Raw genomic sequence first — 144,179 nt, 5'->3', positions numbered from 1 at the left:
TATTTTGTTACATGCATAGAATATCTAGTGATCAAGTCAGAGTGTTTAGGATATCTTTCACCTCGACCATTTATCATTTCTATGTGCTGGGAGCATTTTAAACCTCTCTTCTAGCTATTGTGAAATATACAACACATTGTTGTTAACTACAGTAACCCAAATCTTCTATTGAACACTGTAACTTATTTATTTCTTCTATCTAACTGTATTTTTTGCACCCATTAACCAACCTCTCCTCATACCCCTGCACCTGCCAGCGCATATCCATTCATCCCAGTCTGTGGTAACTATCATTCTGTTCTCTACCTCCATGAGTTCAACTTTTTTTAGCCCCAACTATGAGTGAGAATATGCCACATTTGTCTTCCTGTGCCTGGCTTATTTCACTTAACTTAATGACCTCTAGTTCTATCCATGTTTCTGCAAATGACAAGATTTCATTTTTTTTTTTTTTTTATGGCCAAATAGTACTCCATCATGTGTATATATACCACATTTTCTTTATCCATATGCCAGTTGATGAATACTTCGGTTGATTCCATATCTTGGCTATTGTGAACAGTGCTGCAATAGACATGTGAGTACAAGTATCCCTTTAATATACTGATTTCTTTTCTTTTGGATAAATACTCAGTAGTGAGATTGTAGGATTGTATGGTAGTTCTAAAAAAAGTTTTTGAGAAATCCTCATACTGTTTTGCTTAGTGGCTGTACTGATTTACATTCCCACCAACAGTATATAAGAGGTTATTTTCTCTGCATCTTTGTCAGCATCTGCTTTTTTCTTTTTGTCTTTTTAATAATAGCCATTCCAACTGGGGTAAGATGATCTCGTGGTTTTCATTGCATTTCTCTGATGATTAGTGATGTTGAGCATTTTTTTCATATGCTGATTGGTCATTTGTGTGTCTTCTTTTGAGAAATGTCTATGCATGTCCTTTGCCCACTTTTCACTGGGATTATTTGTTTTTATACCATTGAGTTGCTTGAGTTCCTTGTATATTCTGGATATTACTGCTTTGTTGGATGAATAGTTGGCAAATATTTTATCTCACTCAACAGGTTATCTCTTCACTCTGTTAATTGTTTGCTGTGCAGAGCTTTTTAGTTTAATAGTTTAGAGTTAATAGTTTATAATCCCATTTGTCTATTTTTTGTTGTTGTTGCCTATGCTTTTGAGGTGTTAGTTATAAAATCTTTGCCTAGACGAATGCCCTGAAGTGTTTCCCCTGTTTTCTTCTAGTAGTTTTTTTTTTTGGGGGGTGGGGGCGGACAGAGTCTCGCTCTGTCATCCAGGCTAGAGGGCAGTGGTGCAATCTCGGCTCACTGCAACCTCCGCCTCCCGGATTCAAGCAATTCTCCTGCCTCAGCCTCCCAGAGTAGCTGGGATTACAGGCATGTGCCACCACACCCGGATAATTTTTTTGTATTTTTTTTTTAGGAGAGACGGAGTTTCACCATGTTGGCCAGGCTGGTCTCAAACTCCTGATCTTGTGATCTGTCCACCTCAACCTCCCAAAGTGCTGTGATTACAGGCATGAGTCACCACGCCCGGCCTTCTTCCAGTAGTTTTATAGTTTGGGGTATTCCATGTAAATATTTTATCCATCTTGAGTTTATTTTTGTATATGGCAAGAGACAGGGGTCCAGTTACATTCTTTTGCTTATGGATATCCAGTTTTCCCAGCTCCATTTATTGAAAAGCGTGTCCTTTCCTCAATAGATGTGCTTGACACCTTTGTTAAAAATCAGTTCACTGTTATTGTTTAGATTTATTTCTGTGTTCTCTATTTTGTTCCATATGTCTGTGTGGAGACATAGACATTTGTTTTTAGATCAATACCATGCTGTTTTGATTAATACATCTTCGTAATACATTTTGAAGTCAGATAGGGTGATGCCTTCAGCTTTATTATTTTTGTTCAGAATTGCTTTGGCTACTTAGGCTCTTTTTCAGTGCCATATGAATTTTAGGATTATTTTTTCTATTTCTGTGAAAAATGACATTAGTATTTTGATAAGAATTGTCTTGAGTTTGTAGATTGCTTTGGATAATATGATCATTTTAAAAATATAAATTCTTCCAGTCCATGAGCACGGGATGTGTTTCCTTTTGTTTGTGTCCTCTTCAATTTATTTCTTCAGTGGTTTGTAATTTCCTTTCTAGAGGTTTTTCATCTCCTGTTTTTCCTGAAGATGTTGGTTGGGTAGGACACTTTGACTTTGATTCTGGTCACATGCAGTAGTATAGTTTCCATATAGTTTCTTTGGCTACAAACAGCTTAGTTTCTATAGTTAACTCAGTGATTTAGGGTGCAGTTGCTAGTAGTGGTTCTGGTGACATTTTGCTGTGGATGGGTACAACAGGTGGGCCAGTAATCTGGCCCAGTGTTAGCAGTGGTGGGCACAGCATACCTATCTTTGGACCCCAGGGTGGCATATGCTAGCACCAGTGTTACATGGTCCAGGCAGGCCAATTTCTTGAGCTCCAGAAAGCTTGTTTGAGTGCTGGTAACAGTAGTGGCAGGCCATGTGGGTGGGTAGGTCCTCAGACCTGGGCAGCAGGCGTAGCATGAGAGATGACGGCAGCAGTGGTGGAACAACCCTCTGGCTTCCTAGTGGTTTGTATTGGTGTTGGCAGTGGCTGTGACAGGCTAGGCAGGCCAGTTCCTAGACCCACAGGTAGCGCATGTGGGTAAGTGCCAGCTGAGAGTGGTAGTGGCAAGTTGGTGGACCACTCCTCAGGCCCCTGGGAGGGGTGCTTAGGTGCTTAAGTGTCAACAGTGATGGATTATACATAGTGATCCCCAGGCCCCTTGGACGGCATGCTTGGACACTGGGAGAGGTAGAGCTGGGTCCCATGGGCCTGTACTCAGGCCCTTTGGTGGTGCATGTGGGCATAAAGGTGGGGGGAAGGGGCAAGGTTATTCCCAAGGGGCAAAGTTATCCCTGGCCCCCACCCTGTCCTTCACACCACCCTCCTCCACAAAGAAGAACCAAAATAACAAGTAGATAATCACACCTCAAATAGATCCTCTAAGAGAGAACACTGAAATTCAACAGGAAAGTGATAGAAAACCCCTAAACAAAGAAGGAGAAGTAAGTGAGGCAGCCTCTCCTTGTTCCATATGAATTAAACGGAGTGGTAGGATGGGGTGAAAAGAAAAGCCATTTTTCACGCACCATAATGACCTTTTTAATTATGTATTCATTTGTCTGTTTTATATCACCTGACTAGAAAGTAATCTCCATGAGAAAAGATCATGAGAAAGATGACCATGTGTTGGTCATCTCATGGGATACCCCTCTCTCAGGCTCTTTTCTAATCTGTAAAAATAGGAAGAATAATGCTTACATTTCAGGGTTGGTAAGAGTTTGAGCTGACATTAATCACTAAATAAGTAAGAAAATGTCCATTATGGTAGTGATGCATGTTGAAGTATGCAGGGGTATCATGCTATAACACTAGAATACACTTTAAAATACTTCAGCAAAAAAAAAAAAAAGAAGAAGAAGAAGAAGAAGAAGGCTAGAGGCAAATGTGTGCAAAATCTTGATAACTGTGAAACTAGGGTCAGGGTCAGGGATGTATGGCTATACGTTGTAGTTTTCTCTTTACTTTTGTATATGTTTTTTGGTGTTTGTTTGTTTGTTTGTTTTTTCAGACAGAGTCTTACTGTATTGTCCAGGCTGGAGTGCAGGGGAGCAATGTTGGCTCACTGCAACCTCCACCTCCCAGGGTGAAGCAAATCTCCAGCCTCACCCTCCTGAGTAGCTGAGATTACAGGTGGTGCCACCATGCCTGGCTAATTTTTATATTTTTAGTAGAGATGGGGTTTCATCATGTTGGCCATGCTGGTCTTGAATTCCTGGGCTCAAGTGATCTGCCCGCCTCAGCCTCCCAAAGTGCTGGGATTATAGGCATGAGACACCACGCCCAGCCTGTATATGTTTTTAAGTATCTTTAAAACAGTTTTAAACAGCATTAGAAAAGTTTTTCAGGCCACAGTCATTCTGTCTCTTTGCAATTGCTTTTGTCAACCTACGTGTCAAACAGAGTTCTCTTTTTCAAAAAAAGATATTTATTTAGGAATAAGGCATTGCGATAGTAATACATGTGCCACAGTAAACCATGATAAACTATGTGCGTATTGCCACTGCAATGCCCTATTCAAGAATAAATAGTTTTTTTTTTTTTTTTTCTGAGATGGAGTTTCGCTCTTGTTGCCCAGGCTGGAGTTCAATGGTGTGATTTTGGCTCACCGCAACCTCTGCCTCCCAGGTTCAAGAGATTCTCCTGACTCAGCCTCCTGAGTAGCTGAGATTACAGGCATGCACCACCATGCCCAGCTAATTTTGTATTTTTAGTAGAGACAGGATTTCTCCATGTTGGTCAGGCTGGTCTCGATCTCCTGACCTCAGATGATCAGCCCCGCCTTGGCCTCCCAAAGTGCTGGGATTACAGGCATGAGCTATTGTGCCCAGGCAATAGTATTTCTTTTAGAGATCCTTCTCTGTTTATTTAGGTGGTCCTAAATGGTGTCCAGAAGCAGACCTGGGACAAGATCACTTTTGGAAGGAATCAACAACTCTTAGAACCAGTGTGCAGTACTCACTTGAGCCATTTGAGCTCTCTGCTTCCACAGCTTACTTTTTCTGCTCTGGCAAGTCTTCTGTCAGGCAAATTTTCCCCCTTTGTGAGTTTTTTTTTTTTACTTTATTTGGGATTTATTTTGGTTATAAGGCCATCTTCAATAAAGGACCTTACACCCCTTCTGGTATAATAAAATACCTTTTGCCTATTCTGCCAAGTCTTTTTTGGTATGAAGACAAGTGTCCGGGTTTGAGTACTCTGGTTTCTACAAAATTTATGTTCTGTCACTGAGGCATATCTTTTCTGGTGAATTTGCTTTCGAGTGATTTGTTTGTTTTACTTTTTATTATTTCTGCATGACTCATTTAATATTTCATTTGATCTGCACAAACTGGGTTAAAATTTTTGTGAGCACTTTGATTTTGGTTTGGTTGTATGTGTCTATAAGTAATTTGGCTCTTCTCCCTTGTTTGTATCCGAAAATATTCCAAGAGCAAAAGTAAACATAAATAGTGTGAGCAGGGTGGCTAAACTACCACTAGGGTGGTTGCCACTGTCTAAAACACTGAATCAAGCTCCCTGCATTCTCTGACAGAATTTATAGGATTGCCTTAGCTCTTGAGAGATTAATAAGAAATAGAATGGGATTCTCAAACATTAAAGCATGCCAAATTTTCTGGACTCCAGCTGGTTACATATTATGGCCCATTCTTGTGCTCTTGTGCACATTTTAAAATCAATGGGCAAATTACATCAAGAAAAATTCAGAGATTCAATGGTCCTGATTGGAACTCTAAAAAACCTGCGATGATAGAGTTACCATATAGCGCTAAGTTCTCTATCACTCTTTTTTTCTCTGTCTACTTTGAATCTGCTGATTTTTTCTGCTGATGTTGAGATAAAACTCATTATTTATGGCATTCCATCAAAGATTTAATTTTTCTAAAAAGGCTGTAAAAATTGTTAATACTTCGCTGCCTGCATTGACTAGTCAATGAAACCAGCAAACAAAAGATAGATTTGTTACTAAAAGTTCAAGGCTATTGGAGATTTTGTTTTTCTTATACAATTAAGCCAGTCCTAGCAAAACTTATTTGATACTAAAAAACTAAAAAGGGGGTGGTGCTGAAGGAAATGTTTGTTTTACTTTATTTTATGTATTTTATTTTATTTTTGTTTTTGTTTTTGAGATGGAGTCTCCCTGTTGCCCAGGCTGGAGTGCAATGGCATGATCTCCACTCACCACAGCCTTCGTCTCCAGAGTTCAGGGGACTTTCCTGCCTCAACTTCCTGAGTAGCTGGGATTACAGGCCCCTGCCACCACGCCCGGCTAATTGTTGTATTTTTAGTAGAGATGGGGTTTCACCATGCTAGCCAGACTGCTCTCGAACTCCCGCCTTGGCCTCCCAAAGTGCTGGGATTACAGGTGTAAGCCACTGTGCCCAGCTATTTTATATATTTTAGCAACAAGGTCCCACTCTGTCACCCTGGCTACCGTGCAGGGGCACCTTCTTAGCTCACTGCACCGTTGAACTCCTGAGCTCAAGGGATCCTTCTGCCTCAGCTGGGACTATAGGCATGTTGCATCATGCCCAGTTAATTTAAAAAAAAAAATTGTAGAGATGGGAGTCTCACTATGTTGCCTAGACTGGTCTTGAATTGCTGGCCTCAAGCAATCCTCCTGTCTTGGCCTCCCAAAGTGCTGGGATTATAGGGATTACCACACCACACCTGACCAAAATGTTTTTAAAACCAAACTTCTTTACCAGAAATTTTGGTTCACAGCCTTCATTAGATTACCTATTGAGGCAAATAAAGTTTTAGCTATGTGAACATGTCCTATTTTGTCAGAAATATAATTTGGATACAACAGTCTTTTGTAAACCAGTGAGTTCATATGTTTTACTGTCTCAAAATTCTAAAATGAAACCTAAAAAAATCTTTGTTTGTATGTTATACCTGTCTAGGTTTATTTATGCATATGTACATGTCTTATGTTGTAAGTTGTGTTTACATGGTAAAATCTGGCAAAGTCAGACTGAAATCCCTTAAGAATTTGGGTTAAATACTATATTTTTTATTACTAAATACTATATTTCATTATTTACTATGTATTTTATTACACTTGTCTAGGCCAATGGCTTAGATAGGTGAGTGCCCATATAAAATATATAGTGATTAATCCAAATGGCTTTTAGTTCATGTGACTTAAGTACATCTTTGATTAAAAAAAAAAAAAAACTTTTAAAATAGTAAAATAAAAATAGAAATGTCCTTAAAATTCTCAGCATAAATTTTTGCCTTAGTTTATCGGTCAGAGAGTTTTATATTTTGTCTGCTGATGTTTTAAGGTGTCAGGGTTTGACATAAAGGTTATAAAACTATAAATCCAGCCTAAATTATATTCTGGAATTACTAAAAATGGGAACTGCTCTGTTCCTAAAGCCCTATAAGCTGATAATAGATTAATTTTAAGGACCAAGTCTCATACCTGATGTATGGATCACACAAAAAGTTCACCAGCTACCCAATGCCATAACCAGAGCCATTCAAACTGCAAACCAGGAGGAGAAGTTGAGGTTTTCATGCTGTAGACAACTTCTCCCGACATAGGAATAACATTCTGTATCATAATGAGACTCACATCCCTTCCTTTTTCACTCAAATGCCTACCTTTTTCACTTGAGAGGATAATGGTCATTTGATTTATTCAATTGATTGCTTTTAAGCCTAGGTTCATGGCTTAAAACCATTATGAAAACTTGGATTGTCATATTACTATTAGTTTTGTTTTTTATTTTCCCCTTTTAAGCTTTGTATCTGTAACTTGTTAAGTTTTTACAGCAATACAACTCCTATCAGAATAATGCTGGCCCATAAGTTTTGAGGTGATAGCTAAGGATTATAGAACAAACAAAATTGAACTTAATAATGGACTCTAGGTAGACTTGGTCCAAGAGCAACTCCCTTCAAACCTCCCTTGTTGCTCAAATGTGGCTGAAGTATTTTGACGCTGACTCCTGGCCACCAATCATTTCCTCCCATGTGGGATGAGACCAGAAACTCAGAACAGATTAATCCCAGGTATCAAGGGACAATCAGAACCTAATTACAGGATGATTGATCAGTGATGCTTTTAAAGAAAGTTCTTAATCAAAAGGGGGAAACATTAAAGTTGTCAGTATCAAAATGAAGCCACTTATGTTTAAAATATATATATATATATATAAACAAATTGATCCAGGAATGCCATTAAAAAAGGGTTCTCCTGCACAAATTACTGTTAACAAAAACTATCACAAAGGACTCTGCGAAGCCACAACCTTGCACAAAGGCCATCACAACCTTACACAAGAAACACTTGCTATGAGGACATCTGCCCAGTTTCTGCTTATCCAGCCTCAGATTGGTGTCATGTTCGTTATTGACCCTTGAAGCCAAGGATAATTATCTCAAAACAATTACATAGTCTTCCTCATTTTTCCTTTAAAAACCTTTTTTTTTTTTTTTTTTTTCTCTGAGACGGGGTCTCTCTGTCACCCAGGTTGGAGTGGAGCGGCACGATCTTGGCTCACTGCAACCTCTACCTCCTAGGCTCAACTGATCCTCCCACCTCAGCCTCCCAAGTAGCTGAGACTATAGGCACATGCCACCATGCCCAGCTAATGTTTTTTGTATTTTTGGTAGAGACAGGGTTTTACCATGTTGCTCATCCTGGTCTCAAACTCCTGAGCTTAAGCAATCCACCTGCCTCAGCCTCCCAAAGTGCTGAGATTACAGACATGAGCCACCATGCTCTGCCCTTAAAATCCCTCTTTACTCCTGGAATATGTACATAGTTTATATTGCAATGCTCTATTTCTGAATAAATATCATTTCCTTTTAGAGAGCCTCTCTCTGTCGTTTAAGTTGACACTTTCAGTGGTTCTGTTATGATTCCTATTATGTGAATGTTATAGCTTAACTCTTACGGGATAATTTTGGGAAGGAATTCATCATTTGCTTTTTTGTGCCATCTCTATCATTATAAACATGTTCCTATTTCTATGTTTTGATTGTGGATATATATTTCCAGCAGGACAATAAGGAAATAAAAAATAGGAAAAATTTTATTCTGCCAAGCTTCCTTTTTACCCTGTTCCTAGCAGAGCCGACACAGAGCAGAGGTTCTTGATGGATGATTTTCACCTACTTAGAATTACAATATACTATATTTTGTAAAACCTGAAGTTTAAAAAAAAATACAAATTGACTTCCCAATCATATTAGTTAGATTTTTTGCTTATAAGTGAGAGAAATACAACTCAAAGTAGGAAATTTACAGGTTTGCATAATCAGAACCTGAGAAGGGCAGAGGAGATGTGGCCATGGGGCTGAGGAGGATGTGGAGACTTGTGGGGGTGAGAATTTGTTTGCCCCTCATCTCACATCTGCTGCCAAGTCAGTTCTCTTGAAACTTCTCCCTCAAGGCAGTGAGTTGCCCCGTGCATAGCTCTGACCTCACCTCCTCATGGGCTCAGTATCAGTGAAGAAAAAGACCCTATCATCTGACATCCAGTTAAAAAGACCCCAGGGAAGGACTTTGATAGGCCTGGTTGAGGACATCTTGCCCTTGTGGCCAGAAAGTGAGGAAGCGAAAAGGACTCAGGTTCAGGTAAGAGGTCTACCCAATCATAAATGGTAATGTGTAGTAGAGGGCACTCCCATTGTGACTACATGGCTTAAGTTTGGAGTGGAATTTTAATTTATCCAAAGAAGAAGCTGACTATTCTAAGAGACAGGAGACATTCTGGGTAGACAACCAAATAAATGTCCTTCATGACTGACAAATTCGATTGATGGTATTAACTTTATAGACTCATTCTTTATTTTACAGAGGAAAAATGTACTACTTAAGAATAACTGAGTCACTCAATGACCTGTTTCAACCATGGTCCATCATCACTTATAATCTCACCTTTGCAAGCAATTTTAACATCCGTGTCCACTCACCCTTCATCATAATTGCATAGTAAAACTTTCACATACCTGCCTACTCAGAATCTTTACTTGAGCAGCTAAAGATCAAAGTCAATCAACCCATAGTTGTACTGATGGATGTCATACTACATGTATGGCTATAAATCACAAATGGGCATTCAACAATTACTTTTCTCTGGTAATATTCACTTAAACACTTAGAAAAAGAATGAACAATATCTTCCTCTTCAGCCTCCTCTACCTCCTCCATTACTCTCAGCAAATGACCTTGCCTGTCTTCAATGGAAAGAAAGGAAATGATAAATGGGCATCATTTATAAAACCCTTTATGATCGTCAAACACATGTTTGCCAGATATTTCCAGGTCTTTCCACCCTCTGTGTATATGGAGGTCCGTGCTTTCTGGCTTCTTCAAGTAATTTGCTCTGGCCAATGAGTTAAGAGCTAAATGATGTGTGTCACTCCAGAACTCTATTTTGCCCTGGTACGATAACCAGCAGTGTTGAAGACGGTAGCTGTTCAGTCAGGCTGGATCCCTGATGAACTACAATGCACAGAGCCTGACGTCTTGCCAAATAGGCAATACATGTACAGCATGAGTGAGAAATCAATTTCTATTGTTTTAAGTCTCTGAGATTTGGGGTTGTGAAAGTGTGATATAATATGAAATATATTATTGGTCTCTGACCTCTGATTCCTGGCACAGAACCTCTATTTATTTTTATTTTTGGAGAGATGGGGTCTTGCATGTTGCCCAGGCTGGTGTCAAACTGCTGGCCTTGAAAGTGATCCTCCAGCCTCTGCTTCCCAAAGTGCTGGGATTACAGGCATGAACCACTTGCACCTGACCTATCCTGGCACAGAGCTGCTAAAACTCTTGCAATTAGGGGCACTAGGATAACCTTTTGTTCTAATATTTGGTCTTTGACCCCAGTTCCTTACACAGAACTTCTAAGACTTTGTAATTTCCTGAGTGATATGAGCATCTGACACAGAGCTCCTAAATCTTTTGGTATTTCCTGGATGACAAGAGCATCTATTGCTTTAATGAAGTGATTTTTGGTGGGCTCCTGAATGGCCTCAGGATAGGGGAAACCAACCATGTGATTAGAGAGTTGCAACTTCAGCCCCACCTCACCTCCAACCTCCAGCAAGGGGAGAGAGCTGAAGATTGAGTTCATCACCAGTAGCCAGTGATGCAGTCAGTCATGTCTCCATGAAAACCCAAAAGGACAGGATCGGATGAGCTTCCAGATAGCTAAACACGTGGAGTTTCCTGGAGGGCAGCACACCTGGAGAGGACATGGAAGCTCCACGCGTCTTCTCCCATACCTTGCCCTGTGCATCGCTTCCATCAGGCTATTCATCTGTATTCTGTGTAATATCCTTTATAAGAAATGGGTAGGCCGGGCGCGGTGGCTCAAGCCTGTAATCCCAGCACTTTGGGAGGCCGAGACGGGTGGATCACGAGGTCAGGAGATCAAGACCATCCTGGCTAACACAGTGAAACCCCGTCTCTACTAAAAAATACAAAAAACTAGCCGGGCGAGGTAGCGGGCGCCTGTAGTCCCAGCTACACGGGAGGCTGAGGCAGGAGAATGGCGTAAACCCGGGAGGCGGAGCTTGCAGTGAGCCAAGATCCAGCCACTACACTCCAGCCTGGGTGACAGAGCGAGACTCCGTCTCAAAAAAAAAAAAAAAAAAAAAAAAAAAAAAAAAAAGAAATGGGTAAATATTCCCACTCTAGCCACTGCAGCAAATTAATCAAACCTGAAGAGTGGGTCATGGGAACCCCAATTTATAGCTGGTCTGTCAGAAGTACAGGTTACAATCTGGAACTTGGAATTGCCATCTAAAGTAGGGGTCAGTATTACGGAACTGAGCTCTCAATTTGTGTGATCTGACACTATCTCTAGGTAGATCATGTCCGAATTGAACTGGATAAATTCAATTAATTAATTGGTGCCTGCTGAGGACTGTTTGGTGTGGGGGGGATCCCCCACATACCTGGTATCAGAAGTGAAAGGTCAGCTGGCTGCAGGGGCTCATGTCTGTAATCTCAGCACTTTGGGAGGCTGAGGTGGGCGGATCACTCGAGGTGAGGAGTTTAAGACCAGACTGGCCAACATGGCAAAACCCTGTCTCTACTAAAAATACAAACATTAGCCAGGCGTGGTAGTGCATACCCGTAATCCCAGCTACTAGGGAGGCTGAGGCAGGTGAATTGCTTGAATCTGTGGGGGCGGATGTTGCAGGGAGTGAAGATCACACCACTGCACTCCAGCCTGGGCGACAGAGTGAGACTCCATCTCAAAAAAAAAAAAAAGAAAAAAAAAGGAAGTGAAGGGTTAAGTGGGTCAAGTGACTTGTATCTGAGAACAGGAAAAGCATCGTGGTTTTTTTCCTGTCACTCAGGGGTTCAGATCTTGTACTGCTTCTCTTCACTATCTATAATTTCTCTTATTGTTTTTTTCATCTGGTCATATGGTTGTAATTATTATCTATACAGTAATCAGTGTCCTAACATCTGCCCAAATCTAAGCTCTGAATATGAGCAGGGTGGGGGTGGGGTGTAAAATTCCTAGAGTGCTAACCTGGTTATGTTATCAGTCAGTTTAAAAACCTTTAGACATGGGCGGGGAGGCTCTGATTAAAAAAACAAAACAAAACCTTAAATGGCTCCCCAGCCATTTGGCTTGTCATAAGTAACTTCACAATCTTGCCTCAATGTACTTCTCCCTTATGTCAGACCTACAACCCTCTAGGGTGAAAACTTAACTCTTAGTGATGCCTGGTTCTCTTTTCCTTTACAGCTTTTAATTTTTACAAACACTGGCACTTGGGGGAGGGGGCAAGGCAGAGGGAAAAAGGCTTTTCTTCTTTTTTTTTTTTTTGAGATGGAGTTTCACTCTTGTCAGCCAGGCGCTAGTCGTCTCACTGCAACCTCTGCCTCCTGCGTTCAAGAGATTCTCCTGCCTCAGCCACTGCAACCTCTGCCTCCCCCATTCAAGTGATTCTCCTGCTTCAGCCTCCCAAGTAGCTGGGATTACAGGTGGCTGCTGCCATGCCTGGATTTTCTCTTCTTTTTTGTATTGTTAGCAGAGATGGGGTTTCACCATGTTGGTGAGGCTGGTCTCGAACTCCTGATCTCAGTGATCTGCCCACCTCAGTGATTTGCTGACCTCAGCCTCCCAAAGTGCTAAGATTACAGGCATGAGCCACTGTGCCTGCCTGCTTTTCTTCTACTTATATATATATACACACACACATATATATACACATATATATTTATATATATATATATTTTGTATATATATGTGTGTGTGTGTATATATATTTTTTAAGAGAGTTTTGCTCTGTCACCCAGGCTGGAGTACAGTGGCGTGATCTTGGCTCAGTGCAGCCTCTGCCTCCTGGGTTCAAGCAATTCTCCTGCCTTAGCGTCCTGAGTAGATGGGATTACAGGCGTGTGCCACCACGCCCAGCTAATTCTTGTATTTTTAGTGGAGACAGGATTTCACCATGTTGGCCAGGCTGGCCTCAAACTCCTGACATCAGGTGATCCACCCGCCTCAGCCTCCTAAAGTACTGGGATTATAGGTGTGAGCCACCTCACCTGGCCTGAAAAAGGCTTTTCTTCTATCTAGGCCAGTTTCTCTGGCTTTTCAGTTTGCTTAGAGGAAGACTCCTGCCAACCCCTCCCTTTCCAAACCCCTTCCCACCACCCCCCACCCCCCCCCCGCCCCCGCCACCTCTTTACCCTTTGTTTTGCCTCAAAGAGTAGGTGGCTGTCCCTCCTGAGACTGCACCGTTCCCAATGCTGCTGAGCGTCACAGCACTCACAATGAATTGTACTGACTGTTTCCTGTCACTTCTCTCTGCACAACTGTAAATTCTTTTGAGGATAAGACTTGGTCGAATTTATTGATTTATTTTTCATATTTCTAGTGTTCAGTACTGCCTGGAACCCGGGAGGGCCCCAATAACTATTTGCTGAGTCAGTGAATCAATTTTGATCTATAATTTGATGAAACTCTTTCGGTTTCTCCTGCGAAAATAAATCTATATCCTATCTCCTGCGAAACGGAGTTAACTCCTACCTGAAGACCAAAAAGCTCTTTTGTCTTCTTTTACATTTCTTTCTTTCTTTCTTTGAGACTGGGTCTTGCTCTGTCGTCCAGGCTGGCTCAAAGCAGCCTCGACCTCGTGGGCATAAGCGATTGTCCCATCTCCGCCTCCTGTGTAGCTGGGACCACAGGTGCGCGTCACCACGCTTGGCTATTTTCTGTTTTTGGTAGAGAGGGAGCTTTGCTATGCTTCTCAGGCTGATCTCGAATTTCTGACCTCAAGTAATCCGCCCGCCTCTGCCTCAGAAGTGCTGAGATTAGGGGCTTGAGCCACCTCACCAGACCTTCTTTTAAATTTAAATTAGATGGCCAGAGGTGGGGCAAATGCATAAATATCCTAAAAAGGATTTAAGGAAGAGAGTTCTGAGGTGTTTTTCTGAATTTAGAACTAACATTTCTACAGCATTTGCTTTCGTCTGCCTCAATCTCCACCAAGAAAGGATAAGAACTAGACTTTTACAAGGTAATTGTGATATTCTGAGCAGTCCTTGTGTATTTTAAACACTAAACAAAAAGTACTGAATTGATTTTTTGATAGCATAGAAAAGTGAAAATGGTTTGGTCATTTTATTTTGTTTTGTTTGTATGACACAATATCATCAAGCAATTGTTTGGTCATTTTTTGAGCATTAGTTTGCTTTGATATTCAATGATTTTTTAAAAACAGAAATGTTTGAGAAACATGTTTTCTTGTAGATTGTTTTATTTAATTGTGAATTCGATAATTCTCAATACTAGAGAGGCAAAGTCACACACAAAAAGATTTCATATAAAACAATTCTTTAAAGTGAAAGCTCATTGACTAAGCCTTCGATTAAAGCATACTCAAACTAAAAACGTTTTCAAAATAGAATTAACTGTGAATGGTCTTTTTACAAACCTGGGAGTAGAGCCAAGTTAAATTCTCCTTCTAGCCAGGAGCCGTGGAAATGTGCCAAGGCATTTTTGAACTTGAGAAATCAAGAATTTTGACAAATGAAATACATTTTCTGTGATTGTAATTCATACTTTCAAGAATATCTGAAATTTCTTCAAGTTGGCTTCCGTTGTCCTGTGCTGTGTGATTTCTTAGTCTTTCAGTATGTCTGCATGGGTAGACATAAACATAATTAGGCAAATCTGATTTGGAAACATCTTTGCAAAATCAACACTTAGAAGAGTTCTATAGAAGGGAGTTATTCCAGAAAAACAAGCCGCTGTGAGTTAGATTTCCAATTTGTCAAAAGCAGTTACCTTTAGAATTGTTCTTAGTGGGCCCGGCGCGGTGCTCCCGCCTGTAATCCCAGCACTTTGGGAGGCTGAGGTGCGCGGATCACGTGAAGTCAGGAGTTGACCAGCCTGGCCAACATGGCAAAACTCCGTCTCTACTAAAAATACAAAAACTAGCTGGGCGTGATGGTGGGCGTCTGTAATCCCAGTTATTCGGGAGGCTGAGGTAGGAGAATCGCTGGAATCCAGGAGCCGGATGTTGCAGTGATCCGAGATCGCGCCATTGCACTCCACCCTGGGCCACAGAGCGAGACTGTCTCAAAAAAAAAAAAAAACAAAAAAACAGAATTGTTCTTTTTTCCTTTTTAAGATGGAGTTTCACTCTTGTCATCCAGGCAGGAGTGCAATGGCATGATCTCGGCTCACCACAACCTTTGCCTCCCGGGTTCAAGCAATTCTCCTGCCTCAGCCTCCCGAGTAGCTGGGACTACAGGCGTGTGCCACCACGCCCGGCTAATTTTTCTATTTTTTTTAGTAGAGACGGGGTTTCACCATCTTGGCCAGGCTGGTCTTGAACTCCTGACCTCATGAGCCACCGGCCTCAGCCTCCCAAAGTGCTGGGATTACAGGCATGAGCCACCGTGCCTGACCAGAATTGTTCTTAGCAATTATTTACACACTTGATCTTAGACAAAAGGCCGAGAAGCAATAGCAATTATTTACTGGTCCCAAAAGAAATCCTGTCTGGTTTTATCTAAGAAATGAGATGCTAAATTAATCCTTATATCATTGATTCACTAGTGTCTTAAGAGAGGCGATATATTTACTTGAACACTATTAATATTTTTGAAGTTAATCCAAATGTTTTAGTTCAAATGGTTGTGAATACTTCTAGAAAAGCACATTTGAAAGAAATGTGCCATGAGCCAGCGGTCCAAGTATTTACTGCTGTCATGGCACTTCAACTTTCTGTATTTGCATTTTCTTCTTTCTAAACATTTGTTTAATTGTCGTGATCTACTTGCAGTTCTCTTAACAACTCTTGTCCCACGCTTACAGAATCACCTGAGGAGGTTAACAAACCCTGCTCCACCCTTGCAAACGTTCCAATTGTTTTCACAGTTTCAGCTTAAACATCTCACTAGTGCCCCTTGCCACTGGCAGTCTTTATCATAGATCTCAGCTTCCTACCTTGGCTTTCTCTATTTTGGCCTTGAACTTCTGGGCTCAAGTAATCCTTGTGCCTCAGCCTCCTGAGTAGCTGGGATTAAAAGCCACCATTCCTGGCTCTTTCTTCAAATTTCATATAAGTGGAATCATGTAAGTATGTAACCTTGAGTAGGGTAAGGGAAGTGCTTTTATCTTTCACTTAGCATAATGCTTTTGTGATTCTTCTGCCCTGTTGCTGGGAGTCTGTAGTCTGGTCTTTGATAAAACCAAATCCTTTGAATGGCTACACTGCTATGTATTTATTCACCCATCCGCTGAGAGACATTGGATTGTTTCCAGTTGTTGGTTATTGTGAGCAAAGCTGCTTTGAAGATCTGTCCGTACTAGTCTTTGTGTGAACATAGGAATTTATTTTTCTTGACGAAATACAGGAGTGGGACAGCTGAGTCATATGGTCAGTATTTAACTTTATACAAGACTGTCAGACTGTTTTTCCAAAGTAGATGTATCATTTTTCGTTCCCACCAGGAATATGAGAGTTGCTTTGTATCTTTGCCAGCATTTGGTGTTGGAAGTCTTTTTAATTTTAGCATTTAGTAGGTAGGGAATGGTTTCTCTATGATTTTAATTTGCATTTCTCTGTTAGTTAATAATCATGAACATCTTTATATATATGGTAATTTTCCATCTACTTCTTGTTGGTTTGTTTCTTTGAGACAGGGTCTCCCTCTGTCTCCCATGCTAGAGTGCAGTGGCACCATCCATGCTCACTGCAGCCTCAAACTCCCAGACTCAAGAGATCCTCCCACCTCAGCATCCCAAGTAATAGGGATCATGGGTGCGCACCACCACTCCTAGCTAAATTTTTGTTTTTTGTAGAGATGAGATCTCCTTGTGTTGCCCAGGCTGGTCTCAAACTCCCGGGCTCAAGCAGTCCTCTCACTTCCACCTGCCAAAGTGCTGGGATTACAGGTGTGAGCCACCGTGCCTGACCACCATTTGCTTCTTAGTGAGATATGCTTGGTTGTGATTTTCCATGTTTCTTTGATGTTGGGTTTCTTGAGTTTTTGTTTGTTTGTTTGTTTTTGATCTATTTGGTTTATAGTTTTCCTCATACTTGATAAACATTCAGCCATTATTTTTTCAAAAAATTTTTTGTCTGAACTCCCATCCCCTCCTTCCTGAGACTGTATGTGTGATGCATTTTAGGCCACATTATGTTGCTCTTTTCATTTTTCAGATATTTTTCTTCTGTTCATGTTAGTTAGTTTCAGTTGCTTTGTCTTCAGTTTTACAAGTCTTTTTTTTCTGCAGTGTCTTATTTGCTGTTTATCCCATCTGGTGTATTTTTCATCTCAGATTTTTCATCTCTTTTTTTCTTTTTTTTTTTGAGACAGTCTCACTCTATTGCCCAGGCTGGAGTGCAGTGGTGCCATCTTGGCTCACTGCAACCCCCGCCTCCTGGGTTCAAGTGATTCTCCTGCCTCAGCCTCACGAGTAGCTGGGATTATAGGTGTCCACCACCATGCCCAGCTAATTTTTTTGTATTTTTAGTAGAGACGGGGTTTCACCATATTGGCCAGGCTGGTCTCAAACTCCTGACCTCAGGTGATTCGCCCGCTTCAGTCTCCCAAAGTACTGGTATTACAAGCTTGAGTCACCGTGCCCGGTCTCTATATTTTTAATCTCCAGAAGTTTAATTTGGATCTTTTTACATACCCCCTTTCTCATCACACTCATGCTTTTCTCCAACCTTCTTGAGCATAGGAAGTATATTTTTAATAACTGCTTTACTGTCTTTGCTGATTCTATTAGCTGTGTCATTTCTAGATCTGTGTCTGGTTTTTTGTTTTTGTTTTTTCCTGCTTGGCATTGGGACAGGTTTTATTGCTTTCTGTGCCTGTTAACTTATGAATAGATGCCACTGTTGTCAATTTTATGTAATTAGGTGTTGGACTTTTTGGTATTCTAATAAATATTTCATTAAATTACTTGAATTCTGTTTGATCCTTTTTAGGCTTACTTTTGAGCTTCTTTGTTAAAATAGACCTGAGGGCAAATTCAATCCCTCTTATTCCATCAATGGCTGGAATTGGAAGTACATCCAGAGTGGGGTTTCTGGTTGTTTATTTGTTTTAGAGACAGGGTCTTGCTCTGTTTCCCAGGCTGGAGTGCAGTGGCGTGATCATAGCCTGCTGCAGCCCTGACCTCCTGGGCTCAAAGTGATCCTCCCATCTCAGCCTCTCAAGTAGCTGGGACTATGGGAGTGCACCACCATGCCTGACTAATTTAGTTTTCTATAGAGTGGAGTCTGTCTATTTTGTGCTGGCTGATCTCAAACTCCTGGACTCTAGCAATCCTGTCTTGGCTTCCCAGAGTGCTGGGATGACAGGTGTGAGTTGCTGTGCCCGGCCCCATCCACAGTGTTTTTAACAGTAGTTCTCTCAGGCCTTCTCCTGGTAAATGAAACATAGCAACTTCATGATTTCTTAAAAAGCCAAATAATTTTGCAACAATATAAAAATATAAAATATAAAAATATAAAAAATATAAAAATATAAAAGAGACAATATTGAGTAGCAGCTAAGCATCTCTCGAATGATACCTGATATAAATCTTATTTTTGTTGCCATGCAACCTGGGCTAGTTACTTAACATTTTCAGGCCCAGGTTTCTTCATCTGTGAAATACAGATAATGGTAATACCTTCCATTGGTTGGATAAGTTAAAGGAAATAATGAATACAACACCTTAATTGGCATTTATTATATACATTAAAACACCAGATTTCTTAAATATGTCTGGTGTTATGTTTTATTGTAGGAAAACTTAAAAACAAACTTGTAACCATTACCAAGAATGATAACTAAATATTGGGTACACAAAAGATGAAATCAAGTTTACAGTTAGATGGTTAAGTGATGACTGTGAGGTGGAGTCTGCACTGCAAACCTGCTCACAAATAATGAGATGCAATCTGGGCTTTTTGCTTCCCCTAATCTATCTCCAGGCTGGTGGATTAGAAACACGAATGACAAGATATTGTGACAAGAAAGAATCCTAGAAAGTATTTGTGAACCACATACGCAACAAAGGACTCCTATCTAGAATATATAAAGGACTCTCAAAACAATAGTAAATTTAAAAATCCAATTAGAAAACGAGCAAAGGACATGAGAGCAGATACAGATGACAAACAAGCACCTGAAGAGATGTTCAACTTCATTAGCCGTTAGGAAAATGCTAAATAAACTAAAATAGAATATCAGTGCACACCTATCAGAATGGTTAAAATCTTAAGTGCAGACAAGAATGGAGAACTGAGGTGGACTGACATCCCACCTTTGTCACTGTCACTTTCTTTTTGTTTGCTTGAGACAGAGTTTTGCTCTTATTGCCCGGGCTGGAGTGCAATGGCGCCATCTCGGCTCACTGCAGCCTCTGCCTCCTGGGTTCAAGCGATTCTCCTGCCTCATCCTCCTGAGTAGCTGGGATTACAGGCATGCGCTACCATGCCCAGCTAATTTTGAATTTTTAGTAGAGACGGGGTTTCTCCATGTTGGTCAGGCTGGTCGCAAACTCCCGACCTCAGGTGATCCACTCGATTCAGCCTCCCAAAGTGCTGGGATTACAGGCGTAAACCACCGTGACTGGCCCCACCTTTGTCACTTCCTAACTGGGTAATTAATCTCTGGCCAATGACCCCCCAACCCTCTTCCTGTTTTCTTTGGAAAATGAGGGTTCTCATAGTGTTATGATTAGGAATTTTGATAAGTTATTGTAGAGACTAGCCCATAATAAGTCTTGTATCAGTGTTTGTTTTCATTTTTCTTTGCATAGTATCCCAATTATTTAGCTAAGATTTAACAAATGTTTAAATTCAATTGTAAGAAATCCTTTAGTGTGCTCAGAACTCTACTAATTATCTTTAATTGTGTATCAATCTAGATTCGCATTGAATTTTTTGATACTCTTTACTATTACTCTTCATAAATTGAAAAGTAAGTACAAGGTACAAACAGTATTCTTCCCATCAAAGCCACAATATAAGACTTTGAAGGCATGAAGACTAAAATAGATTCAGAAAGAGATGCTTGACCATTTTTCAACCCTTGCTTTATTTGTGAGCACAGCTATTAAACTTTCTATATTGACTTGAATATAAATGTGGTTCCCAAACTAATTTGCCTAGAGGCTACATCAGGAAAGTGTCCGCCGTCCAAAAGCAATTAATTTTATTTCAGCATAACTATATATTTAACACTAAAAATATAGTGTGTGTTTGTGCTTGCATTCATAAATATCACAGAGGGCAAATATATCATAAAATGAAAGTTTTAAATAACTTTTATTTTTTAGAGACAGCATCTCACTACATTGTCTAAGCTGGACTTGAACTCCTGTGCTCAATAGATCTTCCTGCCTCACCCTCCCAAGTGGCTGGGATTACAGGCATGTGCCACCACACCTGGCTTTAAATATCTTTTCTTTTTGAGATGGAGTCTCGCTCTGTCCCTCAGGCCGGATTTCAGTGGCATGATCTCGGCTCACTGAAACCTCTGCCTCACAGATTCAAGCGATTCTCATGACTCAGCCTCCCAAGTAACTGGGATTAGACATGCGCAACCAGGCCTGGCTAATTTTTGTATTTCAGTAGAGATGAGGTTTCACCATGTTGGCCAGGCTGGTCTCAAACTCCTGACCTCAGGTGATCTGCCCGCCTCGGCCTCCCAAAGTGCTGGGATTACAGGCATGAACCACCGAGCCCAGCTATCTTTTCTATTTAAATAGTTTGTCTTTCTTTAATTAATACTATTGTCATCTCTAATACATTCTACATTTTAATTCTTATGAGTAGACCTCTTTGGTTCCCCAGTGGCCCCAAACCAATGGAAATCGTAACAAGTCCGTTTCATATTCTGATGAGCTCTCACCTGAAAGAAGGGTGGAATATGCAAAGGCAGTAACAAACATATGGCTTAGCAACTCAGACTGAGTTATTGATCCATTGCAAGTTGAGTTGTGGTGGTTCACGCCTGTAATCCCAGAGCTTTGGGAGGCTGCCCTGACCAACATGGAGAAACCCCACCTCTACTAAAAAATACAAAATTAGCTGGGCGTGGTGGCGCATGCCTGTAATCCCAGCTACTCGGGAGACTGAGGCAGGAGAATTGCTTGAACTGGGGAGGCAGAGGTTGCAGCTACTCCAGCCTGGGCAACAAGAGCGAAACTCAGTCTAAAAAAAAAAAAAAAAAAAAGGAAGAAGGAAAGAAAGTTGTTCTCTGCTAGGCTCTGAGGGTCTGGATGGGGTATGTGATTTGGTTGCTTTTCATGAGAGTTTGAAAATTTACTGGTGATGCAGATATACTTGCATATAATAGCTCGATTATGGTTACGTTCAAGAAAATGAATGTGACAGAGGGAAGGTGAGTGCCACAGATAACAGGTTAGTGATGAAGAAAGTTCTGTGAGTTTTCGCAGAACACAGGAATGCTTTGGGAATCGGGTGCTGAGGGAGAAGCAAAGGCTGGAGTGAGCGGTGTCACTTCAGCAATAAAGTGGAATGAAAATGATTTGATTTATGGAAGGTGAGGGCCCTGGGATGTGGGACTGGCTTAAGCAAATATTTCAGGTTGGAGGAGTTTGAGGAGAAAGCCGAAAGAAACCTAAGTCCTTGAAAGCCCCTGATAGAAATGTTTCATTGGTTTCAGTTGATTGGCTTGGGTGTATCTGAGGGCGTGTTGGAGACTGGAGGGTAACCTCCTCTTGGGAAAGCACTAGGCCAGGCTGCTGGATATTTAGCTTCTTTCAAGATAAGAACTAGGTTCATCCCCTGGGGTCATGAAGCCCAGGTCTGTCTCTTTAGTGGATTTAAATCTCTAATAGCCCTCGATCTGGTTCAGCCTTCCCCCTAAGGCCCATCCCTAAAACAAAGTGACCCTTGAGGAACTTAAGGAAAAGGCTCCTTGGCCTTCTGTATAATATTAGAATACTTAAAAGCAGTAGATGATTCAAGTTTGTTTAATTGAATGATTAAACTAAGAGCTGAGTAGGATCAAAACAAAATGAAGAGTTGAATAGGATCTTAGAAATAATCTAGTCTCATCCTAACCTGAAAATTTAGGCAGAAAGATTACACTACATGCAGCATATCTAAGAATTCATCTTTCCTGATTTCAAGTGTGGCTTTATCTATTGAACTCTCATGTCGTATCTAATTTCAGCTGGAAACAGGAATTCTCAGCATTCCTGAAAGTATTATACTTTGTCATTGTTTATCTGATTGTGGCAGTGCTGCTTCTAAAAATCGTAAATGAGGAATTTTTACATTTTAGTTGAATTAAAATGGGACAGTTTGAAGATGATTAAATACGATATAGGTTATTATAAAACCAGAGGTTTTAAAAAATAATCTCACTAATAAGCCAGTATTCAAAAATTTTGTGACTAACATTAATTCAACATTTCTAAACATGGTTGAAGGTTTCTAGCTTACAGTGACCCCTGGTGTTACATTGAAACACATGCAGTCTGTTATTCCTATCTGTTGAAATAGCTCCTGACAGGAGCTGGCCAAGTCTATGTAAAGCAGCCCATTCCCAGTGGCTGTGGGGTAAAGCAAATTTCTGTAAAGGAAATTAGAATCTGTGCATTCAACATACAAAAGACCAACATTTTATTAGGTAATACCTGTACATGTCATTAAAATATGTACTAAAGAAACAGTGAACGAATGAAATTCATTTTTCTCAAATCTCAATTATTAAAGTGACTTATTTTAAAAATAAAAGCAACAATAGGAATTTAAACTTATTTGTTGCCTAATGTAGTAGATGGCAATATCCAAAAGAGATATATAAATTTTTTTTTTTTTTTTTTGAGATGGAGTCTTGTTCTGTTGCTCAGACTGGAGTGCAATGGGACGATGTCAGCTCACTGTAACCTCTGCCTCCTGGGTTCAAGCGATTCTCCTGTCTCAGCTTCCCAAGTAGCTGGGATTACAGGTGTCCACTACCCCACCACCACGCCGGGCTAATTTTTTTGTATTTTTAGTAGAGATGAGGTTTCACCATGTTGGCCAGGCTGGTTTTCAACTCCTGACCTCAAGTGATCCACCCGCCTCAGCCTCCCAAAGTACTAGGATTACAGGCGTGAGCCACTGCGCCTGACCATAAAATCTAGTTTTTAAGTGTCTTGAAATCCATAGTTACGCAGAATTATGTGCTCCCTCACGAATGGCAAATTTAAGAAATCTGTATAGTCTGTGTGAATATGTGAGACAAATCTAAATAATTCAAACTGCACACCAGAACATTTAACTCTGGATATGCTGTCGTAATGAGAGCACAGTTTTCACCTCAAATCCTTCATGCAGTGTGGAGGGATGAAAAGGAACAAGAGGAAAGAGAAAGAAAAAATAGGAAGAAAGGAAGGAGGGGGGAAGAAAGGAGATGGAAAAGAAGAGATTTGTTCTGGTTCATGTCCATAAGATGAAAAAAGGAAGGAAGGAAGAGGAGAGAAAACATAGATGTTGGATGGATGTTTGCAGTTCGAGAGTTGATCACCGCCAAATCTGCTGGGCCTGGTAGAATGCCTGACATGTAGTAGGTTCACAGGTGAACTGCCCTTCAGACAACAGCAGTTTCATAAGGTTAAACTATGTAAAGCTGACCAATTAAAACTATGCCGAATGTATGATTTAACATTTGTATTTCCTGCCTAGTGTGTTCAGAATTAGGTGGATGTGGGTAGCACTCCCAGCTGGAATTTCTTTTTTTTTCTTTTTTTTGAGATGGAGTCTCACTCTGTCGGAGTGCAGTGGTGAGAGCTTGGCTTACTGCAACCCCCGCCTCCCGGGTTCAAGCGATTCTCCTGTCTCAGTCTCCCAAGTAGCTGGGATTTCAGGCGCATGTCACTGTGCCTGGCTAATTTCTTATATTTTTAGTGGAGACAGAGTTTCACCATGTTGGCCAGGCTGGTCTCAAACTCCTGACCTTCGGTGATCCACCCCCCTCTGCCTCCCAAAAGTGCTGGGATTATAGGTGTGAGCCACTGCACCCGGCTGAATTTCTTCTTTCTGTTCAGGCTTCACACCACTGACTAGGCCTATATAAGACCATGCTTGCAGAAACTGTAAAACTGTGTAACTGCAAAGTATTGCCATCATGAAAGTGGCATGGGGCCCTCGAACAAACCCAGCAGCAGTCATGGGTAAAGCCTGTGGCCCAGCAATAATGGAAAACATAAAAGGAACTCCATGGCTGTTAAATTACGATTACAAAAATGCTTCCCAGCCCAAAATAGTTCTCAGTAGAAAGAAACTGGAAAGCATCCGTGGGCTCTAGATTGTGTTCCAAGACATCGGTATCTCAGAGGTAGGAATCACAGGAATGATCTTCACTGCCTAAAACCTTTGACTATACGGAATAACCGTATGATTGTGCAAGAGAGTTTACTCATGACTTAATGTGTAGTGATAAAAAGGAAAGAAAAAGCAGATTTTATCATGACAGTTGTAAAACTGAAAACTGTAGAAGCAGACCTGAAAAATTCCCACATATCAAAAATGGGCCAGTTAAATAAATTGTGTTATATCCATCTGGATAGACTCATATTTCATATGATAGAAAGCTACAGAAGCATTAAAAGAAATATAATAAGGCCAGGCACAGTGGCTCATGCCTATAATCCCAGCACTTTGGGAGGCTGAGGTAGGTGGATCACCTGAGGTCAGGAGTTTGAGACCAGCCTGGCCAACATGGCGAAGCCCCATCTCTACTAAAAATACAAAAAAATATTAACTGGGCATGGTGGGAGGCACCTGTAATCCCAGCTACTTGGGAGGCCGCAGCAGAATTGCGTGAACCCAGGAGGCAGAAGTTGCAGTGAACTGAGATCACGTCACTGTGCTCCAGCCTAGGCGAAAGAGGGAAACTCCGTCTCAAAAAAAAAGAAAGAAATATGATAAAATCTAAGTCTACTGACATCACACATACACATTTATGTACTTGTAAAAACACCTGGAAGAATACATACATATATATGTATTCTATATATATATATGTATACTAAGACTTAGTCTTAGTCATATATATATATATATACACACACACACACACAGAGACACACACAAATTGTGTATGTGAGTGTATTAGTGACTACCTTTTAGGAATAATTTGGGACAGGTAAGAAAATAATTGAATTCTTTTAAATACTTTTTATTTTTTAACGAGATCATTTATTGTCTCATAATAATTTTAAGGATATTAAGTTTGTCATCTAGTAAAGATGATTGTTTTTAGAAACTGTTTCCTTACTACTATGGATAATTAGCTGTGAAAGACATCTCCAAGAATAAAGATTCCTCAGGCACTGATAGTCTAAAACTGGGAAACAAGACAGGTACCCAGATAACTTCAGAAAGGCAGCTTAGAAGGACCATAGGAAAGGTTCATAGCTCTGTGATGGTTCAGAGGACAAATAAACAACGTCCAGTTGAGTGGACCAGGAAAAAAGGTTAAAAATCGGTAGTCTTTTGACAGGAAGATGAGAGGAGAAGTTTTCAGAAGTGCCAGCCTGAGTAAAGGCATACAGTGGGAAAGGAGGAGCACTTCTAGAACTAACAACAGACAGTAGTAATTGAGCACTTACTATATGCCAGGTGTTGTTTCTGGCTCTTTACAAGTATTACTTCACAATACTCTTACAAAGTAGGCATTATGATTTTCATGTTAGAGATGAAGAAACTGAGGCAATGAGAGGGTAAGGCACTCGCTCGAGATCACCTTGCTGGCGAGAGGCACTGGCAGGAGGCACAGCTGGCTGGAGCTCTTTTGTCTCCTCACAGTCCAGCCTTGTGGAGGCTGGGGTCTTAGTCTGCAGGGCCTGAGTGGCCACCTAGAGCAGGCAGTGCGACACTGTGTGGTCCAGGTGGGAGGTCACAAGAAGAAGCAGGGATTCCTCACTCACTGTCTAGCTCCACCTCCAACTCTGTAATCTTATTCCTCTTTCCCTCCATGTGGAAGGGAAGCTGCCTCTCAGAGGAGGCAAGGTGCTCTGCCTTCCCATCAGCTGGATCTTTTTAAAAAACTCCCAACATCTTTTATTCTTCAGAACCTGGACCGGGGTAGGGAGGGTGTCTCACCATGTTGCACAGGCTGGTCTTGAATTCCAGGCCTCAGCCAGTCTCCCACCTTAAGCTCCCAAAGCACCGGGATTATGGGTCCAAACCACCATGCCGGCTTTCAAATTGCCTTTTCTTTTTGTGAAGAGATAATTCATATGGTTCAAAACTCAAATTATTTGAGGGTAAGCAGTGAAAAGTTTATTTTCTATGCATGTGCCCAAGACAGCCAGTGTCACTTCCTGAAAGCAACCAATGCTTCCCATCTCATGTGTATTCTTCTAGAAGTATTTAGAGATAATTACATAGAGTGTATAAAGATATTCCTTGTTGTTTTGTCGCAAATGCATTGGATATGCAGAACATAATTTATCTGACCTGGCCTGTTAATAGACATCTTTTACTACTGTAAACAATATTGCAATAACTATTCTTGTTCATTATTTTTCATACATATAGACATAGCTGGAGAATAAATTGGAATGGACACTTTACTCATTGTAGTATTAATTGTAATCACTTGCCAAATTGCCCTCCCTTGAGGTTATAGTAAATTTATAGTCTGAGATATAAATAAGTGTCCATTTTCTCACCCCTTTGTAATATTCCATATTATCAAATGTTTCAATTTTTCACTTAAATTCTGTTTTTGAGATATCCATATTGATACATGTGGTTCTATTTTATGCATTTTAAATTACTGGGTACATTTTTATTTTTAAATTCTAGATTCAGGGGTTACATGTGCAGGTTTGTTGCATGGATATATTGCGTGATGCCAAGATTTGTGGTTCTATTGATCCCATCACCCAATAATGAACATAGTACCCAATAGATAGTTTTCTAACTCTTGACCCTCTTCCTCCATCCTTACTTTTGGAGTCTCCAGTGTCTATTTCCATTTTTATGTCCGTGTGTACTCATTGTTTAGCTCCCACTTATAAGTGAGAACATGCAGTTTTTGGTTTTCTATGTTAATTTGCTTAGGATAATGGCCTCCAGCCCCATCCATGTGGCTGCAAAGGACGTAATTTTTTTTTATGGCTGTGTAGTATTCCATGGAGTATATGTACCACATTTTCTTTATCAAATCAATTGTTTTTGGCCCCTTAGGTTGATTCCATGTCTTTTTTTTTCCTTTGAGACAGAGTCTAACTATGTTGCCCAGGCTGGAGTGCACTGGCATGATCTCGGCTCACTGCAACCTCTGCCTCCCAGGTTCAAGCGATTTTTGTGTCTCAGCCTCCTGAGTAGCTGGAAATACAGGTGAGCACCACCACACCCGGCTAATTTTTGTATTTTTTAGTAGAGATGGGGTTTCACCATGTTGGCCAGGCTGGTCTTGAACTCCTGTGTTTTTATTTCTCTAGAAGTGGAATTACTAGGCCATGTAGTTACTCTTTAACCTTTTAAGGAACTGCCAAACTGTTTTCTGAAGTGGCTACAGCATTTTGTAATACCACTAACAAGGGTTCCAATTTCTCCATATCCTTATCATCACTTGCTATTGTCTTTTTAATTTTAACTACTCTAGTGGATATGAAGTGGTATCTTGTTGTGATCTGATTGCATTTCCCTCGCGAGTAATGAGGTTGAATATCTTTTCATGTGCTTATTGGCTATTTGCATATCTTTGTAGAAATGTCTACTCAAATCTTTAGCCCATTTTTAAAGCTGGGTTGTATTTTTATCGTTCAGTTGGAAGAATTGTTTATGTATCGTTCCTTGTTATGTGATTAGCAAATATTTTCTCACATTCTATGTTTTGTCTTTTCACTTTTTTTTTTTTTTTTGAGACAGGGTCTTATTCTGTCGCCCAGGCTGGAGTTCACTGGCTTGATGTTGGCTAACTGCAGCCGCCGCCTCCTGGCTTCAAGTGATTCTCCAGCCTCACCCTTCTGAGTAGCTGGGACTACAGGCGTGAGTCACCATGCAGGCTAATTTTTGTAGAGATGGGGTTTCACCATGATGCTCAGGCTGGTCTCAAAATCCTGAGCTCAAAGTGATCCACCTGCCTTGGCCTCCTCAAATGCTGGGATTACAGGCGTGAGCTACCGTGCCTGGCCACTTTTCACTTTCTTGATGAAGCACAGAAATTTTCCATTTTGATAAGGTCCAATTTATCTAATTGTGTGTGTTTGTTACCTGTGCTTTTAGCTTAATATCTAAGACACCATTGCCTAATCCAAAGCCAAAAAGGTGTACTCCTGTTTTCTTCTAAGAGTTTTATCGTTTGAGCTATTAAAGTCTTTGATCCAGTTTGAGATCATTTTGTCTATGGTATGAGTGCCACTTTATTCTTTTGCATGTGGATATTCAGTTTTCCCAACACTATTTATTGAGAAGGCTATTCTTTCTCCTTTGAAATATCTTTTATTTTTGTTTTTTGAGTGTCTTGCTCTGTCGACCAGGCTGGTGTGCAGTGGCATGATCATGGCTCACTGTAGTCTCCACCTCCTGAGCTCAAGCAATCCTCCCACCACAGACTCCCAAGTGGCTGGGCTGCAGGCTCACACTACTATGTCTGGCTAATTTTTAATTTTATTTTTTATTTTAATTTTTATTTTTTTAGTAGAGACAGTATCACTATGTAGCCCAGGCTGGTCTTGAACCCTTGGCCTCAAGCGATCCTCCTGCCTTAGCCTCCCAGAGTGCTAGGATTACAGGCCTGTGCTACAGAGCCTGGTGTATTTTATTATTATTATTTTTTGCTAGTCCTTGATTCAGGAGAAAAATCAATTGACTTTAAACTTAGTTCATTTCTGGACTTTAATTCTATTCCATCTGTAATCTTATGCCAGTACTATACTATCTTCATTACTGTGAGTTTGTAGCAAGTTTTGAAATTGGGAAGAGAATGTTTCACAGATTTTTTTTTGAGAGGAAGTCCCGCTCTGTTGCCCAGGCTGGAGTGCAGTGGCACAATCTTGACTCACTGCAAGCTCTGCCTCCTGGGTTCATGCTATTCTCCTGCCTCAGCCTCCCGAGTAGCTGGGACTATGGGCGCCTGCCACCACACCTGGCTGATTTTTTGTATTTCTTTTAGTAGAGACAGGGTTTCAACGTGTTCGCCAGGACGGTCTTGATCTCCTGACCTCAACTGATTTGCTTGCCTTGGCCTCCCAAAGTGCTGGGATTATAGGCATGAACCACTGTGCCTGGCCTCTCAATTGCATTTTAATCGTTTATTGCTATTGCATAGAAATACAACAAAATATTTTCAAGTAAAAATAATACTTCTGAAGCAGTTATATGAAATAGGAAAAAGATAATTTTTTGAAGTCACTTAATATGGACTTTAACATTTTTACTTATTTTAAATCTGTAGTACCCACTGTGTTTAGGACATACCATAACTTTTTTTTTTTTTTTTTTTTTTGAGACGGAGTCTTGCTCTGTCGCCCAGGCTGGGGTGCAGTGGCCAGATCTCAGCTCACTGCAAGCTCCGCCTCCCGGGTTTACGCCATTCTCCTGCCTCAGCCTCCTTAGTAGCTGGGACTACAGGCGCCCGCCACCTCGCCCGGCTAGTTTTTTGTATTTTTTAGTAGAGACGGGGTTTCACCGTGTTAGCCAGGATGGTCTCGGCCTCCCAAAGTGCTAGGATTACAGGCTTGAGCCACCGCGCCCGGCTTTTTTTTTTTTTTTTTTTTTTTGAGACGGAGTCTTGCTCTGTCACCCACGCTGGAGCACAGTGGTGTGATCACGGCTCACTACAACCTCCAACTCCCTGGTTCAAACAATTCTTCTGCCTTGAGTCTCCCAAGTAGCTTAGATTACAGGCATGTACCACCATGCCCAACTAATTTTTGTATTTTTAGTAGAGACAGAGTTTCACCATGTTGGCCAGGATGGTCTTGATCTCCTGACTTCATGATCTACCTGTCTTGGCCTCCCAAAGTGCCAGGATTACAGGCGTGAGCCACTGCACCTGGCCTCATAACTTCTTAATAAAGTCTAGCTGAACCTCCTTCCAGAAAACCTGTCATTTTCAGTTCATTTCTTGGAGATACTGAATTTTTTTAAAAAAAAAAACTTCTTAAAACAGGAGTATAAAATTGCTCTTGAGAGCCTTAAATATGGTAGGGAAAATACAAGCATTTCACACAAGTATTTCTTTGGTCAGCTTCCAGAACTCTGGGAGTAGAAAAAAATGAAAGGAAAGGAGAGAAAAAGCCTATAACACGAATGTAAATGGTAAGAAAGATGTAAACTTTAAAGATATTTTATGGCAATTCTTTTTACAAAATGTTTTAAACGTAACTAGATGTTTGTACTAAAATACATACAAGCACTTTATACATTTCAAAAACTACTGGAGTTAGATTTTTCAAAAAGTATTGATGGCTATTGTATAATTTCTGTAGGGACCATACAAATGTCAGAGCTACAGTATATTTTACATGCAATTTTTCATTCTAACCTATAGAGCAATGTGAGGTAGCTAAAGTAGATACTGCCAACACAACTTCAAAATGAGGACCTTGAATTTATAGACGTTAATTGATTTTCCAAATCCAAATGAGGTCCCAGATTTTCCAACTTCTAAATGCAGCCAACTTACGATGTATGTCTATAAACTATATACACATATTTTAAAAATTAAGGCACATGTGAGAATGATATGAGTTCAAATTAATCTATAATAATCATACAAACACATGGAAAGCTTTGCGTGTAGATTAGGATTTTTCTGAAGAGCTTATTTCAAGGGAGGGGTGACATCTATTGACAGAAAAAGATTGAGCAGGATTGTGAGGATTTTTAGAAATTTAGTCTTGTTTCTCAAAGCCATTCCTTGTATTAGAATTCCCCCTAGAACTTATGAAAAAATGAAGAGCCCTGAGCCCTGCCAGTGGTGAAGTGTATTTGACACTCAGAGTAGATAATTTTTTAACACCCCATTGCTCTGTAAGTTTCAGTAACAATGGAATAACAATAATAATAATACCTAGAAAAGAAATTGACAGCAAAATTTTTTTAATGGAAACTTTAATCAAGGCAGTCAAAAATTTAAAAGTTAAAAAAAAAAAAAGCCACACCAGTATTTCAAAACCGAAAAGAAAAAATCTATACTACTTGATAGTTTTGAGATCTGCCTAGGAGTTTTAACTTTGATGCCTTGTTAATAAGTCATTTTATGCAAACAATTGTCCAGCAACTAATAAGCGAATTTCAATAAGATAAACATCTACAAGATATAATGTTTCTACTAAATCATACTGATGATAGTGTTTTACTTCTTGATTTTTAATTTTAAATGAATAAACAGTGAAACTGGATAAATTTGAATTTTAAAGATATTTAAGTTTTGTAAAGTATTTCACATATGAACTAAATTTTGTACTTAGTAAGTGGTTCCACAGAATGACAGAATGAGATGTTAAAATGGGATGGAGTCAAAAACCCATGACTACCTTAAATAGAAGGGACAGAATAGTGACTGTTGGAGAGAATTTGTGGATGCAAATAGGTTTGCAGATTTCAGGGCAGAAGAGGAAGTTTTTTCCTCATGGCTTCTATTTCCTCAATGTTGTAGGAGGTGAGATTATTTACCAAGGAGAGAACTGGGAAGCGGTGGGAATTAGGGATTTAAGAATAGTGCAGACGATCTGATGGAGAGTAGGAAGAGTGAACTACTAGGGAAACAACACAGAAAGCTTAGGCAGAATTGGAACCCACATTTCCAGACATTCAGTTCAGTGGTCCTTTTAATAAATCATACTGAAAAGGAATGACTATTGGGAAAAGTATATTGCATGAATGGATAGCAGGTAGGGTTGATTAAAACAAAGGGATCATTTGAGGAAGAAGGCAAAAAACCAAATGGTGTTATTAAAATAAATAGACTTCAGAGAATCGGAAAAAAAACATTCATTTTATATGATAAACAGAGAACTCATTTTAAGTTACAAAAGACTAATGGTACGTTTTTCAAAAATATGTAGTCTGGAAAGTGTAGAAAAATGTACGTATAGACAGGAAAAATCACTTAGAATTTGATTTTGTACTTACTTAAAAAGCTTTATTAGACTTCGTTAGACACATTTTTATCATATTGCTCATATATAAAAATGAAAATACAAGCAAATTACATTGGTAAAGGTATTTCTAAAATTTCATCACTTTTGAAATATTACTTCCAACTCAGAGGTTGTCTGGGTTTTTCCACAGAATTTATCCTTTGCAGCACTGAAATCACTGGCAACAAGCATTTCCTTACAGAATCCACAAAAGAACTAAAGCTGTGGTGCTAGGTGCCTAAGCTGTCTTTGGGAATGTTGTACAACACATCTTATTCATCACTTCTCTCACCATTATAGTTAGGATTTTTTTCCAATCTGGTGTTTTTGATGTCTTACAGTAAGCACAGGAAATGGATGGCATTGGTTGACAAGCCTGGAGGACCACTATCTATCCACTGTTAAATGGACCCAGATTTCACAGATGTTAAAATATGAAAAATAGTAAAATATAGTAGCTTGCTAATTTGTTTTCCTTTATCTTTAAATATTTTTTGGTTGGGCAGAGTGGCTCATGCCTGTAATCCCAACACTTTGGGAGGCTGAGGTGAAAGGACAGCCTGAACCCAGGAGTTTGAGACCAGCCTGGGCAACATGGTGAAACTCTGTCTCTACAAAAATCACAAAAATTAGCCAGGTGTGGGGGTGGGCATCTGTAGTTACAGCTATTAGGGACAGTGAGGTGGAAGGATTGCTTGAGCCTGGTAGGTTGAGCCATGGGTGTGCCACTGCATTACAGCCTGGGTGAGATAGTGAGACCCTATCTCAAAACAGATAAATAAATAAATACATATTTTTACAAATTTTTAAGACTAGGGTCTCACTTTGTTGCCTAGGATGGAGTGCAGTGGTGTGGTCATGGCTCACTGTAGCCTCAAACTTCTTGGCTCAAGCAATCCTCCCACCTTAACCTCTCAAGTAGCTCGGACTAGAGGAGTGCGCCACCACACCTAGCTATATTTTTACTTTTTTTTTTTTTTGGAAACAGAGTGTCACTCTGTCACTCAGGCTGGAGTGCAGTGGTGCAATCTCGGCTTACTGCAAGCTCTGCCTCCTGGGTTTACGCCATTCTCCTGCCTCAGCCTCCCAAGTAGCGGGGACTACAGGCACCTGCCACCACGCCTGGCTAATTTATTTTTTGTACTTTTAGTAGAGACAGGGTTTCACTGTGTTAGCCAGGATGGTCTCGATCTCCTAACCTCGGGATTCGCCCGCCTCGGCCTCCAAAAGTGCTGGGATTATAGGCGCGAGTCACCAAGCCCGGCCTATATTTTTACTTTTATTTTATATTTATAAAGACAGGGTTTCACTGTGTTGTCCAGGCTGGTCTCAAACTCCTGGCCTCAAGTGATTCTCATACCTCAGCCTACCAAAGTGCTGAGATTACAGGTGTGAGCCACCATGCCAGGCCTGTCTTTAAATATTCTTCTAAAATAAAATATTAATGGCTGCATAGTATTTCATTAAAAAATGTACCACACTTTAGCCCTGAATTCTGAGAAGGGGTTGATTTTGTCCCTCTGGGAACATCACAAAATGTCCAGAGGCATTTTTGATTGTCATAACTGGGGTGTTACTGGCATCTAGTGGGCAGAAGCCGAGGAGGTTCAACATCCTAAAATGTACAGGACAGCCCCTTATAACAAAGAATTAACTGGGAGATATGAGACTGAGGAACTCTGTAGCCTATTGCTAGACATTTTTTCTTGTTTTTGAGGCAGGGTCTCACCCTGTTGCCCAGGCTGGAATGCAGTAGTGCAATCTCAGCTCACTGCAACCTTGCCTCCCAGGCTCAAGCAATCTTCCCACCTCAGCTGGAACTACAGGCATATGCCACCACACACCTGGCAATTTTTTTTTTTTTTTTTGTATTCTCGATAGAGATGGGGTTTTGCCACATTGTCCAGGCAGGTTTAGAACTCCTGAACTCAGGGCTATCCACCTGCTTTGGCCTCTCCAAGTGCTGGGATTACAGGTGCAAACTGGGAGCCACCTCGCCCAGCCAACTTTTTTTTTTTTTTTACAACCCCTGCAGCACCAGCACCAAATTAAGGGGTAGCATAGGCTATGCATAGGATATAGGATTACCCTGTGCAATTGGATTACCTGGGTTCAAATCCTGGCCCTGACATTTACTAATTTAAGAACACGAACTAGAAGAAAGTACTTTGAATTAGTAACTTCACTGCTCCATGCCTTATTTCCCCATCTGTAAAATCAGAGAAAATTTACAGAAACTGCACAGGGCTGTTAAGACAACTAAACAGGTTGATAAATGTAAAACCCATGTCTGGCATCTAAAGATAAGTGTTTCATGAACTTCAGTTAGGTCATGCTTTTTAAAAACTACATTTATTGGCCAGGCACGGTGGCTTACGCCTGTAATCCCAGCACTTTGGGAGGCCAAGGCGGGCAGATCACCTGAGATCGGGAGTTCGAGACCAGCCTAACCAACATGGAGAAACGCCATCTCTACTAAAAATACAAAATTAGCTGGGCATGGTGGCGTATGCCTGTAATCCCAGCTACAGGATGGTGCAGGAAAATCACTTGGACCCGGGAGGCGGAGGTTGCAGTGAGCTGAGATCGCACCATTGCACCCCAGCCTGGGCAACAAGACTGAAACTCCATCTCAAAAAAACAAAAACAAACAAACAAAACATTTATTTTTATAAACACTGTTGAGGCACTGGCAGAAATAGGAAGGCATACAGAAAAGTCAGGAACAAAGAATCTCAAGGTTTGGGGCCTAAATCATTGAATCTAATGTCTCTGAAACCATTAGATGGTAGTAAAATCAATTTAGTGTATAAGACTAGCAAGAGGAATAAAAAAGAGTAGAAGGTATCAGAGTATATCACAAGCAGCAAGTACTTTTTCCTTTATGTGTATACCAGGTCACAATGTGAACCTGTATTTCTTAATGTGGATCACAGTAAAAGTTAGAAAGTCACCACCTGAAGTCTAACCACTACTTGACATTTGAATCAGTTCTGTATCTGTGTCTACATGACTGATTAATTTCTGACTTAAGGCATTTTATAAACAGTGCCAGCTCTATTTTTGGACATTGTGCTAGGCAGCTCTTCAAAATAATGAAAGACAAGAACCTAATAAAATATGACACAAAACGGTATCATCTCTTTCAATCTGAAAAATGACTACAAATGTTTTGTCTTAATCTATTGGTTTAAATCTTTCAGGAAATTCAGCATTCTAGAAGTGTTTTCTTGACTATGTTGCTGCAGCACTGGAAACAGTGTTGCTTATGAGCTCATCAAGTCATCACTAGTTTTGAAGATGTTCATTCCTAAGTTAGCCATCACCATTATTACCAGTAATATGTGTGAGTACCCACAGACCAGCTGAGGAGGGCAGCTTTCAGGTCTGTAAACGGTACTGAAAACATGAACTTAATTATCATAGTGCCAGCAGCCTCTAAATAGTACAAAATCATATACACCAAATTAGTTATGGTTTTAAAAACAAAGTCCAAAATAGTACATCTTTTTAACCTTTTTAAAAATGAACAATAATTGTGACTCATACTTTGAATAAAGCCAAATTATCTGAATTGTGGTTGCTGGTTATTTGAATATCACCTAAAAGAAAATTAGGGTAATGACAATAAATTGTTTGAGAAATATTTAATACATGTGCTGAATGCCTCCGGCAGAGTTGACAAAATTAAGATGTGTACAATGATCTTCCCAATAAACTGAATGTACTTTGGTAAATAATTAATATCATATAAATTTGTTACTGCAATTATATTTATTTATTTATTTATTTGAGATGGAGTTTCACTCTTGTTGCCCAGGCTGGAATGCAATGGTGCGATCTCGGCTCACTGCAGCCTCTGCCTCCTGGGTTCAAGTGATTCTCCTGTCTCAGCCTACCGAGTAGCTGGAATTACAGGCATGTGCCACTAGCTAATTTTGTATTTTTAGTAGAGATGGGGTTTCTCCATGTTGTTCAGGCTGGTCTCGAACTCCTGACCTCAGGTGATCTACCCGCCTCAGCCTCCCAAAGTGTTGGGATTACAGGCGTGAGGCGTGAGCCACGCACTGAGCCTGCAATTATTATTATTATTATTATTTTATTTTTTGGAGATAGAGTCTCATTCTGTCTACCAGGTTGGAGTGCAGTGGCATGATCATGGCTCACGGCAACCTCTGTATCCAGGTTCAATCGATCCTCCCATCTCAGCCTCCTGAGTAGCTGGGACTACCGGTGGGTGCCACCATGCCTGCCTAAGTTTTGTATTTTTAGTAGAGACAGGGTTCCATCATGTTGTCCAGGTTGTTCTCAAACTCCTGAGCTCAAGCAATCCGCCCACCTCAGCTGGGATTACAGGCGTGAGCCACTGCACCCTTCCTTTGCTACTGCAATTGCTTTGAATGGTCCCCTTTACAAGCCTATGAGATATCTGACGGCAGGAATTTTCTGCAGTAACTTTCTAGTCAACCATCAATATAAATAATTCCTGACTGCCAAGCTCTCCATAAAGTTCCAGCAATTTAAAAATTAATAATGCATAGTTCTTAATCTTAAGAGTTTCACAGACTAAGAGGGGAGAAAAAAATTTACGGTTGTAAGATACAGAGCAAAGCTAATAGAAGGGTAGAGACTCTAGAAGTTAGAAACTGCTAACATCCAAGCTGTATTTTTTTTTTTTTGAGACGGAGTTTCGCTCTTTTTGCCCAGGCTGGAGTGCAATGGCGCGATCTCAGTTCACCGCAACCTCCGCCTCCTGGGTTCAAGCGATTCTCCTGCCTCAGCCTCCCAAGTAGCTGGGATTACAGGCATGCACCACCATGCCTGGCTAATTTTGTACTTTCAGTAGAGACAGGGTTTCTCCATGTTGGTCAGGCTGCTCTCGAACTCCCGACCTCAGGTGATCTGCCCACCTTGGCCTCCCAAAGTGCTGGGATTACAGGCGTGAGCCACTGCGCCCAGTCCCAAACTGTATTTCAAGGGATGACTTTGAAAGGTGAACAAGTGGGGAAGAACATTCCTGGATGAGGAAACTCATATAGAGCACGTATACAGGGGAGAAAAGTGCTGGCAGATAAGCTGGAGAGATGGGTTGGTACCTCATCATGGAGAGACTTTCATGCTAGGTTAAGTTGTTTACCCATGCCCAGGGTCGGGCATGGTGGCTCACACCTGTAATCCCAGCACTTTGGCAGGCCGAGACGGGTGTATCACAAGGTCAGGAGATTGAGACACGGTGAAACCCCATCTCTCCTAAAAATACAAAAAATTAGCCAGGTGTGGTGGCAGGTGCCTGTAGTCCCAGCTACTTGGGAGGCTGAGGCAGGAGAGTGGCGTCAACCTGGGAGATGGAGCTTGCAGCGAGCCGAGATCGCACCACTGTACTCCAGCCTCCGTGACAGAGCCAGACTCCGTCAGAGAAAAAAAAAAAAAAAGTTTAAATTGTATCTAGTATATAAAACAAGACCAATGAAAGTTGTTAGGCAGGGAAGAGAAGTGATTAGACTGGTCCTGGATGGAGTAAATAATGGACACTGATAGGAGGTCAATTAAGGTATAAATTGAGGGCCTGAACAAGTTGTGGGTTACTGTCAAATGTTTGTTCAGTGCATACCATTGTATACCAGGTATAGTACATCTTTTAAAAAGGACCTTATAGTCAGCAGGTTAGATGATACTGAAAGATACAATGTGAGAATCTAAAGAAATTACAAGCATGTGGCCAGGTGCTGTGGCTCACTCCTGTAATCCCAGCACTTTGGGGAAGGCTGAGGCAGATGGATCCCTTGAGATCAGGAGTTTGAGACCAGCCTGGTCAACATGGTGAAACCCCATCTACTAAAAGTACAAAAAGTAGCCAGGAGTGGTGGCGAATGCCTGTAATCCCAGCTACTAGGGAGGCTGAGACAAGAGAATAGTTTGAACCTGGGAGGTGGAGGGTGCAGTGAGTAGAAATCGTGTCACTGCACTCCAGCTTGGACAACAGAGTGAGACTCTGTCTCAAAATAAACAAACAAACAGACAAGCATGGTGGGGAATGACTCCCAGAGTAGGTGATATTGAAGTTGAGAACTGAAGGAAAAATAAGATTTTAAAGATCTGAACTAATTTGAAGTACTTAGGGTATTTATTGTACATCCTGTATAATCCCTCCATACTCCTAAAGAAAACCATTTTCTTTTGCCCTCACTGTAAATCTACTGAAGCATCTAAAATAGTTATTAAATTTAAAAAAAAATAATGTGATGAAGCCAGAATTAGGTTTCTCTCTTCTGTTCTCCCACAGCACATTATCTTTGCATCATTCGCACACCATTATAATTACTTGAAAATTTGGAAGAGATCCAAAGAATGGACAGATATTTAGGGGCGCCAGGAAGGAGACAGCACAAAAGGGAAGGAGTATAAAGTTCAATAATTTAAAATGGCAAATGCTTTAGAAAGTTCAAATAAAATCTCAGTACTGTAATTTACTGTAATTTGGAGGTCCTTGTTAATGATATGTTTGCAAGTTAAAGTAAGAAATGCACAGTAGGCCAAAAATGAGATTGGACTTCCTATCAGAAAGCTTGGTTGAGAAGTGATGCTACAGAATTTTGTTTGTTCTTTTTTTTTCTCTTTAAATTAAGGAAGGGAGAATAGAGAGTGTCTAATAGGCAAGGAAAGTAACTTGTCACGACTTATTACCATGGATACATGTATTAGTAACTTATAAACAGTATTTCCTCTAGATATTTGCACATATATAATAGAATTAATGTTAGTACATTTTCACTTATCCCTAGGAAAGAATTACTGATGCATACAAACTCTTAACATTTACACTGGAGGTGTATAAGGTATGAACCAGTCATTTCTGGTAATTTATTGGGATTAAGAGGGAAGGTTAGGACTGAATTAATTCATTTTCCAAAGAAAAAAGTCAGACAACATTTATTATTTACCAGATTATCACTGGCATATTTCAGCAATTTTTTTTATTTTTATTTTTTTTGAGACAGGGCAACACTCTGTTGCCCAGGCTAAGAGTGCGGTGGTGCCATGATGGTTCACTGCAGCCTCGACCTCCTGGGCTCAACTGATCCTCCCACCTCAGCTTTCTGAGTAACTAGGACTACAGGTGCGCACCACCACGCCCAGCTAATTTTTGTATTTTTTTAATACAGAAGGGGGTTTCACAATGTTTCCCAGGCTGGTCTCGAACTCCTGGGCTCAAGCAATCCTCCTGCCTCGGCCTCCCAAAGTTCTAGGATTACAGGTGTGAGCCACTGCACCAAGCTCCAGCAAGATTTTTACATTCTAAATTGGGTTATATTTGTAATAATGAATGTCACTAATAAGAGGAAGTGCAAGTACCAATATGTTCTTTACAGGCCTCATACTGTTGTTTTTCTTTTCTTTTTGTTTTCATTCTTGGTCATACTGCTGTTTTTCTTAGCCAATTTCTGGCCAAACTCCTCCTCACCACTTATTTTATGTATGCTGATTACTATGCTGTACTACTAAATTCGGCTCTTGTCTTGCCAGTTCACACCTTCCCCTAAGGCATAATAACCATTATACTGCTTAATTTTCGCTTTTCTGCTCTATCTTGCTGGGGTGGTGTAATAAAATTCCAGCTTAACCGAGTAAGTAAAATGGCTTGCCAATGATGATAAGGACCAGATTTGTTTGGATATGTAGCAGCACAAATTTAAAAGTAAATAAATAAAACAAGCCCATCTCAATCCTAACTTCCAGACACTGGTCAGGGTGATTGAAAACTGAAATTGTTCATGCTAACCAACGTTTTACAGTTTCCACCTAACATTTTGTTCAGTTTGGTGCCTTCTTGTGCCTCTTATTTTTACAAACACAACTCAGAAGCCCTGATAACTTTAGAGAAGGCACATCCAAGTTTTTACTCATTCCAGATATTCCTGGATATAGCAGGAATTTGAAAACTATTATGTAATTATTCTACCTGTAACATCTGCTCATCAGATTTTAATATTCAAGCCTTGTGGCTTCAAGTCATTGCCTGTGACTGATCATCTTCACAAATGCAAGAGTCCCCTGAAACTGTCTCCCACCCATTAGGGTGCTCATACTAACAGCTAACCCACTAGACCCACTACAAGATTCAGTATTTGTAAAGCTGAAAACGTGGTTGTGGCGTTTACATTTTCATTCCGATCGGCCTAGCCTTCGCTCTCTTCTCTCTTGGATGTTTTCTTGCCTTACCTGGTCTGAGAAAAAAATGTGCCGCCTAACCCTTGCAGAGTTAACACGGGGACGCTTGCCAGATGCGTGCAGTCCCGGCGGTCCGGATACGCGGGGAGGTGGCGGCAGGAACGCCTGGGCCAGGCGCTGGTACGTTATCCCGTTACAGATGTTGGCCTAGTCCGCAGGTTGCCCCTGGAGAGGCGACGGCGACACCAGGCCCTCGACTGGCTCCGCTCCTCCGCGACAGGCTGAGGGAGACAAGCTCTCTTTCGCCTGGGGACGATCCAAAGTTTGGTGGGTCGGCCTTAGTCAGGGCCTACTCGCTGTCGCAAAGAAGGTCAAACTCACCTTGGGAAAGTACACGCCGGGACGGCAACTAGCACCATAACAGGCAGCACCAGCGGCATCTCCCAGGGTCAGCCCAGGACAGCCAACAAGCCCCGCCGCCCGAGAGCCGGAGGCGGGGCCGCCCCCTTCCCGGCAGGCTGCCGACTTCCGGACCTGCGTAGACGCCTATCTGCGCCTCCAGGCGCGCCCCTCCCCCGGCAGGCCGTTTCCCGGCGTGCTCCGCGGAGGAAGAGACGGAGTCGACAATAACAAACCAAGCCGCGGCGGTGTCCGCGGCCCTGCCGAGCCCTCGGCGTTGCCTCAGGGTCCCCCAGTCGCCTGGGCCCCTCGGCTCTGACAGGCCGTGGCCCTCTGTCCCCCGGCCCCAGACCCAGAGCCGAGGGGCCTGCCCGCGTCCTTCTCCGCCCGGACCCCTCCCTCCTGCCTAGAGTTCGGGGCCGCGGCGGGCGGGCGCCCGGGACGCCGGCGGTTGTGTCGGCTTAGCGGTGCCGAATGGGCGGTTGGTAGCCGCCGCCGAGGACTAGGCGGCGGCGGAAGATGGTGCCGGGGGTCGCTGGCTCTGCTGCTGCCGCCGGCGAAGGAGGAGGCGCTGCCGGGTAAGTGTCGCCGCCGCCCGCGTCCCCTTCCCCCATCTGGCACAGCGGTCGCGCGGCGGGCCCTGGCACGGTGGGCCGGGGTCGCGGGGTCCAGGGTTCCGGCCGGCCCGAGCCCGGCCCACGCGCAGGTGTGTGCACCCGAGGGCCCCGGCGCCTCCAGCCCCGGCAGGTGTTGCCCACTGGCCGCCTTCCCGGCGCAAGAGCCCCTTTGGAGACAAAAGCGGTTCGAATCGATGCTCCACCAGGCTGCGGGGGGTGTGGGTCGGGCTCTCTCGTTGCGGGGCTGCCAGCGGCTTTCTCGGACGGAGCCTTGGGATCCCTCTCTCTGCGCTGCCGGTCAGCACCCGGCCTAGTTGCCGGAGTGGCCAAGGGCGAGGGACGTCCGAACCTCCCGAGACACATCCTGACTTGTGCTCATCGCTGCCAGGGATCAGCCCTTAATTCTGTGTTGGACTCGAGAAACGGGAGAGTGGAGTTTGGCCGAGGCCGAACGAAGCTCACCGAGTGGGAGGAACGGAGAGATGATGTCTTTGTCCCGACCCCAGAGTGCGAGGATCGGTATAAAGTTACTCCTAGGAATGACTCAGCCTGCGCCCGCCCCACGGATAGATTTGAGATGGGCGTGCACGCGGATTTTACAGCTTCCTTGGTAGAAACAAAAATACAGTAACCAACAGTAGAAATGGCAGCTTCTGAATGGAATATCTCTATAGTTTCTTCCACCGCCTGGTGGATGTGCTGTGTTTACTGTTTATGGTTTCGTAATCTAGTCTTTTCCATCATGACTCTTTGAAGTGTGGTCATACCTTGAAGTAGTGTAGACCTGGGTGCCAAAGAAGACTCATGTGCTCACTGTTGATAAAGAGTCACGTTACTACGAGACATTCAGCCAGATGGGAATGTTCTCAAGTCTGCTGCAAACATTTAAAGTGTACCTATTTGCTAACCATTTTACTGTGTAGTTTCTTAGATTTTTATGTTTTGATGAAGCTTTTATGATTTAAACGTAGGTTTGGACAGTTAGCAATTTAGGAAGACATTTAAATAGATTTAATTGTGTGTTTAATCAAGAATGTTATTACATTTTGGTAGACGATAAAAAAGAGGGTCCTTCCACTTCTGATCAGATAAAACTCTGAGAAGCCAAAGGACTACTGAGGGAGGTGGCTGATTTTATTTTTTGGATTATTGGATCTATAAGCAGACCATTGCTAGGAATGTGAAAATATGTTCGCTTTTTATATTTGTTGTAACAGAATATAGCCCTAATGAAGATATTTTGTCAATAACATTCCTGTCATGTCTTTTAATGTTTGTGATTGTGTTCAAAACAACCTGGATAAAGTTTTATGCCAGGGATGCTTTAGGCACATAATGCTTATGTGTAGAAACCTCTGTTGATGGAAAGTGGATATTGATGGAGTTCATGTTTTTAAAGTAATGTTATTTGGTCTATTTTGAACTTTTTATGGTAATCAAGATATGATTATTTATGTACCTAATCCTTTATATGTTTGTTATTGGACGACAGGGAAGACAATGAAGCGGTACTTTTGTCCCTGAGTTTTCTTTTAGCTCTTGCTGCCAAACACAAGATCAGGATGCATGGCAGATTTACTCTTAGCAAATCAAGTTCATAAAGGCAGAGGACACAAGACTTTTGTTTTCGAAATTTTGAACCTAAATTTTGATTGTTAGCCTGAGAAAAGTTTTTAGACTCTATTTAAGATTAACTTAAAAATTTTAATCATGCATTCAGCAAATATTTGAGTACCTACATGCTTTACTTTGCAGATGTGTATGTCTTATGAATATCTTTTTAAAAGAATGGCTGATAAAATGTTCTCATTCAGGTAATGATATTTTCTAACTCCGGTTACACTTTTCTTTTGTAGTAATACTGGCCTAAGTCACTTAGGTGAAAATCTAGCAATCCCTTTCAGCACACTTTCACGATTCTTTTATTATCTTTTTACCACTGTGGGGTTTTTGAACTAGTTGCATGAGGAACATAAAAATGTTTAAGTAATTATTCTTGAGTAGAGACGGGGTTTTACCATGTTGGCCAGGCTGGTCTTGAACTCCTGACCTCAGGTTATCTGCCTGCCTTGGACTCCCAAAGCCCGGCCACTGATTGACTTTTGAATAAAGGCCCAAGAGAAGTAAGGGGTGTAAGTGTGTGACTCTCTTGAAAGGAATTTTGGTGGAAGAAACAGTAAGTGGAACGGCTCTGATATACATGGCATATACAAAGAAAAATGAAGTTACTGAGGCTGGGCTAGTATGAGAGAGGGGATAGAATTGGAAGACTGGGGGACTCTGCATATCCAGGTTTGGAAGTCATGGTAAGGAAACTAATGTACTGTAATTCAGCATGTGCAAAGGCCTACAGGTGAATTCAAGTAAACCCAGCATGGCTGGAAAGCAGTTGAAGCCAAATTCATCTCATTTATTCCTGAAATGCTAATTGAACCCCTGCAGCGTACTCTTTTAGCTTCAGCAATGCAACAGTGAACAAGAAATACGTATATGTCTATATATATTTATTTATAGGAAATGGGCAACCACTGGAAATTTTAATGGATGTAAATGACAAATGCAGATTACTTTGAGAATGTAGAATAGATAAAAGACTAGCCAAGCAGATTGAATAGTGCTAGGTTGATGAGTTTTTGCTTAACTCACATAGGTAAAAGGATGTAAAGATTACTTGTCTCTGATTCTTTAATTTATTATGGACCAAATCAGCTTAATTTGACTGTAAACTGTACCCCCATTGTTTCAGGGCCTGAGAGGATGGCATTTCTTTCCATCCCTTTGTAAAGTTCCGGTTCTGTTGGATTACTTTTTGTAAATGCAGTACTTGAGTGGCTCCAAGTACCCTCTTTCCTGGGTTAATTTGTTTCTGCTTTCATAGCTGTTCAGTGAGTGCTTTGAGGATTGTGGAATAACAATCCTCGCCCATTTTTTTTTTCATCCATGATTTTTTTCCACCCGTGATTTTGCCTTTTGAATTCTCATATTTTATTGGCTTGTAATTGTGCTAGGAGATGAAAATAATTGTGATCCATTTCCTTTTTTTGTCACTGATTTGAGACTGTTCACTCATGTTTTCCTTCACATTCCACACATTATACTTGTTCAGTAACTGTTCAGCATACCTGTTGAAATATTGATTCACTGCCATATTATTATTATAGTAATATAATGGCTTTTAGTAATTGTTTTACTGCAAATGCCAGATTTGGGCAGGCTGGTTTAATATTGTTATATGTTTATAGATAATCTTGGTTTAATAGAATGCAGCTAATTCTACATTTTCTTTTTTTCTCCATCTTCCTTGTGTTATATAATTCTATATTTGATATATAGATAATTTTGGTTTTACTGTTAGATTCCATTATGAAATAAAACACACAACTAGAAAATTTTCACTAAAATCATGCATTTTATGTAGTTTTTATAAATGATAGGGACACCAAAATGTGTAATGCATTCATATGTAGTGATACAGAAAGAGTTCTGTTATTTTATGCAGTTCAAGCAAAGTCCATAGTAGTATGTAGGGTGTTACCTCATTTTTATAAAACCATATTGCCTGAGTATACACATATACTTCCTTTACACCTAGGGAAAAAAACTTAAGGGTGTACTCCAAAGTATTTTTCATTTTTGTTTCAAACGTATTCCTGTTCTGCTATTTTTACCTCGTTTGCTGTCTTTGGGCACTACCTTTATAAATGTTCGCTTCATTCTTTTGGTGAAGTTGCTTGTCTAGTTTATAGACAAGGCATATATTTAGGAAGTCTGAACTTTTATGAAAAAGGTTTTCTTTCAGGGAAATGTTAGGAAAATGCCTGACCTACTCATCTTTCATTCTTTTTCTTTTTCTTGGCAGAGAAGGGGTAGGATCAGATTAGAATACATCTGATTTGGGGAGACTGATGCCCAGTTTTCAGTCCCTGGACAACCTAGACACTCCATTTGTGGAGGACATTATCTCCATTGATGCAGTAGCCCATGACCCCTCAATGAGGGAGAATTGCTAATAATTGCAGTTTACAGAACTAGAGATCAGGCAAAATTATTTCCAATCATCTTTTCTCTCTGAAGGTTTTAGTCCACTTTAGGGTTATCTAAGTCTCATGTGTTCTATTCAGCTGGAAAGCATCTTGAAGATATTTGTATTTCAGGCACCTAGCAGTGTCTGGCTTATGTTAGATGCCCCCAAAATAGTGGATGAATAATGAATGTGTCCAGTTTTGAAGGTCAGAGATTGTCATTGGGGTGTCCCCTGTCACCTTCTCATATAAAGAAGCAAATACTGTTTTTTTGTTTGTTTTCGTTTTTTTAGGCAGAGTCTTACTTTGTCCCCCAGGCAGGAGTGCAATGGTGTGATCTAGGCTCACTACAACCACTGCTTCCTGGGCTCAGGTCATCCTCCCACCTCAGCCTCCCAGTAGGTGGGATTACAGGCACGCACTACCACTGCTGACTAATTTTTGCATTCTTGTAGAGGCGGGGTTTCAGCATGTTGCCCAAGCTTGAACTCCTGGCCTGAAGTGAGCCACCCACCTCGGCCTCCCAAAGTGCTAGGATTACAGGCATGAGCCACCGTGTCCAGCCTAATTCTAAGTTTTGACTATATTAGAATAGTTGACAATAAGGCTGGGATAATTGACTATCATCGTGGTGGTAATCTCTCAAGAGAAAATTGTAAATTAATATCCAGTTGATAAGTTGGATAGATTTTAATGAGTATGTGAGATACTTTCTGGTTCTTTTCCTCAAATATGGGTATATATGGATTCAGTTGTTATCCCTGTACATCTGGAAACAAATGCACTGGGGTCAGTATATTTTTATTTTTATTTTTTAAGATGGAGTTTCACTCTTGTTGCCCAGGCTGGAGTGCAGTGATGCAATCTCAGCTCACCACAACCTCCGACTCCCGGGTTCAAGCGATTCCCCTGCCTCAGCTTCCTGAGTAGCTGGGATTACAGGCATGCGCTGCCACACTCAGATAATTTTGTGTTTTTAGGAGAGATGGGGTTTCTCCATGTTGGTCAGGCTGGTCTCAAACTCCCGACCTCAGGTGATCCGCCCACCTCGGCCTCCCAAAGTGCTGGGTGGCATGAGCCACCGCACCCTGTTGGATCAATGTTTTTTTAAATACACCTCTCTTCTCCCTTTCATTTATAGCTGACTGTATCCACTGTATCCCAGGAGGATTTAGGAGGAACAGATGTCCTCATAATGAGAGATAGGTTTTTCCCCCCCAGATAAGAGAATTCCTGCTATCTTATATTAACTACTTAAGAGTTCTGTAAATTCAGAGAAGGGAGAAAGAATACTGTAGGCCACCTGTGATAAGGGAAGACTTCCCAAAAGTGGTAATAGGACAATACTTGGACTTTTATTTGTTTTTTGTTTTTTGTTTTTTGTTTTTGTTTTTGTTTTGAGACGGAGTCTCACTCTGTCGCCCAGGCTGGAGTGCAGTGGGGCGATCTCTGGGTTTACGTCATTCTCTCGCCTCAGCCTCCCGAGTGACTGGGACTACAGGCGCCCGCCACCACGCCCGGCAAATTTTTTTGTATTTTTAGTAGAGACGGTGTTTCACTGTGTTAACCAGGATGGTCTCGGTCTCCTGACATCGTGATCCACACCCCTTCAGCCTCCCAAAGTGCTGGGATTACAGGCCTGAGCCACGGCACCCAGCAATACTTGGACTTCTAAAGATGAGTAAAATTCAGATAAGCAAAGATGGGGGTATTTTACCTGGCAGGAGTATGTAAAGTGAGGGTATAGGTTTGTCATTTAAGGGAATAGTTGATGATACTGCTACAAAAATAAACTGGGGTTAATTATGAAGTTCTTGAGTGCTGGAGTTTAATTAAAGTCATAATTGCCACCATTTTTAAAGCTGTTAGTATATTACTAGCACTGTAAAGGAGTCTGAAGTACATTATTGCTATCCTTCTCATCTCTCTGAAAGGTATTGTTGCAATTTGTAGATTGTTAACTGATGTGTAGAGGTTACCTGAGCTTCAGTGAGATAGATGGTATTCAAATACAAGTAAATTTTGTTCCTAAGTCTGCCATTTTTTATTGTTAATCTAGCCTATGTCAAGTTGGCAAATTCACATGCTAAGAGGGGTGGGCAGATAGTGCAGTTAAGTGAAACTGAGTACTGAACCAGAGGTGACAAGGAGAGTGTAGCTGTAAAGGAACCACAGATTTGTGCCCTGCTATAGGCAACAGCAAGGTGCTAGGGAAGATATTTGAGGGAAGCAGCCTGACTACCTTGGCTGTAACTGTTAGGGAGTATTTAGGAAGGATTTAAGCAGGATAGAGATTTAAAGGCAGAGAGAAGAAGTTGCAGGCTCCTAAGTATGGGTTATGTCATTGGAAAATGAGGGGTTGGATTAGAAAGGAAAAAATGGGTAGGACTTGGACAGAAATAACTGAAGCCTGGTCTATTGTCACTTTGGAAAGTTTGTTAAAAAAAAAAAAAAAGAAAGAAAAGAAAAATAAATGAAGTCTGGGGCAGTAGTAGAATGATAGTTTATTGACAATGAATAAATTAGGAATAGATGTAAAGGAAAAGCACCGAATTTAAATTTAGACATGTTGAGTTTGAGGTAACAGTAGGATTTCCAGTTGGAAATATGTAGCATTGGTTACTGCTAGTTCTGAACTCAGAACAGAGATCTGAATCAGTTAACAACAGTAACTGATGTTTATATTTCACTTTATGGTTTGCATAACTTCCATATATGTGTAGATTATTCATTAGATTGTGACCACAACCATGTGAGACAGGTACTTTTTCCTTTTTGTAAGCAAATGAAAAAACTTGTTAGGTGAAGTCAATCCAGGTCACATCGGGCCAGGACTTGAATACAATTCTTTTGATTCCAAATCTCATGTTCTTTTCACAGTTCTATTCTCCCTCTTCTGTCTACATAAAGCTAACAGTTGGGGCGTGGTGACTCATGCCTGTATTCCCAGAACTTCCAGAGGCCGAGGTTGACAGATCACTTGAGGTCAGGAGTTTGAGACCAGCCTGGCCAGCATGGTGAAACCCTGTCTCTACTAAAAATAAAAAAAAAATTAGCTGGGTGTGGTGGGGTGCCTATAATCCCAGCTACTTTGGAGGCTGAGGAGAGAGAATCTCTTGAACCTGGGAGACGGAGGCTGCAATGAGCTGAGATCGTGCCTCTGCACCCAGTCCCTGGGTGACTGAGTGAAAGTCTCTAAAAAAAAAAAAGAAAAAAGAAAACAAAAGAAAACAGTTGGAAAACTAAACATGAATGACCATTTAGGGAAGGCTAGATTTAGAATGGGAGTGGGGGCCGGGCGCCGTGGCTCAAACCTGTAATCCCAGCACTTTGGGAGGCCGAGACGGGCGGATTACGAGGTCAGGAGATCGGGACCATCCTGGCTAACACCGTGAAACCCCGTCTCTACTAAAAAATACAAAAAACTAGCTGGGCGAGGTAGCGGGCGCCTGTAGTCCCAGCTACTCGGAAGGCTGAGGCAGGAGAATGGCGTGAACCTGGGAGGCGGAGCTTGCAGTGAGCTGAGATCCGGCCCACTGCACTCCAGCCTGGGTGACAGAGCGAGACTCCATCTCAAAAAAAAAAAAAAAACAAAAAACAAGAATGGGAGTAGGGCAGAACTCCCCTAGGACCTCAGATTGGGACTGAAATGGGGAAAGCAGGTGGGAATCTTTGTCTTGCTCTCTTGGTAGGACTAACTCTTCTGGGGCAACAAATTCAGGTTCTTTATTTCTTTGTAATGTGTAGGGTGTCTTTTTTTTTTTTTAATGGATATAAGTTTTTTCCCATCTAATCATAAATGTGATTTTTAAAGAAAGTGGCAGAAAGTAAAAGTCGGCATCCAGAGATAGCCAGTGTTAAAAAGATTACTATTAAATTGATCCAGACTTTTTAAGTGTTTGTATATACATATGTTCTCCTCTGCATTAGTTGTAAAAATAAAATTCACAAACAGAATCACATAATATACACTATAAATTTTTCTTACTGATCAATATGTATAGATCGAAGCAAACATTTTTAAATGTCTAAAATTTGACACCTTATAGGGTTGGGTCATAATTTATTATTTTTTTAGAGAGAGGATCTTGCTGGGTCACCTAGCTCCTAGGCTCAAGCAAACCGTATCCACCTGCCTCAACCACCTGAGCAGCTAGGACTATAGGCATAATGTATTTAACCAACCTCCATTGATAGTTTTTAAATTTATCATTTTTAAAAGTAATGGTATAATGAAAATCATTGCATATATATATACCTTTGTACACTTGTCTCATTCTTTGCTTCCAGTACATTCCCAGAAGTAGAATTGCTGGTTTGTACATTCTGAATTTTGATACGTAGTGGCAGATTAAATTTCCTTAAAAGTTGTACCAGTTTATGTTTTTGTCAGAAATGTTCCAGTGGACCCACTGTTAATCTTGTCAACACTTAGCACTTATTTTAATCATCGGTAGTAACCTGAAGGGTAAAAAGTGGTACCTTGTTGATGTTTTAGTTCTCGTTAGTGAATATGTACCTCCAGATAGTTTATTTTTCTTCATGTTATGGATAGCCATTTGTCATAATACCATTGCATGAAAAGTTGATCCTTTCTCCCCAATTTGAACTCTCGCTGTTATTGTGTAGATATACCTGTGTATGTATGCAAATACAAAGATCAATTTGGATCTGTTCAGTTTCATGCATTATGTTTATTAATGTACCATGATTCCTACTAACTTGTTAACTACCGTGTGAGTTATGAGTATGTTTGACATGCTTTGACAATTGTTCTCTCATACGAAGTCTCAGTATATATGGTAGGCAGTTTATAGTAATTCTTAGCGTGCAGAAACTAAAGACTGTTTAAGCAGAGGGTCAAATAATTTAAGAAAATGTTGTTTCAGTTGTTGAGTTACTAACCTGTTACTTTTAATTTAGAATTGGCTTATGTTAACTTGTATAGTATTAAGTATGGTTTCATTTTATAAAAGTTAAGAAAGGACTTTATATAAAATGAGCATCAGGTCAAATTTTAGGAAATCATGACTATTTGGTGAAAAGTAATACTTATGTACTAGGCTTATATTTATATAAGGCTTATAAAGTTACTTTATAATTCCTTGAATAGCAGTTGATTTCTATGCTTCTACCTTACTTAACAATTACATGCAATAACTTTAGTTCTAGATCATGGAGATTCACCTACTTACAGGATTTAATGGATTTTACATAAATTAGGGGGACATGTACATAATAAGCATTCCCAAAGTTGTAAGTTAATAAAAGAATTAGCTTCTTTTAATGTTTGTTTTCTTAAAAGAAATCATTGGTTTATTAAGTTTATCCTCTTAAGTTTTTAGTAATGTGATCAGTGAGGGTAAACTGTCAGTTCCTAGTTGGAACTTGATTTTACATATCCTTTTATGTTTTTTAATTTTTTTTATGTTTTAATGTCACCTTTGTGTGAATTCTTGTCCATTCTTTCTCAGTCTAACTTTTGCATACCTCTCTTCATGTTATTATTATTGAACTTTTTGGAAGGCAGGTAATGTGCTATTGATTATTCTTCGGCACTAGCACACAATAAATTTCTTAAAATTAGTATTTGTTCAGTGTGTTAGACTCATGTTTAATATATGATTCGAGTATTTATAGAAGATCAGAAGAATAATCTAGTGTACCCTTTTATGTTTTAAGATGAGGAAACTGAGATTCAGAGAAATTGGTTAACTCCTCAAAACCACAGGAGTGCAGATGTGAAGCTACGGCTAAAAACCAGACCTCTTATTTCTGCCTAAGTATTTTTTATTTCAGGGTGAACAAATATGTATTTGGTTACTAATGTCCCTTTTTGCTGAATGTTTTTAACAATTGTGACGTACAAAGGAGAGAATTCAGCTTCATGGGATCATTTTGATAGCATATAGAAGTATGTAACGTAAAGTATGCAGTCTAGTGAATAGATAGAGACAGTGTTCCTTTGGATTCTCTTTGAGCAACTTTCTGATTTTACAGTTTTGGTTGCTGTAGTCCTTATCCATGGTTTTGACCTCAAACATTTATTGACTCTTTACTATCCCTAGGTAGTATATTAGGCATTGAGGTATAATATGTCATGACCAATTTTTTTTTTAGCCATTTGCAGTACAGCTTGGGCGATGTAAGTTATTTGGCAAGTGGCAAAAAAGTGTAGCAGGGCATTTATTTATGTTCTGAATACCAACACTTGTTTGAATAGTTTGAAGTATGGGCTGTCATTACTTCCGGAACAAGACCACTGACAGCCAGTACATTAAGGAAGACTTTACGACAGAATATTTGTGAGTTCTTGGTTACAAAATGGAAGCTGTGGAATGACATGAGTAGAGGCATGAAAATCCATTTATCCATTCACCTCATTTCAGGAGATGAACCTAAATGGTGTGGAGCTTCATGTAGGGGCCCAATTAAAGGAAATAGTGGAGTGTCAGTCTAAGGAACTTATACTTGAGTAGAAGTTATGAAGCATTTTTGGTTTGGGGAGAAATAAAAACATTAAAAGAATCTTAAGATTATGTAGTTGGTGGTGTCATCTGAGATGGAATCCGCAGCTAGTAGGTGCTCAGATAGGTAATTGTTAGAGCCCGGTATGCAGTAGGAAGCTCTGAATTAGATAGCTTAATGGGAATAAAGTGGAAGAGAGGATACACATACTTAGTAACTGTTTATGTGGAACCAAAGAGTACTTATTTATGTATGATGTTAAAACATATTAAACCAAGTTGATTACTTTTTTTTTCTTTTATTATGAGATACTGGGAACACATTGGCTGATACAGAAACTGCTGAAAATTAACTACCTGCATGCGGTCTCTCTCTGTTACTAAGTTACTATTTGGATTCTGCCTTGTCACTTGCTTAGAGTACTGCTAGTAGAACCCCAAGAGTACATTTGCTTATGAAACCCTGTTTATTACACAGATGCTTTTGAGTGCTTTGTGTTATGTCATAGAGTTACTTCCTGTCCCTAGAGAACATTTATGGATTATTTACTGTGGTTTCTTTTTTCTGCAACAGCCATAGGAGGTAGGTATGATATATATCCCCATTTACAGATTAGAGAATGAAAATTTAGACAGACGTGTATTTGATGAAGAAAGTTGTTTTATTGTTTTATCTACATTTTTTATTTTTCTTTACTTTTCTTTTTTTTTTTTTTTTTTTTTCTTGAGATGGAGTCTCACTCTGCCAACCAGCTGGAGTGTAGTGGCATGATCTCGGCTCACTGCAACCTCCACCTTCTGGGTTCAAGTGATCCTTCTGCCTCAGCCTCCTGATAGCTGAGATTACAGGCGAGAGCGACCACACTCAGCTAATTTTTGTATTTTCAGTAGAGATGGGGTTTCACCATGTTGGCCAGGTGGGTCTCGAACTCCTGACCTCAAGTGAACCTGCCTCAACCTCCCAAAGTGCTGGAATTACAGGTATGAACCACTGTGCCTGGCCTGTTTTTTTATCTACATTTCTTTTCCTCATAATAAAGCCATGCAGCTCATGAATCTTCTGGAGAAGATTCATTCAATAGAATTTTATAACTTTGACTTAGATTACACAAATTGGTCTTTATACAGGTCATATGATATTTCTTTTAATAAGAGAATTTTGGCCGGGCGCGGTGGCTCAAGCCTGTAATCCCAGCACTTTGGGAGGCCGAGACGGGCGGATCACGAGTTCAGGAGATCGAGACCATCCTGGCTAACACGGTGAAACCCCGTCTCTACTAAAATACAAAAAAAATTAGCCGGGCGAGGTGGCGGGCGCCTGTACTCCTAGCTACTCGGGAGGCTGAGGCAGGAGAATGGCGTGAACCCGGGAGGCGGGGCTTGCAGTGAGCTGAGATCCGGCCACTGCACTCCAGCCTGGGCAACAGAGCTAGACTCCATCTCAAAAAAAAAAAAAAAAAGAGAATTTAAAACATTAGCATGAATAAGTATATTTTACTCATCCTGGTACCCATACAGAGTATTTAATTTTATAAACCATACATTTCAATCTGACCAACTTTTATTTTGCTTACACAAAAATCTGTATTTCCATTCACTTACTGCGTACAATCTGTGAAATATAAAACAACAACAACAACAGCAACAAAAAACTTGAATGGTTCAAGTCACAAACAACTTGTTGTGTAATTATTACATGACCACATAAAGATTATTAATCCAGGGTTGAAGTAACAGTTCAAGATAGAAATAGCTTTTTTGGCTGCACAAGGTGGCTCACGTGCCTGTAATCTCAACACCTGGGGAAGCTGAGGCAGGTGAATTACCTGAGGTCAGGAGTTTGAGACTAGCCTGGCCAACATGATGACATTCCATCTCTACTAAAAATACAAAAATTAGCTGGGCATGGTGGCGGGTGCCTGTAATCACAGCTACTTGGGAGGCTGAAGCAAGAGAATCCCTTGAACCCAGGAGGTGGAGGTTGCAGTGAGCTGAGATCACACCATTGCACTCCATCCTGGGCAAGAAGAGCAAAACTCTGTCTCAAAAAAAAAAAAAAAGATCTGGTCCTTCGCACATTGTTATACGCATAAGGTTGTACAGCCCTTTGAGAAAGAGACCAGTTGTGTTTCCCTAAACCACTGGCTTGAGAGTCCAGTTTATATAACTTACCTTGTAGAATCTTTAGTAATTAGGCACTTTTCGTGTCACCTAGGTCAGCCTCCCTCTTAATGCAGTGACAGGTCCAGGGAAATTAAATTAAGTAAAGATTTCACTTTTCATGCCTGTGGTGATTGTTGTTAAACATTAAGATTGAGAGTGTAGTCTGAGAATAAGAAAATCTTGAATATCCTTTATATTGGTTAGGCATTGGTGCAAAATCGAAGTTTCATTTGTTTGTTTTTGTGTATACGTGTTCACTTATAGGAAACGGTAATTTTCATTATTGGCAATTGTTTCCCTTTATTTAGTAAAGCATATTTAGTGTTTATGCCTTGCCATGGATACAGGGTGGTCACTGTGTATTAGACATTGTTTGTATGCTCTGCTCATGTTAATGGATTGGCCGCAAATAAGATATGCCAGTGACCAATAAGATGTGCTTAGTCCAGACTTAATTAAGAAGACATTGCTGATTTTGTTTCTTTTCTTTTTGCTTTTTCTAAAGATAGAGTCTTACTCTGTTGTTGCCTAGGCTGGAGTGCTGTAGCACAGTCTCTGCTCACTGCAGCCTCAACCTCCCAGGTTCAAGCCATCCTTCTGCCTCAGTGCCCCCCCACCCCCACCCCCCGTAACTGGGGCTACAGGTGTGCGTCACCACATCTGGATAATTTTTTGTGTATTTGTAGATACGGAGTCTCACCATGTTGCCCAGGTTGGTCTGGAACTCTTGAGCTCAGCAATCCATCTGCCTTGGCCTCCCAAGGTTGCTGCCAGTGCGCCCAGCATGTTGCTGATTTTCTTTGAGACATAATGGGAAAGAAAATTTCTCAGCTCTGTCTTAACCGCAGTGAAAGACTGCCTTCAGAGTGTTTCAGTTACCTCTTCCCATCAATATGAGAAAAGATGAGCGTGAGGAATAGGTAGAGGGAAAAAAATTGAAGTTTTTTGTGTAGCATGAATTATGTCAGGCGGTTATATAGGTAATTTCTAGCATGCACATAGCTCTTGTATAGGCACTGTGCCAGTAGGTAGGTATTAGAGTAGACATGGTTCTTTACAGTAGCCTTTTATAAAATGGACTTGCTTTGGTGAAACAGCTCCTGGCATCGTTCAGACATTTTTATCCTGTTGTGTGGGTGCGGAAACACTGGGATCGTTCTATAAGCTTTCTGTTTTTGTATTTTTATAGTTTCTTTATTTTATTTTATTTTATTTTATTTTATTTTATTTTTGAGACAGAGTTTCGCTCTTGTCACCTGGGCTAGAGTACAGTGGCGCAGTCTCGGCTCACTGCAACCTCTGCCTCCCGGGTTCAAGCGATTCTCCTGCCTCAGCCTCCCAGGTAGCTGGGATTACAGGCATGCGCCACCATGTCCAGCTAATTTTTTTTTTCCCCCACTAGAAACAGGGTTTCACCACGTTGGCCAGCCTGGTCTTGAACTCCTGACCTCAAGTGATCCACCTGCCCTTCCCTTCCAAAGTGCTGGGATTACAGGCATGAGCCACCACGCCCGGCTGCATTTTTATAATTCTTGTGGAAATCAAAAACACAGAAAGATAGGCAATAGAAGAATGAGCTATGATGTACCCATCATATTGATTCAGTTGTTATCACCTCATGGCCAGTCTTGTTTCAGCTATACTTCCATCTGCTTCTCATTCTCTTGTTACTTTAGACCTGTAAATTTTGAAGAACAGATATCCCCTGCGATAGCCCTGTGAGAAAGATGTTATCTCTGCTTTGGAGATAAGAAAATTGAATGTTAGGATAAATTTCTTTTCTAAAACCACCCAACTTGTAAGTGGCAGAATAAGAATTTTAACCAGGTCCTCTGCAGTCAGTTGTTTTTCCTTCTGTTTAGGTCAAATTATAACCAATGAGGGTGGTGTATTCTGACAGCAGCTAAATGTTTTACTGGAGTATTTAGTATTTACTCGAGTAATTTAGTACCTACAGACACTTGTTATTACTTATTTTGGGTTAGGGTTAGATTAGAGTTAGATTTTTTCCTTTCCTCTGCATTCTTTTTGACCATCTAAAAAATCATATTTAAGATCGGGTGCGGTCGTTCATGCCTGTAATCTCAGCACTTTGGGAGGCTGAGGCGGACAGTCATCTGAGGTGAGGAGTTCCAGACCAGCCTAGCCAAGATGGGGAAACCATGCCTTACTCAAAATACAAAACAATTAGCTGGGCGTGGTGGCAGGTGCCTGTAGTCCCAACTACTCCTGAGGCTGAGACAGGAGAATCCCTTGAAACCAGGAAAGGAAGGTTGCAGTGAACTGAGATCGCACCACTGCACTCCAGCCTGGGCAACAGAGTGAGACTGTCTCAAAAAAAAAAAAAAAAATCACTTTGCATATACTGTAAGCCTTGTTAGAAGTTATTCTCTGGCCGGGCACAGTGACTCACGCCTGTAATCCCAGCACTTTGGGAGGCCGAGGTGGGTCGGATCACGAATTCAGGAGATCGTTACCATCTTGGTTAACACAGTGAAACCCTGTCTCTACTAAAAAATACATAATTTTAGCCGGGCATGGTGGCAGGCACCTGTAGTCCCAGCTACTCGGGAGGCTGAGGCGAGAGAATGGCGTGAACCCGGGAGGCGGAGCTTCCAGTGAGCCGAGATGGCATGACTGCACTTCAGCCTGGGCGACAGAGCGAGAGTCCATCTCAAAAAAAAAAAAAAATTATTCTCTAGTATTTTAAAATTTCAAGACAACCCTGGGCAACATGGAGAAACCCCATCTCTACAAAAAAAATAAAAATAAAAAAATTAGCTGGGCGTGGTGGTGCATGCCTATAGTCCCAGTTACTTGGGAGGCTTAGGTGGGAGGATCACTTGAGCCGGGGAGGTTGAGGTTGCTGTGAGCTGTGATCCTGCCACTATACTGTAGCCTGGGTAACAGGACGAGGTCACGTCTTAAAAAATGTATAAATAAATAAAATCAAATTTTTAGTTTTTATCCATAACATTTTAAATCCTGTCTTAAAATATGAATAATAAAAGAATGGGTAGACAAATATTTATTACTAATAAACAGGAAAGTGTCTTGTGTATGCTTTAATTATATTTCAAATTTTTTCCCTAAAATTGATTTTCATGGTACAGTTATTGGCTTAAGGAAATGCGATTTCATAAAACCTTTGCTTACCTACCTCCACAAACACCAGTTGCTTTCCAGAAACATCATAATTATTTAAAGTACATTCCTACCTGTATTATGAATGTTGAATGTGATTAAAATAATACTTTTTCTAGTGTTTTATTATGGAAATTTGCAAACGTATACAAAAGTAGAGAGAATGTTACAGTGAACGTAATATAGCCATCTCACTTGCTTTAATAAGTACCAACAGTTTGCCAGTCTCACCTTTCTACTGCTGAACCAATTCTGTTCTTTCCTTCCAACCTTCCTTCCTTCACTTATTTTTGCTGGACTAGTTTGAAGCAAGACTCAGGCATCATTTTACACACTAATTTTTCAGAGTTCATTTTTTGTTACTACAGTGCCATTATCATCCAAACGAAAGTAATTGTAATTCTTTAATCTGATACCCTGTCCATATTTAGATTTGCACATTTGTCCCAAAAATGTCTTTATACGTTGTTTTGAGTCAGGATCCAAACAAGTTCGCACATGGCATTTGTTTATTTTGTCTCTTCCATCTTTTTTAGTTTATATGTCTTCTCTCTTTTTTTTTCTTTTTAGAAATCATTTGTTGAAGAAACAAAGTCATTGTTTTGTGGAATGCTTATTGTGAATTTAGCTGATTGATCATGATGTTTGTCTTTTTCTTTATAGTCCATATTTCCTAGAAACTGGAAACCGTAGGTACCTATAGATGCTTGATTAAATTCAGGTTTAATTTTTCAGAGGTGGGCTGAGGTGGCATGAAAACTTTTTACTTGGGCTGTGTCCAGTTGAATCACTGTTAGCTGGAGTTTTTCCACATGAGTGGACTGAAATACGTATCTTTTTCATTTCGTTTTGTTTTGTTTTGAGATGGTCTGTCTCTTGCCCAAGCTGGAGTGCAGTTGTGTGATCTTGGCTCACTGCATCCTCCATCCCCTAGGCTGAAACGATCCTCCCACCTCAGCCCCACAAGTAGCTGGGAGTACAGGTGTGCACCACCATGCCTGGCTAATTTTTGTATGTTTTGTAGAGACAGGGTTTTGCCATGTTACCCAGGCTGGTCTTGAACTCCTGAGCTCAAGTGATCAGCCTGCTTCGGCCTCTGAAAGTGCTGGGATTACAGACGTGAGCCACCGTGCCCAGCTATCCAAAATACATTTCATATAGGAAAGACAGTGCTTAATTTCTTTACTTTTTCAGTTTTTATAATGGGTTCTGTCTTAGCTCACTGAGGTTTTTTGTTTTTGTTTTTTTGAGTATCATTATGCAACATGGATTTTTACAGGTTTTTGCCATTCAGTTATTTGTACTCATTCTTTTGATGCTCAGACTGTCCCATCATAGCCAGTAGAAGCCATTTAAAGTTGTTTTCCTTGCCCTTTTGACCTAATCTCTTTAGTCTTTGATAGTTGTCTTGCTATCAAAGATGTTCCAGGCTTATGTGATTGGTACATTTTCTACTTCAGACATTTAGCATTAGCCACTTCTCCGAAGGTTCTTTTTAGAAACCATAGTAGGCTGGTTGTGGTGGCTCACACCTGTAATCCCAGCACTTTGGGAGGCTGAGGCAGGTGGGTCATGAGGTCAGGAGTTCAAGACCATCCTGGCCAACATGGTGAAACCCCGTCTCTCCAAAAATACAAAAATTAGCCGGGCGTGGTGGTGTGCGCCTGTAATCCCAGCTACTTGGGAGGCTGAGGCAGGAGGCTTGAACCCAGGAGGCAAAAGTTGCAGTGAGCCGAGATTGTGCCATTGCACTCCAGCCTGGGCGACAAGAGCAAGACTCCGCCTCAAAAACAAAACAAAACAAAAACCATAGTATGAGTGTGCAATGAGTTTAGCCAACTCTACAGTTAGATGGAATAGTTCCACAAAACTGCCCTCATTTCAGATACTAGCTGCAAGTTTGGCGGTACTCAGAACCCACCCTCACTTCAAACCAGCTGACTACAAACTCACAGGTTCCCCATATCCACCCTCTTTTTGGAGATTTCACTAGAACAGGTCAGGGAACTCAGGAAAGCACTATACTCACAATTACACTTTTATTAGAGGGATACAAAAATTAAAATCAGGCAAAAGAAAATAGGCAGAGAGCAGAATCTGGAAGGGGTCCAAACTCAAAGCTTCTGGCCATCATTGCTGGTGGAGTCATGGACAGTATTACCTTCTCTTGGCCACAACGTGTGACAATATACACAGAGTATTGCTCACTAGGGAAGCTCACCTGAGTCTTTGGTGTCCAGAGTTTATTATGGCTTGATCCTGTACTGTCTACATGACTGACCTTTAGTCTCTAGCCCTTCCTGGAGGTCAGACCAATGTCTTTAGTCAGTAGTTCCTCTGGAGGTCAGAACTGAACTGATCCATGAGTCACATTGCTACACTGACATGACTGAAGCCCTGAGTCAAACAAAGACAGTTCCATCTGGCAGGACATTACAGGGGCCCAGAGATCACCTCCCAGTAGTGAAGGGCAAAGGCCAGACCTTTCTTTGGTCAATGTTAATTCTTCACCGCCTGTTGTGCTGTGGGTACTTTTCTTGTTTATACTGGTATTTCTAAAGTACTTTTTACTTCTTTATACATTTTATTTCTTTTCTCTTGCGTTGAAAACCTTGGAATCTTAGGTCGAAAAATCTTGCTTGCTTGGTAGGTGAAAAATACTGTCTTCTCTTTAGATTTGTATTTCTTTGATTACTGAAGAGGCCTCAATATTTTCCACATTTGATAACCTACTCATGCCCTTTGCCTATTTATCTGTTGTGAGTCTTTGTGATTTTCTTATTTATAGGCACTCCTACTAAAAAGCTAATAGTAATCCTTAGTCACTTGTTATTGTCATTCTCGCCAGCAGTCACATCTTTGGATATTTGAATTAAATGATGGGTGGCAGGTATGGAAAACAACTTCCTCTTTTTGGTTTTCTACCCTTTCTCTCCCCCTAAGCTAGAATACCAGTCATTCTGTGATCAGTCCTGGGTCTGTCATCTGTTAGAAGGAAAACTGGGAAATTGGGTCTGTCTCCTGGCAGGACTTCTTTGTATTGTTGCTGTCACTTCCATATGATGAAAGTGCCGCTTGCCAGGAGGTTGTCCTTCACAAGTAGATGCCTGGTATTAACTAAGGTATGTGCAGCTCTCACTGAAGTGGCTGTAGTTGCTTAAGCTTTAGAGGAAGAGGCACACACTTTCTCTCTAAAGGACCAGATAGTTAAGTATTTTAGGCTTTACTGTCCAAGAGGCAAAATTGAGGCTATGATGTGTAGATGTTTAATGTAATAAGAAAAAGACTCCTGCTTGGTCCCATTTGTCTGGGATGAGCCATCCAGGATGGTGGGCATGTTTTGTGCCCAGTTGGCATCAGTTTGAGACTATCTCTGGATCCACAAGGGACTACCCGAGGGGGATGAGCCTGGGAGTAGAGGCCAACACCATTTTACTTTCTGCTTTGAGAACAGATCCTGAATCACCCTCTTCCTCCTGAAAGCCCTGTGGGAGACCATGTGACCTGTTGGGTCTTCCACTCGAGAACCAAGATTATACTCCTCACTGCCCTGAAGTTGCCAGCAGTAGCAGTGGAGTTCCCTATTTGTAGGTGGCCTCAGTGTGTGCCCTGGGAGTGAAGTGTGTAAGGGCGCAAAGGGGCAGCTGTCCGTGTTAAACACTCAGCTCTGTTCTTGGCTATGATAGGTAGGTTCTCCACTGTATGTTTCTTTAGCTAGGAAGTATTCAGTATGCATATTTCTAGAGAATTCCACACTGCCAGGATGACCAGGTATGGAAAAATTTCTCTCTGCTACATGCCAAGATCACCTTTTCTTTTCTTAAATTTTAAGTTAAAGGGTACATGTGCAGGATATACAGGTTTGTCACATAGGTAAACATGTGCCATGGTGGTTTGCTGCACAGATCATCCCATCACCTAAGTATTAAGCCCAGCATCCATTAGCTATTCTTCCTGATGCTGTCCCTCCTCCCACCCTCCACCCTCTGACAGGCCCCAGTGAGTGTTTTCTCCCCACCCTACCCCCATGTGTCTATATATTCTCATCGGTAATGGAATTGCTGGGTTAAATGGTATTTCTGCCTCAAGGTCTTTGAGGAATCACCACACTGTCTTCCACAATGTGGTTGAACTAATTTACACTCCCACCAACAGAGTAAAAGCATTCTTTTTTTCTCTACAACCTTGCCAGCATCTTGTTTTTGTTTTTTTGTTTGTTTTTTGTTTTCTTTTTTTTACTTTTTAATAATATCCATTCTGACTGGTGTAAGATGATGTATCATTATGGTTTTGCTTTACATTTCTCTAATGATCTTTGATGTTGAGCTTGTTTTTCATGTTTGTTGACTGCATGTATGTTTTCTTTTTCTTGTGAATTTGTTTAAGTTCCTTGGAGATGCTGAGTATTAGGCCTTTGTCAGATCGATAGATTGCAAAAATTTTCTTCTATCTTGTAGGTTGTCTGTTCACTCTGATGACAGTTTGGTTTGCTGTGCAGAAGCTCTTTAGTTTAATTACATCCCATTTGTCAATTTCTGCTTTTGTTGCCATTGCTTTTGGCTTTTTTGTCATGAAATCTTTGCCATGCCTATGTCCGGAATGGTATTGCCTAGTTTCTTCTAAGGTTTAATAGTTTTGGGTTTTACATTTAAGTCTTTAATCCATCTTGAGTTGATTTTGGTATGTGGCGTAAGGAAGGGATTCCGTTTCAGTTTTCTGCATATGGCTAGCCGAAACTCCCAGCACCGTTTATTAAATAGGAAATCCTTTCCCCATTGCTTGTTTCTGTCAGGTTTGTGGAAGGTCAAATGGTTGTAGGTGAAGATCACCTTTTCATTTATGGACACAAGGAAATCTTGTTCTCAGGATCTGAGTCCATGCCGTTTCTTGGATGATGACTTTGCTTTCTGTTGAAAACCTTACCTTGTCACATTTAAAGTGCCCTGTTATTCTACTCTTCTTACCTCATATTGAAAGAGGGTTTTTTTTGTATTGTATTTAGTAAAGGAAATTTTTAAAATGGTCACATAAAGGAGAAAATCTGCAAAGGGGAAAAAGTGCTGGTATTTCTAAAGGAATAGTAAAGTCCCAAGTCATAGAATATGCTTACTACATGTAATCTTATGTAAGGAATTTTAATGTAGTATGTTCATGTTCTTTTTTCTCTGTGATCCAGCTATGGATTTTAAGTTTTGATGACTTTCTTTCTATGTGACTTTAGGAAACAACTTCTTTGAGCCATAGTTTTGTCATTTTGAATGATGCAGATAATTCTTAACCTTGCTCACTATATTTGTGAGAATATCATGTACTTCATACAGTTCTTACGTCGTGTTTCAATCAATGGAAGCTATTGCTATGCCAATAGTATCATTATCTCTAAAGAATAAAAGCAAAGTGGAAGTATGTATTTTGGAATTTCTTGTTTGTTTTTACTTAAAAAAAATGCTTTTTTGTAGCTTTTTTTCTCCCTGAAAGTAGATATCATGGAGTTTTATATAAATATAAAATTTTCATGTTGCCCACTATGATATTAGCATTCATGAGAGCAGACAATTTTATTATTTTGTATTTTATTCCCAGAGTTAAGAAAATGCCTGGTACCTACTAAATTCTCAGGTGATATTTTTATTGAATGAATGTATTTATTGACCTGTGTTCACACCCCTGGCTATGTTTACTTTTGTTTTGGCTTACTAAGTTTATTCCTTTAGACAAGTTTAATCTGAATCATAATTTCTCATCTGCAAATGAAAACACTAATGATATGAATGTATTACATGTAATGATGAAGTCATGCATGTAAAACTTCTTAGCATAATGAGTGGTATACAATGAATAACTCAGTAAGTATTAGCAATGATTATGATTTATTTTATGTGCCATATACTTAGGACATGTGAAGAAAAGAAGAGCATTTGTGGCCATGAAAGCCATGAGCATTACATTTCCTCATAGGTTACCAGTACTGGTAGACCCATGGGGAAATGATGCCTTATGTTAGTAGTTAGATTTTTCCCTGTGCTATTCATGGGTAGACTTTTGGTAGCTGACAGTGAGGATGTAGAGAGTGAAAATTTAGAAAAGGCTTCTGATTAAAGATGCCAGTCTTAGGACTGTAAACAATGGATGAAAACATGGGAAAATGATATTGTCATTAACATCACTTAGGAACTGTTAGAAATTTGTATACTGGGCGGGGCCCGGTGGCTCACGCCTGTAATCCCAGCACTTTGGGAGGCCGAGGCTGGCGGATCACAAGGTCAGGCGATCGAGACCACGGTGAAACCCCGTCTCTACTAAAAATACAAAAAACTAGCCGGGCGAGGTGGCGGGCGCCTGTAGTCCCAGCTACACAGGAGGCTGAGGCAGGAGAATGGCATAAACCCGGGAGGCGGAGCTTGCAGTGAGCTGAGATCCGGCCACTGCGCTCCAGCCCCGGCGACAGAGCGAGACTCCGTCTCAAAAAAAAAAAAATAAAATAAAATAAAAATAAAAAAAAAAATTAGCCTGGCACGGTGGCGGGCGCCTGTAGTCCCAGCTACTCAGGAGGCTGAGGCAGGAGAATGGCGTGAACCCGGGAGGCGGAGCTTGCGGTGAGCCGAGATTGCGCCACTACACTCCAGCCTAGGGGACAGAGCAAGACTCCGTCTCAAAAAAAAAAAAAAAGAAATTTGTATACTGGAGTCAAATTATAGGTTCTGGAGTGATAGTTATCAAAACTATCCTTGAAGTAGTTTAAATTAATTTTAACCTAAGTTCCAGAGCCACTGTAATCAAAACTATCCTTAAAATAGTTTAAATTGTTCATCAAGTATGTAGACAAACAGATTCTGAAGTAGATTTATTTCTTTTTTTCTTTTTTTTTTTTTTTTTGAGACGGAGTCTCACGCTGTTGCCCAGGCTGGAGTGCAGTGGCGCGATCTCGGCTCACTGCAAGCTCCGCCTCCCGGGTTCCCGCCATTCTCCTGCCTCAGCCTCCTGAGTAGCTGGGACTACAGGCGCCCGCCACCGCGCCCGGCTAATTTTTTGTATTTTTAGTAGAGACGGGGTTTCACTGTGGTCTCGATCTCCTGACCTTGTGATCCGCCCGCCTCGGCCTCCCAAAGTGCTGGGATTACAGGCTTGAGCCACCGCGCCCGGCCTGAAGTAGGTTTATTTCTTTCAGGTTTTTTTGGTCAGCATTGTTTATGATTGTGGTTTCTTAGGGTGAGGTGTGTGCATGTAAAATGAAGAGATTAGTGTTTGTTTAAAGGCAGACAGCTGCTATAGCTTATTGGAGTTCCCCTCAGTTTGCTTTAAGTATCATGGAAGACGAGAATGGAACTGAAGTCTTCTTTACTCTTTAATGATTTCTAAAGCTTCTGATATTGAAAGCAATGTATTGACTGTAGAACATGCAAAGGAAAAGTTGAACTGTCCCAGATTGGAGGAGATTAAATAGATACAGCTAAAAGCAATATGATGATCCTGAAATAAATCCTAGATCTGAGGAGGGGGGGAAACTACAAAGGATATTATTGGGGCAGTAGTTTGAATATGGACTGTAGATTCGATAATATTAGTGCATCAATGTTAAATTTTATGATTTGATAAATGTACTTTGGTTTTGTAGGAGAAAATTATTGCTGTTAGGTAAGACATTCTGAAGTATTTATGGATAAAGGGAAATTCTGTCTGCAAATTACTCACGTGTAGTTCAGGAAAAAATATATCTCTGTATATGTATGTGGAGAGAGAGCATGTATGGAGTGTGCACTGACACAAGTGGTAAAGCAAATAGAACACAAGTATTCACAGTTGGTGATCGGAGTAAGGGGGACAGGGAAATTCTTTGTACTATTGTAATTTTTCTCTAACTGTGGAATTATATCAAAACAAATATAATATTCAAAGGAAAATGAGAAAAGAAAAAACAACACAGTGATTATTACTTAAGATTTTGTGTTTAGCTTCACAAAAATGGTGTGTCTCGTTGTACTGCTTTACGTCTTCTCAGTTCATGCCTTTTCTTATCCCAAAAATACCATTTATATGTAACCTGCATAGAGGCCTCCTTTGATCCTGTAAATCTAAAGTAATTCCTTCTTCCTACCCACTCTTCTTTTGTGTGTTTATTGCAACTTATATCATGTTTGTTTTGTTTTTGTTGAATGCTGCTTTCTCCTTCAAGACTGTGAACTCCATGAGGACAAAGATTATGTCTGTTTTTTTCCCCACAGAATACCCAGTCCTGGCACATAATATCAATACATGTGTTTTGGATTTGGATAAATGAATGAATGAATATTCCTTCCACTTTAGTCAGCATACCTTAGCTACCTAATCTCTGAGAAAACAAAATGCCTCTTTTTAAGCTGTAAGATAAAGCCTATGCTTTTGGATTTGGTATTCGTTTACTCATTCATTCAGCAGATCTTTATTTAATACAGTCATCTGATTCCCTGCTTATCTCTAGCTTCCTTTTGTTAACATCTCTCAGATCTGCATGACTTTTCTAGGTCTGCACCTTCTGGCCAGTCTTCTGTCAATCTGTTAAGTGCCTTTCATAGTTCCCTGTCACTCTCCACATATTTCTTAGAAAGTATCACATTTATGATAATTATGCCTACTTTCCCTGGCTGTAGATACTGCTGTTTTTTTTTTTTTTTTTTTTTAAAGAGTCTGGCTCTGTCGCCTAGGCTGGAGTGTAGTGGTGTGAGCCCAGCTCACTACAACCTCCGCCTCCCAGTTCAAGCAATTCTTCTGAGTCTGAAAGATGTGTGTGAGGGTAGGGCAGGTGGAAGGGGTGATCATAGCAGGCAGGGCAAATAGAATCCTAAGCAGGGAGAACTGCCCCATGAAGACTCAGAGACTTTAACAGCTGGATTTGTTTAGGGAGTTTAAACAGTGTGATATTTGGGACTGATAAACTGGGAGAGGGGTAGAGGATGAGGGTGAAAAGTTGTGGTGGAAAGGAAGAGCATATTATACTTCTCTCTTGGGTGTTATTGTCGTTTAATAAAGCATTTAAAATAGTTTCCTGGGATATAATGAATACAAAGTGGTAGCTGCTGCCATAAAAGTCATAATTGTCTTGAGTTTTAAAGCAGCAGAAAAACTTGGATCAACCTAACATGTAGGAAGATTTCTTGGAAGGCGCATTGAGGTTGACGGACTAGTGATTGAGGAAATTAGTACAGGTTGAAAACAGTGTCTGATTTAAGGCAGTAGGGATAGGAATAGGGATATCATGTGATTAAGTATTTAAATGTTAGAATTTACAGGACAAAAGGAAGACCAATCTAGGATAATATGTGAGAGACGGGGTGAATGTAGACTTCATCAACAGAGATGAAAAATTAAATCAAGGAGGATTAAGGGGCAGAGAAGTAAAAAGCTTGGTTTTAGAAACAATAGTATTGAAGAATGCATATAGGAGATTGATTTGAATTTGTTGAGTTTGAGAGGGATTGGATAGATAGTTTAGGAAAGATTTGGGAGTCAGCAATCAACAGTGGTGGTAGCAGCAGCTATGGGAGTAAGTGAACTCTACTACAAAGGTAAGGCGACTGAGATCCCTCCCAAATTTTGGAGAGTTGACTTATCTGCCAAATACCACATTTTTTCTTTGACGTCCTTTTGGGGGAACCCGCCCCCAATATTTCAGTGTAGGTTCTTTCTGTTTTCCATTAGTGTCGGCCAGCTGAGAAATAAAGAGAGGAATTTTACAGCTGGGCTGCTAGGGTTGACATCACATATCAGTAGGACCTTGATGCCCGCCCGCATGAGCCTCAAAACCAGCAAGTTTTTATTAAGGGTTTCAAAAGGGGAGGGGGTGTAAGAATAGGGAGTAGGTACAAGATCACATGCTTCGAAGGGCAAAAAGCAGAACTACTAATAAGGGTCTAACAAAGTTCGCATACTTCTGAGGGAACAGGACAAAAGGCAAAAGCAGAACTACTGATGAGGGTCTGTGTTCAGTGGTGCATGTATTGTCTTGATAAACATCTTAACAGAAAACAGGGTTTGAGAGCAGAGAACCAGTCTGACCACAGATTTACCAGGGTGGAGTTTTTCCCCACCCTAGTAAGCCTGAGAGTACTGCAGGAGACCAGGGTGTGTCTCAGTCCTTATCTCAACCACATAAGACAGACATTCACAGAGCGGCTGTTTGTAGACCTCCCCCCAGAAATGCATTCCTTTCCCAGGGTATTAATATTAATATTCCTTGCTAGGAAAAGAATTTAGCAATATCTCTCCTACTTGCACATCTGTTTATAGGCTCTCTGCAAGAAGAAAAATATGGCTCTTTTTGCCCGACCCCACAGGCAGTCAGACCTTATGGTTGTCTTCCCTTATTCCCTAAAAATCGCTGCTGCTCTGTTCTTTTTCAAGGTGCACTGATTTCATATTGTTCAAACACACGTGTGTTAAGACCAGTTTTCAAAGTTAGCACAATTATCAGAGTGGTCCTGAGATGACGTACATCCTCAGCTTACAAAGATAACAGGATTAAGAGATTAAAGACAGGCATAAAAAATTATAAAAGTGTTATATGGGAACTGATAAATGTCCACGAAATCTTCCCAATTTATGTTGCTCTGCTGCAGCTCCAGCTGGTCCCTCCGTTTGGGGTCCCTGACTTCCCACAGCATCCTCCTAGTAGCCCTGTGATATGGTTGTGTTATATTAATCATCTATTGTTGACTGAGAAATTACCACAAATTTGGTTGTTTGAAGCAACATAAATCTATTATAGATTCTGGTCATGGCTTCACTGGACCCTTTTGGGTCTCTGCAAGACTTCAAAGTGTTGGCCAGGGCTGAGGTCTTGTCTGAGGCTCAACTAGGAAAGGATCTGTTTATGGGCTTGTGGTGATTGTCAAGATTCAGTTCCTTGAGCGTTACCAGACTGAGACCCTTAGCTTCTTGCTAGCTAGCCATCTTCAATTCCTTACCAAATGGGCCTTTCCATATGGCAGCTTATGTCATCAACGCGGCAAGAGAGTCAGCTGGCAAGATAGGAGTTACAATCTTAAGTAACAATCACTTACATGATATCCCATCACTTTTGCAGTATTTTTTTGGTAGACCCTGCCTACACCTGAGGGTGGGGATTTCACTGGAGTATGAATACAGTAGGTGGATGTGGTACAGATAATTGCTACTGTCTTAGAGGCTGTCTGCCGCAGGTGCCATTTTTATTCCTGTTTACAAAAGAGGAAGCCGAAACAGTTGTCCAAGATCATGTAATTGCAAGTAATGGACCCCAAACCAAACCCAAGCTTTCTGACTTCACTGCCTGGATACTTCTTTACCATAATATTTTAAGGAATGAGAAATTGTTGTAGAAATGGCAGTTTTGAGGAATTGATTGGTAACTTTTGTTTGATGCCATGGAGTGATGTGGGTTGAAGTCATGTAGTTGGTATTATAGTGAATGTGCAGGTAGAAGGGCCTGAGTAGAGATTATTCTTACAGATGGTAGTTTCAAAAGGAAGAAAGGAACAATAACTATATGTTGTTTCATACTGAATTGTTTCTCTTTATAACCAGAAATTTTTCTTTTCCAGTTCTCTGAGTTTAACCAGTAATGCCATTCAGTTGCCAATCTCAAGCAAAGCAAACATAAACCAGTTTTAATCTACTTTTTAAGAAAAGTGGTAGTCCTTTTCACAGTGCCTGACGGTAAGTCACAGTTTCTACCTGTTTAGCAGAGTTTAATCTATTGTCTTTAAAATAATGATTCTGGAAATCTTAATTTGAAAACCTTATTTACTTTTTCCTTCTCTGATAATTCTCTAAAGGCTTATGTGGAAAGAGCATAAGTAAAGGTACCTACTACTTTCTGGGAATTTATTTATAGTTATCGTTCACCAGTTTCATTAATCTTGTGGATCTTTTCCTCCATTTGTTGAAAATAAAATGGTAGACCATGAAATCTGTCCCCTTTATATGTCATTATTTTAAGATTTTTTTCATTTCTCTTTTTCTTTTGAGATAGGGCCTTTCTCTGTTGCCCAGGCTGGAGTGCAGTGGCACAGTCGTAGCTCACTGCAGTCTTGAACTCCTTGGCTCAGGCCATCCTCCTGCCTCAGCCTCCCAAGTAGCTAGGACCACAGGCATGCGCCATGAAGTGTGGCTAATTTTTTAAACATTTTGTGCAGACAGGATGTTGCTGTGTTGCCCAGGCTAGTCTTGAACTCCTGGCCTCAAGTGATCCTCCTGCCTTGGCCTCCCAAAGTTCTGGGATTACAGGCATGAGCCACTGTGCCTGGTTGTCTGTGTCAGCCTCATTTTATAGATGAAGAAGCTTTATTTTCTAGATGAGGTTTTTCCTTGGGCATGTTAATGGCAGAGTTGTTTTAAATATTCTCATTTCTAGACCTGTACCCTTGCTACTGTTATACAAAGTGATGGAACTATTAAGGAGTTTCTTATGGAGGATTTCCAGCTCAGTGTAGAGGTAAAATGCAGATCAACAGGCAGCTGATGGAAGGAATTGGGATTCATTTCCCAATTTGCAAGTAATGGCTACTCTTAGTTTGCGATCAGTAAGTTTAACCTTAATATTAATGTATTTTTTATTATGTTAAGGAAGAAGTGGGGGGAAAACTGTCAGGGATAAGATGTTTGACCAACTGTTTTATTCTTAATGTGAAACACTGCGTGAAATATGCACATAGCAACCTTTACTCTAGCTACTGGCCTTTTACTTCTTGAAAAATCAAACGTTTTTTCCTATGGCAGAACAGTTATGCTTTTCTTTTCACTGATCTCATTACTGTTTATTTTTATGTGTTTTAAGCATTGAGTTTACTAAACTGTCCAGTTAGCCATCCTAGACCTCAAAGCCCGTTTTGATATTTTTGTTACTTATATAGTAATACTGTAGTGTGTCACAGTGATGATAGTATTTGTGATTGTAGTTGCATTTGTAAAATTGATCACTTTTCTTGTTTCTTCTAGTAACCGTATCAGAGGGTGAGGTATAAGCTCACAGAATTCAGATATATCATCATGAAGTTATATGTATTTCTGGTTAACACTGGAACTACTCTAACATTTGACACTGAACTTACAGTGCAAACGTGAGTTGTGTTTCATTTATTTTTTTTCAGTGTTGCATTCTGTCTGCATGCAGAAAGTTAAAGAAATATTACTCTACTGTTTAAAAAGTAGCATAGTGGCGGCTGGGCTTGGTACTTCACGCCTGTAATCCCAGCACTTTGGGAGGCCAAGGCAGGTGGATTACGAGGTCAAGAGATCGAGACCATCCTGGCCAACATGGTGAAACCCCGTTTCTACTAAAAATACAAAAATTAGCTGGGTGTGGTGGCGCGCACCTGTAGTCCCAGCTAATCAGGAGGCTGAGGCAGGAGAATCACTTGAACCCCCAGGGGACGGAGGTTGCAGTGAGTCGAGATCACGCTACTGCACTCCAGCCTGGCAAGTGAGCGGGACTCTCTCAAAAAAAAAAAAAAAAAAAAAAAAGCCACATAATGGCAAGTCTTAAATCTTTTATTGCAACATATTTTATATATAATTGTTGTCCTTCTCTAAAATACTAATTACATTCTTTAAATTGTGCTTTGTCCTGTTGCCATGAATATAATATTCACAGTAAATAGATCTACCCACAAAACAAACTGATTTCCATTGTTATAAGTACCTGTAGTCAATTGCTCTTCTGCGTTTCACAGGCCATTGTTAAGGGAATTATTGGAAGCTTCATAAAACAATGTATAATCACTTCCATGGTTTTTGATCAGTTTATGAATAAATGTCAATAGGTTTATTTTGTTTGTTAATGAGAGAAAAAATAAATTTAATATTTTCAGCCAAATTTAGTGGGACTCAGGTATCTAATAATTCTCTAGCTTGACAGGACAGGAAGAAAATCGAAGTAGTTAAGTATCATTTCCAACGCTGTTTATATTTTTATAGTGACCATAGTAGTAAAGACTTGATGGCAATGCAGTATAAATCTGACAGTGGAATTACTATAAAGTGTGAAATAATAATCTTTGTTGTAAAAATTGAATTATGGATTTTTTTTTTTCAGAATTAGTTTTCATTAAACTTGGTTTTACCCTTACATGAATGATGTTTTGGAATACAGGGCTAGGAAGGAATCTTCACAGGTGCTAGACTTAATGTAGTTTCTAAAACGTGTGGAGATTTTAACAAAAATTATGTAGCCTGAGGATTTTAATAGACCTGATAATCAGTTTGAGCATATTCCTTTGCTGTGTTATATAGATAACTCCAAAATAAATGTGTCTACTGCCTCCATTTCATAGACTCACTTCTAGATATGACGCATGGGCAAGTTATTTACCTAAGATCAGTCAGTTGTTAGGGAATCCAGTTCATTAAATAGGAAGCTTGTATTCTTTATTACTGTTTTTGGGGAAAGTTTTAGAGTGAAATTCATTAACCTCTAAGGTGTTTTTACATAGTACTACTTGGAAAATAAAATCATTGGGCAAATATAAACAACTGATTTATTTTATTTCATTTTTTTGAAGTGTGGCAGACCTTAAGCATGCCATTCAAAGCAAATACAAGATTGCTATTCAACACCAGGTGCTGGTGGTTAATGGAGGAGAATGCATGGCTGCAGATCGAAGAGTGTGTACCTACAGTGCTGGGACGGTAGGTATTCAAGAGTCCTTTCACACAAGAATGCACACCACCTTCACAGCACATTGGGAACTCAGTGTTCAAAAGTAAGGTTTATTTGCTTCATATATTGAAGGCAATGTGCACGTTCAGTATTTATAACATTTTATTTTGGTTATTTCTCCTTTTTTAAAAAATATAGGATACAAATCCAATTTTTCTTTTTAACAAAGAAATGATCTTATGTGATCGTCCACCTGCTATTCCTAAAACTACCTTTTCGACAGAAAATGACATGGAAATAAAAGTTGAAGAATCTCTTATGATGCCTGCAGTTTTTCATACTGTTGCTTCAAGGACACAGCTTGCAGTGGTAAGATATAAACAATTATTTTAACTAACTGATTGCTTCTAAAAGCATTCGGATCTAAATAGCACAGTAGTCTAAATTGCATAGGAAGCATGCAGGAAGTTTGACAAACTGAAAATATTTTGTGGTTAATCTAGTTTTAAAATTTCTGGGTCATACATTGCTAGTTATTCTACTTTGATAATGACAGTATTTTAGAGTGGAACAGCTGTCTTAACATCATTTGGTCACCTTCTTTCCTAGATGTAAATAGTTACTTTTGAACATTAATTAATAAAAGACCTACGTTAGAGTAGATACAGACAGAGAACTTACATAGCTCTAAAAATGTATTTATTTTTTCCATATTTATGGTTAGTTCCTGGAGGAGAATCAGGTTTCTTTCTAATATATAGCTTTTAACACTGCTTCTTGCAGTTGCCACGGATTGTTTCCCGGTCATTTGATTTTCCTTTTTAATTTGCTATTTACCTTCTAGTAATGTCATTGATATTAAGCTGTCAGTAGTAAGCTACATTTTTCTTTTAATCATGAAAAAAATGTGTCAGAACCAGTGAAATAGTAGTATTTACGTTTTGTAAAAATAAATAACGTTACCGAACATTTGCTTTAATTAGTAAAACTCTTAGAGATTTGTTTTAAACAGTATATACGGCCGGGCGCCGTGGCTCAAGCCTGTAATCCCAGCACTTTGGGAGGCCGAGACGGGCGGATCACGAGGTCAGGAGATCGAGACCATCCTGGCTAATATGGTGAAACCCCGTCTCTACTAAAAATACAAAAAACTAGCCGGGCGAGGTGGTGGGCGCCTGTAGTCCCAGCTACTCGGGAGGCTGAGGCAGGAGAATGGCGTAAACCCGGGAGGCGGAGCTTGCAGTGAGCTGAGATCCGGCCACTGCACTCCAGCCTGGGCGACAAAGCGAGACTCCGTCTCAAAAAAAAAAAAAAAAAGTATATACATTTGTACAAACACCCCCATTTTTCACATAGGATACAACATTAAAAGGAAGTAACCTCATCTGTGTGAAACATATTTAATAAACATTTACGAGTCCAAAAGTGCTTTGGGAGGACAAAATTTTAAAAAATATACTTCTGTAAACTGAATTTACATAATAGGATCTTTTAGAATTGTTTTTTGATTTGGTTGAAAAGTATACATACTACATTTTGATAGAGAGTATTAAATATGATAATAAGTTAAAGGATAACTAGGCTATATAATTTTCAAGTGATTAGAGAGAGAGCAATTAAAACTATTCAGCGAAAGAATGAAAACAAGAAAGTACAAAGAAAACAAAATGGCAGAAATACATGTATCAGGAATTATATTAAATATAAGCTAGCATTATTTCTCTTTTAATGCATCATATGTAAAATATTTTTTAAATACATAAATGAAATGAGAAAGATGATGATTGCTGTTGAGATCCTGAATTAGTGATCCGAGATTCAAATGCCAAGCATTCTATATCAGTCTGTTTTCATGCTGCTGATAAAGACATACCTGAGCCTGAGACGAAAAAGAGGTTTAATTGGACTTAACAGTACCTCATGGCTGGAGAGGCTTGGAATTACAGCAGGAGGCGAAAGGCGAAATTGTCCAAAACAAAGGGGTTACAGGTCCCGTGCAAGTTCGAAAACCAGCATGGTAGCCAAGTTTTAAAGCTCCAAAAAGATCTCCTTTGACTCCAGGTCTCACATCCCAGTCACACTAATACAAGAGGTGGGTTCCCATGGACTTGGGGCAGCTCCTTCCCTGTGGCTTTGCAGGGTGCACCCTCCCTCCCGTCTGCTTTCACGGGGTGGCGTTGTGTCTGTGGTTTTTCCAGGTGCACAGTGCAAGCCATTGGTGGATCTTCCATTCTGGGGTCTGGAGGACGGTGACCCTCTTCTCAGAGCTCCACTAGGCAGTGCTGTAGTAGGGACTCTGGGGGCTCCAACCCTGCATTTTCCTTCTACACTGCCCTAACCGGTTCTCCATGAGGGCCCTGCCCCTGCAGCAAACTTTTCTGGGCATCTAGGTGTTTCCATACATCTTCTGAAATCTAGGCGGTATTCCCCAACCTCAATTCTTGACTTCTGTGCCCCTGCAGGCTCAATATAGCATGTGGACGTTGCCAAAGCGTGGGACTTCCACCCTCTGAAGCCATAGCCCGAGCTGTATGTTGGCCCCTTTCAGCCGTGGCTGGGGGCAGGGCACCAAGTGTCTAGGCTGTACACAGCACGGGGACCCTGGGACTGGCCCATGAAACCACTCCTTCCTCCTAGGCCTCTGGACATGTGATGGGAGGGGCTGCCGTGAAGGTCTCTGACACAGCCTGGAGACATTTTCACTATGGTCTTAGGGATTAACATTAGGCTCCTTGCCACTTGTGCAAATTTCTGCAGCCGACTTAAATTTATTCCCAGAAAACGAATTTTTCTCTTCTATCACGTTGTTAGGCTACAAATTTTCCAAACTTTTATGCTCTGCTTCCCTTATAAAACTGAATGGCTTTAAAGGTACCCAAGTCACCTCTTAAATGCTTTGCTGCTTAGAAATTTTTTCCACCAGGTACGCTAAATCATCTCTCTCACGTTCACCTGAGATTACAGGTATGAGCCACCATACCCAGCCTAAGCAGCTTTTAAATTAGTGAAATGCTAGGGCCATGTTTGCGTAAAACAGAAACAGTGGTTCAGTACTTTGAAGCGTTGAGGAAATAAGAAAATGAAATCAGTGAAATAAATGGTGAAAATGATAAATGAAAAACATTTCTTTTAGGTGATAATATGGTTGCATGTTTGGAAAATTAAGGGATTTTAATGAAAACCTCTCCAGAGTTTTGGTAAGGTGACTGGATATGTGATAAATATATTCAAATGAATAGAGTTTCTCTGTACTGGCCACTGCATTAGGATAGAAATAGAAAAAAAATACTGTAATCTGAACAGCAGCAAAAACTTCAAAATTATATATATATATAGTTTTGTAGAACTTCAAAATATACTTAACAATTTGGCTATATAAAATATTCAAGAATGTAAAACAAGTTACATAAAACAAAGAAATGAACACAACAAATGAACAAATTGTTCTTAAATGAACAAATGGCCATGAAACAAATGACAAGACGTATCTCATTTTTAATATAATTATGAACTTATGAACTGTAGTTACAATTGCCATGATATTTCTTTTGGAGCATAGGAGAAGCTTTGGGTTTTGTTTTGGATCTAAAATGGTCTTCAGATTCATATGGAAGGGTCAGTGTCCAGAAATCGCCTAGAAAGTCATAAGAAGAATGGAAGATGGGGGCAAAAATGTACCTTTCCAGATTTATTTACTTTTTTATTTTTATTTTTATTATACTTTAAGTTCTAGGGTGTATGTGTACAGCATGCAAGTTTGATACATAGCTATACATGTGCCATGTTGGTTTGCTGCACTGTGCAGCAAACTGGCCTGGGCATCTAGGCGTTTCCATACATCTTCTGAAATCTAGGCTGTGGTTCCACAACCTTATCTCATCATTTACGTTAGGTATTTTATTGACTTATTATATAGAAACAGGATCTCACTGTGTTGCTGAGGTTGGTCTCAAACTCCTGGGCCCAAATGATCCTCCCATCTTGGCCTCCCTAAGTGCTGGGATTATAGGCATGAGCCAGCATACTTGGCCTCTTTTCAGATTTATAAAACACATTGACCCACCATGCCTGCCCTCTTTTGAGACTTATAAAACAAATTCTAAAGCTGCTATAACCAAAACAACAACATAGTTCTAATCAATTCGTTATGTAAGGAATTAGAGGTGGTATTTCTTCATGGTCCAGGATGTGGTCTCTAAAGTCAGATTTTCTGAGTTTATATCCGATTACCTCATTTACTTGTGGTGTGACCTTCGACTCATTTACCCTGTTGGTGAATTTAAGAATGGATATTTGTTTATTGAGATATATGCATATTGAAAAATGCACAAACTGTAATTGTACATCCATTCTTAGTGAATTTTCACAATGAACACATTGATAAAAATAGTTTCAGCCAGGTGTGGTGGCTTATGCCTGTAATCCTAGCAGTTTGGGAGGCCAAGGCGGGCAGATCATGAGGTCAGAAGTTTGAGACCAGCCTGACCAATATGGTGAAACCTTATCTCTACTTTAAAAAAAAAAAAAAAAAAAAAAAAACAGAAAAAAAAAAAAAATTAGCCAGGCGTGGTGGCATGGGCCTGAATCGCAGCTACTCAGGAGGCTCTGGTAAGAGAATCGCTTGAACCCAGGAGGCAGAGGTTGCAGTGAGCCAAGATCTCGCCACTGCACTCCAGGCTGGGTGACAGAGTGAGACTTCATCTCAAAAACAAAACAAAACAAAACAAAAAAACCCACAGAAACAAATACTTTCAACCCAGAAGCCCTACTTAAGACTTTCTCCCCATCAGTTTTCATCCTCCCTGTTCACTAATGCTAACCAGTATGTTGACTTCTAAACCAAGATTACTTGGTCTCTTTTTGAATGTAAATAAATGGAATAATGTAGTTTCTGTTCTTTTGTGTCTAGCCTCTTTTATGCGCATGATGTTCCTGAGAATGATTAATGCTGTTGCATGTATTGATGGTTTGTATTCATCGCTGCATTGTATTCTATTATACAAATATGCCACAGGTTTTTTTTTTCTATCTGTTCTGCTACTAGTGGATATTGAGATTGTTTCTAGTGTTCAACTAATGTGACTCAACCTACTGTGAATATCCTAATACATTCTTTTGACTACTGTAGTGTAAAGAAATCAGAATACTTTTTGACAGTTTGACAGTTTAAGTCTGTCTTCTACTTCTGCAACCTCTTCCGTACCAAAATGTCCATAGTTCTTTCAGATTTCGTCTTGAAATGGACTCAGTGCTCACTGTCCTTTTTTTTCCCCCATATATTAGCTGTTGTTTTCATGGTAGTTCCTTTCATTTCACTTGTCTTGGTTGTTAAAGCCTGATTTAGACTTCTCTGTTTTCAGCAGTGTCTTCTTCCAGTGTAGCCTTCAATCAGTGATATGTTTCTTTTTAATGTATTTCCTGAGCTAACTCTCTGTGTTGAGTTCTTTTTTATAAAACAAAATTAGACTAAGTTCTTAGGAAAGAATTTGGTTATAATTTCCATTTGGTCCTGGGGAGAGTTTTTCTGCATTTAGTTTTTTTTACTTTTAACTTTTTTTTTCTTAGGGTAATTTAGTAAAGATTTCATATGTTAAAATTTTTGCTTGTGTTTGAGGGAGTAGAATTATTCCTCTACAAGACAGTGTAGGAAACCTGGTGAGCAGGAAGCTGCCCTGGGTCACAGGGGATCCCTGTTTAGAAGCAGAATGTGTATGTATAAGAAAGGGACAGAGATGACTTATTCTGTCCTTCTCCTTAGACAAAATTTAGCAGTTCTAGGGACTTTTTCTCATAGTTTTTCCTTTGGCTTTTTGCAAGTATGTCATGTAAATAGGTATTACTTCTTCTGCTACTCTCTAATTTCAGATAGGCCCCAAGAGGTTCTTGCTGTCCACCCAGGCTTCTCACAAGGAGGATTCAGTTCTCCCAAGTTTTGCTAAATGTCTACAATAGTGGTGTGTACCAAAATTATCGTGAGACAGGTCACAATCAATTTAGAAAATTTACTTTATCAAGGTTAAGGACACACCCAAGACATAGCTTCAGGAGGTCCTTATGACATGTGCCCAAGGTGGTCGGGGTAAAGCTTGCTTTTATACATTTTAGGGAGACATGAGACATGAATATGTGTAAGAAGTACATGGGTTTGGTCCAGAAGGGCAGGATAACTCGAAGCGGGGGCTTCCAGGTCATAGGTAGATAAGAGACAAAAGGTTGCATTTTTTTGGAGTCCTTGATCAGTCTTTCACTGAATACATAATTTAGTCTGGTTCAGTGAATCTGCATTTTTACATAAACAATAAACAATAATACAGAGGAAGCAGATAGGCCTTTGTTTTAGGCGAGCAGAGGTATGACTTTCTGTCCCGCACATGTGAAGATACGCTGTCAGTTTACATTGCCAAGGTGAAATTTAGCAGAAGTATTTTAAGTTAAAGATCTTGAAGCCCACAAGAAATTTCCTTGTGGCAAAATTGTGAGGGAGGTATGTAGCTTTCTTATCTTTGTAGCTATCTTATTTAGGAATAAAATTGGAGGCAGGTTTGCCTGACATAGTTCCCAGCTTGACTTTTCCCTTGGCTTAGTGATTTGGGGTTCCTGAGATTTGTTATTCTTTCACAGTGGGTGCCCTTTTTATTTGACCCAAGTTGATCCAGTTTTCATGTTCTTCACAGGTTTGCTGCATATATTGTATGTGTAGAGGTGGTAATTGTTTCCTGGTTTCCCTTTTGTATTTGGTTGGTTTCATGAAGGAGAAGCAGGCAGAGACATCTTTACTTCCTTATCTTACAACTGAAACTGTTAGCCCTTTCTTATATACATGCGGAATTAAGAACAGGTGAAGTTAAGTCATTTCTTCAAGGCCAGATAGCCAGGTAGAAGAAAAAGAACCTCTTTTCTCCAAGGCCAGTGCTCTTTACGTTCATATCATTGTACTTCCACATAGCAAACTTTCATATTTTACCTGTAAAGATATTTCTTTTCACCTAAATTTGTTCATTAACAATATTATCTTCTAAAACAGAATGGTCATAATTTTGGCGTGCTTATCAGCAAAATACATAGAGAAAATACTTCCTTTTTCCTTCCATCCCGTAGTCCATCTTGATGATGGAACATTTGTTTTGCATTTTCCTAGACTTTGATACACACAAAATGCATTTCTATCTCATACCTCTATTGTTTCACATTTCTAACCAACCTTAGCCTCCCCAAACAAACGGAAGCATACTATGCTTTTTTTGTTGTTTTTGAGATGGAGTTTCGCTTTTGTCACCCAGGCTGGAATTCAGTGGTACGATCTCGACTCACTGTAACCTCTGCCTCCTGGGTTCAAGTGATTCTCCTGCTTCAGCCTCCCCAGTAGCTGGGATTACAGGTGCGTGCCACCATGCCTGGCTAATTTTTGTATTTTTAGTAGAGATAGGTTTCACCATGTTGGCGAGGCTGGCCTCGAACTCCTGACCACAGGTGATCTGCCTGCCTCAGCTTCCCAAAGTGCTAGAATTACAGGCAAGAGCCACCACGCCTGGCCCATACTATACACATTATTCCTTTTTCATTGTTGCAAGGTACTCCCATTTTTGAAATATCCCAAGTTTATTTTCCTGGTAAACAGTGCTACAGTTCAACTTATTTTACATCTATAAATTTTAACAATTCAAAAAATTTAAACATTTGAATATTTTATATCCTCCATCTTTTGTGTATTTAAGAATCTTCCTCCTACATTTTCTGCATGCACTGCAAGAACCTGTTGCTTTAATGTACCCAACAACTCTTTTACTCATCATTTCAAGGGTGTCACATCTCTTTCATCTGTTTAAAAAAATCTGAAAACATTTTATCATTTCTGTCACTTCATAATTCCAGAGTTTTTTCCCACTCTATTTTAGTGGCTGCGTGATTGATTAATTTTTAGTGACATGGCACATAATCATCTTACTGACGTTCCTACCCCATAAGGACCATCTTACTTCTTATTTACCTTGGTAACTAGATTACCAACCATTGCAGTATTTACAGTAGCTTTTTTATAGTTTGCCTGGACAACTTAAAGATAATCATTTTACATCCATTCTTTTAGGTGCCGTCCCATTCCACCATATAACATTTTCTGTATTATCAGTTTTCTTAAAGCATCTATTTGATTACGTTCTTCATGTTAAAGAGTTCTTCAGGAGGTCTTTTCTGAGTAAAGTCCAATTCCTTCCTTACCTTAGTATTTTCTGGGTCTTTGATCATCTGGCCCTTTTTCTCTCGCTTTTTCCTCCAGACCATTTGTTCTTAACCAATAACACTTTATATTTCCTGTCTTTGCCACTTCATCATGTTCCACTCTTCTGAAGTACTTCTTTCCCTATCTTTGTTCATATTCTTTTCACACTTTGATACTTAAGTTAAATGCCTTCAGAAAGTTTTGACTTCTCTTTTGTGACTTTTATATCTGTCTCATATCAGTTAACAAAGGTAGAATGATCTGTCTTATTTCCTAGCCAACTAAAATATTTTGTGACAGTGGACTTCTTTATATATCTCCATATATAAAGCAATCTACGTTGCTGCCTTGTAATTTATCCTTAATAATTATTTTTATTCCTCATTCTTTGGAATTGAATGTCAGATGTCTGTTTTCTGAAGGTATTTTAACTGCATAAATATTTTCTAGAATCTCATTTAGGGTTACTAAATGTGTTATAGTTATACTAATCTAGAAGTAGATGATGTATTTTAGCTTTGCCTTCACGAAAAATTGTTTTTAACATGTATGTCTTGAGATAATACCAGAGGACAGTGACATTTGACATGGCAGATGTTGATCATTAGTCAAATAATTGAAAGCACTATTCGTTTGTTTTTCAGAGGTAGCATCTTATGGATTCTTCTTTTGACTATGTCTTAGGATACCTGCTCGGAAACACCTCACTTATGTTATAGGTTATAACACCTCTCTTACGTTGAACACCTCACTTACGTTTAGGCTCTCTTTCACAGAGGTAAACAGAGATAAACTAAAACAGTCTTTTGAAACACTTTGTTAAATGTGCTCTAGAACGCATTCACACATACATGTTTGTAAACGTTTGAAAACTTCTGCAAACAAACCATTGCCTTCTTTTACTTTCTTTTGTATTCTTTTTCAATACAGGAAATGTATGAAGTTGCCAAGAAACTTTGTTCTTTTTGTGAAGGTCTTGTACATGATGAACATCTTCAGCACCAAGGCTGGGCTGCAATTATGGCCAACCTGGAGGACTGTTCAAATTCATACCAAAAGCTACTTTTCAAGTTTGAAAGTATTTATTCGAATTATCTGCAGTCCATAGAAGACATCAAGTTAAAACTTACTCAGTATGTTTGCCATTAAAATGGATATTTGTTTAAAATGCCTTTGAAATTTATCAGTAGGTTTAATCACTGCAAATTTGTTTCTTATAGGCCATATATTTATTATAACTGAGGTTTATTATTTGAGCCTTTTCTGATAGTGCTTTGTAGGTTATAGTTTTTAATTTAAAAATGATAATTCTGTTTACCATGTATCTTATGAGTCTCCCACATTTCTTTCTCTTGAATTGTTTTACTTGTAATAAGGCCCCAAATACTTTTGAAGTCATTTATAAAACCAAGAATCTTTGCTTATATCTTGTCCAGTAAACAAAAGGCAAGATGTGAAAAATAACATCTAACAGAAGTAGGCACATTTCCAAACCCTGGACAATGGAGGAAAATTTTAAGTTCTTTGTAAATATTACCATCCTGATGCAGGTTTGATGAGGTGGAAAAAAAAAAAAGTCCTGTTTTTTTTGGAGACTGAGTCTTGCTCTGTCACCCAGGCTGGAGTGCAGTGGCATGATCTCGGCTCACTGCAACCTCCGCCTCCCAGGTTCACTCCATTCTCCTGCCTCAGCCTCCCGAGTAGCTGGGACTACAGGCGCCCGCCACCATGCCCAGCTAATTTTTTTTTTTTTTGTATTTTTAGTAGAGACAGGGTTTCACCGTGTTAGGCAGGATGGTCTCAATCTCCTGACCTCATGATCTGCCCATCTCGGCCTTCCAAAGTGCTGGGAGTACAGGCGTGAGCCACTGCACCCAGCCAGCCCATGTGTTTTCAATGCTCATTAAGATGGCAAGTTTTAGTTCTTTGCATAAAAGTACATTTAATACACATTGATTCTTTTTTTAAAAGGGCTATAGTTAATGTGAAAATGTAACAGTAATTCAGCATGAAACTAACCCTTATTGTGTGTGTGTGCATATGCTTTTAGCATTTTGTGTTCAGGTTTTTTGTTTTGGATCTGTAGATTTTTTTTTTTCTTTTAATTATCTTGACCTTGAATTAGAGGCAAGTAGCATGTTCTGGTTTTGATCTTTGTCTTTTCTTTTTGTTTCTTTTGTTTTTTTAAATTTGGGTAACCTTTTAAATTCACATTTCTCTTTTTTGTGGTATGAATATTAGATAGATTTTGGCCTTAAAAAGGGAAAAATCTTGGGAGGAAAGAGAAGGATTCATTAAGACTGGAAAGATCTTTTTAAAGTTTAAATGAGAACCTTTTCAAGTAACTTTTTCTATGGGTTCTATTAGCTGTATCAATTTAAAGTAGGGACCTACATCATATTGCATATGATTTTATAGAAGTTAAATCACTAAGATTTCATATATTCCCCATGCTTTTGACAACATAAACCTATTTTTAGGGTGTTATGAGTACAAGAGTATCTTTATTAGGATTGTTATTTTTATCCTGTGCTTTCAATATATCAGATATATTTGATTTACTTAAGGCCATAAGGTTATATTCTAAGATACTGCTATGGTGAATCTTTTTGTAAATTTAAATTTGTTATCTTTAAGGTTTTATAAAAGCCTAGTGTTCACTTCTTTAATATAGCTAGCTTTACTTTAGAGTGTTGTTTGTTTGTTTGTTTTTGTTTTTGTTTCGAGATGGAGCCTTGCTCCGTCACCCAGGCTGGAGTGCAGTGGCGCCATCTCAGCTCACTGCAACCTCCGCCTCCCAAGTTCAAGCGATTTTTGTGCCTCAGCCTCCCTAGTAGCTGGGATTACAGGTGCCTGCCACCACACCCGGCTAATTTGTGTATGTTTAGTAGAAATGGGGCTTTGCCATGTTGGCCGGGCTGGTCTCGAACTCCTGACCTCAAATGATTTGCTGGCCTCCACCTCCCAAAGTGCTGGCATTACAGGTGTGAGCCACTAGGCCCGGCCCTAGAGTGATATTTTAATGTATTAATGATAGCCTCTCTCTGCTAAACTAGACTTCTTTTAGTGAATAGCTAACTCATAGACTAGTTTATGTATGTATAATGTTATGGAGAGGTGGTGACATTTGTGTATGTAATAATATGTGATTTCATTCAAACATGCTAATTCCTAACTAGAGCAGTCTCATAGTTTTACTGACAGATCTTTTGTATTTTAAGTTTAGGAACTGCAGTTTCAGTAATGGCCAAGATTCCACTATTGGAGTGCCTAACCAGACATAGTTACAGAGAATGTTTGGGAAGACTGGATTCTTTACCTGAACATGAAGGCACGGAAAAAGCTGAGATGAAAAGATCCACTGAACTGGTGCTCTCTCCTGATATGCCTAGAACAACTAACCAATCTTTGTTAACCTCATTTCCCAAGTCAGTGGAACACGTGTCCCCAGATACCACAGATGCTGAAAGTGGCAAAGAGATTAGGGAATCTTATCAAAGTACTGTTCATCAGCAAGATGAAACTACGATAGACACTAAAGATGGTGATCTGCCCTTTTTTAATGTTTCTTTGTTAGACTGGATAAATGTTCAAGATAGACCTAATGATGTGGAATCTTTGGTCAGGAAGTGCTTTGATTCTATGAGCAGGGTAAGTAATGTTAATTTGATATTTCTGTTGTCATTTTACTATCCTAAATATTTTATGTACTGAGAGAATGGGTATTACCTTTTAGTAGAAATTAGTGAGCCTTGGAGTGAAACTTTTAACATAGGTTGAATCAAATTAATTCATAATTTTATTTATGAATTGATTATAAATTTGTGAAGATTATTTGAGATTAATAGGAAAATTTATAGTGCAATAAGAATAATTTACATACAGTAAACTGTACAGGTCTTGAGTGGTTCATGCAAGGAATAACCACCACACAAATTAAAATACTGAAAATTTGATTGCCCAGAAAGTCCCCTTGTGACTCTTTCCAGTCACCATTTCCTTAGAGGCAACCTCTTTCTGACTTTTAAAGAAGAAATTTTAAGTACTGCATCTGCCTGAGATCTTTAAAATTTGAAACATAGATACTGTGTTTTTAGTTGTATTTTATAATTATAGTGAGCTTGTAATTTGGATTAAGGTCTTCTCCAGCACACCTGAAAACCTTTTAAACCTGAGGAATAAATATCCCTTCATATCTGATCCGTAAACTGATGCAAAATCTTTGACACCAGGAAGGAAGTTGATGGGGCATGTTTCATTGTTACAGAAATATTAAATAATGTTGTGAAGACTGCTGTTGTCAAAAGATAATTGTTAAAAATAGTTAAACTTTTCAAGGAGCACGCAGTCGAAAAAGAGTTCATCTTTGATTCACTATTTAGAGCAGGATAGCACATTGTCTGGGATGCCTAAAAAAGAATACATACATTGCTGTTAAAGGTATAGGATACAGTAAAATGGAAAACTAAAAATCTAGGTTTTGTAATTCTTTCAGTGTCCAGTTTCTTGATGACATTCTATAGGCTAAGCATTTCTTTCCATTAAGACATGTTTGTCAGAGAAGTATGTAATATGTTATGCAAAGATTGATCACTGCCAAAAATGAATGAAAGTTAGTGTTCCTGCTTAAACTATTGACTTTGTAGTAGCCTGAAAATACCATTTATGATTGTAGATAATCACTTACATGATTGTGATCAGAATAATTGAGATATTTTGTTTTGTTTTGTTTTGTTTTTTGAGATAGGGTCTCACCCTGTCGCCCAGGCTGGAGTACAGTGGCATGATTATAGCTCACTGCTGCCTCTACCTCCCAGGCTGAGGCAACCCTCCCACCTCAGCCTCCTGAGTATCTGGGACCACAGGCACACACCACCACATCCAGCTAATTTTTTCATTGTTTGCACAGACGGGGTCTTCTTCCTATGTTGTTCAGCCTGGTCTCAAAACTCCTGGGCTCAAGCAGTTCTCTTGCCTTAGCCTCCCAAAGTGCTGAGATTACAGGCATGAGCCACTGCACCTGGCCTGTCATATTTTCTATAATTAAACTGTGCCAGATGTCAGAACAGAGTTATATATATGAAGAGAACCTGAAATCGGCTTTATATTTCCATGTTTAGTGTGAAATCTCACAGAGTCATAGATTTTTTTCACTTTGTATGACTAAAGGAAAGGAACAGTGATCCTCTGACTTAATGAAAAGTCAACCAGGCACAGTGGCCTGTACCAGTAATCCCAGTGACTTGGGAGGCTGAGGCGAGAGGATCACATGAGGCAAGAAATTCAAGACCAGCTTGGGCAACATAGTGAGACTCCATCTCTAATGAATGAATGAATAAATAAATGTCAGAAATATTTATACCTTCAGAAATAGGTATAGTGTTATTACTAAGCAATCGCTTTTTTCTTTTTAGAGGTTAATGCTACTTTGAATAGGCATAGCAACAACATCTGAAGTCTTTGTGATATTTTACATGACCATTATATTACAAAAGCAAAATACAAACTTTTATTTGGTTATTCTTGTTTGTTTCAAAATTAGCTAACATGACTTTAAAGTGGTGCCTATAATGGTGCCTAACATGACTTTAAAGTGGTGCCTATACTCACTAGTTGCATATGCCCATTAGATTTTTTTATTACTTGCTCTATCAAGAAGAGTAGCTATTGGATGCTGGGCCTATTACCTAGGTGCTGGGATGATCTGTGCAGCAAACCACCATGGCACACATTTACACATTTATGTAACAAACCAGCACATGCTGCATGTGTACGCCAGAGTTTAAAATAAATGTTTGAAATAAAACAATATATATTCTAAAGCAATTAAAATCCATTTTGGAAAAATTTATGTATATATTTTTATTTATATTTTACAAAATACATGATCTATAAATGTGATGTATTGCATAATGAATGGCATTTTGCCTTGATGTTTTTATTAGATCAATATTTTTCTCCTCTCAGGAATACTATACTTTTTCTTGATAACACTAGTGGCATTTCTGAAGATGAACTGAGTATGAGATTTCTCTCTGATTGGAGATGGTTTTTTACGCCTGTTTTATTAAACAGGTGTCCAAAACAACTAACCTACTTGATATCTGATTGCAATAGCGCTGTTTGCCAATGAAGTAATAAAAACATATGCCAAGATTTTTTATCCGTAAAAGGAAATTCAGTTTAAATCTATCGTTTTTGCAGATTAATTCCAATTGTAGCAGTATTTGTATCATGTATTTTCAACTGCCAAATTAAAATGTCTTTCTCGGGAAATTAGTCAAGACATAGGTATTTTGGAAATTAGGATTTGTAATCACAGGGGCTCAAATCTGGGCATTGACATTCATTTACTACCTCTGTCATCCATAAGTCACTTAACATGGGATTCCTAGTTTTATATTTTTGTGGATTAAGAGATGCTAGTTTTGTGAATTATTGTTTTTCCCCCATTTTATCTATCAGAAAAAATTTAGAATTGTTGCTGCATTTTTGTAGACTCATTTTTTTAGATTTTAGTGTATTCTTGCTAAAAAGACTCTTTTTTTTGTTTTTGTTTTTTGAGATGGAGTCTCGCTCTGTCACCCAGGCTGGAGTGCAGTGGCACGATCTCGGCTCACTGCAGCCTTCACCTACCGGGTAGCTGGGATTACAGGCGCCTGCCACCACGCCCAGCAAATTTTTGTATTTTTTAGTAGAGATAGGGTTTGGCTATATTGGCCAGGCTGGCTTTGAACTCCTGACCTCAGGTGATTCGCCTGGCTCAGCCTCCCAAAGTTCTGGGATTACAGGTGTGAGCCACTGACCTGGTTTTAAGATTATGCTTGAGTGTTCTGTTTCAGATTATACTACAGAAGGCACACTGATTTGTGTTTCCGACGATTAATAATTGGAAGCGTCTGCATTTAGCACATTTCTAAACTGTTTAGGTTAATGCCAGCATAATTTATTGAGCTTTAGCATTTCTTTCAGACAACTTGTGATTTTAAGGAATATATGCAGGGGAGTGGGTTTAAAGGTGGGAGGCTTAAGAGAGAGTGTAAGAAACTTTGTTTTATAGTTTTTTTCTCAGTTAAAAATAATATTAGCCTTTGTAGATGCCAAAGAGCCCAAGAATAAAAATTAGTGTATCACTGCCTGTTAATTATTCAAAATTGGCTAAATAATTACTAATGAGATTCTGTGGTTTAAATATATGTAATCTAAAACATTTCTTCAAAGATTTTTATTACCTGTGGACAAATGGAATAAAATATTAAGTGCAGTGAAATTTTAGGAAGTCAGCTGGGGACGGTGACTCATGCCTATAATCCTAGCATTTTGGGAGGCCAAGGTGGGAGTATTGCCTAAGCCCAGGAGTTTGAGACCAGCCTAGGTAACAGGGTGAGACCCATGTCTACAAAAAATTGTTTTAAAAATTAGCTGATTGTGGCGGCACATGCCTGTAGTCCCAGCAGTTAGGGATGCTGAGGCCGTAGGATCGCTGGAGCTTATAGTATGAACTGTGATCATGCCACTGCACTCCATCTTGGGCAACAGAGCCAGAACTTGGCTCAAAAAAAAAATTTTTTTAGGAAGTTATGCAAACTTTTTAGTGAATCATCAAATACTCTCCTATGTTTGTCAGTGCAGTTATACTTTCAATGAATTAAGTTAGTTCAGATACGTCGTATTCCGGAGCCCTTGTTTTTGGTTTAAGTTGTTGCTATGTTAAGTTTATGTATAATTGTAATTTTGCCCAGGTTGAACATTTGAACCAATTTTCATCTTTATCGTTCTAATAATTTGTAACCAGGCTTTGATTTGCATAGTACTCGGGTGTAGAAATATATACACATTGGACTCAGTTACCACAAAATTGAGAAAAGTGAGAAAATGTTCACAAATGTACAAGTTTCAGTTGAGACAACATTGTGCAAAACTAGTGGTGCCTATTCTGAAATAATGGTTTTGTTAATTTTTTTGGTGGTGTTAGACATGCAGCCTTTTATTTAACTGCACTGGATTTTTGATAATAACAATAAAGTAGTTTAATTTTAATTGCTTTTGTATGTTCTCTGCGTACAAGACTATGCATTAATCAATTTTTTTCAACTGTAGAGATTAGAGAAGGCAGCATGAAGGAGGTAGTATTTGTCTAGGATCTTTAAATAGAAGGAGAGGTTGACTTAAACAGTATAAGAATTGTGAACAAAGATCAGAGATAGAAAAACACAGTTTATCTTGAAATGATAGACATTTCAGCTTGAAAAGATGAGAGGCTTGATTTTCTCTGATATCAGATCAATGAAGCTTTTGTTGTATTCTACATTTATTGGATATTTTCTGTGGGCAGAAGAAAGTCATTTGGGGGGTTTATTAGGAACAAGCATAGTAAGTCAATAATAGAAGGTTTCATAGTTGATACCCACATGTAGTTATTAGTAAACAGAAACACAGCTTGAGAATTTGTGAGACTGATGAGTGATTGAAGTAGACTTGGGAGTTATCTCCAGAAAAGTTATACTTAATGCTGAAATCATATTGAGAACAGTAAAAATGGGCTTCTGAATCATCTATTTTAGAAAGATTAGACAGAGCAAAAGGAGCCAGAAAAGGATGCTATGAAGGAACCAGTAGAAGTAACTTCCCAGAGCCTGTAAGGTTGGGAAAAGGTTATCTGCCATGCTAACTGTTGAAGAGCCTCAAGTGAAGCAAGGTCATTGGTAGTTTTTGGCTGAGCGGTTTTTATGGAAAACGCAGACGGAAAGGCAGCCAGGTAAAATATTTTTTTAAGGGACCAGGAGCATTACTGGAAAATTTTATAGGTTCCATGAATTTCAGCAAATGTGTATAATTAAAGCCAGGGAACAGGAGAGATGGAAGAGTGAGAAAGCATAATTGAGCAAGCAGATTCGTTGAGGAGCTAGAGATTGAGAATAAAGAAGTTTTATCTTCTGTCTCCAGGAGGGAGATAAGTTTGCCAAAGAAGTTTATATGTTTTAAAGAGAAGTTGCATTGATAAGAGAATTAATGATATTATGCTGACATTGAAAATACCTTTTTCTGAGAGATACTGAGAAGTGATTAAATTGTAACACTGATTGAAATGTGTGATTCCTGAAACTGTATTCCTAATTATGTATTCTAGTGTAAATTTAGTGTTGTCTAGGATGATATTTATCCTGTACTTGACCTTCTTATGAAAGTATAACTTAGAGTACCCATGCTTTTGCTTTTTTATGTCTTTTATCACTTATTTTCTCTCTTAAGCTGTATGTCAGAATAGCATGAAATGCATTTTAAACTATTTGCTGAAAATTGTATTCATATGTGTTTCCTTGTCATTTAGCTTGATCCAAGGATTATTCGACCATTTATAGCAGAATGCCGTCAAACTATTGCCAAACTTGATAATCAGAATATGAAAGCCATTAAAGGGCTTGAAGATCGGCTCTACGCCCTGGACCAGATGATTGCTAGCTGTGGCCGACTGGTGAATGAACAGAAAGAGCTTGCTCAGGTACCTATTTTAGATTTTTCTCAGGAAAAGGAATTTGTAGTTTTTCTGTACACATGTTTTATGTGCAATATCAATTTGGTGTGTACCATATTTTCACTTTATCCTTGAATATTTGTAATGTATTGTTTGCTTGTAATAAAGCAGAAGGGCATGTTCTTAATGGTTGAGTTTCCTGTAGATAAACCATGAAACTGCTACTTGAGGCTGGGGGCAGAAATGAACATTTTTTGGTATGTTGAAAGCGTATGATCCTATCAGTTACTGTGCTAAAAATTTGAATGCTTCCTACTACCCTCCCCCGCCGTAGGACAAAGGATAAGAAATGAAATTTTTTAAGAATAGAAGGAAAATACAAAAGCTTGAAGAATTTACTAATACTTCTAATAGTAATACCTAGGTTTTAGATCTAATTTAATGCCACAATCCTAGAACTGTTGAAAAAGCGGATTTTAAACCAAAGGAAAGTGGTGGAATGGCTAAGAGTGATAAACGTGGACGTTTCTTAGCAAACCAGTGCCTCTCTTAAATTCATGATTGCTTGTCCTTCACCCACCATGACAAGCATTGTGGCAAAACCACCTATAGCTGAATAGTTGAATGTCATAATCAGATTCTGACACCTGTTTTTCTAGTTTAATTTTCCTTGCCAGTATTTTTCCTCTAATTGTGTTCTTTCATTGGAACATATAAATAGTTACATCCCCATATTAACTTTTTTTCTTTTTTCTTAAGGTAAAACATACTTCCTTGACATCATAGTTAAGGCTGATGTGAATTAGAACGTCCTTTAGTATTTCCTTTTAGTGATATGTTCAGTTCTGTCGTTTGAAAATCTCTTTAAATCACCTTGATTTCTGGAGGATATTTTTACCTGGTTCATGTAAAATTCTAGGTTGTTAGCATTTTATTTGTGGTCTTTTCTTTGCCTTTTGTTTGGTTTTTAGCAATTTTAGTATGAGGTGCCAAGATGTGGCATTCTTTGTATTTATCCTACTTTGGGCTTCTAGTGCATCTTGAATCTGTGGCTTAATGACTTACACCATTTGGGAAAAATCTGAGTCAGTTTCTCTTCAGCTCTTGCTTTTCCCTCGCTTGCTTTTCCTTCTCTTTCAGTGATTGCAGTTAGACGTGTTATACCTTTCACCATATCCGTTTCATTTACACTTGTTTCTTGTATTTTCTGTCTTTTTATCCATCTGTGCTTCATTCTAGATATTTACCTTTAACCTACATTTTAACTTCTTCTCTTCTTTAGTGTTTAACTTAGCTGTTTGCTCATTTCTTATTTTTGTTCATTTTTCAGCTCTACAATTTCAGTTTGGTTCTTTTGTTTATATAGTTTCATATTCTCTACCCCCAAATATGTAGTCTTAGCCATTCATCATCTCTTTGATCACATTAATAAGCATATAGCAATTTAAGTCTTTATCTGTTCACTGTGTTGCCTGTTCTTGTGTGTCTGTTTATCTTTGGTGGTGTTTCTTTTTTTTTTGAGAGGAAGTTTCGCTCTTGTTGCCCAGCCTGGAGTGCAGTGGCGCTGTCTCATCTTGCTGCAACCTCTGCCTCCTGGGTGCAAGCGATTCTCTTGCCTCAGCCTCCCAAATAGCTGGGATTACAGGCATGCACCAGCATGCCTTGTTAATTTTGTATTTTTAGTAGAGACAGGGTTTTTCCATGTTGGTCAGGCTGGTCTTGAACTCAGGTGATCCACCTGCCTCGGCCTCCCAAAGTGCTGAGCCACAGCGCCCAGCCATATATTTGGTGGTGTTTCTTATAATTCTCACTCTTAACATTCTTGCATTTTCATGTACCTGGTTTTTTTTTAATAAGAAAAATCAAAGAAATATTATGAGGCCTAGGATAACATTTTCTTCTGCAGAGAATTTATATTTGCTTTTGGTATGTACTTTGAGCAGTTACCATCGTAAATTACTTTAGTTCAGTTTCAGAGATTTGGATGATTGGAAGCTGGTATTCTAGTTATTGGGATGGCCGTTCTACTTTTAGTTTACCCTTAATCATAGGATATAGGTTTTAGGGATCTGAACGCAAACAAATTCTGTTCCATTGTACCTTCCCTTGGCTGGCTCTGGTCTTCAATTTTCAATTTTCTAGCCCTTCAGGGAAGTCAGGACTGCTGACTGCTTATTTTTAATTTTGGACTCCTCTTCAAGAATCAATAGAATTCCTCAGAGCAAAGCATTCCTAGTCACCTAACTTCTCCTCTCGGTTTCGTTCTCCTGGATTCTAGCCCTTTCACTGTGCCTGGCTTCTTCACTGCCTTCCTAGATCTCCCATCCCTAAAGCCACAGGGAGCTTGATCGACATTATACACTACCATTACTAGAGACAGAACTCTGCATTCCTGATCTTTTGCTTCTTCTGCAGTGTTGTTTTTTAACTTCCATAGAATGAATCAAACAAAATTTATTTAACCGTACTTCTTTTGGTGATTATTTAGTTTGTTTCAGTTTTTCCATATTAGAAATATTCATTGCATATCTCAATATACCCATTTTTACATGCATGTTCTAGTATTTCTGTAGGCACAATCTCCAGTAGTGGGATTGTTGGATTAAGGTGTTTGTTCATTTTAAATATTAATTAATAATGTTCTAATGCCTGCTATAGAAGCAAAATCAGTCAACACTTCCAGTATGTAAGGAGAAGAGTAATTTCTCTGTTATCAGTGTTTGCCATGTATTTACTCTGAATTGTCATTTTCCACATTTTCTTCTTCATGTTTTTGTTAGAATTTTTCATATATTGTTTAGATAATTCTTTATTATAGATTATACAGATACTTGTCTGTTGATAATTTATATGGGTTGAAAATCAGAAGCTTTAAATTTTGGTGCAGTCAAATTCATTCCTATATTCATATTATGAACTCATCATTCTATAAAATCCTATGGGGGGGGCGGAGCAAGATGGCCGAATAGGAACAGCTCCAGTCTCCAACTCCCAGCGCGAGCAACACAGAAGACAGGTGATTTCTGCATTTTCAACTGAGGTACTGGGTTTATCTCACTAGGGAGTGCCTGACAATCAGTGCTGGTCAGCTGCTGCAGCCCGACCAGCAATAGCTGAAGCAGGGCGAGGCAGCGCCTCACCTGGGAAGCGCAAGGGGGAAGGGAATCCCTTTTCCTAGCCAGGGGAACTGAGACACACAACACCTGGAAAATCGGGTAACTCCTACCCCAATACTGCGCGCTACCAAGGATCTTAGCAAATGGGCACACCAGGAGACTATATCCCACACTTGGCTGGGAGGGTCCCACGCCCACGGAGCCTCCCTCATTGCTAGCACAGCAGTCTGCGATCTCGCAGCAAGGCAGCAGTGAGGCTGGGGGAGAGGCGCTCGCCATTGCTGAGGCTTAAGCAGATGAACATAGCGGCTGGGAACCTCCAACTGGGTGGAGCTCACAGCAGCTCAAGGAGTCCTGCCTGTCTCTGTAGACTCCCACCTCTGGGGACAGGGCACAGCTAAACAACAACAACAACAACAACAAAAAGCAGCTGAAACCTCTGCAGACGCAAACGACTCTGTCTGACAGCTTTGAAGAGAGCAGTGTATCTCCCAACACGGAGGTTGACATCTGAAAACAGACAGACTATCTGCTCAAGTGGTTCCCTGACGCCTGAGTAGCCTAACTGGGAGACATCCCCCACTAGGGGCAGACCGACACCCCACACCTCACACGGTGGAGTACACCCCTAAGAGGAAGCTTCCATAGCAAGAATCAGACAGGTACACTCGCTATTCAGGAATATTCTATCTTCTGCAGCCTCTGCTGCTGATACCCAGGCAAACAGGGTCTGGAGTGGACCTCAAGCAATCTCCAACAGACCTACAGCTGAGGGTCCTGACTATTAGAAGGAAAACTAACAAACAGGAAGGACACCCACACCAAAACCCCATCAGTACGTCACCATCATCAACGACCAGAGACAGATAAAACCACAAAGATGAGGAAAAAGCAGGGCAGAAAAGCTGGAAATTCAAAAAATAAGAGTGCATCGCCCCCTGCAAAGGAACGCAGCTCATCGCAAGCAACGGATCAAAGCTGGATGGAGAATGACTTTGACGAGATGAGAGAAGAAGTCTCCAGTCCATCAAACTTCTCAGAGCTAAAGGAGGAATTACGTACCCAGCGCAAAGGAACTAAAAATCTTGAAAAAAGAGTGGAAGAATTGATAACTAGAATAATTAATGCAGAGAAGGCCATAAACGAACTGACAGAGATGAAAACCATGACACGAGAAATACATGACAAATGCACAAGCTTCAGTAACCGACTCGATCAACTGGAAGAAACAGTATCAGCGATTGAGGATCAAATGAATGAAATGAAGTGAGAAGAGAAACCTAAAGAAAAAAGAAAAAAAAGAAATGAACAAAGCCTGCAAGAAGTATGAGATTATGTAAAAAGATCAAATCTACGTCTGATTGGGGTGCCTGAAAGTGAGGGGGAAAATGGAACCAAGTTGGAAAACACTCTTCAGGATATCATCCAGGAGAACTTCCCCAACCTAGTAAGGCAGGCCAACATTCAAATTCAGGAAATACAGAGAAGGCCACAAAGCTACTCCTCGAGAAGAGCAACTCCAAGACACGTAATTGCCAGATTCACCAAAGTTGAAATGAAGGAAAAAATCTTAAGGGCAGCCAGAGAGAAAGGTCGGGTTACCCACAAAGGGAAGCCCATCAGACTAACAGCAGATCTCTTGGCAGAAACTCTACAAGCCAGAAGAGAGTGGGGGCCAATATTCAACATTCTTAAAGAAAAGAATTTTCAACCCAGAATTTCATATCCAGCCAAACTACGTTTCATAGGTGAAGGAGAAATAAAATCCTTTACAGATAAGCAAATGCTTAGAGATTTTGTCACCACCAGGCCTGCCTTACAAGAGACCCTGAAGGAAGCACTAAACATGGAAAGGAACAACCAATATCAGCCATTACAAAAACATGCCAAAATGTAAAGACCATCGAGGTTAGGAAGAAACTGCATGAACTAACGAGCAAAATAACCAGCAAATACCACAGTGACAGGAACAAGTTCACATAACAATATTAACCTTAAATGTAAATGGACTAAATGGTCCAATTAAAAGACACAGACTGGCAAATTGGATAAAGAGTCAAGCCCATCAGTGTGCTGTATTCAGGAGACCCATCTCACATGCAGAGACATACATAGACTCAAAATAAAGGGATGGAGGAAGGTCTACCAAGCAAATGGAGAACAAAAAAAAGCAGGGGTTGCAATACTAGTTTCTGATAAAACAGACTTTAAACCATCAAAGATCAGAAGAGGCAAAGAAGGCCATTACATAATGGTAAAGGGATCAATTCAACAGGAAGAGCTAACTATCCTAAATATATATGCACCCAATACAGGAGTACCCGGATTCATAAAGCAAGTCCTTAAAGACTTACAAAGAGACTTAGACTCCCATACAATAATAATGGGAGACTTCAACACCCCACTGTCAACATTAGACAGATGAACGAGACAGGAAGTTAACAAGGATATCCAGGAATTGAACTCATCTCTGCAGCAAGCAGACCCAATAGACATCTACAGAACTCTCCACCCCAAATCAACAGAATATACATTCTACTCAGCACCACATCACACTTATTCCAAAATTGACCACATAATTGGAAGTAAAGCACTCCTCAGCAAATGTATAAGAACAGAAATTATAACTGTCAGACCACAGTGCAATCAAACTAGAACTCAGGACTAAGAAAATCAATCAAAACCGCTCAACTACATGGAAACTGAACAACCTGCTCCTGAATGACTATTGGGTACATAATGAAATGAAGGCAGAAATAAAGATGTTCTTTGAAACCAATGAGAACAAAGATACAACATACCAGAATCTCTGGGACACATTTAAAGCAGTTTGTAGAGGGAAATTTATAGCACTAAATGCACACAAGAGAAAGCTGGAAAGATCTAAAATTGACACTCTAACATCACAATTAAAAGAACTAGAAAAGCAAGAGCAAACACATTCAAAAGCTAGTAGAAGGCAAGAAATAACTACGATCAGAACAGAACTGAAGGAGATAGAGACACAAAAAACCCTCCAAAAAATCAGTGAATCAAGGAGTTGGTTTTTTGAAAAGATCAACAAAATTGATAGACCGCTAGCAAGACTAATAAAGAAGAAAAGAGAGAAGAATCAAATAGACGCAATAAAAAATGATAAAGGGGTTATCACCACCGACCCCACAGAAATACAAACTACCATCAGAGAATACTATAAACACCTCTACGCGAACCAACTAGAAAATCTAGAAGAAATGGATAATTTCCTGGACACTTACACTCTCCCAAGACTAAACCAGGAGGAAGCTGAATTTCTGAATAGACCAATAGCAGGCTCTGAAATTGAGGCAATAATTAATAGCTTACCAACGAAAAAAAGTCCAAGACCAGATGGATTCACAGCTGAATTCTACCAGAGGTACAAGGAGGAGTTGGTACCATTCCTTCTGAAACTATTCCAATCAATAGAAAAAGAGGGAATCCTCCCTAACTCATTTTATGAGGCCAACATCATCCTGATACCAAAACCTGGCAGAGACACAACAAAAAAAGAGAATTTTAGACCAATATCCCTGACGAACATCGATGCAAAAATCCTCAATAAAATACTGGCAAACCGGATCCAGCAGCACATCAAAAAGCTTATCCACCATGATCAAATGGGCTTCATCCCTGGGATGCAAGGCTGGTTCAACATACGCAAGTGAATAAACATAATCCAGCATATAAACAGAACCAAAGACAAAAACCACATGATTATCTCAATAGATGCAGAAAAGGCCTTTTGACAAAATTCAACAGCCCTTCATGCTAAAAACGCTCAATAAATTCGGTATTGATGGAATATATCTCAAAATCATAAGAGCTATTTATGACAAACCCACAGCCAATATCATACTGAATGGGCAAAAACTGGAAAAATTCCCTTTGAAAACTGGCACAAGACAGGGATGCCCTCTCTCACCACTCCTATTCAACATAGTGTTGGAAGTTCTGGCTAGGGCAATCAGGCAAGAGAAAGAAATCAAGGGTATTCCGTTAGGAAAAGAAGAAGTCAAATTGTCACTGTTTGCAGATGACATGATTGTATATTTAGAAAACCCCATTGTCTCAGCCCAAAATCTCCTTAAGCTGATAAGCAACTTCAGCAAAGTCTCAGGATACAAAATTAATGTGCAAAAATCACAAGCATTCTTATACAACAGTAACAGACAAACAGAGAGCCAAATCATAAATGAACTTCCATTCACAATTGCTTCAAAGAGAATGAAATACCTAGGAATCCAACTTACTAGGGATGTAAAGGACCTCTTCAAGGAGAACTACAAGCCACTGCTCAGTGAAATAAAAGAGGACACAAACAAATGGAAGAATATACCATGCTCATGGATAGGAAGAATCAATATCGTGAAAATGGCCATACTGCCCAAGGTAATTTATAGATTCAATGCCATCCCCATTAAGCTACCAATGAGTTTCTTCACAGAATTGGAAAAAACTGCTTTAAAGCTCATATGGAACCAAAAAAGAGCCCACATTGCCAAGACAATCCTAAGTCAAAAGAACAAAGCTGGAGGCAGCATGCTACCTGACTTCAAACTATACTACAAGGCTACAGTAACCAAAACAGCATGGTACTGGTACCAAAACAGAGATATAGACCAATGGAACAGAACAGAGTCCTCAGAAATAATACCACACATCTACAGCCATCTGATCTTTGACAAACCTGAGAGAAACAAGAAATGGGGAAAGGATTCCCTATTTAATAAATGGTGCTGGGAAAGTTGGCTAGCCATAAGTAGAAAGCTGAAACTGGATCCTTTCCTTACTCCTTATATGAAAATTAATTCAAGATGGATTAGAGACTTAAATGTTAGACCTAATACCATAAAAACCCTAGAAGAAAACCTAGGCAATACCATTCAGGACATAGGCATGGGCAAGGACTTCATGTCTAAAACACCAAAAGCAACAGCAACAAAAGCCAAAATTGACAAATGGGATCTCATTAAACTAAAGAGCTACTGCACAGCAAAAGAGACTACCATCAGAGTGAACAGGCAACCTACAGAATGGGAGAAAATTTTTGCAATCTACTCATCTGACAAAGGGCTAATATCCAGAACCTACAAAGAACTCAGTCAAATTTACAAGAAAAAAACAACCCCATCGAAAAGTGGGCAAAGGATATGAACAGACACTTCTCAAAAGAAGACATTCATACAGCCAACAGACACATGAAAAAATGCTCATCATCACTGGCCATCAGAGAAATGCAAATCAAAACCACAATGAGATACCATCTCACACCAGTTAGAATGGCAATCATTAAAAAGTCAGGAAACAACAGGTGCTGGAGAGGATGTGGAGAAATAGGAACACTTTTACACTGTTGGTGGGATTGTAAACTAGTTCAACCATTATGGAAAACAGTATGGCTATTCCTCAAGGATCTAGAACTAGAAGTACCATATGACCCAGCCATCCCATTACTGGGTATATACCCAAAGGATTATAAATCATGCTGCTATAAAGACACATGCACACGTATGTTTATTGCGGCACTATTCACAATAGCAAAGACTTGGAATCAACCCAGATGTCCATCAGTGACAGACTGGATTAAGAAAATGTGGCACATATACACCATGGAATACTATGCAGCCATAAAAAAGGATGAGTTTGTGTCCTTTGTAGGGACATGGATGCAGCTGGAAACCATCATTCTCAGCAAACTATCGCAAGAACAGAAAACCAAACACTGCATGTTCTTGCTCATAGGTGGGAACTGAACAATGAGATCACTTGGACTCGGGAAGGGGACCATCACACACCGGGGCCTATCATGGGGAGGGGGGAGGGGGGAAGGATTGCATTGGGAGTTATACCTGATGTAAATGACGAGTTGATGGGTGCTAACGAGTTGATGGGTGCAGCACGCCAACATGGCACAAGTATACATATGTAACAAACCTGCACGTTATCCACATGTACCCTAGAACTTAAAGTATAATAAAAAAAAAAAAAAAAAAGAAAATCTCAGCACCACACTGGCTTAAGTTAAGCCTTTTCCAAAGTGCAGCAAGCTGATCAGATGCGGATTACTTGTTTTTGTTCATTTTTTTATATTTTAAAATTATTGTTGCTTTAAAAAAAAATCCTATGGATTTCTTTATTACTGTTTCTCAGATGGAGTAAACCAGGGCTTTCAATTCTCTTACCTTAGACACTCTAGTTTTCTCTCTCTGCTTTTTCTTTGCTCCCCTTAATCTCTCAATATTTTAAAATATTGCTGTTAGTCCTCCTTTGTATCACTTGAACAGTCGATTAGGCAGGTACATTGGATGGTTTTGTATTTGTTAATAATATAAAAAGATATTTATTGCTGATATTGCCCTCAAGTCTACTTGGTTTCAGCAAATGGAGTTTTGTCATACAAGGAAAAGTATTTTTCTGGGAGTATAGTTGGGTGATAATACTATTTTCTCAAAATGGAAGAATGCATTATTTGCGTATTTGAGGTTTTCTTGTTTGCTTTCTAAATCTGACCATGTAATCTCCCTGAATCCAAACTGAAGTAAAATTGAGTGAGAATTTCTGTTCCGATGAAAATTACAAAGTTAGTTTTTGTTGTCTTATGCTCATAGAGCATCCTGTTTCTACATCTTCGTTCCCCCTAATTTATTTGTAGTATTTTGCTATTGTTTTAAACTATGGTAGCTCATGGACTATAAAGAACACCAAATGAATACTATAGATAATATTCTTACTTTTATAAAATATCTTTTCTTTCTTTGATACCTGAGTGGTATAGTCCTTTTAAACATTTTGAGGCAATTAAATATTTGATTATTTAAGTTCTCCAATGGATATTTTTTGATACTCCTAAGTATTCATAGTAAATATATTTAGAAGTCATCTATGTTGTCTGATTGTATATTGGGAGCAAAATTGTAAGGCAGAAATGTAGACCCCGAGGTAGACAGATTTCAGTTGAGTGTGCCTGAGTGAATCTGACTGTGAGAGGATTCAGTTAGTAAGATTATTTTCAGTGAGCTCATGAGAGAAAAGTTATACCCAGTTGAAACTAGGAGGTATATGGTAAGTGAGACAACTTTTCACACCTATATTGTCATGATTTGGGCTGCCAAGGGATGTACAGAGTCAAGGTTTTAGCAGAAGCATCACTTCCTCAGCCAGACGTTTCCAGTCTTGAAGTCTTGGTCACATCATCAGGTTTATTTTCTCTTAGTATGCTATACTTATCCTGTACCGCAATTGTAATTATTAATTACATGCTTTTTAATATAGTCTCTTTCCAGAATATAAGCTCCAAGGAGGCAGGACACTAGTCTGTCTTCTATTGCTCTATCTACAAGGCCTTACCACACATTCCTGATACATACATAGTAAGAACACATCAATACTTAATAAAATGAGAATTTGGATTTGTGTTTTTTGAATTTGAGAAATGTTACAATTCTATCTAGCCTCTGGCTAGTGTAAAATTTTTATTTACAGATATCTCATCAGTTACTTTTGTTGCTGCCAATGGTATTTCCCTGTTGCAGATAGTTTGTCAGTACTTCCTTCAGAATGTGGTTGGTGAAAATTAGATAAATTCAGATTAGCCAGTTTTAGGAGTTGATTTAACATCTTGCTAAATACATTTACAATGTAGTATAATACATTCTAGCTACATAGCAATTAAAACTTAAAACCACTCCCAATTAAAAGAGAAAAGAAATTGTGGAAAGGGATTTATTATTTATTGCCTGAACATTTCATAAGATACAGACCATTTCAAATGCCTTTGAAGGGGTAATTTCTTAAAACCACAACATTTATGAGGATTTGTTGTAGACCCTTCTACATGGTTTTGGCAAAAAAACAAAAAACAAAACAAAACAAAACCTCACTCACCAAACCTATGAAGCTGTGTAACACTGGAGCCCTGAATATTCGTTCTCTAGCCATTCATATCCTTGAGGGGTATCAGCAAAATTAGAAAATATCAGGGAGTTTTCTTCCCAAACCAAAGTTGGCAGAATGCATCTGTAACAGGATTGTGAGTACTGTAGTGCTATCATGTAGCTGTCAAACCTTATTTGTGTGTAGAAATATTAGTAATTAGTACTACATGATTTGTGAGGTTTTTTCTATTTGGTCTGGATTATATTGAGGATGGTTGAGCAAATATGGAATTCAGTTTATTGAAAAACAGTATTTTTTCCTCCTTTTAGCAATACAGTACTTACATGCTTTGATGTCAGGAAATCCTTTACTAATGGTCTAGAATTTAGATTTGGGATTGATTCTGTATTTTTCATGGATTCAATAAAAAGTAATTGAAAACCAGACTTTGCGAAAGGAGATAAAAGTAGCAAATTGTTTTTTAATAGATTACGTTATAGAAAAATTATAGTTGCAGTTAACCAAAGAGTATCTTGAAAGGAAAAAGCTTGCAGTTACTATAAAAATTGTCTTGTTTTCGGATATTGAACCAGTTTGGCTTTAATATACATCATTTAAATCTAAATATTGTAATATTTAGGAAAACATGAAACAGAGAACTACCAGAAAATTGGAAGACACACTTATCCTTTAGCTGGTCATAAAGTTAAGTTCCTAGAAGGATAATGATTTATTTACAGTATCAATAGAGCAATCAGATGGATGTACAAAACCTAAAGCATTATTACATATAAGCCACTTAGTATATAGCATAGGAAAAAACTTTGTGGTAGCAATAAAGTATGAAGTAATAACCTTATTAGGTTATCTTTGGACCACATATAAAGAAAAGTAAATATACTTGGGAGAGATGAAGGAAGATTATGACAAATCTATCGAAATTAATTAGTAACTTAATCCCTACTTGACAGATACACCGTTTACCTACAAAAACAAATGAGTAAGGACAGCTAAGAAAAACTAAAAAAAGGTTTTTCTACCAAATAATAAAGTATTAACTGTGTGCAAAATCACACAATTCAGTTATTGTCCTAGTGATGGGAGCACAGATCAGTGGAACAAAATATAGTCCAGAGATAACTGGAGAGGGCAGTGACTTTTCGATAAATATTATAAGAGCATTTTATTATTTTTGTATTTTGGGGAAGTGTCTAATGTACTATTAAATCCCTCATTGTTTTTCAGTGACCTTGTTTTGTTTGTGCTGTGACTGACCGATAATGCTATAGGAGTCTAGACACACAGCTTCTAGTTCTCATCGACTACTAAATATGTCCTTGGCTAAGTGGCTTTATCTTTCCAGCCTTTGTTTTCTTCTAGTTTGAAAAATTAAAGATGAGCATAGGATTCTTAAAAATTCTAGGTCTTGTGCCATTTATGCATCTTCTACATTCAAGAAAAATAGAGGATTTAAAAATATTGTTAGAAGGCACAGAACGGGCTGTGTTTAACATAAAGATTTTCCACTTAACTGAATGTCCATACCTTTCATGAAACAAAATTAATGTCCTTTGAAACACTTTTTTTCTCAAAGGGATTTTTAGCTAATCAGAAGAGAGCTGAAAACTTAAAGGATGCATCTGTATTACCTGATTTATGCCTGAGTCACGCGAATCAGTTGATGATTATGTTGCAAAATCATAGAAAACTGTTAGATATTAAGCAGAAGTGTACCACTGCCAAACAAGAACTAGCAAATAACCTACATGTCAGACTGAAGTAAGTGATTCATTTATATATCTGTTTTAAGATGTTTAGAGTTGATGTTTATATTTATTTCTCCCAAATGATGGGCTAGTTTTTCCCTTGCCATTTTATTGAAATACCTTATTGATGAATTTTGTAGAGCTTATATGTCTTGATTTCTTTGGCTTAACTAAGTTAGTAAACTTACTAAGTAACTAAGTAAGTTTTGTGAATTTTGAAAATAATGGATTTTATTCTCTAGGTGGTGTTGCTTTGTAATGCTTCATGCTGATCAAGATGGAGAGAAGTTACAAGCTTTGCTCCGCCTCGTGATAGAGCTGTTAGAAAGAGTCAAAATTGTTGAAGCTCTTAGTACAGTTCCTCAGATGTACTGCTTAGCTGTTGTTGAGGTTGTAAGAAGAAAAATGTTCATAAAACACTACAGGGAGGTATGCAAGTTGAATTCTATTTTAACTGTATATGAAGTTTAACGAATTGGTGTATGTTTATGTTTAACATAAGCGTTCCTCTTCTAGTGGGCTGGTGCTTTAGTCAAAGATGGAAAGAGATTATATGAAGCAGAAAAATCAAAAAGGGAATCCTTTGGGAAATTATTTAGTAAGTGTTCATTAATAATTTCAATTACTTTTGTAAAGGAAAAAAGTTTTTATAAGCTTGGATTTCTGTAGCATACTTGATGTATATGCTGTTAATTACCATTCCTTTTAAAATGTATAGAATTGAATCCATTGTTAAATTTTAAACTTGAAGTACTGTCAACTTTTAGTTTACTTTTTCAAAAACCAGAGATAATTTTTTGCCTTAAATAAAGCTCTAAAATAACCATATTGTTAATTTCTTTATACAGGGAAGTCTTTTTTAAGAAATCGTCTGTTTAGGGGACTGGACTCCTGGCCCCCTTCCTTTTGTGTATGTATTTATTTTCTAACCATGACTAAATTCCATATGTTTTAAAACCTTTTTTCCAGAAGTAGAGGCATTTATCAGAAACTTGCAGAAATTGTTGTGGTTTTAAAAAAATCAAAATAAAAATGTTTTTGACTTTAAAAGTCAGCATAAAGCTTGATAAAAGTCAGCGTAAAGATTGATATTTGCATTCATAATTTTTTATAAAGAATCTTCATAACACAGGAAGATAGCTTATACTGCACTGTTAGGATTGGTAGAAATAGATTCACTTAGTTTTTTTTGTTTTGTTGTCTCTTCCTTTTTTTCTTTCCATCCTTCCCTCCTCTTTCTTCCACCGCTCTTCTCCCTCCCTCCTCCTTTACAGCCTCTGCCTCCTCCTTGCCCTTCTATATTTTCACACCACCCCCCTTTATATTTTGACAAATCAGAATAATAAAGCCTCAGTTAGACTTCACTGAAATTAAATATTAGTTTGGTATATTTCTTAACCATTATTATCTGGGGTCATTAATTTTATTACATGAGAAGAAACATTTCCATGATCAAAGCAATATGGGGACTTTTACCCCCATCAGATGTACTGCTTAGCTGTGTTGTTGTTGTTTTGGAGACAGAGTCTTGCTCTGTTGTCCAGGCTGGAGTGCAGTGGCACGATCTCGTCTCACTGCAACCTCTACCTCCTGGGTTCAAACTATTCTTGTGCCTCAGCCTCCCAAGTAGCTGGGACTACAGGTGCCCACCACCGCATCCAGCTAAGTTTTTGTATTTTAGTAGAGATAGGGTTTCACCATGTTGGCCAGCTGATCTCAAACTCCTCCCAAGTGTTTTTGCCCACGTTGGCCTCCCAAATTGTTCAGGTTACAGGCGTGAACCACCACGCCCAGCTGTGCTTAGCTGTTAAACATGTTTCTGTACTGCAGGATTTCTTAGTGTTTTAAATGTATGTATTTTTTAATATCTAAGAATTGGTGACATAGCAATTCCCCTACTTAATTATCTGAGAACTCTTTTTTATGAAGAACATCTTGGCATCTCCACATCTGCTTGAGTAATGATTTAAAACTATTGAAGTTTTTTTTGATGCAACTCTTGGCAATTTTATAAATAACGAATTGGTAGGATTTACCAGTTAATATTTTTTATAGAAGCTAAAATTGACCAACACTTTGTCTTCTGGAATATGTAATGGGAAGGTCAAGGGAACAGCAAATAAGAAAGTGTTACATGGGAAAAAAAATACATGTGTATATTTTAATATATTAGTGACTTTAACGTGGTAAATATATATGTAAGTACATATATATTTACCATATATATACACACACACACACGCACATACATACAGGATAGGAATACTGTAATTCCCATAAAATGATGCTAAACGCAGAGAAGGGGAGGAACAAGCGCATCCCTTGATCACTAGCAGTTCACGTCCCAGTTTACTAAAGGCTCAGAAAAATAATATGCCATATCTTTATTGAATGATATTTCTTTTTTTGTTTCTTAATCATTTAAAGCATTTTAGTTTGTTTGGTATAGTAAATTTAATTATAGTAAGAAATCATATAAATTTGCCCTCTGTTTTTTGTGTAAAAAATTTTTTTTAATTAATTTATTTTTTGGTACAGACTCAGAAGCCTCGAAAGTTTGACTGTGAACTTCCAGATATTTCATTAAAAGATTTACAGTTTCTGCAATCATTTTGTCCTTCGGAAGTTCAGCCATTCCTCAGGTAAATGTCATCAGTATTTTAAACTAATTTATAACCTTAAAATGTTTTTATTATTCTGGAGTTGTGCCAGGTAGTACCAGTAATCTTAAGAGGTGCCAAGATAAGAAATATTTATGATAGACTGGCTTTCCTGTGACTGCTTTGAGAAATTTCTGAGGAATAAAAAATGATCGAAAATGAAGGTAAAGTAAAGGAAGGTATGCCTTACATGTAATTATTTTTTTCCAGTAGTTACTTTTTGCATGCTGTTGGGAAATTTCTGACTTTTTATATATATATATATTTTTTTTTCTTGAGATGGAGTCTCGCTCTGTCTGTCTCAGACAGGCTCACCCAGGCTGGAGTGCAGTGGCGCGATATCGGCTCACTGCAACCTTCACCTCCCATGTTCCAGCAATTCTCCTGCCTCAGCCTCCTGAGTAGCTGGGATTACAGGAGCCCATCACCACGCCCTGCTAATTTTTGTATTTTTAGTAGAGATACGGTTTCACCATGTTGGCCAGGCCAGTCTCGAACTCCTGACCTCGTGATCCACCTGCCTAGGCCTCCCAAAGTGCTGGAATTATAGGTGTGATCCACCATGCTTGGCCCTAAGTTTTAACTTTACTGATTATGACACAAAGTTCTTAAAGTACTTCTGGTATTAATTTTAAAAGGAATGATAAGGCTCTTGTTATTTTTGACATATCAAAATATTTGGTAGCTGTTATCTGCTATTTCATTAAGAAATCAGAAGTCTAATTTCATTGTATTCTGTTTCAGGGTTCCCTTACTTTGTGACTTTGAACCTCTACACCAGCATGTACTTGCTCTACATAATTTGGTAAAAGCAGCACAAAGTTTGGATGAAATGTCACAGACCATTACAGATCTACTGAGTGAACAAAAGGCAAATTCAGTTCTTTCAAACAGTTTTCTTCATTAGTGAAAAATGTTTGTGTTGGTACAGCTCTTTAAGCCTTTCTTTCTGTTTTCCAGGCATCTGTGAGTCAGACATCCCCACAGTCTGCTTCTTCACCAAGGATGGAAAGTACAGCAGGAATTACAACTACTACCTCACCAAGAACTCCTCCACCGCTGACTGTTCAGGATCCCTTATGTCCTGCAGTTTGTCCCTTAGAAGAATTATCTCCAGATAGCATTGATGCACATACATTTGATTTTGAAACTATTCCCCATCCAAACATAGAACAGACTATTCACCAAGTTTCTTTAGACCTGGATTCATTAGCAGAAAGTCCTGAATCAGATTTTATGTCTGCTGTGAATGAGTTTGTAATAGAAGAAAATCTGTCATCTCCTAATCCTATAAGTGATCCACAAAGCCCAGAAATGATGGTGGAATCACTTTATTCATCAGTTATCAATGCAATAGACAGTAGACGTATGCAGGATACAAATGTATGTGGTAAGGAGAATTTTGGAGATCATGCTTCTCTGAATGTCCAGTTAGAAAGATGTAGAGTTGTTGCCCAAGACTCTCACTTCAGTATACAAACCATTAAGGAAGACCTTTGCCACTTTAGAACATTTGTACAAAAAGAACAGTGTGACTTCTCAAATTCATTAAAATGTACAGCAGTAGAAATAAGAAACATTATTGAAAAAGTAAAATGTTCTCTGGAAATAACACTAAAAGAAAAACATCAAAAAGAACTACAGTCTTTAAAAAATGAATATGAAGGTAAACTTGACGCACTAATAAAGGAAACTGAAGAGAATGAAAACAAAATTAAAAAATTGAAGGGAGAGTTAGTATGCCTTGAGGAGGTTTTACAAAATAAAGATAATGAATTTGCTTTGGTTAAACATGAAAAAGAAGCTGTAATCTGCCTGCAGAATGAAAAGGATCAGAAGTTGTTAGAAATGGAAAATATAATGCACTCTCAAAATTGTGAAATTAAAGAACTGAAGCAGTCACGAGAAATAGTGTTAGAAGACTTAAAAAAGCTCCATGTTGAAAATGATGAGAAGTTACAGTTATTGAGGGCAGAACTTCAGTCTTTGGAGCAAAGTCATCTAAAGGAATTAGAGGACACACTTCAGGTTAGACACATACAAGAGTTTGAGAAGGTTATGACAGACCACAGAATTTCTTTGGAGGAATTAAAAAAGGAAAACCAACAAATAATTAATCAAATACAGGAATCTCATGCTGCAGTTATCCAGGAAAAAGAACAACAGTTACAGGAATTAAAACTCAAGGTTTCTGATTTGTCAGACATGAGATGCAAGTTAGAGGTTGAACTTGCATTGAAGGAAGCAGAAACTGATGAAATAAAAATTTTGCTGGAAGAAAGCAGAGCCCAGCAGAAGGAGACCTTGAAATCTCTTCTTGAACAGGAGACAGAAAATTTGAGAACAGAAATTAGTAAACTCAACCAAAAGATTCAGGATAATAATGAAAATTATCAGGTGGGCTTAGCAGAGCTAAGAACTTTAATGACAATTGAAAAAGATCAGTGTATTTCTGAGTTGATTAGTAGACATGAAGAAGAATCTAGTATACTTAAAGCTGAATTAAACAAAGTAACATCTTTGCATCACCAAGCATTTGAAATAGAAAACACCCTGAAAGAACAAATAATTGAACTGCAGAGTAAATTGAACTCAGAATTGAGTGCTCTTGAAAAACAGAAAGATGAAAAAATCACCCAACAAGAAGAGAAATATGAAGCTATTATCCAGAACCTTGAGAAAGACAAACAAAAATTGGTCATCAGCCAGGAACAAGACAGAGAACAGTTAATTCAGAAGCTTAATTGTGAAAAAGATGAAGCTATTCAGACTGCCCTAAAAGAATTTATATTGGAGAGAGAAGTTGTTGAGAAACAGTTATTAGAAAAAGTAAAACATCTTGAGAACCAAATAGCAAAAAGGTAAGAATTCAGTTTAGTCTGTAATTATAAAATTAAAATATCAGTGATTCGTGTGTTTTTGGAAGTGTGTGTAATCATAGTACCTTGATTTACTCATTTACCTTGGGTAAATGTAGCAACTAGGGTATTTTCATGAAGTAAAAACTTTTACCCTTTGTCAGTGTTTCTTGCAAACAGAACTAACAGACTAAATCCATGAGTGGCTTTTAAAAAATGAATCAGCAGTTTGGATTTTCAGAGAAATGTTTTGTTGAAAGTTTGAAATGTTTTAAAGAGCTCTTTGTTTTTCCTTCTAAGTTTCTCCCTTTATTCGCAGTTTTTTTTCTAAACTCTTCAGTAGAAAATTACCTATATATGTTCTCTTTAGTATATAAAAGACTGTAAAATTGTCTTCTGCATATTGTTTACTAAAGGCTAAATCATAGATAGGAACATATAGAGTGTTCCTTATTGTTATTTTCTTAATACAATTTCAGTTATTTCCTCTGTGTTTGAAAGATGTCTTTAAATTGCAGGTTTGATACTTTGGTTGTGGATTGGTGGTGTTTTTATATTTTTATTATTGTTACTGTCTGATGTTACTGCCTTTTGATCACAGAAGATGGTTTTTAGTATTTTTATTTTTAATCTTTGAAGGGGGTTTTGTGACCCAATAAACAGTTTCTAGAACATAATTAATATGTCAATTCATTCTATCATTAATTCTCCAAGTGAATACATATATATTTCAACCTGTGTCTTGCCTTATCACTTTTAAACAGTCTCCACCTGAAAAATTTCATTAAAATCCATTGTTTGTCTCCATGTCTTCTGGACAGGACACATACTTACGTTGAATGAGAACATGATAGAAACCTCCCTCCCCTGTGTCATGTGAAGTGAGAGTTTTAGGAATTTTACTTGGCCTTTTCTACCATAATAGTCCTTGTTCCACGAGTAAGGGAAGCAACACGGGGATTCTGCCAGTCTGTAAGGATGAGTATTCCAAATCCAAAATGCTCCAAGATCTGAAACTTTTTGAGCCCTGACATGATGCTTAAAGGAAATGCTCATTGGAGCCTTTTGGATTTTGGATTTTCACATTTGGTATACTCAACTGGTAAATATAACACAAGTATTCCAGAATCTGAAATTCAGAGCACTTCTGCTCCCAAGCATTTCCATTAAGGGTTATTCAACTTGTTCCTATCTCGATGAGGGAACCATTGGGCCCAAAGTCTGTCACATGAGCACCAATAATCTCCTCCTCCTGGTAGACCACAGTCACTACAGTCCTCTCAGAGCTGGTGTTCAGTATTCCCCCAGGAGTCTGGAAAATGGCTGTAGATCTCTTCAGCATTGTAGTTGATAACTAACTCAGATCTTGGAATTAGGTGAAGGTTAGAATTCTCTTGATAAGCTAAGCCTCTGAATACTAGATTTAGAGTTTTCTGTTTTGTTTTGTTTTTACAGTTTTAATAGGTCTTTAACCGGTTCATTGTATTAGGGCCTACGGACAACCACGACCGCAGATTTCTCTGGGTCAAAACCTTCTAATTACTGCTCTGGCTCTGTTGCCTGTGATAGAGCCGCATTATGTTTCTGGTGGTGAAATGCCACTAATTGACCTCTGCGACTCCAGAAGCCTGTCATTCCCATTAAATTCATTGAATTTCAGTGTTCTCATCTCTCTCTGCTGTCTGTTTTCTACAGAGCACCACTACAGAGCCTTTTAAGCATGTATTTTGCAAAGCCTTGGTGAAGAATGTATTCTGTGGGCCCTCTGAGGGTATAAGTAATAAACCCCTTCCAGTATACCTGCCTTTAGATGCCTTCTTGTAGATCAGGAGTCAGCAACTTGTTTTTGTTTATGTTTTTGTTTTGTTTTGTTTTTGAGACAGAGTTGCGCTCTTGTTGCTCAGGCTGGAGTGCAGTGGCATGATCTCTGCTCACTGCAACCTCCGCCTCCCAAATTCAAGCAGTTCTCCTGCCTCAGCCTCTTGAGTAGCTGAGATTATAGGCATGTACCACTATGCCTGGCTAATTTTGTTTTTTTAATAGAGACAGGGTTTCTTCATGTTCGTCAGGCTGGTCTCAAACTCCTGACCTCAGATTATCCACCTGCCTCGCCTCCCGAAGTGCTGGGATTACAGGTGTGAGCCACCATCCCTGGACAGCAAACTTGTTTTTTAAAGGTCCAGATAGTAAAAATTTTAGCATTTGCAGGTTACACACAGACTTATTAATATAATCTGTATGTGTGTGTTTACCATCTTTTAAATATGTGAAAAACAAGAACAGTGGCTCTCTAACTTCTGTCACAGTATCTTTTTATGCTCTCAAAAAATTGACTCCAAACTGATTTTGTTTATAGGGATTATGTCAGTATTTCTGTACTAAAGATTAATACCAAGAAATTGAAACTTAGCCATTTTCAAATAACCTTATTACATGTTGGCATATGTAATACTTTTTTTTTTTGGAGACAGAGTCTCGCTCTGTTGCCCAGGCTGGAGTGCAGTGGCGCAGTCTCAGCTCACTGCAACCTCCTGGGTTCAAGTGATTCTCCTGCCTCAGCCTCCCTCCCGAGTAGCTGGGACTATAGGTGGGTGACACCACGCCCAGCTAATTTTTTTTGTATTTTTAGTAGAGACGGGGTTTCACCATGTTAGCCAGGATGGTCTGCATCTCCTGACCTTGTGATCCGCCCACCTTGGCCTCCCAAAGTGCCGGGATTACAGGCATGAGCCACCGTGCCTGGCCATACATAAAGACTTCTTAATAAAAACTTATCTGAAATGAAAATTAGTTCGAAGAGTACCATTGTTCTGTATATTTGCAAATCTCTTAAGTTTTGATTGAAGTATATGGGAAAAAAATCCAACCTTATGCTGAATGTAATTGGAAAAAGAAAGGAATATTTAAATAGCCTTTTCAGATGATTGTTGATATTCTTTGTTACTAAATCAAAATCAGCAAGTGGTAATTTCTGAACATTAGTTTTTATTGTGGAATATGAAGCTATCAGTGGATTTTCTCATAACTTAACATTTATTGGTACATCTCTTGTACTTGAATCTTTTACTCATGCATGATTTTGTGGCATCATGAGTTGGTCATTTGGAAACACCAGTTCACTGAGTTAATGCAGCTCTTCCAACTGTTGACATATTTTAGAACTAGTAATTTTTACTATATCAAGAATAGTCTAAGAAAAAACAACCTCCCCTTTTTCCTCCCCACTTTGAGTGACTTGTGGTGAAAGATAAAATGACTACAAATAAAGTTTGGTGCTAATGTCTTTAATGTGTGTTCAGGTGCCAGTGGTTTTATCATTGGTGCCAATATTAACAAGGTGAAAAACGACAACACTTTAGTGTTACTGTGAAAACAGTTCTGACTTCACTCGTTCTCTGAATGTGTTTGGTTAACCCAAGGCTTCTGTGGATCACTCTTTGGGAATCATGAGCCTGAAGAAATGATTGGCAAACTTTCTATAGAGGCCCGGATAGTAAATATTTTAGGTTTTGTGGGCCAAATGGTCTCTATCCAAACTACCCAGCTGTACCATTTTAGCAAGACAGCAGTGAGACAATATAAATGAACAGTTTGGCTATGTTCCAACAAGACTTTAATTATAAAAAACAGCGGATTGAATTTACCTGCCCTTGGTCTAGAGTATCTCATTTTGCCATCTAATTTTCATTTAATGTTGGTTATTCTTAAGTCTACTTTCCAGGCAGTCAACTTAGCAAAGTCTGTCCCTCCTCTTGTAACTCTCATTAGATCCATTCCCATACTTATTTTCCGTTTTTCTGCCAAAATATATTAAAGATTCTGTAATTGCTTTGCAATTCCTCCTTTGTTAGACTTTTAAATCTCCAGAGATCTGGCAGTTTGAGTGTAGCAACGGGTCTGGAAGTAATGGTGGGAGATGTTGTTGAAAAGGGTCATCTCATTGAGAAGAGGACTACCTCAAGTGAAGGGACACTGATTTCCTCAGACAAGGTAGAAAAGGCTGTTGCTTCCAGGAAGGGAGGTTTGATGGGATTTGGAGGCACAGCTGGGACATGTCCCAAAGCCTTGCCCTCCTTAGTCGTCACTGGTTTTCAAACAACTACAAGTGTCTGCTGTTCTGCCATGTACTGCCCTGGTCTTCCAGTGTTCTATTTTGCACTGGCAATGAGGTCATTACTGCTTTCAGATCAGAGAATTAATCTCAGATTTCCATGTTTTATGGGATTTTTTTTTTTTCCTCGAATCGTTTTTTGTATTGGGATTGAGCTTATAAAACAACCACTTTTAAATATTTCAGGATTAAAGGGATTAGTATCAGATTTAGAGTTTACACGAATGTTGGGAGACTGGATAGTAATCTGGTGAAGGCCAGGAGATCTATAATAGAAAATCATCTGAACCACCAAAGTTGGTGGCTTAGGAAACTGCTACAGTTCTTCGAAGACTTTCATCAGTTGTCTACCAAGACCCCCAAACAGGTGGTTTACTTGCAAATCTCTTATGAATCTCACATTGCCCACATGTTTGGCTACAACCACCTCCAGAGTCTCTCACTTCAGCATCCCAGGTCAGGTGTGGGTATCTTCCACTGGCAAACTCAAACATAGAACCTACTGAGGAAGGAATTCTGGATAATATCCCTGGCTTCTCTGTCATGCAGAGGAAACCTTTGAAGAAGAATGATGCTTATGTGAGGACACAGTCCGGCACATTTCCCTTTCACCACTAGGTTCTACATATGCCAGAAGCAGCATTGAGAGGCCAGCTGCGAAGGAGAAACATTTGTAAGATATGAATACGCAAATTAGCTATGTCTGTAATGTCAAGAGCTCCCACAGTAAATCAATAAGAAAAAGGCGCACAATCTGTTAGAAAAATGGACAGAGATATGACGAGATCAAAGAAGAAATACAAATGGCCAAAATGTAAATACTGTCTGGTCTACTTGTGATTCAGGAAATGCAAGATCAGAATATCTTCTATTTAATTTGGAGTTATTAATAGTTTATATTAGTTTTGAAAATGTAGGAGAAAGCTTTCTCCTGTACCTTTGTACAAGGAAATGAGAGCAGAACATGTGTGTATGTGGTTTTTGTGGGTCGGGAAATCTACCTACTACATGATTAATGTCCCTGCTCCTAGGAAGTAGTGATATGGATCTGAGTGAGTATGGGTGGGAGCATTTTAATTTTGTAATTCTAATTTCAAAAGAAGAGATTTTTAATTCGTTTATTATTTTTTTGAGACGGAGTCTCGCTCTTGTCGCCCAGGTTGGAGTGCAGTGTCGCGATCTCGGCTCACTGCCACCTCTGCCTCCGGGGTTCAAGCGATAGAAGATATTTTTTTTTTGAAAAAACAGTGAACTAACTGTTTACTAGGCCGCATTTTAATTTAGTCAGTGTTAAGAGTTCAAGCATCGAGACAATCTAGTTTATGTTCAATGTAAATTTTCTAGTTGATAGAAATATTTGGATATAATACAGTCCTTTGCTAGAACTGACATTTTAATGGTGGGAAAAACTGTCAACCTTTAGAGATGCTTTTTTTCAAGTTTCCATGATACTAAAGTTCCCAGCTGATAACAAATGTATCTGCTTCCTTGAGTTTCAATGTCCAAGCCTCTTTAAAGTATTCAGATATGCAAAGACAGGATTATGCAAGTTTCTTTTAGGTGGACAACCTTTATTGATGAATTCCTTAGGTTTCTGTTGTAGTGTTGTTAGATTAAATACAGTCATTCCCTCTTCTCTAGTTTCATTTTATGTGATTTCGTTCTTCATGGTTTCGCTTACCGCATGGTTCGAAAGTATTAAATGAAATAAACAATTCCTGAGTTTTAAATTGGATACCGTTTTGAGAAGCACGATTTGTCCAGTGTATCCATACTGTGCAGTCTCCACACATTAGTCATTTGTTAGCCATCTGGGTTATCAGTATCACAGTCCTTGTGTTCAAGTAACCTTTATTTAATGGCTCCAAAGCACGAGAGTAATGATGCTGACAATTTGGGTATGCCAAAAAGAAGCCTTGAAGTGCTTCGTTTAAGTGAAAAGATGAAAGTTCTTGATTTAGTAAGAAAAAAAATTAAATGCTGAGACTGCAAAGATCTACAGTAAGACCCAATCTATCTGTGAAACTGTGCAGAAGGAGACAATTCATTCTCTTTTTGCCATCACACCTCAAACTGCAAATGTTAGGACCACAGTGCATATATTGGAAAAAAAATACAGGGTTTGCTACTATCTGCGGTTTCAGGCATCCACTGGGGGTCTTGGAACATATTCCCTGTGGGTAAAGGGGGACTACTATATTTTTCTAACTAAACTGTGATACACCTTTTCTTCATGACCTCCCTCCCCTCTACACAACTTGCTCCCCAAAGAAAGGCAGTGATGCTGGTTAAAACACAAAACCTATTTTAGCTGTTAGCCTTTCATTGCTAGGGTTAATTCCCCTCATAGGGCCATTTCAGATCCTAGGGTAATGTACAATAGAAGTTGTGTGGCAGATAGTCACTTGGAACATTTTCTAATGGGAGCTTCAAACAATACAGCATAGTATGTACTTTTGGCCGGATTAATACAGCCATAAGAAACCTGTCTTCAGTACGGGATAATGGTTATTTTTCATGTCATAACCTGTCCATTTTTTGCTTTTACTTTATGAGTCAGTAAATGAGATACCCTATGCTAATCACCTAGTGTTCTCATTCTGGTTTTGGGGATGATACAGTGTTTACAGAGTGTCAGTGGTGTCTATATCTGTTTGTGTACCTGGAACTGTGTCCTCTTGTCCCTGTATTATCCCAGCACAGCACTGACCCTGAAATGGAGTACCCCAGGCAATCCAAAGATGCAGGACACCTAGAAATTATAAGTACTGGCTGTGCATGACCTCCCCTCCCTCACTTGCACAATTTGAACCACACTTTTTCTAATACAATTCTAGGATCTTTTATCATGTTGAAAGCTCTCCTTCAGGCTTCTTTACTGTGCCCCATTTCTTACTAATACCCTTTCTCACAATAGTCTTTTCAAAACCTAGATTCACACCGTATCATTCTCTAGACCAAAACTTTCAATGACTTTATATGGTACTTGCAATGAAATTCATATCCTTTACTGTTCACTATCTGTCCTTCACTTCTCCAACTTCAGTGCTCTCTTGATTTCCTCCTTAAAACCCGGCCTTGTTTTTTACTCCTGAAAGTTTCAGCTTACCTTAGAACTGTGGAGATTTCTTCAAGGAAGACACTGGCCAAACAGGATTATTTGTAAACCCTGCCTATACCTATTTTTATCCCAAGCACTTCATTGTTAGTAGTCTGAGTCCCTTTTTGTTCCTTAGTAAGACTTTGATTTATGTAGTATGTCAGTTTTCCAGCCATGGAATAGTTTAAACTTGCACATCCCCCTCTTCAGCCCCAAAGGAGAACCTTTAAAAGTAAATCCTTCGTCTTAATTATATTATGGAATATATATCCTGTCCTTTAATTAATTATATTATGAAATAGGGGATTCCTATTCCAGCCTTTCTGGGAACTAAATAAGGAGTCTCAGACTTTGATAGAGATACTGTTTCAAACTGCATATTCTGTGTTTGGCTGTTTAAAGCCATCTCTTTGGGGGAAAGGTTATCTGAGCAGCAAGTTTAAGTTACTAGATTTTTATCAGTAAATTTGGAAGCATGAATAAAAAGATTCCAATAATTTTTTTGTATGATTGTTGGTATAAATAGTGTATTTCTATCATAATTAGATTAGGAAATTACATAAGATACGTGTAGAGTGAACATTTTAAATACATGCCCATATTAATTGCAGAACACACCCTGATTTCAAAAACATTAACATATCATTTAAAAACAAATAGAGGGACATTTAAGCCTAAAAATTGACCTGTTAAGTAGTTTTTTAATAACAGCAACTTCTTGAGGCTTAGCAGCATATTTTAATACTAAGCATTTTTCATCTTCTTGAAGAAACCTTTTTTTAATGCTAAGGATTATTAAGTTGAAAGTAGATAAGATTAATACTTAGAAGTTATAATTAGAAGTTATTGAGTTATTAATTATAAGTTAAAATAATCACTAACCAGTGTTTGTTCATTTCTTCTTACATTGTCCTATTCTCATCTCTAGCACTTTGTCAGCAACACCTGAGAGGTTAGCAAGTCTTCAGGAAATGAGTATGAGTTCAGGAATATGTAGATTTGTTTGTGTAAACACTTTTCAGTTTTAGCTTTGTGTTGCCTACTTGATACCAAAATAAATCAAAGCCTGTTTTATGGAAATGAAAGCATTTCAACATACGCAATCTTTAGATGTTTCTTTTTTCCTAAGTCATTGTGTAAATTTCATGTATAGGAATAGCAAAACTGACATTTGAAGTTGAGTTTACCTATTTCCTATGTGTATAGTCCCTTACCAAAAAATACTTTTTCCTTATGTTGCCCAGGCAGGATTTGAACGTCTGTGCTCAAGCAGTTCTCCTACCTCAGCATGCACCACTGTGCTTGGCTCTTGATTTTTTTTTTTTTCCTTTTTTTTTTTTTAGAGCTGGGGTTTCACTTTGCTGCCCAGGCTGATCTCAAACTCTTGAGCTCAAGTGGATCCTCCCACCTGGGCCTCCCAAAGTGCTAGAATTGCAGGTGTGAGCCACAGAGCTTGACCAAAGAATAAAAGAATGGCTACTCCATGGGCAGAGCAGCCTCTTGATTTTTATGTATGTTGATACAAGCAAATTATCTTGAATGTATCTGATATACTGATAAAAATCAGTAAACCTTGTTAGTGTCAGCATCTAATCTGTATTAAACTTTTACGTATTTCCCTTTACTTTTTAGATTCAAAGAGAGTGTTCACACAGATATCTTTCATGCTACATTATTAGGCTTGAGGAAGATAAATGTCATAAATATGATATTTGGTATATTTGTGTGTCTGTAGTTTTTTTTTTAATTTAATGCTATATTTAATTTATAAGTCCTGCCATTGACTCTACCAGAGAAGATTCTTCAAGCTTAGTTGCTGAACTTCAAGAAAAGCTTCAGGAAGAAAAAGCTAAGTTTCTAGAACAACTTGAAGAGCAAGAAAAAAGAAAGAATGAAGAAATGCAAAATGTTCGAACATCTTTGATTGCAGAACAACAGGTCTGTATCTCTTTTCCCATTTCATTTATTTGAGAACTAAAGAAGGTAGACGTAAACTAACAAATATAATTTCTTTATGTAGCTGAGGGTTTCTTATATCTTAGATGTGATTTTCCTTACATTGATCCTGTTAATAAATTTCCTCATGACAAAAGCATGTATTTTTAAGAATGTTTTATTTTTTAGTTTTTTTACTCATCCGGAAAATAATATTTTTCATGTTAATATGTCACATGACAATACCAGGTGCTTCAAAATGAGACAGTCTTCGATTAGAAGTGAGGGAATGTGAATTTTGTTCCTGGTTTCTTCACTACCTATGTGATCTTGGATAGATCATTTAACCTCTTTAGAACTAAGATTAGTTTTCTATGAAATGATTTTTTTAATTTGAAAAATGATTTTTATTTTTTCTCTAAGCTTCAAATTCTCTAAACTTTGTTATCCCAAATTACATTCAGATCAACATAAATATCCTACACTTTCTGTAATTCTTATCCTTCTGATAGGCTGGTAGTAGATTAAGATGGAATATTGTTGAATTTTGTTAATGTACTTATTGTTGTTGGTCTATAGTAAGAGGTAGTGCTTGTGAAGTATGTTGGGGCTAGATCAAAAACCAGATGCCTTGTTAGAGAGCTTGTACTTTACCTAAAGTACTGGACAGCAACTAAATACAATGGCATAATTAGATTGATACTTAATGAAGATCACCCACTGGAACGTGGAGAAAGATTGGAGAACTGCAAAGCAGTCAGCTGGAAGAGCAATTTGGTAGCTAGTGGTAGGATTCAGGCCAGAGAAAATATTGCAGTTTGCGGGATACATTTTGAGGGATACATTTCTGAAACTGCATATTATGGTTGTTGTACACATGTAATATTATGTGGTATTTTTCCTTTTCCTAAAATGTGTGGTATTTCCTAATATTATGTGGTATTTTTCCTTTTCCTAAAATGTTATGATTAATTAGTGTCTTTGTAGAATTTGAAGAAATGTAAATCAGAGAATGGGAAGAAAATATAGTTCAAACCTCATAACAATTTTAGATTTTTAAGGCCTAGGGAAAGAAAGAAGAGCCTGGGAAAAGGGAATGAGAAAGCGCAACCAAAAAAAAAAGTGTGTGGCTTAAGGGAAGCCAAGGAAAGTTAAGTGTTCAGGGAGGAGAAATAGCCAAGTTTTAAGTAAGAATTAGCAATAAAAAGGTCATTAGTAACCTCTCTCTTTAAGAATCTAGATTTATAGATTCTTCTCTCTGATTTATTCTGCATATTCATCTGTCTGTGTTGCGTTGTCTCTCTGTGTGTTCTTTTATAAACACGTGTACAATTTCTAAAATTAAGAGTGAATTAACTGAAACCAAAAGTATAGTATTGACAGCTATCTAACTTAGTTCTTCATGTTTTAATGCCTCTTTTAATATTTGTAAAATAAGAGCGGGAGAAATGACTTCTAAGGTACCTTCCAGTTTTCCATGATGTGTATGTTAAGTTATATTTATTTAAGGTGATTTGTACCTAACTGTGTATAGGTGATTTCTGAGTTGGAACTAATTGGTTCTTAACTAGCCCCCTTTTTTCATATGCCAATTACAAGTTGTGATAATCTTCCTAAAAATTCAAATTACAGAAATGGCAAAGATCTTGAAAATAAACATAATGGTTTATATTATATAAGTGTTTATTTTCTATATATAAATAAAATACATAGAGATGGCTTAATACAAAGCCATATCGTAAGTGTTTCTTTTTGAGAGATCTTCCTGTATGCTTTGTGGCTAGAAATTGTATTTAATTCAATATTTAATGAATTTATTAAAGTTTTATTAAAAATACTGTGTTACTTTTCCTAAATCTCCCTATTGCCAGCATTGTTAGCATTATTCATTGATCCAAGGACCATAGAGCTCTTAAAATTTTGGAATTAGAAATACTGGGCAGATGAGAAGAGTCAATTTAGATCATTTCATCATTCATCCATTGCTTTTACATTTCAAGAAGCTCAGAAATCTTGTAAGTAAATTTTTTTTTTTTTTTTTTTTTTTTTTTTTTGCCTCTTAAGAGACAGGGTCTCACTCTGTCATTCAGGCTGGAATTCAGTCATGCAATCATGGCTCACTGTAACCTGGAACTCCTGGGCTCAAACAGTCCTCCCACCTTGGTCTCCCCAATAGCTGGGACTACTAGCATGTGCCACCACGCCCGGATAATTTTTAAATTTTTTGTAGAGTCTCAATCTTGCTTTGTTGCTCAGGCTGGTCTCAAACTCCTGGGCTCAAGCAGTCCTCCCACCTCGGTCTCCCAAAGTGCTGAGATTACAGGCATGAGCCACCAAGTCCGGCCTAAGCAAAATTTTTAAACAAATTCAGTCATCTTTATTAAAGAACTGTGCAGTTAAAATTGCCAGATTGTCTCATGAGATCCATGCAGGCAGTTGGGTATGTGAGCTTCATAGTAGAGTTTATAAAAGTGGGGGAGTAACAAGTCTAGCCAATATAAATCAGCATTCCAGTGACCATGGCAGATATCCAAATAAGAGAAATAAGGAAGATAGAGTCATATCCAAAATTGTTAGGATGGTGATCAAATGCTCAAGACAAAAGGAAGGTTTCAGAGGCAGGATGATTACTCCAGGAAAAAAGTGTCTAACAGCACTCTAAATTATTGATTCTTCTAATTCTTCAAAATTTCAAAATCTCTGACAGTAAATACATGGACAATAATAAGAAAATAGGATTTGCTTTCAAGAGACTTAAATTGGAACCAAGAAAGTAGAACCTTTGCCCACAGTATGTTGCATTTTCATTTTAAAAACATTTCACAAATCACACCCTATCATCTCCATGTACAAATGTGCCACAGAAAAGAATATTTGCAAGTTTATTTTCTAAGTCCTAGCTGCTAAGTACATGTAGATAAATTTAAATAATTATTATTATCTTGTTCCAGACCAATTTTAACACTGTTTTAACAAGAGAGAAAATGAGAAAAGAAAACATAATAAACGATCTTAGTGATAAGTTGAAAAGTACAATGCAGCAACAAGAACGGGATAAAGGTTTGTACTGTTTTGTACTATTTTTTAAATTTTTCAAAGTGAAAAAGATGCATTCGTGCAAAATGGTTTTTTTCATTACGTAATACTTTTTTTCAATTTGGGGGTCTTTCAGATTTGATAGAGTCACTTTCTGAAGATCGAGCTCGTTTGCTTGAGGAAAAGAAAAAGCTTGAAGAAGAAGTCAGTAAGTTGCGTAGTAGCAGTTTTGTTCCTTCACCATATGTAGCTACAGCCCCAGAACTTTATGGAGCTTGTGCACCTGAACTCCCAGGTGAATCAGATAGATCCGCCGTGGAAACAGCAGATGAAGGAAGAGTGGATTCAGCAATGGAGACAAGCATGATGTCTGTACAGTAAGTATGGCTATTTTCAACTGTTATTTAAGGCTTTTAAAGCAGTAGTGCAATTCCATAAGTTATAAAGCTCTGAAGAGAGGAAATATTTTTAGCATTACTGGTTGTCCACAGCCCGTATATCTGAAAGTTGTGCTATTTTAATTCTTTAAACTGTAAATGTAAGAAAACATTACCGAATGAATTATTTTGGGGAACTCTCATACTGTACATAGTATGTGCACCAGAATTATCCTATACTGCCAAGGTAAGGATCATGGCAGTAGTGTTGAGCCATTCTTACTTACAAGGAATGTTGACATTTTGTGGTCCATTACCTATAAAGGGGTTATTGTAGTAATGAATATATTCATTTTGGTGAGGAAAGGCAGGGAATGGTTTTTTTATTATTATTATTTATTCATATATAGCAAATGTTTACTGAATTACATTGAAATCCTGGCAGAGCTTACTGGAATTTAGAACTTTCTTAACAGTTCTCTGTTGAATATAGTGAAAGACCACTAAAATTGTGCTTACAATTATATCTGTGGGACACAGAACTGGGAGGAGAAAGGGCTCCTCTCCAAAGGACCTTGCAAGTAGAGTTTGCATTTCTAGTTGCACCTCTGGGATTTCAGATATGGGAACTGAGATTCCAAGGGCAGAAAGTCCAGATCATTATGCCACACAAAGAATTATGCCCAGTGGGTCAGTGAACACTACACCCCCATGTGAGATAAAGTAATTCGAACAAGTGATTACCAAAAGATATCATAGAATCACCATGGTCCCTTCGTTCAAACAGATCCAGGTTCAAATTCTGAGTCTGGCACCTGCTTGGGAACTTAAGCAAGTCATCTTCCCTTATTTTTCCATCAAGATAGTTGCTTTGGGCATTAATTTTTTTTTTTTTTTTTTTTTTTTTTTTTTTGAGACAAAGTCTCACTCTTTTCCCCCAGGTGGAGTGCAATGGCACAGTCTCGGCTCACTGCAACCTCCACCTCCCAGGTTCAAGCGATTCTCCTGCCTCAGCATCCCGAGTAGATAGCTGGGATTACAGGCATCTGCCACCATGCCTGGCTAATTTTTGTATTTTTAGTAGAGATGGGGTTTCACTATGTTGGACAGGCTGGTCTCGAACTCCTGACCTCAGGTCATCCACCTGCCTCAGCCTCCCAGAGTGCTGGGATTACAGGCCTGAGCCACTGCGCCCGGACAGGCATTAAATTTAATGAGCACCTTTGAGAAGGTCTGGTACACAGTAAGAAACCAGTAGGTGCGGGGTCCTTTGTACCTCACCCCTGCCCACTCAGAGGAAAGCAGTCATTTGCATCTTCATATAAGCCTGTGAGGCCAGTATTATATACTAATACCAAATCAGACAAATACATCAAAAAGAAGAAAACACATCTTCTGTAACTATTGACACAAATATTATCAGCAAAATACTAATAGATCCCATCTGGCAGAATACAAAACAAATTCCAATTGGCTTTGTTTCAGAAATGCAAGGTTGGTTTAACATCTAAAAGTCAATTTATGTCATACACTGTATCAGTAGAATGAATGGACAGAAGAAAACATGATTATCTCAATAGATGAAGAAAAAGCTTTTGACAAAACCCAACAGCCTTTCATCATAAAAACACTCAACAAACTAGGAATTGACTTCCTCAACCTATTAAAAGGCATCTGTGAGAACCCACAATTAACATCATACTCAATAATGTAAGATGCTTTTCCCCTAAAATCAAGATGAAGATGGCCTGCTCTTGCCACTGCTGCTCAACATTGTACTTTGAAGTTCTATCAAGGGCACTTAGGCAAGAAAAAGAAATTAAAGGCATTGGCCAGATGCAGTGGCTCATGCCTGTAATCCCAGCACTTTGGGAGGCTGAGATAGGCAGATCACCTGAGCTCAGGAGTTCAAGATCAGCCTGGCCAACATGGTGAAACCTGGTCTCTACTAAAAATAGAAAAATTAGCTGGGCATGGTGGTGGGCACCTGTAATCCCAGCTCCTTGGGAGGCTGAAACGGGAGAATTGATTGAACCTGGGGGGCAGAGGTTGCAGATTGTGCCCCTGCGCTCCATCCTGGGCAACAGAACAAGACTCTGTCTCAAAAAAAAAAAAAAAAAAAAAGCATCTAGATTGGTAAGCAAGAAATAAAACACTCTATTTGCATACATAGCCTTATCTTTTATTTAGAAAATCCTAAGGACTCCTCTAAAAAAATACTGTAATTAATAAACTAGTTCAGTAATGTTGGAGGATACAGGTTCAGTGTGCAAAAACAAACTGGCGCTAGCTGTGGTGGTGCATACCTGTAGTCCCAGCTACTCAGGAGGCTGAGGCAGCAGGATCGCTTGGGCCTAGGAGTTTGTGAACAGGGACGACAAAACAAGACCCTGTCTCTTAAAAAAAAATTATCATTCTTTCTACTAGCAATGAATCATCCAAAAATGAGATTTAAAAGACAGTTTCTTTTCTGATGGCATCAAAAAGGTAAAAATACTTAGGAATAAATTTAACAAAAGAAGTTCAAGACTTGTACAAATTACAAAACATTGTGGAAAAAAGTTAAGACAGAAGGGCATCCTGTGTTTACTGACTGGAAGACTTAATCTCCTTGAGATGATAGCCTGTCCCAAATTGATCTGCAAATTCATCACAATTGTTACCGTAATCTGAACTGTGTTTGTTGCAGAAAAGGGCAAGCTGATCCTAAAATTTATGCGGAATTGCAAGAGTCCCAAAATAGCCAAAGCAATCTTGAAAAATAACAAAGTCTCACACTATTTGACTAATTTTAAAATTTGTAAGCGAGGGTAATAAGACACTGTAGTGCTAGCCTGACATATATCAGTGGAATAGAATTGAGAGTCCAAAATAAGCCCTTGTATTCATGGTCAGTTGAACCCTTGCATTATGATTAAGGGTGCTGAGGCAGTTACATGAAGGAAATCGCTTTTTCAGCAAATGGTGCAGGGATAGCATAGCTTGATATCCTGATGCAAAAGGATGAAGTTGGACCCTTTCCTCACCATATGTACAAGTTAACTTAAATAGATCATAGACTTAAGTGTAAAAGCTAAAATTATAAAACTCCTACAGAACTCAATCTTTATGATCTTTATATTAGGCAAAACCTCTTCCTAAATAATTAGCATGTTGAAGAAGACAGAATACCTGCCTTGCATCAAGTTGCTTAAAATATAATTGGGGGATTATACCTGTAGATGAATTTTAAAACCTAAATAATTGTTTTTTCTAATGTTACAGCATTTTAAAAATTTTTCTAGTTTGTTTTTGGATGTTTTAGTGTAATGGGCAAATTCACACCTGGGATAGTAACTAGTGAGTGCATAGCATCCACTTAGTAAATCTACTGAAGTCTTTAGCCACTCAAGAACTACGACTTTATCAGTAACATGGATTCAGTCACAAGTAGGAAGAAGAGTGGTTCTTAATACCTGGGAAAAATAAGAAATTTAAAGACATCTCTAGATAAATGCATACACAAAGTTTTACTTATTATTTCAAAAGGTTTGTAGATCTAGGTCTGCTACAGAGAATATACAACATTGAAATTACATGCTAACTGAAATAAGCTGCTTTTGAAAATTTATGAAAACCCTTAAATTATTAAAGTGATCTGTATTAATATTTTAATTTCTAAAATCTTGAAGAATGTAAAGTTTAGAATTTCAAACCGAAACTCAATTATTCTCTCACTTTTAGAGAAAATATTCATATGTTGTCTGAAGAAAAACAGCGGATAATGCTGTTAGAACGAGTAAGTAAATTATCTTCTTGAAGTACCATGTTTAATATGTTCACTTTCGGATACAGTTAAAGAAACTACTAGCTAAGCAGTTGGTGGTATTTCAACCCTCCCATTTGTTGTAATTTCCCAATGAATTAAGTCTGTATGAGAGGAAAAAGTTGGTAGTTTTTATTAAATCCGTGTGTAAAGTAATAGTTTTATCTAATAGTTCAGAATTCAGCAAAATAACATAAATAGCCATTTTAAACATCTGTTTCAAAAACAAAGTATTAAATACTTTTTAGAAATGGGCAAAAACAAAAATAAGTAATGAAGGGAGTTATGTTTTAAATAAAGAATTGGAATGGACAAGGAAAAACTGATAATAAATGGTTTCCTTTATTAAGGGTACTATAAGATCAAATTGGTACACATTTGGCAGATCATTGCTCATAGATTACTTTTCATTCTTTAGGTGTATAGATTTTCAACAATGCCTTTTTTTCTTTACAAGTGTAATTGATAAAAATCCAAATTCAGAATTGTACAACTTCATTTGAATATAGCATGTTTTCTATTATTAAAGGGTTATGTGATTTCCTACGTCAGCTTAACCTGAGATGTTATGTTACAGATGCCAGATATATTCTCTTAGGCATGACTTAGTTAACAAAGTCTCTGGGGATAGATCTCAGATTTTACTACATATTTATGTATTTCACAGGTGTTTCTAATGCGTATTAATGTTTGACAGTCCTTGGTAAATGTATCTAAAATTGCTCTGGTTCTCATTTAAGCCAGTAGATAATGAAAACAGTTGGAAAGGATTCATCGAAAATAATATCCCCATGAACTTTTCATGCCCGAACCAAACATTTTTGTCGGATGAAAACTTTTTGACAATCACTGTTTAGATTTATTTGAGTAGGTACAAGGATAAACCACAGGTCTCTCTTTTTTTTTCTACCTGCAGACATTGCAATTGAAAGAAGAAGAAAATAAACGGTTAAATCAAAGACTGGTAAGATTTTTCTTCTTGGTAAATTGGTCTTAACATTTTAAATGATTTGCATTATATTCCATCAGAGAATGTATGCTTTGATTGACTTATCTATAGTAGGTTTGTTGGTCCACGTTGGTCATTGAATCCTATTGATTTTCAGAATGCTGGCGTCAGGCCAGAGTTATCTCCTGACTCTAGATTCGGACTTTTTTCTTAATGTGAAATTAAATAATGTCTTGGCGAATTTACGACTTTAGATCTGATCAGTTGAAGCACCTAAGATTATTTTTGAAAGAATCATCAAAATCAGTTTTGAGCTATGCTTCATAAGCCTTTTGAAGATTAATATATTTACTCACAAGTGTGCATAATTTTAATACATTATATCTTTTCATGAATTTTTTTTTTTTTTTAAGACAGAGTCTTGCTCTGTAGCTTAGGCTGGAGTGGGTGCAATCTCGACTCACTGCAACCTCCACCTGCCGGGTTCAAGCGATTTTTGTGCATTAGTCTCTCAAATAGCTGGGATTACAAGTGTGCACCATCTCACCCGGCTAATTTTTGCATAATTAGTAGAGACAGGATTTCTCCATTTTGGACAGGCTGGTCTCAAACCCCTGGCCTCAAGTGATCTGCCCACCTTGGACTCCCAAAGTGCTGCTATTTACAGCTGTGAGCCTCTGCACCCAGCCCTTTTCATGAGTCTTATTTTTAGGTGAAAGTGCCTGAAAGGCAAGAGATCCCATATGGTACTGTAAATTGCCCTGGTTTTTATTGTTTTGTTTTGTTTTGTTTTTAATAAAAAAAAAATCGAGACAAGGTCTCTTTCTGTTGCCCAGGCTGAAGTGTGGTGGTGCAGTCTTGGCTCACTGCAGCCTCAACCTCTTTGGCTCAAGCAATCCTCCTGCCTTAGCTCAGCAAGTAGCTGGGAGTATAGGCGAGTGCCACCGCACCTGGCTAATTGTTGTTTTGGTTTGGTTTTAGGTTTTGTTTTTTTTTTTTTTAGAGATGGGGTTTCACCATCTTGTCCAGGCTGGGCTCGAACTACTGAGCTTAAGTGATCTGCCTGCCTCAGCCTCCCCAAGTGCTGGGATTCCAGGCAAATTGGAATTGCCTGGAATTTTGCTGCACCCAGCCAAATTGCCTTGGCTTTAACTTGTGAATGTAACCAGTTATTTGAACAGTCCATTTTATAGCAAATTATGTGTTTTAATAAAGCAATAACTTTATTTTTTCAAATTCTGATAATTACAGTTTACAAGGTAGTAGGAACAGTTTAAGGCTTCTGTTCAGTACTTTTGAAAAGTTTTGAAATACGTTTTAGAATTTAGTTTGTTTAAAAAATAAAAATACCTTGTTGTGCCCAGGTTGGTCAGGACACATCACAGCTTGGTTTTATACATTTTAGGGAGACATGAGATATCAACCAGTATTTGTAAGATGTTCTGTCTGGAAAGGTGGGACAACTCAAAGCTGGGGAGAGGGCTTACAGGTCATAGGTAGATAAGAGACAAATGGTTGCATTATTTTGAAACTGTGATTAGCCTTTCACTGAATACACAATTTACATGTCAGAGGAGAGTAGAGGAATTGTCACTTATGCTTTAGTCTGACTTAGTGAAACAGTAGGGCCGAGGAAACGATCAGATATGCATTTGTTTCACGTGAGCAGAAGAACAGAGGGGTGACTTCAAGTTCTGTCTGTTCTTTGTCCACAAGAAATTTTCTTGTGGGCAAATTGTGAGGTCTTTGTAGCTATGTTATTTTAGGAATAAAATGGGAGGCAGGTTTGCCTGATGTAGTTCCCAGCTTGGCCTCCCCTTTTCCTTAGTGATTTTTGGTTCCCAAGATTTGTTTTCTTTTCACAGAATAAATTGTCTTTCAGACCCAGAGAGCGTTACAGTCACATTCAGAAAGGTGTCCAAATGTAAATCACACTTTCACATAGACTTACAGCTATATTCACAAATTTTTTCTTCCATTGTCTTCATTTATAATACACAAAAAACTTAAGCTTTTAAAAAATTAAAGTTGAATTATAGTCTTAAAAATGATGGTCAGTCTTCACTGGCAGGATATAGACCATTTGTCTGGATAATTTTAGGAAGTTGCTATGCAATTTTAGGCCTTCCTAGTTAATTATTTATTGTTTTATTTCTCTTTTTTAAAACACCTATTGAGAGCCCTGCATTTTACCAGATAGTGTTCAGAGGGAAATGGAGGAAATTCAGAGCATCAAAATTTGACTTAATAAACAAAAAAATCCTTATCTGTCCTTGGTTTGTGCAACCATGCATTGTGCTCGCTTTGCTTGGGAAAAATAGATGTTTTTACCACCCTTTCAAGCTTCAAAGACCTTGGTTTCCATGCTCCAGGTCTTATGAGATGGTGTGGATAAATGGATTGAAGGTTCTTTGAAGAGCAGAACAGTCCCAACTGAGCTATGGCTATAGCTTATCAGCTACCATATACCTGATAAGCTGTATGGCTATAGGTTATCAGGTAGCTTATCAGTTACCATTTCATTGTGCTCATCATCAATAGAGGAAATGGGTGGCTATCACATCTTTGTTTCGTGATTGTTCACAAGTTTTTTTAAACTGAGACATCTCAGAAGTTGCATTGAAGATGAGAAAAGAGGTTTGTTCTCAGCCTTCAGAACTTTATGCTCCTACCCCAGTTTAAACAGAGTAGTATTGTTTGCTAGGCAAGGTGTCAGAGCGCTGGCATTGCAAAATGGTTGACTCTGGGTTGGTAAGAAGAGTTTACCGACAACAGTATAGGTTTGAAAAAGGAAAGTTTTATTAGAGCTAATGCTGCTGAAGAGTGTAGTGGGGCGCCTCAGCAAGAGAGGACTGAGCGCTGTGGTGAATTTTCCCTACAAGCATATATGGACCTTAAGGTGGGATCTTAAGGGTAGTTTGGACCAATATTGGCCATGTGGGTCATGATAAATGATTACATTTGTAGACATTTTTGTGTCTCAGTGTCAGCAAGGGTTGCTCAGTGAGTTTTGGCATGCATACATTCCGGAGATGTGTAGAAATTCTAGTTACTTACAACATTTTTGAAAAAGACCTGTATCCACATGCTAGGAAAGTTTAATTACTTCTAAATTCCTCAGATAGCGTTTTGCCTCCAGATGGCCTGTTTGATGGTCACCAGGTGGTCTTTGCTTGCTGCATTATAACTCTAACCTCTGCCTCCCAGGCTCGGGTGATCTTCCCACCTCAGACTTCCGAATAGCTGCGACCATGGGCACCTGCCATTACGCCCAGCTAATTTTTTGTATTTTTGGTAGAGACAGGGTTTCACCATTTTGCCCAGGCTTGAGATTTTAAATATTTTTGGGTTTTTTTGTTTGTTTGTTTTTGTATGTTGGGACAACTAAGTTCCTCTTCAAAGACTCAACTTCCTGTTCATAAGTTGTAAGATTGTAAATCAACCCCATCCACTTCTCCCCGCTGCCTTCTCCTTTTCTCAACAAATCCTGTTTGTAAAAAGTTTAGGTCTAAGCCAACTGGGATCAGCTTAGTTTGTGTGGTCCAACCCTAGGCAATAGGACACAGAAACAAACTGCATTAGAGATAAAAACCCCTTCCTTCCTTTGTTTGGTGTTCTCTTGCAACCTTGACGGCTGCGAGCAGCACCCTTCTGCAGAAGTAAAGTTGCTTTGCTGATAAATTTTTCAAGTGTTTGTTTCTTTTGGCTGTGCTGAGCACTTGTTTCCAACATTTTTATTTTTCCAAAAGGAAAGATTTTGAAACTAATGCATTAGAATTTTCAAAGCCTTCTTGAAAAACTTGTCCTTTTCTCTGTTTTATTTTTAAGATTAAATATGTAATGTAAATAAAATGTGATTCTAAAATCAGTTTTTAATCTAACCAAATTTGCTAATTGTTGAAGTAAAGGAATTATTAATGAACATAAGAACTGTTATGGCCGGGCGCGGTGGCTCAAGCCTGTAATCCCAGCACTTTGGGAGGCCGAGGCGGGTGGATCACGAGGTCAGGAGATCGAGACTATCCTGGCTAACATGGTGAAACCCCGTCTCTACTAAAAATACAAAAAACTAGCCGGGCGTGGTGGTGGGCGCCTGTAGTCTCAGCTACTTGGGAGGCTGAGGCGGGAGAATGGCGTGAACCCGGGAGGCGGAGCTTGCAGTGAGCCGAGATCACGCCACTGCACTCCAGCCTGGGAGACACAGCGAGACTCCGTCTCAAAAAAAAAAAAAAAAAAAAAAAAAAGTTATTAGTTTGGGCTCTTTAAAGCTGGACACAGACTTGAATGTATGTAACAGTGGGTGAAATTTTTGCGATAAGAATACATGTGGTACTCAAATTGTGTAAGTTCATAAACTTGTTTTTTGTTTTTTTTTTTTTAGATGTCTCAGAGCATGTCTTCAGTATCTTCAAGGCATTCTGAAAAGATAGCTATTAGAGAGTAAGTACTTTAGTTTTGTGGGTATTTTTCTGTGAAAAACATTCACCGAATTGTTAATGAAAATATATTTCAGTGAGAGTAATTCAGGTCCAGGTTCATTGAGCTGTTTTGCACTCAGTAGTAGTAAAAGTTTTTTATTGGAAAGCAGGATTTTTCTAAATTGTTATTCTGGAAACGTTTAGATTGCCAAAACTTTCCTATTATAGCATTATGATTCACATACATATCCTTGAAGCCTTTTCCTGCAGTTAGCTTTTCAGCATGTGCTACCTCTTTTACATCTCATTTATCTCCTTAGTCTTGTTAATCTATATTGGAGAGTTTTGATTTATTTTTAAGTTGCAATGTTTCCCTATTTTTAGCTTTTAGATTTCCTTTTATTAATATTCTACAAATTCATAATAAACTGAAATTGTCAATGAAAAGAGTCAGACTCTAAAATATTTGAAGAGATTTATTCTGAGTCAAATATGAGTGACCATGGCCTGTGACACAGCCCTCAGGAGCCCCTGAGAACATGTGCCCAAGGTGGTAGGGATGGTAGTGAGGGGGAAGCTTGATTTCATACATTTTAGGGAAACATGAGACATTGAAGATACAAATTGGTTTGGTCCACAAAGTGGGACAAGTGAAAGGTGGGAGGGTAGCTTCCAAGATACAGGTAGATTTAAAAGTTTTCTGATTGGCAGTTAGTTGAAAGAGTTGTCAGTAGAAAGGAATGTCTAGGTTAAGATAAGAAGTTGTGGAGACCAAAGTTTTATCATGCAGATGAAGCCTCCAGGTAGCAGGCTTGACAGATAATAGTTTGAAATGTTTCTTATCACGCTTAACCTCTGTTTTAATGTTAAATTCTTGTTGACTTTTCCTGAATTCTAAAAGGGAAGAGGACATGATGAGGCAAGTCCAACCCCTGCCTCTTGTCATGGCCTGAACCAGTCTTTCAGGTTAAATTATATATTATGGGCACTGGCCTAGAGGAGGAAGTTCATTCAGATGGTTGGTTTGGGGGGCTTCAAATTTGATTTTTGGTTTACAGAATTTATCAGTTGAATCGTTAAATAATTTTCCTGAACTGTTTTACCCCATAGTTACAATTTTTCTTTAGCTTTGGTTATTTAAGGTGGAGCTCTGGAATAATAAAAGCATTGTTAGCAACTCATGAATAGTGAGTTATTCCTGACAGGAAGGTTGTGAAAGTTAAGACCCTTTATTTAACTTCTTGTATTTTGTTTCTAAATTTCTAAATTTGTTGACCACATTTTTGGTTGTCAGATATCTGTGATTCTGACTTTTCATGTCTTATTAAAAATTTCATCTTCTCTCAGTGATTTGAAAGGGCTTGGTGGCATCTGTCTTTACCAGCTGTATGTCATGTCAATGGGCAGTTCATTAATGGTCTTTCAGAGACTAGAGAGTGGGAGGAACTCCAAAGATACTGCCTCATAGAGGCCTCATCTCCCAACTCCCCATTTTAAGTTATTAGCTTTTGGTGTTTAGCCAAAACAGTACCTGCCACATGGTTGTTAGGTAGTCAATAAGTATTTGTAGGGTAACTTAATAAATAAAAGACATTAAAAGTTTCTCCAGCTGATTTTGATGATTTATTAGGTATAGGATCTACCAACTTAAATGATCTTGACAGCTGAAAAATATGAGATTGATTTTCAAGGTCTTTTGATGTTTTGAACAACAGTTCTAAAAAGGCTGTAAAGAGACAAACACCACTTAAGCATGTAATTGGTTGTACCCACTTCTCTCTTTCCCTGTCTTCTTCTTTCGGGCTTATACCCCAAAATAGTATATCTGTTGACTTGTTTAGACCTAATTAAGCACTTACGGACCTAGCTCAATTGCTTTTTCTTGTAAATTGAAGAGCACGGCCACGGCGCTTGAAGACAAGATCTAATTTTTCTTTGACACTGTGACTGTATATGAGATGTCTCTCTGAATTTTTGGTGTGAAATGAAAGATTGGTAGAAAAAATCTTCCTGTGACTGGATAAACTATAACGGGTGCTTTTTCTGCTTTTCATCCAGTTTCTTAACGTTAGATAATGGAAACTTGATTAAAGAAATGTTTGGTCTTTGACAGCCCCTGACATCATCCTTTGAATATCTGTGCATGACCAGCAGTCTCATTAGGACCTGGGCAGAATACAAAAAGAATATCATGTAAAAGTGAAATTTAATATTTGTGTTAATATCTTAATATGTAGTTGAGCATTGAAGCATATATAATTAAGTTTTCAGAATAGGGAGATTGAAGTAACTCTAAGTCAATAAAATTGCATTTCTTTATTCAGTTTTCAGGTGGGAGATTTGGTACTCATCATCCTAGACGAACGCCATGACAATTATGTGTTATTTACTGTTAGTCCTACTTTATATTTTCTACATTCAGAGTCTCTACCTGCCCTGGATCTCAAACCAGGTGAGGGTGGTAAGTGTCATTCCATGACTAAAATATAAACCTGGAATGGAGGAAATTATATAAGTAAAGATTTTTTTTTCCCTGTTTAATTATATAAGAATTAAGTCACTAAGAGGGAACCCTGTTTAATCTGCTTTTTAATAAAATCTACATTATCTAGATTATTTTCATGGATTCCATTTACAATTCAGAGTTAAGGAGTGTAGCTTATACAAGGGACCAGTTGATCAGAATGTGCAGTGATTCGGACATCTCATACCCTAGCAGTTGCATAATTATATTGTCAAAATTCTCATGTACAGACTATTCAAGATTAATGTAGGCTTATTTGTTTATATAAAAGCATTATTTTTTGGCAAAACAAAAGTTTTCTTAAACTATAAAATGTCTATCCTGTATCATCCTGTGTTCCTACCTTGTTTATCATTATACTGTTCTATAAGTAAGTCCATTTAGATTGATGTTCCTAATCTAATTGGACTGCCTCACAAACAAAGTCAGATAGATAGATAGATAGACAGATAGATAGATAGATAGATAGATAGATAGATAGATAGATAATTTTTTTCGAGATGGAGTCTTGCTCTGTTTTCTAGGCTGGAGTGCGGTGGCACAATCTCAGCTCACTGCAACCTCCGCCTCCCAGGTTCAAGCAATTCTTTTTTTTTTTTTTTTTTTTTGTTTGTTTGTTTGTTTGTTTGAGACGGAGTCTCGCTCTGTCGTCCAGGCTGGAGTGCAGTGGCCGGATCTCAGCTCACTGCAAGCTCCGCCGCCCGGGTTCCCGCCATTCTCCTGCCTCAGCCTCCCGAGTAGCTGGGACTACAGGCGCCCGCCACCACGCCCGACTAATTTTTTGTATTTTTTAGTAGAGACGGGGTTTCACCGTGTTAGCCAGGATGGTCTCGATCTCCTGACCTTGTGATCCACCCGCCTCGGCCTCCCAAAGTGCTGGGATTACAGGCGTGAGCCACCGCGCCCGGCTCAAGCCATTCTTCTTCCTCAGCTTCCCGAGTAGCTGGAATTACAGGCATGCGCCACCACGCCTAGCTAATTTTTGTATTTTTAGTAGAGACGGGTTTCCCCCATGTTGGCTAGGCTGGTCTCAAACTCCTGACCTCGTGATCTGCCTGCCTTGGGCTCCCAAAGTGCTGAGATTACAGGCTTGAGCCACCGTACCCGGCCTTTTTTTTCTTTAAGATGAGTTTTTGCTCTGTCACCCAGGCTGGAGTGCAGTGACATGATCATTGGTCACTGTAGCCTTGAACTCTTGGGCCCAAGAAATCTTCCTGCCTCAGCCTCCTGAGTAGCTGGGACTAGGGACTATAGATGTGCACCACCACTATGCCCATTTTTTGTTTTGTTTTGTTTTGTAGAGACAGGGTCTCGCTTTGTTGACCAGGCTGACAAATTCCTAGTCTTGAACTAGGCCGCTTTCCTGTGACAGCTCCATCATGGCTATTTGTGGTTGACTGTTTAGAGTATCCATGAAACAGTAATCATGTAACCATGAAAAATGAGAAGATAGCTTATAACTTACTATTTTTACTTAGTACTTTTTACCTTGAAAAGAATGAACCTGATACTTCTTTTGTTTATGTTTTTGTTTTTTTCAGTTGTTTAAACTTTTTATTTGAATATGATTTTTAAACTTACACAGTGTTGCAAAGATTACTATAGTACAAAGAAAACCCATATTTCTTGACCCAGATTTACCTGTTAACATTTTACCCCACTTACAGTATCTCTTTATGTGTATGTATCTAATATATAAATATACACAAATGTGTGCACACTTTTTTCCCCCAGAACTGCATGATGATAAGTTACATCTTAGCCTATTACCTTTCAACATTTCCATGTTCATTTTCTTAGAGTTCAGTGTTTAAATCTGGGAAATATTAAAAAACATTTTTTAAAATGCACACTGCCATTTTAAAGGCTTTCACAAGTACTGCAGAAAAGAATTTATTTAACAGTCTTACTTAACCATGAATAACCCCGCCTTCCTTTTTTCCTTTGAGGAATGCCAGTTGGGGTCCTGCTACCCTACTGTGTTGTTGCCTTGGAAGAGTGTGGATTACCAGAGTGTTTTTATGCCTTTTGAGAGTGGAGCTCGGCGTCATACAAGCATTTAGTTTAGATGATTCTTTTTGGATCTTAGTAATTGGCTGTGAAGTGTTAGTTTACTCTTCAGAGAAGTCACCACACTCTATTGTCCAAGAGCTTTTATGTTTCTGTCATTGATCGTATTCTTCAGGTTCATTTCTGATTATTTATTTGGGATATCTTTCATGTATATCTTCCCAAATTATTTTTATGGAATAAAAATTCATATGCCTTCTTTCAAAGGGTTTAGCCTAAACAAAATATAGACAGTTCACAACTTACGGTAGTTCTACTTAAGATTTTTTAAATTTACCACGGTGCAAAAGTGATACACATTCATAGAAACCCTACTTTCAGTATCCATACAACCATTCTGTTTTTCACTTTTAGTATTCAATAAATTACACGAGACATTCAGCACTTTAAAATATGCTTTTTGTTAGATGATTTTGCCCAACTGTAGGCTAATGTAAATGTTCTGAGACTAGGCTAAGCTATGGTGTATGGTAGATTAGAAGTTTTAAATACAGGCCGGGCGCGGTGGCTCAAGCCTGTAATCCCAGCACTTTGGGAGGCCGAGATGGGCGGATCACAAGGTCAGGAGATCGAGACCATCCTGGCTAACACGGTGAAACCCCGTCTCTACTAAAAATACAAAAAACTAGCCGGGCGAGGTGGCGGGCGCCTGTAGTCCCAGCTACTCGGGAGGCTGAGGCCGGAGAATGGCGTGAACCCAGGAGGTGGAGCTTGCAGTGAGCTGAGATCTGGCCACTGCACTCTAGCCTGGGCTACAGAGCTAGACTCCGTCTCAAAAAAAAAAAAAAAAAAAAAGTTTTAAATACATTTTCAACTTAGATATTTTCAATATGGGATGGGTTTAATCTGGACATAACCTTGAGAGGCATCTGTAGTTTATTGCCTGAATACTTTTGAAGTCAACTTTAGTATGACAGCTGCTTTTCTGATGAATTTTAAAAGAGAATGGATATCACTTGACTTGTCACATTTTGGCTTTATAAGGACTAGGATTATCCTGTCTTCTCTCACATTTTTCAACTTTCCTTCATTCACACAAGTACTGCCCTTCTAGACTTTTTTGGTTCTTAACCCTTATTAGTTATTTATTGAGTACCAGCTTGTATACACACTCTTTTGCCCAGCACTATGGCGTACAGATGTGAGAACTGTTCAGTTGCTGCCTTTGAGAACTTGTATTAAAAATACTGCCTCTCAGAGTGTTTTGCTTTGAACCTATACATTTTGTTTGCTTAAAGAAATGGGAAAGGTTATCTTTTAGTTCTTTCGATAGATGGCACTATTGAGTTAGCCTAGAATTCCTAGATATTTGTTCATGATTTGTACTTAGATTATTAGTGTTTCCTGAACTGTTATTTCTGTGACTTGACATATCGTGTACGTTTAGAGTAACAAGAGCTATGCACACATTACTGGTTGAAAAGTAACATGAATTTAGTTTTGTAAATTGTTAAGCATTTCAGTGATTTCAGCAGTTTTTGAAGTCTTACATATTCTTCCACTTGTGAGAGCTTTTTTAGTCTGTTTTAATTCTGGCAGTTATGTTTCCATGAATAATTATTATCATACTTTCAAAAAGAAATTAACTGTTTAATTTCCTTAGCTTCAGGTGCATCTAGAAGACCCTGGGTACTTGGAAAAGTAATGGAAAAAGAATACTGTCAAGCCAAAAAGGTAAAAACCACATCATGTGATACTAAGCTTAGGAACTATAAAGAATATTTTAATACTGCTTTATATAGAAATCATTACCACTGCTGTTCTTGGCTTTTATGCTTATTTGAGTTAGAGCTTGACTTTAATGAGAATGAGTTTGAACTGGCAATTTATAAGTATTCATGTTGTCCTTAGATAGTAGAGATAGATTAACTACAGCCTATCAATATATAATGGAAAACTACTACAAAGTCTGTGTTCTATGACTGTTAGGTTACTAGTGTAACTAATTTGCAGGAAAAAAAAATCCCTGCATAACTAGTGACAAAAAGGGAATTTTATTTGTAAATACAGTTGATGTTTTATTATTTTCATACTCTACCCCCATTAAAGAAAGGTAGTCTAAAGTATTTGGTGACTTAAAAATTGGACTGATTGTGTAATAATATCAGTGCTCTATAATCAGTGAAACCTTCTGAGCATTCTTCTTGACTCACTATAATTTGGGGCCTCGATGTACAAAACATGAATAGAACTTGAACCATATAGTATTGAGGTTTCTTTGATACTTAAAATAATGATGTATGGCTCACTTTGTATTATAGTCTTTAGCAGTGGCTACCAACTTTGTCTTTGCTATTCACTCAATATATTCTTTGTTGGTGAGGGGTAGATCTTACATAGTTTGATAAAGACCATCACATCCCTCCAACCCTTCAATACTCAGCAATGAGTAATGTGATAGGAGGGTATTTGTGTGATATCGTTTATTTATTTTTTTGTTTCTTTTTGTTTTTGTGGGGTGTGTGTGTGTGTGTGTGTGTGTGTGTGTGTGTGAGATGTGGTTTAATCATTTAATGATTCCATTTTTTTCTTTCCCTCTTAGGCACAAAACAGATTTAAAGTTCCTTTGGGGACAAAGTTTTACAGAGTGAAAGCCGTATCATGGAATAAGAAAGTATAACTTATGGACAAAATTAATACATTCTATGACTTTTTTTTCTGATTTGTCCTGCAGTGCTCATTCATCACTCCAAAAACAGCAGGCCATCTTTTTATGCAAAAGTCAGCGTGACAATATGCTTCATTGGTGTACATCATTTACTTTTTAACTGGCTTCATTTTAGGAATAATTAATTCATCAAAATCCTTGGCTGAATTAAAATGGTTTTTGTTTTTTGTTTTTACCCAGACAACTCTAGAAATGCGGACCAAACTAGTTCATTTTCTCAAAGGGCATACCTTGTGCATTGTGGCTTATGATGAGCCATATTAATTGCCTGTTAAATATACACTAGCTTGAACTTAGATGTTAAATGTTATTATTACCAGCATTTGTCCTTTTGTGAAATCAGTATCAGAATACTTGCACTCTTTAACACATTCTTTATAAAATGTATAAATTCTTCAAAACTATTTAAAGAGGAGTGTTATTGCATGCAGATAATCATTTTGAGTTTGCCTCAGTAGATTACTAAAGCAAATTGTTTCAGTTTTCTTAAATGCCCTTTGATGTTTCAAAAAAAAGGAACTGTAATTTGATTGACTGATTTTAAGATCAGCCATAAATAATCAGCAATCTTCAAAAGCACTTTCAATGGATTGGTCATCTGGGTTCTAAAGGGAAGAGTCTGTGCTACTAACCATTTCAAATGCAGACTCAAACCTTCCCAACATCTTTATGACTCTAGAATAATCATATTGATGAAATCGTAATTCATGGTTGAGTTTCAGAACAAAAGATATTCATTGCACATTAACCATTTAGAGGTCATTTAAATAACAAAATATTGTATTGTAAAAGAACTGTACAATTTTAAAACAATAAAGATTTGAACCTGTAAATGTGTGTGCCTTTTAAAGAAGGATACATTTTTAATATATTTGAGTGATTGCTGGGAAGTGTGAAAATATTGTTATGTATCATATCAAAGAGAAACATGTTTATTACAAAAATGTTCTTTAACTATATACTATGTAACAGGGTAAACAGTGTTATGTAGAATAGAATTGTGTAAACTAGATCTTTAGAGAAGTTGCCATTGAGCAAAGTTATTTAAATGAGTTAGTTGAGTTGGATGAGAATTGTTTGAGGTCTGTTGCTAGAGAACAATAATAAAATAATTCTTTTTCAGAAAATATTTAATTTCTTCATAAAAATAAGTTAAATATTTTTTTAAATATGTGTATCTAATAGTACAAAATGGAATAAACATCATAGTGTATAGAAAACTGAATTTGACAAGTTAATGAATAAATGAACAAATGATTTCACATGTTTCTATTTAATCTTTCCATGACATCTTTATGCAAAGACTGTTAAAGCAATAACTTTATATAGAGGGCGATTTTGTGAAGCAGATCTGGTTAGGTCTAAATGAATCTGCCAGCTAGGCCATTTTGACTTAATTGGTACTCTTCAAATTTCATATGTGGTCATTGTACTGTGGAATTTTTGTGACACATGATATCAAATCAAATCATTAATATTGCTGTTGAAGATTGAGATTGTTGCCTATAGTTTCCTTATATGCTGTTTTGTGTCTGTGTTGTTATTGTTCACATGTATCTTTATAAAGCACAAAAAAATGAAATAATTTTCTTAGTTAAAAAGTTGAAGAGAAATGAAACTTGGAAATCTAAACTCATCAACTGAGTTATTAGCTTTGGGTAAAGGTGGTGTACCCTCATCTTTGGCATTAGGGTACCTCACTTCCAGTTCTAGATCTAACGTTAACTTTAGGTGAGTTCCATAAACTCTGAACCTCAGTTTTCTCATGTCTAAAATGGGGTAATAATAGGACCTGCCTCAGAGGGATATTTTGCAGATTAAGAATTGTAAGTGTAAAGGGCTTTGAACAATTTCAGGCATATGCTAAGCACTCAACATGTGTTAGCTATTATAAAGATTTCTTTATGTAATACAATCAAACCTGTAAGGTACTATTCAGACTTGCATGGAAATGTAGCTCCTTTTATTACATAAGTGAAGATTTAAATAACATTTTACACATAAACTTTAAGCACACGAATTACATAGATTGATTTATTTTGGCAAAGGTGAGTGGATATACTAAGAATGAGCAAAAATCATATGAACGGTCATTTTTATTGATTTTTTAAAATTGTCAAGATACAAACACATGCACATTCTTTCCAAAAAATAATACACCCCAAGATCCCTGTCCTGTTTCCCAAATTTTGCCACCTAGAGGCAATTACTTTTACTTGTAAAGACATTTGTATATGGAGTACCAAATTATATGGCTATGCTGATATTTTGATAAATCCATGTACATTTTTAATTGACTTTCTCATATAAGATTTAGTTCTTTCATACCTTGCCCACTTCTGTCTTTCCTGTATACTTTATTACGTTCTAGTTTGTGCATTAAGATTTGCATTATGACGACTTAAGACGATTACTTTTTCTTGTACTGCCCACAGATTTTTATTTGAAGATTTTTTATTTTCTTTCTTATTGTGCTGTTACCTTGTAGTTATCATAGCTTCAGTATTTTCAGATGCAGATGCTGCTTCATATTTAGTCTATCAAGCCACTTTTCTCAGACCTCCATTGTGGAACTGTTCTGTTTCAAACATCTGTTTGCTCTTTAAGCTATTTCATATTCTAGGACTTTCCTTAACATTTTTGTTAGGAAGCTGCATTTCATGGACTCTCTTCTCTTTCGTACTAGAGGTTTTGATTAAGTGACTTCCTAGGAAAGAATTCGTGAAATAAATTTTCTGAACCTCTGTAAGTAGGCTCATGATTGATAGTTTAACAGTGTCATTTCTTTGCAGACATTGTCTTCTGTCGTTTGGGGTATTGTGAAATCTAATACCATTCCATCTGTGTTCTTTTATAGATTGTGTTTGATGATAATGTCTTGCAGTTGCCAACCCCCAACCATTCTTAGTACTAGGCAATCAGAGAACCCTTTCAGCCTAGAGATGTATGTCCTGTAGCACTAAGGGAGTTTTTTTGTTTTTGTTTTTGTTTTTGTTTTTTTAGAAAATGTCTTTTTATATTATCTCCTACATTCTATTTAATTAATATTCTAATGTTGTCTGGGAGTTTGCGCAATGTGTCTTTTAAGCCATGTCATTGAATTTTGCGTTGACAACTATGGCTTTAACTTACAAGATTGCTGATCACCTTTTCATGAATCCTATGCATCTGTTTTGTTTTTTTAACTCTGAAAATACAAATTAGTGTTTTCTAATTTTCTTCTATTCTCTCTGTTGTCTTCCATGCTCTTTTTTTCTCATTTAGTCTTTATTTCATGTTGGAAGTGTTCCTCAAATGTCTTATGATCCTGGCTTGTCTCCTCATATTCAAGAGTAGGGCATTAAACTGCTGAACTTCTGTATCCAGAAAATAAGGAAGAATTATAGACTTATAATTTTAAACCTTTATGAAATCTTAGAAATCATCTAACTTAGTCCTTTTTGTTTCATTTTTTTATATTGAGATGAAATTCACATAAAGTTAGTAATTTGAAAATGAACAGTATCAATACTTAATTTTTTATGGCTAAATAATATTCCATTATATATATATGTGTGTGTGTGTATATATATATCCCATAATCTGTTTATTCATTCACCTCTTCATAAACATTTAGGTTTTTGGCTTTAGTTACTAGTGCTGCTATGAAAACACATATGTACATGGCTACCTGTTTTCAATTCTTTTGGGTATATCCTAAGAGAATTGTTAGAAAATATGATAATACTATGTTTAACTTTCTGAAGAACAGCCAAATTGTTTCCAACAGTGGCTGAAACATTTTACACTCTTACCAGCAATGTATGAGGGCTCCAAGTTTTTCATATGCTTGCTATCACTTCTTTTTTTTTTTAAAAAAAAAAAAGAAAAAATTATGGCCATTTTAGTGAGTGTTACTTGCTTGTGGGTCATTTGTGTGTCTTCATTGGAGAAATATCTATTCAAGCTCTTGGCCTGTTTTTTAGTTTGTCTTGTTTTACTATTGATTTGTAAGAGTTCTTTATATTTTCTGGATACTAAACTCATGATTTAGAAGTATTTTATTAGTGACACAACTTAAGAATCCATTGCCAAATCCAAGGTTATAAAGATTTACTTATATATTTTCTTCTAAGAGTTTTATAGTATTCTCTTTTATATTTAGGTTGTTCCGTTTTGAGTTAATTTTTGTGTATGGTATGAGGTAGAGATCCAACTTCATTCTCTTGCATGTGGCTGGCTATCCAGTAATCGCAGCACCACTTGTAGAGACTATTCTTATAAAGAATGATAGTGTTTTTATTACTGTAGCTTTGTAATAAATTTTGAAATCTGAAAGTATGAGTTCAACTTTTTTCCCCCCAAGATTGTTTTGGCTCTTAGGGGTTCCATCACCTTCAATATGAATTTTAGGGTTGGTATTTTTCCATTTTGGAAAAAAAGTCATTGGTGTTTTGATAGGGATTGCATTCAGTCTGTGGCTCACGTTGGGGGAATGTTGCCATCTTAACAATATTAAGTCTACCATCCATGAACACAAAATATTTCCACTTGTGTCTAATTTTTTTTCACCAAAATTTGTAGTTTTCAGTGTATAGGACTTTTGCCTCTGTTTATTTATTCCTAGGTATTTTGTTCTTTTTGGTGCTGCTGTGAATGAAATGTTTTCTTAATTTCCTTATATTATTCATTGCTTGGGTAAAGAAACATAACTGATTTTTGTGTGTTGATCTTGTACTCTGAAACTTTGCTGAATTTATTAGCTCTACCATTTATGTGTATATGTGTCATGTATTCTTTGGGATTTTCAGATTGTCTACAAATTCGGATGGTTGTACATCTTCCTTTCCAGTTTGGATGCCTTTTATTTCTTTTTCTTGCCTTATTTCTCTGGCTAGAATTTCAATACTGTGTCAAGCAGATATGGTGAAAATATACATCCTTATCTTGTTCCTGATTTTACAGAAAAAGCTTTTAGTCTTTCACCATAACAGTATGATGATAGCTTGGGTTTTTCACATATGGTCTTTTAGTTGAAGATGTTTTCTTCTGAGTTTGTTGAGTGTTGTTGTTGTCGTCGTTTTCTATCATGAAAAAAGTGTTGAATTTTGTCAAATGCTTTTCCTGCCTAAATTGAGATGATTATATGGGACTTTTTCTTTATTCTGTTAGTGTAATATGTCAATTGATTTTTGTATGTTGACTCATCCTTGCATTCTGCGAATAGATCTCACTTGGTCATTATATTATCCTTTTGATATGCTGCTGAACTCAATTTGCTAGTATTTTGTACAGGACTTTTGCATCAGGTACTTTAAGTGGAGGGACCAATTCTCTGAGGGTCCTAATCTGCTATTTTCTGTGACATTACTACTGGCCTAACAGGCTCAGAGACTTTAGTGACCTGGCCACTGTTGCAGAATTATAATCTCATCTAGGAGTCAAATTGATCACTTCTGGCTTCTAACAGTGATTTTCCAATTAGGGGGAAATACTTCAGTGTGTACCTTAATTTCTTCTAGTGGTTAAAATAGTTTAATCACTGAATGTCGTTACTTTAATGCATGGGCCCAAGAGAACAAAAAGGGACTAAAGAATACATTTGCTCAAAATTAATACTGCAGCATTTGCCTCAGATGCTCTGAGGTTGACTTATACAATAGATTAGTTATTTCCTGTTTGTTCAAAGTTGGGGGCCTTGAGGCCCTTTTCATTTTTAAATATCTTTTATATGTGTTCAGCAAAGTATAGTTTCCTTAAAAACTTTGGGTTTCCTATAAAACTGACTGGAGTTCTCTAAAAGTTAAGTCGTAATTCACACAGACCTCTCTGGAAGGCTAGTGTACTATGGGAAAACAAGATTCCCAGGAGCACCTTTTGTCTACATAAGAAGGTCTGTTAGGTTTATGACTTAAATCTGAAGTCATAGCAAAGGGCATAACAGCCACAGGCTTGATTCTATCCTTACCCTGAAACACTGTCTTTTGAGAATTTTCAACTTGCTGCAGAGACTGGATCCAACCCAGCAGAACAGATTCTCTGTTTCATCTCTGTCTTCCCATGCCTTACTATACAGAGCCAAAATAAGCCAATTGATGCTTTGAACATTTCCTGGAAACCACCTTAGCCAGAATCACAACTTCATAGTTTTGCCAGTTGTTTGCCACCACAAGACACAAGTTCCTGTCTTTCCAGCTTTCAGTAGCAGTTTCTTTACTTTTCCAGCCTCTGTTAGTACAATTTTGTTCACTATTACAGCCTTTGTGAGGCAGTGTCATGTGTTCTAAGTTTTTGTTAGGGCAGCAGTTTCACTGTTGGTGCTAATTTCTGTATCAGGTGTATGTTGTGTAACTGTTCATTCCTACACTTGCTGGCTTAAAATAACCATTTGCACATGTGACTGCAATCATGTCTGGAACGGATGCCTTGGTTCCTTCTGAGCCTCTATCAAAATGCCTGGGGTTTCTTAAACAGTGGAAGCAAAAGAAGCTTGGAAGTCATGTCACTTGGTCAAAGTAAGTCACAGAGCCAACCCAGAGTCAAAGTATAAGAGTAGCTGCAAGGAAATTGTGATCTTTTTAAAATCACGTTTCTTTTTAAGTTAGGTCTAAAATAGCTATTGCCCTTTAAGATGTAGATAAAAATTTATACGTATACTTGGAGTTTGTTTGTTTGTTTGTTTTTAGCATATGATTTAATGATGCCTAAAGGCAACCAAATTTGGTAATGTTTACTTTAAAATCTAATTTTCATAGATTTATCAGTTTTACTTAGTAAAAACTGGAAAGCTGTGAAAACATTAATATGTAGACTAATTGATAGCTCTTATGTTAGTCATACTCTTAGTACATAAGCTGTCTTTGGCCATTTTTTAAAAATGCTTTGTGTAGTTTATCATCTTTATGGGTAAGATGGAAGTTATTTCAAACAATTCTTAACATAGTGGTAATGAGACTGAACAGTCAGCTGTTAGCTATTTGGGTTTACATATTTCTTAGGTGTCTCAGACTTGGAAACCAGTTAGAGCTCCACCTGTTTGTTTCATTACCACCTTAAAATGAAGCTTAATAGCAATACCAATTCTAATGTTAGTAGAAACAAGTAGCAAGCCTCAAGATAACAAAATGCAAGATTAGTCCTCCATGTACTCTTCTAATCAAAGCAGTAATATAACGTAGATGTCCTGTAAGAATGCACATAGGACTGCCTCTTTACCCAGTGTCTATGTCCCATTGAAATACTGTGCCAGTGAACCATTTTAACGATGTCACCCTTTGGCCTTCTAGAGACAGGAATCCCTCTAACTGTACGAAACCATCACTAAAGTTTTAAATGTTGACAATTTTAAGAATTTGCAACACTAGGCTCTCAAGAGCTATTTTTACAACTGTTACGTTTTGCTT

The 144,179-nt window shown here is 38.5% G+C and overlaps 1 protein-coding gene and 1 long non-coding RNA gene across 3 annotated transcripts in view; both read left to right on the top strand.

Annotated features, from left to right (window-relative positions):
- The first annotated feature begins 40,988 nt into the window (after positions 1 to 40,988).
- On the top strand, positions 40,989 to 137,879 carry RB1CC1 (RB1 inducible coiled-coil 1). Of its 2 annotated transcripts, none has more exons than XM_015145334.3 (24): positions 40,989 to 41,369; positions 68,760 to 68,874; positions 70,156 to 70,277; positions 71,718 to 71,844; positions 72,014 to 72,184; positions 80,964 to 81,166; positions 83,255 to 83,684; positions 89,365 to 89,535; positions 102,115 to 102,299; positions 102,529 to 102,715; positions 102,803 to 102,884; positions 103,135 to 103,196; positions 104,825 to 104,928; positions 105,691 to 105,817; positions 105,907 to 107,807; positions 116,788 to 116,953; positions 119,902 to 120,010; positions 120,123 to 120,363; positions 124,087 to 124,141; positions 125,085 to 125,132; positions 129,499 to 129,557; positions 131,860 to 131,987; positions 135,733 to 135,803; positions 136,672 to 137,630. In XM_015145334.3, exons 3-24 carry the CDS (start codon positions 70,207 to 70,209, stop codon positions 136,747 to 136,749), a joined length of 4,776 nt encoding a protein of 1,591 aa, XP_015000820.2. In that variant the 5' UTR covers positions 40,989 to 41,369; positions 68,760 to 68,874; positions 70,156 to 70,206; the 3' UTR covers positions 136,750 to 137,630.
- Positions 137,880 to 143,164: 5,285 nt separating this feature from the next.
- The window catches only part of LOC106999762 (uncharacterized), a 10,300-nt gene continuing 9,285 nt past the window's right edge, over positions 143,165 to 144,179 (top strand). Inside the window, exon 1 of the long non-coding RNA XR_013396896.1 lies at positions 143,165 to 143,291. This is a non-coding gene — a long non-coding RNA (uncharacterized LOC106999762). The remainder of the gene's footprint in view (positions 143,292 to 144,179) is intronic.

Source organism: Macaca mulatta, chromosome 8, assembly GCF_049350105.2.
Source record: "Macaca mulatta isolate MMU2019108-1 chromosome 8, T2T-MMU8v2.0, whole genome shotgun sequence".
Taxonomy (NCBI): Eukaryota; Metazoa; Chordata; class Mammalia; order Primates; family Cercopithecidae; genus Macaca; species Macaca mulatta.
This window is presented reverse-complemented; position numbering and strand designations above follow the sequence as displayed.

What these genes read in the sequence shown, in the direction of transcription:
- RB1CC1 (XM_015145334.3), top strand. Translation starts at nt 70,207, where the DNA reads ATGAAGTTATATGTATTTCTGGTTAACACTGGAACTACTCTAACATTT. An exon ending in GAAGTTCAGCCATTCCTCAG is followed by an intron (nt 104,929 to 105,690) that starts GTAAATGTCATC and finishes ATTCTGTTTCAG; the next exon opens with GGTTCCCTTACTTTGTGACT. An exon ending in AACGGTTAAATCAAAGACTG is followed by an intron (nt 125,133 to 129,498) that starts GTAAGATTTTTC and finishes TTTTTTTTTTAG; the next exon opens with ATGTCTCAGAGCATGTCTTC.